Source organism: Spodoptera frugiperda, chromosome 5, assembly GCF_023101765.2.
Source record: "Spodoptera frugiperda isolate SF20-4 chromosome 5, AGI-APGP_CSIRO_Sfru_2.0, whole genome shotgun sequence".
NCBI classification, from domain to species: Eukaryota; Metazoa; Arthropoda; class Insecta; order Lepidoptera; family Noctuidae; genus Spodoptera; species Spodoptera frugiperda.
The window spans coordinates 8,067,017-8,169,391 of NC_064216.1; the positions used below are offsets into that span (position 1 = coordinate 8,067,017).

The 102,375-nt window shown below is 35.4% G+C and overlaps 3 protein-coding genes across 4 annotated transcripts; all 3 read left to right on the top strand.

The window, feature by feature from the left end:
- The first annotated feature begins 4,154 nt into the window (after nt 1-4,154).
- LOC126910693 (uncharacterized) lies at nt 4,155-5,562 on the top strand. The gene has a single exon (XM_050693760.1). It carries the CDS (start codon nt 4,483-4,485, stop codon nt 5,560-5,562), a length of 1,080 nt encoding a protein of 359 aa, XP_050549717.1. The 5' UTR covers nt 4,155-4,482.
- A 19,063-nt stretch (nt 5,563-24,625) lies between these two features.
- LOC118271827 (protein lozenge) lies at nt 24,626-87,022 on the top strand. Of its 2 annotated transcripts, none has more exons than XM_035588062.2 (6): nt 24,626-25,613; nt 37,298-37,537; nt 60,686-60,799; nt 63,580-63,774; nt 83,842-83,973; nt 85,939-87,022. In XM_035588062.2, the coding sequence occupies exons 1-6, from the start codon at nt 25,502-25,504 to the stop codon at nt 86,457-86,459; spliced, it is 1,314 nt and encodes a 437-aa protein (XP_035443955.2). In that variant the 5' UTR covers nt 24,626-25,501; the 3' UTR covers nt 86,460-87,022. The 2 variants fall into 2 exon arrangements, with proteins under 2 accessions (XP_035443955.2, XP_035443956.2); XM_035588063.2 differs by having other exon boundaries at nt 63,580-63,759.
- A 1,200-nt stretch (nt 87,023-88,222) lies between these two features.
- On the top strand, nt 88,223-99,865 carry LOC118271822 (carboxypeptidase A1). Its single transcript, XM_035588055.2, has 10 exons — nt 88,223-88,388; nt 88,506-88,738; nt 91,338-91,462; nt 91,558-91,885; nt 91,972-92,216; nt 97,389-97,549; nt 98,177-98,299; nt 98,613-98,712; nt 98,922-99,068; nt 99,498-99,865. The coding sequence occupies exons 2-10, from the start codon at nt 88,546-88,548 to the stop codon at nt 99,777-99,779; spliced, it is 1,704 nt and encodes a 567-aa protein (XP_035443948.2). The 5' UTR covers nt 88,223-88,388; nt 88,506-88,545; the 3' UTR covers nt 99,780-99,865.
- The last annotated feature ends 2,510 nt before the right edge of the window (nt 99,866-102,375 follow it).

Genomic DNA, 102,375 nt, shown 5'->3' on the forward strand with positions numbered 1-102,375 from the left:
ATTGAAAAATGTATTGAGAATGTCAGTGTACCAATTCATTGTGAAACTATTCCAGTAAAGGACAGCCCAACAGCCACTGCAAGTTCCGGTTCATTAGAAGATGCAAACTCAGGCAGTGAGAATAAGGAAATACACACTCAGGAGTCTTCATCCTCATCTGCACCCATGACATCGAACAGAGACTCAGATACTCTAGTTAATAGTGAGGACTCAAGTGAGTATGACACTGACACCGAAGAACTTGATGAAACTTACCATCCTCCATATCCAATTAGACAGGATGGCAATAGTAATGTAACATTAAGGTCAGCAAGATCACGGGCTAAACGAGATGAAACACAAAATGGTAAGACGGGCCTATTGTGTTTGTTTACTGATTTGACTGATCCACAGACTGTTGAGCAAGCTCTTACATCACCACAAGCTACAGAATGGAAGAGAGCCATGGACGAGGAATATACTTCTCTAATGAAAAACAAAACATGGACTTTGACAGATCTTCCTCCAGGCAAAAAGGCTCTTCCGAATAAGTGGGTGTTTAAGACTAAAACAGACCAGAGTGGGAATGCTGTGAGATACAAGGCAAGGCTTGTGATAAAGGGATATGCACAAAGATGGGGTACTGACTATGAAGAAATATATTCACCGGTTGTCAGGTACACAACTATCCGCTTTCTATTTGCCTTAGCAGCCAGGTATGGGTTGGAAATCGATCAAATGGATGCTGTATCTGCTTTTCTACAAGGAGAGATCGACAGAGTGATTTACATGCAACAGCCTGAAGAGTATAAAGTTGGATCTCAGGTATGCATGCTACATAAATCTATATATGGGCTCAAGCAGGCCAGCAGACTCTGGAACTTAAAATTAAATTCTGTCCTGCAAGAGTTAGGAATGACACAATCAAAAACAGATCCTTGTGTCTATTACAATAAAGAGAAGAATACTTTTATAGCCATCTGGGTGGATGATTTAGTTTTATTCACTGCTGAAGAAAATACAAAAACGTTTTTCAAAGAGAAACTGAAGCAACAGCTTGAAATGAAAGACATTGGTCCAGCAAGTCAATATGTTGGTTTACATATTACCAGGGATGGGGACAATGTACTACTAGATCAAGAAAAGTATATAAATGAAATATTAGCTCGGTTCAGAATGTCGGACTGTAAATCTGTGAAAACACCATTTGAAGCTGGCATGAAACTTGGCGATAAAAGTGAAGAAGATGAAATTACTGATTGTCCATACCAACAGGCCATTGGCTCCTTACTGTATGTGGCCCAAGGTACCCGACCTGATATATCGTTTGCAGTAAACACACTGAGCAGATTTAACAAACATCCTACAACCGCACACTGGGCTGCAGTGAAAAGAATTTTCAGATATCTGCAGGGTACCAAACACTTGAAGTTGATTTACACCAAAGATGGTAATGAGAAAATCACAGGATATTGTGATGCCGATTGGGCAAGCGATAAGCGCGATAGGAAGTCGTGCACGGGTTACATTTTTTTGTTACAGGGTGGTGCAATATCTTGGCGCTCACAAAAGCAGCAGACTGTGGCACTATCTACTGCTGAGGCCGAATACATGTCGATGTCTTCGGCAGCACAGGAGGCGCTATGGCTGCAACAACTTCATGCTGAACTCGGTCAAGAACAGAGCAATCCACTCGTCATATTTAGTGATAACCAGAGCGCAATTAAATTGTCCAATAATGACTGTTATTTACCTAGGTCACGACACATTGACATCCGCTATCATTTTCTCAAAGATCATGTCAACAATTTAAATATAAAGTTTAGTTATGTTAGAGGTGAGGAGATGATTGCTGACAATTTAACTAAGGGCACTACTGCCGACAAACATTTGTTTTGTGTAAAGATGATGGGGTTGCGTCCCTAGGGAGGGTGTTAGTAAATAGGAACGCAACCTTATTGGTATTTTTTTGTGTCTGTGGCGCTGTCCACATGTAATATTTGTTTTTTATGTCATGTAAAAAACTGTCTTTTGTTATGTCGCGTTTTTTTTACAAGTGAATAAACTTCCATTTAAAATATTAAATACGTTTTAATTATTTACCACAACCACGATTAATATTCCTTTAATTTTGTAATGAAGTAAAATCTATATAAATACAGAAGTAATGTTATACCACTCAAAAGATGTCATTTACAAACTACTATCGCTACAAACTCATAACTATCTCTAACTACATACAAATAAATTTCGAAACAAAAAACAACTCGCAAAAATCCAACCCTAAAAAGCGGTCGGAAACTTTCAGAGCCACTAAAACTCACAGCACCATCTATCGGACGGGCGTCCTCATCAATATCAAGAGCGTCACCCATCATCCTCTTGTTTGCCCACATGGGAACCCTGCGGCGATACTCTTTTAACAAATCAATCACAATACGTACCGCTCTGTAGCGCAAAAAAGGTTTTTTTCTAAAAAGGCGACATGCCTTCCATAATACCTAGTATAAGTGGATTAACCTTCTGTACATTTCACGTCACATTTAACCCTCTATTGTCTAATATGTTGCGTTGGAGTTTGAATACAGAATGCTTTTTATATTTTTTTTAAGAAGTGCGATAAAATTTGGACATCTGTCTTGCATTGTGGAGGCCGTTTGGCCAGGATTTTTATCTGGTGATGTAAAAAGAGCAATAGATATCTTGATACCTTTTTTAAGTAACACATATGTCGTAGGGTGCAATGTTTTGCTCTGATAATCGTCTTAAGTTAAGCTGGTGCTAAAAGAATGAATTTTATTTGAAGTGAACTTGTTTGCCGACAACTGTCGTTGGATTTATGTTCTTTTTTTAAGTGTTCTTTCAACCTACTAGCCTTAACTATAAGCTCTTTCGTAGATCGTAGCTGAAATATTCTCTTATCGTTAGACGACAATTTCAGATACTTAATTTCAATAGTCAATGTTATCGTTATTTTATGTTATAGTTAACATAAAGTTGTAAGAGTAAAGACGTGACGAAATATAAAAACATTTAGCAACTAGACTAATTCGTAGTGTTACGTCTCACTAAAATAACTTATTTTACGTAAATTACAGTAAAGCTTGTTGTTACTACGTACTTGAAGTGTTTGTAAGAGACAAGCTCTTTATGAAATCGTTCCTCATGCTGCTAAGTACCACAATTGAACATCTTCACACCAATCAAACCATGATAAACGACAGAAAAAACATTGATGGTTCAATCGAAGGCGCACATTGTACCGACTCCAATCCCATACAAACTTACTCCCATAACTCCATTCAGGATCACATATAAATATCAGCTATTATCATCTTCTGTCAGTTGACTTTCATCTGGAAGGCGTATCGTTATAAACACGTGCAAAACAATCAACATTTTCGCGGTGATCTGCTATAAATCACTTATTATTATAAAAGGGCATGTTCGAGTAGCTGCATTGTCGCTTTATGGATGTTATGCCATTCATTACAGGCCATTAAACGCATTATAATACGCTCACCAAACCAACAAGAGCTCCCTCTCCCGTCCCAATGTTCGGACACCTGAAGCAGAAGAGATCGATGCAATAGAAATCGAAAGGTCTTGGTATAATGGTGGCGTGATACCTCAGAAAGCTTTGTTTGGGCGCGATGCGACAAGCCATTCATGTAGTGATAATAAATGGCTGGTGATGATAGAATAGAGGACAATGAGTGTGTGATGATACACCGAAACTTGGGTGCAGGATTCTTTCAGTGAGGAGATGCAGATATTATGGTGAAAGGCTACCAAAGAGGTTTTGCCAAAAGCTTCTCTTGAAGCAGAAAAAAACGTAACGCCTCATCTAATCTCGGTAGTAGATACCTATATAGCAATCAAGTATCACTCAAGGTATCACTAATATTTCCAACTGAACACAAAAAGTAAAATCATTTAGTAATGAATACCAATTTTTTTTAATTAGATTTACTTTTTTATCTTTACATTACCTACCTACATAGCATTACGTCAATGGCACAAGCAATAACACATTTTAACAAACTAACTGCCGTACTCCGAGACATTTAATGATTACTTACTCCTTAGTAACGATTTTGTTCAGAAAAAAATGCTAAGGACTGAGATAGGTAACCATTAAATGACTCTGAGTGCAGCGGTAAATACGAGTTGCGGGTACGCGTGCGCGGAGTGCATGTCACTCGTATGAATATTATTGAAATTAATTCGATAATCCGGAGTTAGTTGCTAAAAACTGTGTTAAAGTGAAGGTTTTGCATTAATGTAAACATAGACTATGGAAAACAGTAATAAAATCGGTGATAGTGTGTGTTTTTGACGCTTTTTCCAACAAAACATTTTGTGTTGTGTTCCTAGAACGAAGTGACAATAACAACGCGCGGGTGGCGCGAAGTTTTCGCATCGCGCTCTTTCACTCTCGGGCGAATTGGCTAGCTGTGTTTCGCTCGCGCTGTTGTCGTCGAATTCGAAGAATTTATTACAATGAATTGTGCAGCTTGTAATCGAAAAATTGATGCAGGGGATTTGATTAAATGTGTGGGGTGCAAAGTTGGTTATCACTATAAATGTGTCAATATTACCACGACCGCATTTAGGGAAAGCCAAGTACAATTAAAGCGGGCTTTTAAATGTCAATCATGCGCTAATGTTACCCAGCGTATTCGAGTCACCGATGATACACCGGTGCGCGGAGTCAGTGCAGCGGCCGGATTGGTAACAGATGTGGAGCAGAATCAGTCTTTCGAGGATGAAGTACAGACTACAGTACAGTTAGCATCAGATGAACTAGTAGATAAAGTAAGCAGCATAATCATGGCAAAACTTAGTGCTTTCGAACTGAATATTCTACAGGAAATTAAAACTACAGTAGCCGTCTTAGCACTTGAAAATAGTAAACTTAGACAGGAATTGAATGAGGCGAATAAGAAATGTAATGCTTATGAACAGCAAATTAAAAGTTTAGAGTCTGAGAGATTATTATCTAAAGAGAATGATCAAGCACGGAACATTGATACTAGTACTACAATGTCTTTAAGTGTACCAATGCACACGTCTCCAGGATATCATGATGGTAACACGCCAGCATTGCCCCACACAAACTATGTTCGGGTGGCGGTGCTACCAGGGCCGAGTCCCGCGGTGACTAGTTACGCGGCAGTGGCTCGGAAGGAAGTGTCACCAAAAGTAAATAGCGTCAGTGATAACGAGTGGATTGAAGTTAAAAACAAAAGAAAACCTGTAAGAAGAGGTGGTAATAACTCAATCGCTACTTTAAAGGCGGTAGAACGTAGAAAATTTTTACATGTGTGGAGGCTGGAAAAATCCACAACGGAAGACCAGTTAAGGGAACATATTAAACTGACACTAGGCGAGGACTCAGAAGTTATTGTTGAAAAACTTAAACCTAGGACGGATCGTGACTATGCCTCATTCAAAGTGGGGGTAACAGTAAGCAATTTTGAAAAACTTTGTGACCCCGAGGTTTGGCCGCTAAATGTAGAATTTAGTGAGTGGATCTGGTTTCGCCCCTCACTCAAACCAGACAAACTACAAACCGTGTAGTCATAATGTTAACTTACTGTACCAAAACGTCAGAGGGCTACGCACTAAGACTACACAGTTCTTGTCGTTATTGGGGTCGTCGGAGTCGGATTTATTCGCCATTACGGAATCTGGTTTAAGTGAATCAATTCAAGACGCAGAATTGGTACTTCCTGGATACCAGGTAGTAAGGTGCGACAGGGCGGACGGACGAAAGCAGGGAGGTGTAATGGTAGTGGCGGGACCTAGGTTCCAGCTGCGACAAGTGTTGGTGCCAAGTGATGTTGACATTGATAAATGTAAGTTTGAACTAGTTTGTACTGCTATTTATATGAATAATCGTTTTCTATTTGCGTGTTGTGTTGTTTACATTCCACCATTAACAGATGAAAATGAGTATATGTTGATGTTTAATATTTTAGAAAAATGGTGTGTTAAGTACAAAAATAATTTTATATTGATAGGAGATTTTAATTTGTATTCGTGTAATAATAACATTGTTAACTATTTTGAATATTTTATGTCATTTTGTGGATTCACTCAGTTCAATAAGGTTCCAAACTGCAATAATAGGCAGCTAGATCTGGTACTGAGCGCGAGCGCGGGCGCGGGCGTATCGGTATCGGTGTCTGCGGCGGACGAGGGTATACTGCCGGTGGACGCGTACCACCCGGCGCTGGCCGTCGGCATCGAGATTAACGGCCGCGCGCCGCTGTCGACGCGGTTATCGTGCGACGACGTGGTGTTGCCCGCGGATGGAGGCGACGCCGCCGCACCGTGCGCCCCTGGTGGCGCTAACGCAAGCGCGCTTTATTCAAATACACGCAAAAAAAGGTCACAATACAACTTTTATAAAGCGGATTATGAGTTGTTATACTCAATGTTGGGCTCAACGGACTGGAGTGAAATGTACGATATGACTGATTTAGAAGATATTTTAGATTTTTTTTATGATAATATATATAGTATATTAGATGAAAGTGTCCCTTTAAAAAAACAGTGTAGTAAATCAAAATATGTTTATCCGTTGTGGTATACGACCGAGATAATTAGTGGGTTAAAAACAAAAGCAGCACTGCACAAAAGGTTTAAACAAAACAGAAGTAGCATAGATTATACAAATTATTCTAAATTCAGATCGCATATTAAGAAATTAATAAACATTGCTTACGTACAACATAAAAATAAACTTCAATGTCAATTTGCTAAGGACCCAAAGTCGTTTTGGCAGTTTGTAAGATCGCAGAGAGGTGCAATGGGTAAGCAAGCCATTGTTAAAGACGGTAAGTATCTATCGGACGGCGAATGTGCTCAGCAGTTTGCTGCCTTTTTTGAATCTGTATATAGTACTGACCCGCCTCGACTGGATCCACAAGAGGCTTCAGCATCAGCAAACACTGGGAACAATACAGAGGTGGAGATTGGGCAGCTTACTGTCAAGGATGTACGCAGTGCCCTTGAACGTTTAAAACCCAAGCGATCAGCGGGGCCGGATGGTCTACCAGCTTTTCTGGTTAAGGATTGTAGTAGAGTACTAGCGGAGCCATTGCGGTATATATTTAACAAATGTCTGAGTTTAGCAACTTTTCCAACACGCTGGAAAATCACCAGAGTCATTCCAGTACCCAAAGGTAAGGCAAGTTCTAACATTGATGGGTATAGACCAGTGGCAGTGTTGTCTTCCCCGGCTAAGGTGTTTGAGTCAGCTGTACAGCGTAGCTTACAGGCACAGACGCACGGACAGATGTCGGACTCACAACACGGATTTAGGCCGGGTCGTAGCACGGCAACAAACCTCCTCAGCTTTATGACAAGGGTGGTACCAGCGGTGGATGCTGGAGTACAGGTTGACGCTGCTTATTTTGATTTTAGAAAAGCGTTTGACACTGTCGATAATGACATCTTGTTAAGGAAACTAGTTGAGATCGGGTGCAAGCCACAATTAGTTCAGTTTTTAGCTAGTTACATGAAAGATAGGCAGCAGTATGTCGACTACAATGGTTGGGAATCGGATCCGTATTACACTAGATCTGGAGTAAGCCAGGGCAGTAATTTGGGGCCTCTCGAATTTTTAATTATGATAAATAGTTTACCCGAAGTCGTCAAACATGGCACTTGCTTGTTATTTGCGGATGACTTAAAGTTGCTGCTGGAAATTAGGAATGAAGCAGACTGCAGGTGTTTACAGGATGACATTGATAGGATCGTTCAATGGAGTCAGGAAAACAAGCTGTATTTTAACGAGTCAAAGTGTTCAACAATAAGTTTTACTCGCGCGCGTTCACCTCTGCTACATGAATATAGGCTTGAAAATACACCATTGCAACGAGTCACACAGGTGCGTGATCTAGGAGTTTACATGACCCCCGAGTTGTTGTTCCGTGAGCACATAATGAAAATCTGTAAGAAAGCGTACAGAAATCTAGGATTTTTATTGAGACAAACTCGGGATTTTACAAATATCTCTGCAGTCCGGGCCCTTTATGACGCATTAGTTAGAAGTCACTTGGAGCACAGTGCAATGATATGGGCACCTCATGAAAGTAAATACTCTCTGATGCTGGAACGTGTTCAGAATAAATTTACACGTCACTTGTATTGGAAGTTGTATGGAGTTTACCCGTTGTATCCGTTGATGTATCCCTCGTTATTTGTCCTTGGCATGGTCGGGTACAATGAATTGAAGGTGCGTCGAGAGTTTACTCTTACCACTTATTTGGTGAAATTGATTCGGGGATTGGAACATAACCCAGATGTTCTACAAAGAATCAGTTTGTGGGTACCTGATAACTACGTAGGGAGGCGGCGGCGTCCGCCTCTGTTGGCGGTTCCGGTGGCTAGGACAAACTTACTGGCGAAAGCCGCAGTCACGCGAGCTATCCGTAATATAAATGTAGTGCACGAGCAAATAGATATTTTTACATGTCAACAGAGTGAATTCACAAAGATTCTACTATATAATTTGTGTTATAGATAGACATTATAGATGGATATTTCTGTTTTTATTTTGTTTGGTTAATTATTATGTTTGTTTTTGTTTTTATCTCTGTAATAGTTTGGATTAGTTTATTAAAATTAATGTATAAGTTTAATTTGGTAGAAGGTGTTACTGGATTTTATAATACCTTGTTATCGCATTGGGTCCTAAAACCTGTAATGTTAACTTGTGTGTGTGTAATAAATAAATAAAAATAAATAAATAAATACTTAACACTTAATTAATATCATTAGAACACACAGTCGTATCTACATTTATGAGTCGCTTTATCAAGTTAGAACAATCATAGTTACCATAAAGATTCCAACGTATATTTTCTAACCGCTTTACAAGACATGTCTTATAACAAGAAGCGGATTATGATATCACAGCCCCTTTACAAAAAACATCGCAAAACACGACAAAAGCGTTAAACCGAATAAAAATCGTAAAATCGAAATAAAACATCAACTTTGAACATCTGTCGCTTATTGACAAGATTAATAGTTCTTACAACAAACCATTTCATTCACCTTAGTGTTAAAGAACAGAGTTTTACAAAATTTTATCGTCTGGAAATAACAATTTGCACTTTTGGTGAACGTTTGGGAATAAGATGGACTTTTATTGTGTGCCTAGAGGGCGTGACCGCGCTTTTAAAGGCACTGCCTTTCAATGTTATGAGTCTCTCTATCCAAATATTTACTTACACAGAATCCTATTATGTATTTATGAATATTTCTTTTCATATAAATGTGGGCGGGTTTGGTATGTTATATGGTTATGTTCACAGGTGTGTTTGTAACTTTTTTAATTGTATAGGACTATGGGAGAGTGATAGAAACATAAATTTTGATAATCTCTATTCCAAAGCAGAGTAAATAAAGTGAATAATGAGGGTGTAAGTTTCGAATGCGCCGACTGACACCTTTAAATATGTATAGACTAAATCATGTGAGAAATATTCAGGATAAGTAGAATCAACTTGTACTTTAACTAACTTGGTTATTTCATCTAAAACTACCTCATTGTTCCGATAATTCCAAGTTAATCGAAAAGAAATGCTATTTAAATAGCAATACCAACCAATATTACATGAACGTAACTAAAAACATTTTCTATATATCCCAGAACTCATCTCTCTTTACCCATCATGGAAAAAAATTGTTCTTTTCCTTAGCTGTCCCGTTAACTGAGCGAACACGAAGTCGCAAATACCGAACGAGTAGTCAAGGGTTCGATTCCCGAGACCCTACTCGATGTTTTAATAACATACCTAACATCGAAGAGAAATGAATAGATGTTAATAAATATGTAAAAAAAATACAAAATTGTTAGCGCTTATAAATTGATTCTTATTCTATCTTCCCTTTATTAAAAAACTTAAAAGTTTGTAAATAAGTTACACATCCGTCCTAAAATCCTTACATCCAGAAATTGTACAGATTTAAACTACTGCTGACATCTGTCTTCGATTGAGTGTAACTCATAGAAAGTTGCAACTTGAAGCGTCAGTTTTATAAAGCAGTTCCGTTTCATTTCAACAGATGGCGTTCTAGTGCAGTGAACATTAGTTTTAATTTTTATTGGCAGATGGCGTAACATGCTCTCATTTGTGAATGAATTTACAAATGTTATTTTGTTTTGAAAAAGTTTGGGGCTCAGGGTGATTAATTTAAATATTAGAAACAAAAGAAGTTTAATATTAAAATCATGATTATAGTTTTAATTTTAAAGTACCTAAGTGTTTAGTCATTTATTTCTGTAAATACAACAAACATTATTACGTTATTGTAGTATAAAAAAATGGCAATACTTACAATAATTTCTTTTTGTAATAAATTGTGTAAGTCTAAAAGTCTAAAAACAATTAATCTTCTAGTTCTTGGGTTAAGAAAGAGCAATTTAATACACCCAGCACCACATAACAGACAGAACGTTATCAAAGGATTTGCGATCAACAAGGTAATAAGAGACGTAATAAATATTTTTTACAATACACCTTATAGAAACCCCTTTTTATCAGGGTTTCCCAAACTATGGGTCGCGAACCATTGTTGAGTCGCAAGCGAAGTTTTGTTTATAGAAAGACTTAAGTACCTACTAATCAATCGTTCTGTATTTTATTTTTTATACTGGTAATGGTGTAATTCCCTGAAAGTGGCTAAGTTTAGGAACTTGATTTAGATAGATCGTATTTCAGACAACTTTGGGAACCACTGCTTTATAATGATTCAAAACAAACGCACTCAAAAACAAAGTCCAGTACCTAAATACTTAATCTTATACACACTCCACACTTCATCCCCTAAGCACATTAAACACATAAACGTATAATATTTCATAAAATCAGGGTTCATTAGACGCAGCATCATACTGCATTGTTTTTCCGTCAATGAGATTAGTGCGCTCGCCCGGGCGAGTTCATTAACAACTTAAACCGATTATAAAATGGCCAGTGGGCGGCGCAAGACGACTCTAATAACAGGGGAGATTCGCCGGACATTTTTGCTAAAGGATGCTTTAAAGGGACTTTGGTATTTGACTGTTTGGTATTTAGCTTTTTTTTATTTTGGGTGAAGCAAAAAAACAACAACAGTTTTGAAGCATGTCTTATAATAATAAAGTTTCTGGACGACTTTCGACGTCGACACAACGCAAGCGTTGTTTCAACGCTTGCGTTGTGTTTAATATGGTAATTAGTTTCCGGGAACCTCACTCATACAACGAATCACAACGCAAGTGTTGTTTCACGTCGATTTTCTGTGAGGCCGTGGTATCACTCCAGTCGAGCCGACCTATTCATGTCCAAACATAGCTCTCCCATACTTAAAGGCCAATGCTATGTGCAAAGGAATTCGTTTCCAAGTTTTCCTACTTTCACAATTTTTGCACGCATATTTGTGGTTACTTATCGCAATCAATCATCGAACCATATGTGATGGGTAAGAACTTAGCTACAATAAGCAATGTATCGTTTTAACGAAAGAACTAGCACGATTTCGATATAAACACTATAAAATTATCTGAAAAAAACGTACCTAGTTCGCTAGTTTACATTAATAAATCGTAATTTTCAGGAGCGATTTTCGAGATGCTGTAATAACATGGAGTTTCCAATTATGTATTGAAAACATTGTTAGGTGTATGGTACTCGCATTAAAACTATAGCAAATAATAAGCAGATTATACATTGTGCAACTTTTTTCACTTCTGGAAAATAAGAGATGGCGAAGTTATCTCCGAGCATATATTTTAAAGGACAGCATGAAAATAAAAAAATAGAGTATCAATTTCAAACACAAGAACTTAATATTGACATAATACATTTTATGAACATGGCAACTTCAATGAGCAAGTAGGGTATTTTCATGAAATCTTAATACGAAGAAAAAAACCTGAGTAATTTTCCACTCTGGACTTTTCGGAGCCATTAAAACCGCATGACGCGTTATATCAATATTACAAAATGGTGGCTAAGTAGGAAAGTTCAATAATAATAATTATTCACTGTGCAATATGAGTCACGATAAAATTTATTAAAGAAATAACGCTTATTCCTTTTATGTAGACGAGTGATTCACAAAGGATTGAGTGTCAATAATATTCATTGTCAATGTTGGGTTTTCATTAATTCAATATTTAATAATTACGTAAAATATTGCCTGATGACGCCTGTTTACTATTTTTATAAATAGCATGGATTTTAGAACTGTGTATACCTATTGCAATTGACTCACTGTTTTCGATCCAAAATGCACAGAGGACTGACCCGAGTTAAACATAAATAGGTGACATTGTTGCATTGAACAAATATTTTTCACAAGTTGTATTACCTAAATATGAGTTCTATATGATAGTAAGAGACGAGTTTACGTCATAAACTGGTTTCTACTTAAATCAAATTCTAGTTTCAGTTTGTAATACGTAGGTACATAGAATTTCCTTACCATATAGCTACATTGGTATACAATACTAGGTCAAATTAATAAGGATGTGCCTAAGTATAATATTCTAGAAACTGTCCCAACCACAATACGTACATCCCTATATACTTATATACCTAGGTACCTATATGTACTGTACATGCCTACGCAACTTGTAGTACTTGGAAGTTACAGTGACGTCTAGGCACCTAGGTAAGTACGTTGGTATAGTCTGGGTCTTGTTGACAAACAATGGGGTTTGTTAGAGAGAGAGGTAATTATTGCTACGGGGCTGTGATTTTGGTGTCTGCGAAGGTCGTATACATACAGTTTACATAGTAATATATCGATTGTTTAAGATAAGAGGCAACTAAGAGAAATTTACAGTAAGTTGCTATCTGGCTGGCTTCATACTGCCTAGTGGGTTACCGGGTTATCGGTTCGAAAAGCAGGAGTAGGAACGGGGCGGTTGTTAGTCAGTAAGAGTCTGACAGTCCCTGTCGCCTCGCCTAAGGGCAACAGAGTTACAATTTTAATAAGAAAAAGTAGTTAGAACTTTATTTTCGTCTATTGTCGGTGTAAAAATCAAACTTTAAATTCAAAGTTGACGTTCAAAATATGGATCCGTATTCAACGCCTTTGATAAATTAATTTAATTTATTTTTCTTTTACCTACTAAAATCGATACGACATTTTAAAAACATGTTAACATGTTAAAAAAAATAATTATTGTGCTGGATACACGCATATATGATACATAGAAGAAAAATATTAGCCCACACATCTATCAAATTACATAGCAGATAGGTAATATTTCAAATAAAGAGTTCAACTTACATAATTTTATAGACAAGACCTTTACATCACAATCATTTAAAATTAAATTACTGCGGTTATTACCATGGCAACGTCTAATTATTGTTGATGATGATGATCAATCGGCATTCTTTGTTACGAGGTAGCCATTAAGTGCCATTTGCATAATATTTAAATGTATCTTGTAGATTCGCACACTACTTTCAGTCTCAACAACTAGTTTCTTTATTTATTTCAACGTTTATGTAGGCATAGTTAAAAATAATGGTAGATAAGGCAGAGTTTACAGGTCATGTAGAAATATCTAGAACCCTTCTGAAGAAGATATTTTAATATAATTTCCAATGTCTTACATCACCAATTATATTTCTAAATACAACATAATAAAAAAACAATTAGCTACGTTATTGTATCCACATATAAACCTGAAAACATACTCGTACACTTCATACGGAATTAAAATAAATAAGGAAAATGATTTCCCATTCAAAAACAATTGACTAGGTATTATTTAACTTATCATTTCAATACAACAAGTTAGAGAACCTATTTAGCATTCAATTCACGACGGCTTTGTGGTTGAAAAACCCCATAATACGTATAATATTTAAATAATTTGAATTAAACAATTAGCCACAATTATTGTTAAAAAAATACACATTCAATTGTATATAACAATACTAGCTATATACTTTCCGCTTGCGGCTTTGCTTATGTAGTGAAATCATAATAGTAGGTAATCCACAGCCTCCTAACCTATCTTCAGGCACAAATACCATGTTATATAACACATCGTGAAAGACAGACAAACAAACAAACCTATTAAACAATTATTGTATTAGTAACTTGAAAGAGGAAATAAGGTATTAGGTATATCTGGAACAATGGACGCAGGACACGCGACGGCTCTAACTTCCAATGAAAATACAGAATTGCTATCTACATACGTCAGGATTTTGTACAGGTCAGTTCTGGGATTTTTGATGACTATGTCCTTCCAACAACCTTGCTGTTTTGGTTTTACTAAAAATAAGTTTTCATGATCAACAACACAGTTTTAGTGCCTACCCTGTAGTGTTACAGGTTGCATACATAAGCTTCTATGTAAGGTGTCGCGGTAATATGAACGTTAAACTTTGTTACTGCCGAATGTAATAGACGCTAATAAATATAAATCGAGTGTTTAAAGAATTCAAAAGTTTTTTTTTATACTCATAATTCGTTTCACGTTTCATCATAGATATGCACCATCGAAACAAGGAAAAATGTTGTATTATAAAAAATAGGGTACTCAAATTACTTCTAAGCAGAGCCACACTACATTACAATCTACAATCAACACACAACAAAACAATTATTTAACCAACATTTTATTCAAAGTGGGACATTAATTTTCTCACAATACTTTCCTCCACCTTCGAATGGCCATATACCTCTATGTAATTAGTGCCTAAGGCAAGGCCGGTCGTGTGTTACCGCCTTTTTCCTTCAGTTACATCACAGCTCTGTAATATTGTAATAGGAATGAGGAAAAAACTTAAAGAAAATAATGTACACTTTCACTAACTTTGGTACCGTCATAGGTTACCGAGTGTTTCGTTAAACAATCTGACTCTTGCTATCGTTACGGCCGTATGTGGTATTGAAATTGAGAGTCTGCGTAATTATTATAAGATCACCTTTCGAATGTACTCGTTTCGAAGGTGAAGTTTGTGGTTTTGAGAGGTTTTTGTATGGAATTAGAATAGAGGAAAAAATGGAAATTCTTACATTCAATACATTATTCAATATAATCATCATGATACTGTAATATATATGAATTTTCGTATAGCTACAGTATCGTGTTACAAAGTACTTTTTTGCTTCTGCAAGTTTTTGCTAAAACTTAATGTATACGTACTTTCAAGTACGACCACCTAAGCCCCATTTTAAGAAAAAAGCCTTCGTTCACTAGTAGATAGACAAATTATGGGGATGATAAACTTTTTGCTAGCAACTCTTCAATTTGTTGTGTTTTTAGTGTGGGAGAGCCATGCTTCGGCACGAATAGGCCGGCTCGGCCGGAGTGATACCACGGCCTCACAGAAAACCGACGTGAAACAACGCTTGCGTTGTGTTTCGTTGTATGAGTGAGGTTACCGGAGGCCCAATTCCCCCCTTCCCAATCTTCCCCATCCCCGATTCCCGAACAACAACCCTTAAATTCCTAACTCCCAAAAATCCGGCAACGCACTTGTAACGCCTCTGGTGTTTCAAGTGTCCATGGGCGGCGGCGATTGCTTACCATCAGGTAATACGTCTGCTCGATTACCAGCTTGTTTCATAAAAAAAAATCTTTTCATTCATTTGATGAATTTTTTCGATTATAGATGAGATTATTTGTGCCCCAAAGGTCTTCATGAGAACAATGCACTTCCAAGCAGGCATCGGTCACTCCCTTCTGCCTCATCCAGGACGCGAGGAGTCATTTGATGACTTTCCACCCACCAAAAATAATGGTTGGAATGTAAAGAATTTAGAAAATAATTAGGCACAGCTAATGACTCACAAATCTTATTGATTATGACAACTCTCTAACATCACGCTATGTTACCATGTGGTTAACCACAATATGAAATCACTAAAGAAAATACTTCAAATAAAAGTTTTTTACTTCGATTTCCAGATTGGGTATTTGGTCACAAACTTGAAGAATGCTAAGCATTAAATCCGATCGAGCCCTGTAAATGAGTTTCATAATTTAATCCTCTGTTGAATTCTGTAGATGATATTCATAATTTAAAAAAATATTTAGTCCATTTTCATGTCGCCTAGATAACTAGGCACACCCTTAAGTACATGCCCTGATATCAGAGAATTCTACGAAATTTACCTTACCCAGATATCGTAATTAAGAACCCTTGCTCCACACCAGTACTATTTGTAGTCTCTCCACCAATAAAACAGTATTACATCATCTCACTTACGGTTTCTTCGTAATCAAAACTAATCGCTACAGTTACCATGACAACCACCTCCTATAAAAAAAAAAAACTATAATTCTATGAATCACATGAACGAGCAGACAAGTACCATCTATTGTTCAATTTCAAGTGAAACGAACACAAGCGTACAATAATACCAATTAATAATAAGTATTTGGGTTTTCTGTTAAATTTTCCGTGAACTGGTTTGAACTGGTTACTGGATTGTACGGTGTAGGTGTGAATTATAAGGTCATTGGTTAACCAAACTATAAGTACGAGTGTATGGATGATGACCACAGTGATAATTTATGGAAACCATCGACGTTTTTCCTGCTACCACTATTTGAATTGTTTAGTTTTGACAAGTAGGTTTGTTTTTGTGATTCTATACTTAGTTCAGGGAATTATTACAGTTTCTTTATTATTAATCATAACCAATTTTTTTTCAGGTCATAAAAATGGAAAAAACTATGGACTATTATACATTTACACCCTCTAGAATCCTAGACTACCGATGCTGCGGACCTACAGGAACTGTGAACTACCTAGCGGGTTTACCGGGGATCCTGCTCGAAAAGCAGGAATAGGACCGGGGTGTTTTCTAGTCAGTAAGAGTCTGATACTCCCTCTCGGCTTGCCAATGCGGAAAAAGTCAATGGATAATTTTTTGAAAACTATTATTTCTATTCGAAGGCTGCTTGCTACTTTATGTTCCTTTGCTTCCCTCTCCGTCTCGAAATTAGGCAGCATGGGAAAAAAATCTTGGTACACGCAAATTCTCAGTGGAATTTACTTTTTAAGCAATACCTTAAACGGCGCCGTCATTGATAGAAACGGGCCACTACCCTTATTGAACATCACCTATAATTTGCGTAAACTGATAAAACTCTTAAAACATAAATAGACATACAACCTTTTTAACCTACGACATTTACAGTCAACATTAAAAATAGAAGGAGGAAAATTGTAAGAAAAAACCTGCGTATAAGTAAATATGCGAAAAAAAATCTGAATCGCGTATTACCGATACGGTGGAAAGTAAACATTGGCACGTGGAAATCACGTTATTGAACCGGTGACGATATGAGGAAGGTTTGTTGACTTGTATCAACATAATATAATATGTAAGATGTGTATAGTTACTTAATATTATTTAGGTACGTTTCGTACTTATAAGTAGAATAGTATTTTATTAGTCATTGTAGTGTACCTCTATACCATAGCTTACTTGACTAAGGTCTTAGGCAGTTGTCCCACCGGCAACGATGAACGAGTAACGAGTAGAGCTAGAACTAGAAACGAGTGAAAACAAAAACAAACAAGTGAAGCGAGCACTCGCCGGCAGTGTGAACAGTCAGCGATCAACTATTTGTATATGCATCTCTTTTGTTTACACGGAAAGTATATCTATTGTACGTTTCTTGAGCGAGAAAATAGCCGATAGTTAGTCGTTCACTCGCCGTTGGTGGGACGACTACCTTATGTCCCCTGTGATATGTGTAAGTCCTATGTAGGTAGTGTATGATAGGGCAATGCAATTAACCCTTGATTAGGCACTTTTAAAACGTCAAATTGAATTGTCTGTCAGTCTGTCTGTCAGTGAAGCTAGGTGCTCGTTCCAAAGTCTGACTTCGAATGCTAAAGAACAAGCAAAAAAACTCCATCGTAACATCGTTAAAATATTTTTTTACAATCTCACTGATACATTCATTATTTCATCATTTATATTTTTATATATTACATTTTATTATATAAATATTTTTTTTTATTATTTGGTCATCCACCTTGATCGGTCTATGTAGAATCCTTCGAATTTTTGGAATGTGTTTCAGAATTATTTACGTATTATTACATAGGTAATAGCTGATTTTTTTCATGAGAAAACCCTCATTCTATACTACCTTGCACATAAGATAAATAGCCAACGAAGTTTAATGATTAGTAGCTTGTATGTACAAGTGCGCATTGTTAAACCACACAATAAAATAAAGGTATATACATGTATCTATGTATACGTATGTATGTACTTTCCTCTTACATAAAGAACAACCGTTTATTTAATAAAGTCTGTCTAATAACCACATTTTACTCCTGCACATCGAGCTATAATCATCCAGTTTACCATGGTCTCGCTTTGTTTGACCTTTTCGCACGTTCGACGGTCAGTTTATACTGGCCTGTTCAGCTTGATGTGCACCCGTCTGTACAAAGATATTAACCACATAATAATATTTATTTTGTTAACTAAGTAGTAAGTACTACTAATGGAAGTTTAGAGGGTTACTCAATGTAGTAGTTTCATAAATATTTTTATTTAAATAATGTCGTTAAATGGATTTCTATTTCCAATTACATGATTTCGGTAACTTTTTCTAAGTTGAATATTTTCAACAGAGGGTTGGTCAAGCAATGGTTTGCTGGAACACAAATCTGCATTTCGGCCGACAAGGGATTGAAAGAGGGGTAAGCTAGAGAGTGTATTTGTTTCGCATTTAGCAGTAATTAAGACATTAAAACAACAGACAGACAAACAGACCGGTTGGCAAATGTCGAAGCACGTCAGGAAAAAAGACAGAGAGCAGAAAGCAAGAAATTTGCTAACACAAAAAAGCATGAGATATTATAATAATCCAGCTTCGTTATAACTACAAACAGACATGGTCAGACGTGCTCCATCGTAGGCCGCATCATCATCACTTACCATCAGGCGAGATAGCGGCCAAACGTCGACCTATTTAACATAAAAAAACTGTCACTACATACATCTTTCATTATGCGACTATAGGTACTTACAAATGATCACAATAACTTATTAGTCACAATAAAAAAGAGATCTCAATGATATTCGGCATTGGCACTACAGCGGTACACGAGCAGCTAATTGATTCGCGGCCCAGCACCGACCGCTGCGGTCTCCACTCTTTGCTACCACAAGCCCGCAGTACTTCACAAGTATTGGAATGCAACGCTACAGCCCGCTGTAAGTCAAGAGCCTGATAGTAAACTATGGATTTATTCGCTTTAAGTACCTACATGTTGTTTTAGCAAATGATTATATCACAGTGGTCAGTGATTACCTAGTGAACTGACAGCTATTCATAAAATATAACAGTACCGTAAAACATGGCAACTTTACCATATTTTGGAACAAAAATCGAAATATATTTTTAACCATAAGACGCATAGAAACCAAAACTATATATTTAGAATTGTAGTCTATCTGGCTCACTTTACTGTAATCGTCATTATATACAAACGCTTACTTTAGCCGTAGTAAAGAAAAAACAACATGGGTAAAGATACCAAATTTTTGGCAACTTTACCTACGCGCCGTATTCATCGTGTATTGCATATTAAAGAGTTGTTGAGGTACAGAGGGCTTCATCTAGGACCTCTTCGTATTATAATGCAAACAATATGAGGGAATCTATAAAGATAACGGCTACACAGACAGTTGGTATAGTTGCCACGGGTTTCATCGTAATTTACATACAAATAATTTGTTACGCTCGGGGTTGTCAAAAAATGAGAATTTTTTTTATGACATGTATATTTAAAAAAAAAATTATAAACCTTAAACCTAAAGTAAAAAAAAGCATAAATATCTGACAAAAATATTGTTCCCTTTTAAACTAAATTAAGTTCTAAAATTTTAAGTATTTATGTTTAATATTGTAAAAAAAGGCTACAAAATAATGTTTAATCTTTTGACTTTTTAATTTTTTGACTTCACTATCTCCATAGCTAATTTTAACATTACTTTCGTATACTCGAGTATTCTCTAGCTCCGAGTTTTCTGCGGTTTTGTTTCATGTGAGCCATTTTGGCTCTAAAACAAAAAGTATTATTAAATACATTATAACTTATCATCCAGGATATTCACTATTATGCTGGGAAATTTAGGTATTCGAAAATGGTTACATACACACAAACAAGGAAAAAAACATTTATTGCCAACCCTAACTGTAGGTAAAGTTGCCACAAAGCAGGCCGTGGCAACTTTACCTAACCTGTGTCAACATTACCGAAGCGATTATTTATCAATAAATTAAAGAAAAAGCAATTGCTGGCATTACAACAGTAATCCCAACTATATTATACATACAAGATCAAAATTTCACTCACCTGTGACAAATAATTTAGGCTCTGTGAGCACAATTTAGGAACTACTAACTTTTAGCACATTTTCACGCACTACACTGTAACGGCCATTACTGGCATAATAGCAGTCTTACGTCTACGCAAAATATAGTAAATATTTCCTTTTAAAGTCTAAAAAATACTACTATTACAAAACAGAATTCTAGTGGGTAGATTTTTAGATAAATGAAATTATACCGAATACCTATAGTATGGTAAAGTTGCCAAGGGTCTGGTAAAGTTGCCATAGTTTACCGGTACTCTAATTTATATAAACAAATGCAGTAGCACCTACTTTTTCCTGAGTTTCATAATCCGATGAGACTCTCAACAATATAAATATCAGAAGAGAAATCAAATGTTAAGCTTAAAATGTTTCCAAAGCACTAGCTGACGTACTCAGAGACATTTCATTATTACTTAAACTATTTCCGAGTAACGATTAAGTTCCAAAAATAATTGCTAAGGACTGGGTTACTAAACCATTAAATGACTCTGAGTATGGTGGTAAATCATTACTGATGTATTCCACCAATTCTAATTTTCAACACACATACCTGACACTTATATCCAACTAATGATCTGCAGTTTTGTACCTAACTTGTCACTGATCTCATGAATAAATCCTCAATCGTAAACAGTAACAGCTAAACGAATGAGCCAATCAATGAACGTAGCTCGATAAAAACCACCAATCGTAAGGTATGCAAACCGTAAATTGGTTCGCGGTGGCACCGCGACTGATGCGGTCACCACTCTTTGTTACCGCAGACCAGCGACTCTTCACAACTGTTACAGGGTTGTAGGTCAAGTGGGTTACAAGATTTTGCAAACACAACTGACCACAACTTTCAATAGGTACGTGTAACTCGAACAATTATGGATTAGTAGATAATTTTACCTTATGATTAGACCATAACAGAAGGAATTGATTGAATTGTTCCATATTTCCAAAAACGTCTAAGTGGTGTAAGTATGACATACGGGGTTAACATCACATCACAACATCAGCCTATAAGTGGCCACTGCTGACCAAAGGCCTCTTCTCACACGGAGAAGGTTTATTTAAGCATTAATCACCACGCTTGTTCAATACGGGTTGACGTTTTCAAACTCATTATTGGAAATTATAAGCCCAGGTTTCCTCACAATGTTTTCCTTTATCGTTTGTGGTGTCTAAATAACCTTAGAAAGTACATATAACTCGGAAAAAGTCACATTCGTACTTGCCGTTGGTAAGTTTTAAACCCGTTCTCTCATGCTACTGTTCTGCCTGTAAGGCTAAAGTAAAGGCGCGAATCCTTCTTCCTCTAAAATCTAAAATAATAGTACATCTATAAGACTGAAATCCCCAGCCACCAAAGTTCAAGAACAATAAGTGTACAATAATTAGTTTGGTTGCGGGTGCTGTGGTTGCTTCCTTGCCGCCACAAAAATCGAAAACGTTGCGGTTATCGGGTTGCGGATGACGCGGGCATCATGTCATTACGTCACGTGGTCCCTTTGTGTCTGAACGACAAAGACGTGTTAATTAGTCATTTGATGACCGATCCTTAGTTACTACTGTCTACTAACTAACCGCTTTAATAACAGCTAGCTGTTTTAAGAAATGTTGAAGAAACTGTGCGTCCACACCCTATAAAATATTAACATTAAACCGAATCTTGTTAAAAGTTCAGTTCCGATTCCAAAGACTAATTAGGAAAAGAGCGTACTCCTTTTTTTTGAAAGGCCGGCAACGCACCTTTGATCACATCTCTGGTGTAGCGATCAGCGACACCCATGGACACCGTCCATGGGTGTCGCTGATCGCTTACCATCAGGTGACTCGTCTGCTCGTTTGCCACCTATTCCATAAAAAAGGACTAAGAGAAAGGACCTGGCTTCTTTCTAAAAATAAAGATTAGATGAATTAACAATTTAACTTAAGAAATAATCAGTTGTTTTTTAGTAGGTAATTTAAGTAATAAATAATCAGGTTTTGTTAAACACATACTTATATTATGTAATCCAGTAATACTTTACTATGCAGTTATGCAGTATTATTGTAATAAGGAAAATGTAGCCGATCTGGACGTCACTGGGGTGGGGAGATCTTTGGTCAACAATGGACGCATTATGGCTGGTATGATTGTTGACGATTAAAAAATATCCACAGTGTTCTTCTTGTCTTTGTTCTAAGTCATTCGCTAAAAAATAGTCACTCGGGTTTATTTATGTTGCCTCTGCGTTGCCTCGTTGGTCGAGTGATCGCAAGTGTGACTTCTGGATACTTACACACAATAAAGGCTAAAACTCATTGTAAGCATTTAACGATCTAATTAAACAGTTTTGTGGAACTGATAAATTAATATGAAACTTTGTTACCGTGCAGGAAGAATTTTATGAGGAAATTGTGATATAGACCAAAATCAGTCAGCTACGTGACTGCTAGTCACTAATTAACTAACAGAATCTTACAGCCGTACTCAGAGCAATTTAATGGCTACTTCGCCTAGTCCTCAGCTATTTTTTTTTTGGAACAAAATCGTTACTAATGAATAATTTAAGTAATCATTAAGTGTCTCTGAGTGCGGCAGTTAATCGTAATAATAACTAGCTATTGCCGCGCGGTTTCACCCGATGCTTACGGCAAACAGCTTCGCCCTCGTCCCTGAGTGATAAAAAGTTATCAACCAAAGCTTATACCCTGTCTGTGTACCAAATTTCATCAAAATCCGTTCAGTAGTTTCAGCGTTATTGACGGAAAAACTTCCAAACAAGCAAACTTTCACATTTATAAAATAGTTTAAACTATGACTATTGGATATGTATGTATAGGTACTGCCAGATAGCGTGGGTAGATTATATTTAAATAGGTACTTATGAGAGCATCTAAATTTAAAATCACTAATTCAATTTAGACGGAAATTCCTAAATGTTATCGTTTTTGTTATTACTTCTTTTTGTCTTGGTTTTACGTCAAATCAAAATATACGAGTCCTATACCTAATCTTAAATCAATCAACTATCCCTAGCAACATAATCAATACAATTGAAAATAAATAATTAGAATCATTTTTAAGTCAAAGGGTCATACTTTAGATGGCTTCCCTTCTATCGATACATTACATACTCAAGCTACACATCTTTATCGGACTGCTACATAGCACATCTCTGGTGGAAAAGCGCTCAAAGGCCGGTAATGCACTTGTAGCTGATTGCTTACTATCTGGTAAGCCATCAGCTTATTCGCCATTCTATCCCATAAAAAAGGTATTTTCACCTCGCTCATTGATAAGTATTTATGATAATAATGACCGAACAAGCACTTAAATGATCGTATGATTTGTGATTACGACAAAAAAGTCACACGTTTCAATGACACTTGGTGATTAATTGTTCTATTTGCAGTGGATTTTCCTGGCTTCGATTATGTTAATATTGATTATGTATTTATAATATGGTTTTTTGCCTTCATTCCAATAAATGCTTCGGTTGAAGTGTCCATAAGGCCGCGCGCACACTATCCAAGTCAGTGCAACAAGTACGCTGAATCCCGACGCGCGATACGGCGGCTACACGAGCACGAGGCGGCGGCGCGGCGCGGTTTACGATTTTTCCGGTCGCGAACTCCGTCTTCGCGACAGTAGGCGGGGCCGCCACGCCCAGCCGCGCACACGCCCACCGCACTATCTCAAGACCAAAACACGCTGAAAAATATACACCCACACATGAAACACGAAACTCATCAAAACGCAGTGAACCAACAAATTAAGCCAATATGTTAATGAGTATATAGTTTATTAGTACAAACGTGTCAAGTTACATACAATTTGGCAGCCATCAAACCTCATTAGTTCCATTAATTCGGAGCGGTAACCTTCTAATGTGATTGTTGCTATGTAATCTAATTTCACATTTGTAAACGTTATTCTGATTTCATCGTGTATTACGGATATTTTTTTTTATATAAACTCAAAAAATAGGATGTAATTTATTCTTATAGACATCTCTCTCCGTTGTAACCACAGCTAGCGGACCGAAAGAGGGAGATACGCAACCACGCTTTAAAATGAAAAAGCTCATAATATTTCCCTTTCAACAATGGAACTAAACAAAAATGGTTAATGGTACAAAACTTGCGCCGGTCTCACTTGCACATACCAAACAAGTTATTAGTGCGAGAGGGAGAAGAACAACGCACATTTTCCCGACAAATGAAGCGTGGCTAAACCGCAGATTGACCGCAGAGAATGGAGGCAGCGAGTGACAGAATGGCGGCGGTTCAGTAGTAGAGAGTCGCGCGGGCAGCGAACACGCGCCAGCCTCCGCGAGCGGCTGACTCACGCACCACGCGACGATACCTGACCCGCGTCAGACGTGGCTACAACTTTACAAAAAGCAAGCGCTGCGCGACCGGCCCAGGCGGCTCATTAACATAATCATATTCATATATAGAACAACTCTCAGCTGATGTTGACACAACACGGAGCGCGATTGTGAGTTACAGGTGTTCTTAGAACTTTGCCGGATCCGTTCATGTGTCGAATAGTTCCCATTGGAACCCGCACTAGTGTAGTGACTCATCTAAAATGACGAAAGTTAAATTCAAGAAATCCCTCGGTTTATAGAATGAGCATCACTGGATTAAGGAAACAAAACACAATTACATTACAACTGTAGTGCGACATACACGGACAATTTGTGAGTGAAACATCGAACACATTTGTTTACAATAAAAGTTTTATTATACTTGTAATAATATAGACTCTAAACGCTACGAAGAGACTGACAAAGTATTAGGATCCAAAGATTTTCTAATCATAGTATATTATCGGGTAGACGCTAACATACTGGTACTCGCTGGCGACTCACGTGCGAGTGTGTTCATACGGTTGGGCGAAGTACTTGAGTACTGTATTGTTGTTGTGTACAAGGTGTAGAATAAAACTTTGGCAGCCTGCCAGTGCTCAGTCAAGCGAAGGTCGTGAAGAGTGCGGAAGTGTTGGAATTCGAGTGTTCAAACGAGCCCTTACTTGCCGAAATTAGAATTTTATTACGTTGTTGTGTTTGGTGTCGATTGCTGCGTCAGTGGGACAGTTGGAGGACGTCGACCGTGGCGGTGCGGCAAGTGAAGTGTGATGGTGTGAAGGATGCATTTGCCGTATGAGTCCCGAGGCCGTCGGCGGCGTGAGATGGCTGAGCTGGAACCTTGGTGGCTGCAGTCCATCGTCGATGAGACTCTTGCCGAGTACCCTGATCTAGGTAACGTACAATAACACCTACATACACTTTACTTCCACTTATAGCAACGGGTTTTTCCCATCAATACGAGTATCATCCAAAACTTACTTTATCTATTTCTTTTCTAATAACGACCTTAACAACATGTCAGCTTAATATTTATAGCAAAGCCTACGTGTATGAATAAGTCGTTGAAGAAGCTAAGCTCCATCCGGTCGGTGCTAAGGTCAAAAGTTGTTTATCTTGAATATTTGTTACGGTTACTAAGAAACCATTATCTGCCTTTATTTGGAGACTTACGATTGTTACAATATTTATATTTTTTAATATTTTTTATTGGATTTCGTTTTCAGAGATACTAATTAATAAGTAATTAAAGTAAAATAATATCATTTCTAACAATATACCAAGTGGTATATTATTATTATGAACCGAAAAAATATACTGTCTTCTCGATATTATCGTGCTCAAGTAAAAGACATCAACGCGGATGTTAGAGAAAGTCCGAATGGAAGATAATTTAATTTAATCTACAAACTGAATAACATATAAATCGACACATTATTAATTCAATAAATTATAGTTTGTAATAGTGTTAGATATGTAGATAACAAATAATACCAATTTCTTTTATTATTATTCTTAAGCAAAATACGTACGGTACTGGAATTTTAATGATTCAATTAAAAATTTCTGTTTATAATGACATTTTCGTTGAAATATCTTAATAATGCTAATAAAGTGTAATTAAGTATGACTCAAGGGATTTTTTATAATTACGTTTAAAAAGAAATTAATGGGTCACATTGAAATGACGTTTCCAATGATTAATTCTGAAAAAATCTTGATATTTTGGTTCGTGGTATTTTCTTTTTTAATGTAAATTATTCACTTTGGGAAAATCTCATATTAAGAAGATTATTTTTATGTCAACAAGCTATATCCTTCTTATAATTTTTCTAATTAATTATATTGGAAATCCCCCATAAATACCCCGTTATAGTAAAGTTTATTGTGACATAAATTGTATTATTTATGTAATATAACAACTTGTCTGTATTTCCCCTGCAACCGACAGAATATAAGCCTCTTGTCTTAATCACATAACAAACAAGATTTTCTAATTTAAAACTACTTATAATATTGTCTGTTCAATTATATTATATTAAAAATCAATGATGGCAATAAGAAGAAATATTTCGTCCAGTGTATCAAATTGACCAATACGAATTATCTTACTAATATTATAAATACAAAAGTTTGTTAGTCTGGTATGTTTGTTACGCAAACACGTCAAAACCGCTGAAGTGTTCTGGATGAAATTTCCAAAAAAACAGGGTAGATTAAGGTCTGGAATAACACATAGGCTGCTTTAGGACTGCGGGCGAAGCCGCTGGCAGAAGCTAGTTTTAATATACATACGTGCGTTTTGTTTAAAAGTCAAAGGATTTATTTCAAAAATTCCTTAAAATTATCTTTTTAAAAAGACGTCTATCCCGTTATACTTAATGAGTATCAGCAGATAAGTCCAGTCAACGATATCGAATATGGCCATATTATTGTACAAACAGTTATAATCCAAACATCTTTTTTCCAATAGGATTAAAATTACGTGGGCTTTAATTCTTCAGAAAAAAAAATCAAATATCGTTTTGTAGTGCTTATGTGTAAAAATTCGAAGAATGAATGAATATGAATGGTGATTGGTGATTGCTTTCATGTTCCTTAGTGTTATATTGAGAAGTAACGTTACTATATTGTAGAGTTGTAAAGGTACTAATACCAGTAATCTTTGTCGGATTATGAATTAACAAATTAAAAGTATTATAAATATTTAAGTACGGATTCTATAGGGATTATACTTATTTAATGTTACGTCTGTTTTTTTTTCAAAAATATTTCTCAGATTGAGCGATAATCATATTTATAATATGTATAACATTATCTCAAAACTAGACACATCCACGCGCTTACACCTGCTCTGCACGGCTCCTTTTGGTCGTAGTATGATGTTTATTGGCCTATACTCTTTCTTAATAAATGGACTATCCGATACAAAAAGAATTATTCAATTCTGCCCAGTAGTTCCGGAGATTAGCGCGTTCAAACAAACAAAACTTCAATTTTATATAAGAAAATAGTATATGTATAACATATGTTTTCAAAGTTAATTTTACTAAGATATTTTATCTTATAAGGTTTAAAGAATGTAACAAATATTTTGTACATACTATCTTTCTTACAGAACTGAATCCTTCTCGATATTTCTTTCTCCTTACACATTTAAATCAGTTATTTCATCATTAATTTTCTATTAGTCATCGTTCCTTAAATCGAATCTAACATTTCGATTTTGTCCTCTCGATGATACAGCATTTACTAAACACGTTAATTCCATTACAGCATGAGCCAATAATTTGGATGAATCAGTACTGAACTTGTATAAACATTGAACATTTCAAATCATTAATTGCTAATGTTAATTACATTTCGTTGGAAATATTTCCATTTGAATCTGTAGAGCAATTAGATGTAAGGGTGGGAACACACGTGAGGCACACTCGTTGTAACGAACCTGTTCAGTGTACACTTGCCTAATGAGGATGAATGTGATGGACGAAAACTATAGTCTGTTACTAGGTATTGTGTTAGTACCCGAATGGCACAAATTTCTATTGCAAAGTTTGAGAAATTATGTCAAAACTTATTTCAATATATTGATTTTATTGCATTCAAAGAGATCTTATACCATTTATCTACAGTTTAACTATTTCCAAAGAAATATTGTCTATCTATTTAATAAAAAAATGTGTTCGTGTTTTACTAAACAGTTACGATTGGTTTAACAAGGACGAACGAAAAAACGATTTTAATACCTACATATTCTATTATAAAATATAAATATTGAAAACATCCATAACCTATGCGTATCCACTTTAATTTTCATAAATAATCAACCCGCAAACACCACACTAGGCGCATCATTGACCACACTTGCTGTTTTTATAGTGCCACTGATCATTATAAGCCACAAATTAGCAAAAAACCCTTCATAAAATTGCTCTATATTTAATATAAACACTATCTTATATGCACTTTCAATGATATTCTACTAAATTATAAATAGAATTGTCAACGCCGCCGTCGTCGGCTTTTACTGGTAATGTTGCTTCGCTTTTTCGACAATTTCTCATTAGTAGCACGGAGTCTGGAAATGTACACGGTATTATGGCAATAGGCACACCACCCATTATTACATCGGACTTATAACATAAATAAATTGTGAAAAGTGGGTGTAGGTACATTGTACAGTGGCATTACGTGCCATAATGTGAACCTCTGCCTACCACTTCGGGGATAAAAGGCATGACGAAACTTTTGTTAGGTTTGTAAAATGTCTTATAATATCATCACTAGGGTTTTTACAGGTGAACCGATGACATTTCCCAAAACCCCCTAGTTTTGGGAAATGTCATCGGTTCACCTACTGCATACTTTAGGTGCCTACTTAGACACTTTAGGATTGAGAACTTTGATATCACTGGTAATTCAAGTGTTACTCACTCTCAGTTTGTAACTACTCAGAAAAACCTTAACTGTGCTTATTCTTTACTCAATGTGATCAAACTCTCTCTAAGTTTCATCTCTAACTATGGATCTCATTCTAAAACCTTTGTTTGAAATTATTTTTACGGAGTTTCTGTCAAAAGTTAAGATCGACGCAAAGATTCTGGATCAAGATGAGTTCTTAATTTTGGTTGGAACTCTTGTGAACATGAAGAATAAGAAATAACGTTAACGTTTTTAATATTATTTTCTCTCTTTAATATTATTCTAACTCTTTTTAATATTATATAGTTAACATATCATCTAATGACTTCTCCCAACTTGGGCAAGGCGAGATCGTTTTGAACAAATTAAACATACACAGAACATGTCAATATAACTGCACTGGGATCAACGACCTCATTATCAATATATTGAATAATAGTAATGTACTATAAACGTTTTCCTCTAAAGATATTTGAGTAATGCAAATACAGACAAGATATTTGAGTTCAGTAGATATCTATTTCGGTGCTAAATACCTCAATATTTATATAACAAATCATGTTTTTCTAGTCTAAATAATACATCAGACGACTAGAATTAACAGGTTTAATAGGTATTGCACCTAGTATTTACCATGTATTTTCTGATATTTTCTCTTATTGCGCTTCTTTTAATGTTTACATAAGAAGTCTGTATTTACCATTATTAGTGCACAAATGTAGTTCTTCGTATCTACACTTGTCTCAATTAAACAATTTAGTAGCTATTTTTATTTTTTTTTGTCTGCGCACGCTGCTCTCATGATGAAGAGTCCTTCAGTGACTCGAAACTAGTAGAGCTTTTCTACATTAATGTACGTGAGTAAACCGTGATTTTTAGTTAATTTAGTAAGTATGTCTCACGATAATTATTATAATCTTTATTTTATTTAGTTTAAGGGCCGGACTATGTTGACATTTTTCATATCGTTTGTGAAATTTATGGATATGGATATGGGTTTTGTATGTTTTTCAAACGTTTTAAGTTAATATAACACGATACTTTTATAAAATAAATCATTTATTTCTCCCTTTTCATTCTCTATTTCACTATTGGAATCGATAACTATACTCACACAGATGGTGACTATATTTCGTGCGATGTTGAGTAAACATATCAATTGGTAATGAACAAATAAAAAAACGACGAAATCTATGCTTCAATAAATAAGAATACTGATCCTACTCAATACTTTTTAAAACGTACCTGAACAAGAATGGTAAAAATTGTATAATTTACATAACAAAACTTCACTCTTTCGAATCTAAATATTAGCATACGCAAGTGCGTCAACCGTATCTCAGGTAGCCGTGGTCAAACACATTCGTTTATTTATGAACAAAAAATGTTTCAAGTATGATCACCGTTAATGTGACATCTTTAGTTCTCTCATTCTCTATTTTTCTCTTTCTGTCTCCCATACTTCATACTATGTCACAATCATCTGCTGAAATTTGGATTACGTCCATTAATGATGATGAACCTATGTCTTCCTCAAACCTTGCACTTGAGAGGCGGCTTGAAGATTATAGTAGGGTAGGCCACCAAAATGTATGAGAATGCAACTAATCATCTATGGTAGTTTTGGGATATACTGTCCTACCGACAAAAAATAAATCGCTACTTTTTTCGAAGAAGATAACAAAAATGCTTATAAATAAATACCCTTACTTGTAAACAGTATAAAAGTCAGCTAGATTTATTTTTCTATGTATAATTCAATTTTGATTATTGTATTAAGGATGATTTAACTACAAAACGGAAAGTATGATATACATACATACACATACAGTACGATGAATATTTTTTTCCTCACATTGTTATCGTTTAGATATTAACTAAGGTTTGTCGTTTATTTAAATGTAATTAATATAATTTTACATTGTATATAAAAAAAGTTGATTAACCTGTATTCTATAATGAATAAATGCTTAATTTACTAATAGGTTTTGTATTAACAGTAGCTATTTATTTATGACAAATTAATTATTTATTAATTTCTCGTAAATAAATTACCGTTTTCTATCAGATATAAGTAAGTAAATGTATTCTGGTTTCTTAAACACATATTGATTCCGTACTACGTGTAAAAAATAATTCAATCTGACTCACTCCAATGGAATTGGTTTAAGGAAATATCGAAAATTCTTATTTTATTTTTATTTATCAATAATTTGTTGTTCAATAAAAATGAAGTCGTCACAATAACGGTTTGATATTCGTTTTAAACTTCTTATATCCTCTGTCAAGAACGAAGCGGATTTCCGCATTCGTTTTTCAGCGATGGCGACAAGCTCTCTTCTTCCCGACGCAGATTTTAACGTTTTATGTAACGTTGAGTTTTCTACTAAATTTCATTCAAAAAATTCAATGTGTGCAACAAGCTCGTCTCTTCATCCTTAGCTTCAAACATGGCTTTTTTAAGGGGGGTAAATCATCCAATATTTTATCTCGCCTTGTGCGAAGCGAGAGAGAGTGTCAGACTCTTACCGACTAAAAACCATCCCGTTCCTACTCCTGCTTTTTGAGCAACAGCCCTGGTAAACCATGATAGTCCGCAGCTCCGGATCGGGAATCAGCCCTACTGGGACCATCTGTTGTGGTCTGATGGCACTTTAAAGCTCGCACGGCACGCGATGTACCGTACGCATGGATTTGGTTCTGGTCGGGCTGTGAGCTACCCTTGCTCGCCGTCCGTATACCTGCACTTACGGTAGCCGGAGATTGCGATCCCCGACGCCCGGAGTGTCTCTCGCGACGGGTGGGGCGTTTCTGACATGGCTAACGATGTGCAAACTAGCGTATTAAGATAAGAAGAGCATATCGACACCAGCAATTTATACTGCGCTAACTCAAAAAGCGTACTTTACAGTAGAGGCGTTTAAAGGGAAAATCGTGATAGCTTTTACATTAATTAAGATACTTTTTTGAAATTTGGTATGCTTAATATTTAATTTATTCATTGTAATATCTCATATTTATATTTTCTTAATTATTTCTATTTTTTGATTTAGCGCAAGTTAGCCGTATATAAACGTAATTCAACCAAAAATTTTTACATCTTATACACGTCTAACTTATGTTAGCGTAGTGTAATACGGGACGTCGTAGTGCATGATCAATCATCTGATGCATATTTCAATATTTTATAAAGAACATGTACTTACTCACAAAAAGAATAGTCAACGTACCATTAATAAACTAATTTATACGTTAACACATAAGTATTTACTATGTAAAAGTCGCTAAGTCGTTCATTTTACAAACGAACAAGTATACACACGAACGCACTAAACTACGCTAACTATGAGTTAGTGCAGTGTTGCACGGATTTTGACCAAAGTAATTCCCGCGCACACTCCGCTAATAATAGTTGGCGTAATATAAATCGAGTGATTTCAAAAAGTACCTTTACTTAGCGTTTTATAAGATTTGTAACTTTCTTATTTTTGCATATTTCTTCTCAATTTTTTTATGACGTATGTAAACACACATTTTAAGCAACTTGGTATAAAAAAGTTTTTTCCAAATTTCGAGTTAGCGTAGTATAAATTGCTGGTGTCGATATTGTTGGCATTCAATCTCAATACTGGTTTCTTAATGGACTACTAATCATCATCATCATCTTACCAGTTTTCCTAACTTTCAATAGTTTAAAAACTTAAATCACAGTTACAGCAACACAAGCTCAATCTCACCAGTAACCCTTCCCAACTCTTCGACCGCACCTAACCCGCAGTTTGTGGCTCCATAATTCCTATATACCATCAGCTTCCGTAAATACTAAAACCGCATTTACACTGTTAATGTTTTTATGATTTCTTGAACCGTTACTTCTTGATTTTTTGAGATAGCACGCAAAGTGAGCGGTGTGATTGCGTCCTTTACTGAGTTGATTTAGGAATATTTAAGTTATTTAGTTTTTGTATTATCGTCGCGCCTTTTTCGTTTATCCCCGAAGGGGTAGGCAGAGGTGAACATTACGGCACGTAATGCCACTGTACATTGTATAGGTAGTTTTATTTTCACACCCACTATTCACCATTTGTGTTACTAGTCTAATGTAATAGGGGGTGAAATGGTGAGGATGTAATATATTTTTATTTCAGTACGTTATTATTTTGTTTTGAAATGAAATAATATTATTAAGGTTTGTCCCTGTTATTTAGTAGTAAGGGGAAACACCTATACCCAAGAGCATCTTACTAATTAATTTTATGTAATCGCTACCTAAAGGCCAAAATGATATTAATCAAGAATATAATTTTCCGAAAACATACCTAGTCTTTAATATCGGCGTAGCTACGGTACATAAACATCCTATTAGTTTAATGTAGGTAATTAGTACGTGAAAAAACCCAGGCTACCAAATCCAATCGAAAATACGATATGCAAATAAAAAATATTGATCACAAACTCCTGCACATTGTTGATTTTGGAGGTAATTAACATGTTATCTCCAATGACCAACCTGACATACAACCTGTCACTCAAACGTAATCACACCTAAGGTAAACGCAGGTATTAACGACCCCCCTAAGACAATTTTGAAATGAACCATATTTTTTAGTACACTGGTTCCTCTAAAGATTAATAGTTTCATTTTATATGCTAGTGTTATGTATAAAATATGTATTTACTGAATCAAATAGATTAAAATAGAGGATTATCCTTTAAAAAATAATTTATAATGTGACTTAGTCGATTGTTGCTATTACCGACCCATAAAAACGGCTGTGAAGCTATTAACGATTTTTATGCAGCTATTCCCGATCGTGTATGATAGGAGGCCTTTTTCCAGTAATGGCATGTTTATAAGCTAGTGATGGTGATTACCGATCTTAATAAAATACAACAAAATAAAAATGCAAATACTTATTCGTATTTTTTTATTGTCGTTCTTTTTAATAAAACAAATTGGTACTTCATTTTTCTTCACTTAAATTAAGAACCGGCTGAACTCCGCAAATTTCATTCTTATACTTAGCGTCCCGTTTGTCTCGTAATGTAGTTTTGGGAATATTAACCCTTTTTGATGCCTCATATACACTCTCATTAATTACTTTTCGCCGCTTTTGTGGCTCCATACTTCTGGAAAAAAATATAATTGTATGTTTTATGTTGCTTTAGCCTAGAAGTAGCATTGATTAATAGGTACCTATTATTAATTATTATGTTATCGGCTTAGTCACGTAATGTTTTGACGAGGAACTCGACTAGTTTCAAGCCATGCTAGAGGCTCATATTCATGAGCAGCATTACGCGACACACGACGCGGCGATCGTCAAAACATTACGTGAGTAAGCCGATAACATAATAATTAATTTAGTATGTCTCACGAAAGTTACAATAAAATCATAGGTACCTATTATGTTATAAAAGTAGGTGAGAAATTAATTAATCTATATACGATCGGTAATAGCTTCTTATAGTTGGTATTGCCGACCCTTATGGATCGGTAATAAAGTATGTAAGTATAAACATAAATTGTATTACCGACTCATAAAAAAATGGTTATTTAAATCCAATTGACCTTCGGAGTAAAAACTAGATTATAGTTGATTAATGTCACAAAAAATATGAACAAATGCACACTGTTTTAAACACAAAAACAATAATTTTGTACTGTAACTATTAAATATCAATCCTCGAAAAATATCACAACTTTGGTTAAATTGACAACGCTAAAAGGTAAAAACTAGATAAAAAAGTTTAGTCGCTAATAGATTTTTATAAAGACTGATAGCTTAGATTTAAACTGGTTCTTAAAAATACTTGTGTTTGTGTGATATAATAACATAAAAGAAAAATAAAACGAAAAGTTACGTTGCTGCCATTGCCGACTTATGGGTCGGTGATAGCTGCCACGACTAAAACTGATGAAGCTAACACCGTCCCGTTTTAATTTAAAGTTTTATCGTTTCAAATTACTTTTTATTAATAAAATGTCGTAAGAAATCAAAAGTTGATACTTAAATGAATACATTTAGTAATATAAGATAAAGTATAGACGTCATTTGTTTGTATAAATGTCTTAAATAGAAAAGTCATGTACTTACTTGAAGGAACAAGGGAACAGTACGCCATGTCCTGCGTCCACGCTGCCCCGTAGTAAATGACGTATTTTATCTATTTTCTGCACAGCTACTCACAGTAACGTAAAAGTATACGATGGTCAAGGAATAAACGCGTCTGTAACTTTGCCTACCTATAGTTAGAATAGTTCTAGAAACGTAAAGATTTCGAATTACTTTTATAGGTCGGTAATAACTGCAGATTTTCGATGGGTCGTTAATAGCTGCGTTTACCTTACTTACTCGATATGAAATCGTTGCAAATCGATGAGAAACGTCGAATCATCGATGTCGGCTAACCATCGTCATCGTTAAATCGCTACACAAGAGTTTCAGGTCATCCTCGCCAAAGTTAATGATTAAAACCACATTGTAAATTATACAATATTAAAAACTCAATACAGCTTGTACGTGGTCATTATATTTAGTTATAAATAACTGTTTTTCCTTGTCCAATCTAATATTTTTATGGGCGAAGCGTTACAATTAGTCGCCGGCGAGCCGTATGATAACAGTTAGTGTTGTGCTGGTACTCAGTTACTGACATGTTTGTTTAACTGGTATTTATCATTTCGTTATAGTTGACGTTTGGCTGATGAACATACGAAGGAAGTTAGTTAATTAATTAGTATTATTATTGAATGTGAACGTAAAGGAACAACGGTTTAGTGTAAAAGGCTTATTGAGAATTGAATACTGTTTGTCTAATTTTTTCTTAGTTTAATTTAAAATAAAATTCCTAATTGAAAATAAAATGACTAATGCATAAAGATTATTCCACCATCATAAGGCATACTGACAGATTATGTAAATATGCGTACCTATCCACAATCATATCGGTCCACGCATACCGACAGAGTATGTAAATATGCGTACACTGACTATAAAAATTGTGTCAATCGGTTGGACGTTGACTCATAATTTGCACCTACCCACAGAGGCTAGCACATCAAAGTAGCCTAATAATTAATTTCTTTAAGTATTAGTTTTTCAATTCTATTACGAAAGCTATAACGTTAAAAATCTATTACAGAAACACAGTTAAATGATCCAACCTGTGTGCACCTACTTAGATTGACCTTGAACCTTTTAGTATACTCGAAGAAAAATTATAAAAATATGCCTAAATTCATCCTGCATACTTTACAAATGGACATGTAATAATAGTGTATGTATATTTTATTATGCTCTACATGTTAATTGAGCAAACTCTTGGAGGAGGCAAGATTCGACAGCGCTACCAATTCTGAGAATTCTACGTCACAGTACAATGCTTTAAACACGATGACGTATGAAGTACAGACGTTGGTAATTACGTATTGCACTGTAATATAAACCCATGTTTACGTCATGGTTGAGCAGCGTTACGGTTGTTAGTATTGATAGTAAAAATATTCATTATATATAAAATTCTTAGTAGTAGTACGGCGTCTGGAATTGTGCCCAGTATATGGCAATAGGCTCACTACCTATTACATGGTGCTAATAACACAAATGGTGAAAAGTGGGATACATTGTACAGCGGCATTATGTGCCGTAATGTGCACGTTTGCCTACCCCTTTGGGGACAAAAGGCGTGACGTTGCATATATCATTATTAAGTATGTTGAAACAATCGATCGTGATGTGGATTTGATACGTGTTTATTGTTTGACTTAGTTCTTAGTATTAGCATGCAGTGTATAGGTTGTAGGTATATAGGATTTGGTGCTGCACAAGTCCTGGCACCGAAAAATATAATATTATTATCCTTGTAAAATAGTTTTTGGTGCTGTTCGTGTCAGGACACGAAATCTTTTTAAATAAAGATGTTATGACTAATCAACTTAATTAATATAAGATATGCACATAATAAGTGCAACTTCCATGTATAATGCAAGCAACTCTATCGCTGTATACTGGGTAATATTCCAAGCTTCATGTTGTTCTGCGAATTCTAGAAAAGCCAATTACGTGTTCTGCTGACGAGACAGTCCTTCAAAATTCAACCTAAAAGACAAAGTCTAGATACCAAAATAATAAAATTTTCTTTGTTGACAGTAAGAACGGGCAGTCCAGACTACATGTGCTCAATGCTGCCTCAACACTGGCGGTCGAACAAGACCCTGCCGGGAGGGTTCAAAGTGGTAGCCCTAGGAGAAGTTCTCGACGGAACCCTGGTCACTGTCAGGGCTGGCAACGACGAGAACTGCTCCGCGGAGCTTAGGAACAACTCTGCGGTGATGAAGAATAGGGTTGCCAAGTTTAATGACTTGAGGTTCGTCGGGAGAAGCGGGAGAGGTGAGTTTTATTGATAATTTTAATATTTATTTGTTAAGTTCGTGTGACGGCTCGACCGGAGTGATACTACGGCCTCACAGAAAACCGACGTGAACAACGTTTACGTTATGTTTCGTTGTTTGTCCAAGGTTGCCCCTTTCTCAATCTTCCCAAACCCCGATTGTCCCTTGAACCTTTAAATTCCTAATCCCCAAAAGGTAAGCAACGCAATTGTAACGCATCTGGTGTCCTTATGCGGTGGCAATTGTTTTCATCAGGTGACCTGCTAATTAACCAGTTTATGCTATAAAAAAACTTGGAAAAGACAAGCTTCTAATTTGTTTTTACATTCAAATTCCCTTTATACCAAACACTTAGGACGGAAATAAAGACTTGGTTATAACTACTTCGTAAAGTTGACTTGATCACTTGAAACACCACTTGAGAAATCAAATCGAACGCAAATAATCTTGTAATAGACAGATATCTAAATATTAGTACAATAATATCAAGTTGCCACACTTCAATACTTGTATCTAAACCAAATATTCATACGTGTAAGTTTTATTTCACCAAAGATTGCACATGATAAATGCAACACCCACTTTTCTCCCGTTCTGTTATAAAAATCTTATGTAAAAGGGAAGATATCACTCCTACATACTAGTAAGTAGGTGCTAATATAAAAAATCCTGGACCAATGAGGAAAGCCCAGTTGTGAAACGAGGAAGTGGAAAACCTCATTACTCGTTCACAGAATTTGAACTCAAAAAAATGTTCAAGTAAGTTCTACGAAGACAATCTTGAAGCCTCGTACGACACTTTTCCTAAAATCTCATCAATAGAGCCAGTTTCCGAAGAAAAACCCATTAAGTTTTCAACAATGTATAAGGAAATACCGCAATTGAATATAGGTAATCACAATTGAACTTCTTACAAGACATTACATAAGTAAGCTTACTTCATACAAATTAGTACGAATTGAACTTCACGCCAAATTTTTTTCTTAAAGCTATTATAGATTATTTTTTTGTCAAATTCAATCAGAACATACCACCCACACTTTGATTAATGGTTCAATATTTAGACTTTGTACGCAACTTGTAATAAAAAAATATATAAGTACTACTCTATTTGCCGTTATTAACCTACATACGTGTAAAAAACGTATGGTACCAAAGGTTAAACAATGGGTTTAGGTAACTATAGAAATATTTTTTAAATTATTAACTGAATCACTCGATTATTACACACAACGTCACGCCTTTTTTTAAGATGCACATTACGACACGTAATGCCACTATACAATGTACACCCACTTTTCACCATTTGTGTTATAAGTCCCATGTAATATGAGCCTATTGAACTCGATTATTATTATCACTTTTAAGAGTCAATTCTGTAAAATACTGGTATGTTAATTAACTAAATCAATGGCTTGTAGAAACTAAAAAAAACTGTCTCAATTATCACACAATAAGAGTCGTTTGTTAGCTGACCGTAAGCGAAAAGTCTAGAAGTCTATTAAAGTCAAATCAATGGAAAAAATCGGCAGAATCTTGATAAAACCCAAGGCTATTCTGAGAAAATTCTAAAAAAAAAAAACGATAAAAGTCAGTCTAAACCTAAAGTTCACAAAGCATAAATATTATCATGAACTTGTAATCCAAATACTTACTAGTTCAACGTTGTGTCGCCATCAAGTCTCACTTGGAGGCCATATGACTTATCGTACATAAAGCACTTCAAGCTATCCAAAACCAGTATAAACTGACCGCTAAACGTGCAGACAGATCAAACAAAGCGAGACCATGTTTAACTGGATTAACACCGTGAGTACGAATACTCAGAAACTGTTCTCACACCAAACTAACTACATCAAGTATTTAGTGTGAATATCCACTTACTACGGTCAAGTTCAAAGTTCCAAATATTTGACCATAATGTAGAAAAACCGGTAAGAAAATCCATACACACTTCCTAACACATTTCTAAGAATATTATCTCGATAATGTTTGGTTTTATAACGTACAAATATTGTGCAATTGATTTGGGTGTTTCCATGCGAATTATAAATAGAGTCCAGTTATGGTAATTTGAACTTTTTTGCGGCCTATTTAGAGGTCAGAGACTCAGCTACTAAACTCTCTGTGGTTATAGATTTGTTTTGTAAACATTAACAGATGAAAATATTTTGTATTGACGGTTTTCTGTAACATAACTACATGCAGTCGTGAACAAAGTACCTTATAGAGTTTGAGTTCAACGACAGATATAAGAAGATATTGTGTTCTCAATTGATTTAGGCAAAGTCTGGTTCAGAAATTGAATAATTTTAGCCGAGATACATATTATCTGATGTTTTACGCTAGCTTCTGCTAGCAGCTCTGCCCTCGATGCTGAGGCATGGCGTACCAGTGTGTTATTCAAGACCATGATCTACCTCTGTTTCAGGTTTCATCTCGATACCTTTAGACGTTTGGATGTAAAGGAGTATCAAACAAACATACAAACTTTCGCATTTTTAATTAGTATAGGATAGAAAACCACCCAGTTTGAGAAGTTTAAAAGCCAGACCTGAATTCATAGTTACATTGTACGAATCGACGTAGCAGTAGTAACAGTAGTAAGTGTTGACTGGTTGATATACATAGCTAACCATATATTGGTAGTGTAGTAGGGCCGCATAATAATTGGTTAATCTGGCGCTGAACGCGGCCGACCGCCGTGATTTGCGCACCGCCTGTCTAATAAACGGATTACTGATTTTATTGTCAACGTTACTGTTTGTAGGGTCAGTAGTGAGACTAAGTAAAGTCAAAATGTTTCAGCTACTTAAGTTTGTACAAGTTTTATTGTCCAAAGTAAACGATTAAAAGAGAAATCGATTAATCTCAGTCAGTCTAACATATTGTGATGTTAGCATAATAAGTACTGGGGTTACTTAATTTTGGTCACGGTTGGCGCGGTGGCTGCGCAACCGGCTGACGCGTAACGTATAACGGTTTCGATTCCCGCACGAAGCAACTCTTAGTGTGATCCACAAATTTTTGTTACAGGTCTGGGTGTTGTGTATGTAAACTTGTATGTTTGTAAACGCACCCACGACCCGGAGAAAATCCTAGTGTGGGACAACGTCGGTCAATTTGTCACCCGAGATTGATATGATAAATCATCTAAACTTTATCAATCATTTTTTGGTCAGCAAATGAAAAATAGGTTTTCTACATTCATATTTCTCAAGATGACATAGGTATGAAGCTACTACATTTCTTAAATTTAATTATACAACTGAACAGAAACAGTCATAAAATCGTTTCTCAATTCGAAATTCGAATCAAAAATCCAATCACATTCTATCAGCGGATCTTCAAAAATAAATATAAACGTATCGTCTTGATAGAAATATTGACGTATGGTACATGTGAAGATGATGAATGACAGTACACTTGATTGAAACACACGTATTGATAAGCCATGGTCATGTAACAGTCAGTTGTGCTGACTTGAGCTGTCACTTCAATTAAATTAGAAGTGAAGAGACGAGGCTTAGTTTCGTGGGCTATGGGAATCTCTTCTTCTTCGTTTCTTCATTACTGAAGGTCGTGTCTGCATAGAGAATCCTTCTTTAAGGTCTTTAGCATAGCCCTCCTTAAGTTCCTGTCTTCGGCATGTTTATATTGACTGCACGGTTGGTGCGGTGGCTGGACAACTGGCTGCCGCGCAACGGGTAGCGGGTTCGATTCCCGCACGGAGCAACTCTTTGTGTGATCCACAAATTGTTGTTTCGGGTCTGGGTGTCATGTGTATGTGAACTTGTATGTTTGTAAACGCACCCACGACACAGGAGAAAATCCTAATGTGGGGCAACGTTTTTAAAAAAATAAATAAATATAAAACGATGTTGATTAAAAGGCACGTTAGGTTCCCGATCTGGTCTGACCATCGTGTTGGAGAACCGCCTCATGCCCTTCACCTCTCACCTTTCCGTAATCTTAATCTTTTCCAAACTATCAATCTCTCGATGAGAAACATGTCATGTCCAAAGTAAGACAATGTTATATGAGACTAAGAAACACATAATATTACATTATTATAAGCGATACAAACGACAAAACGTATCAACATCAACAGCCTACAAGTAGCCACTGCTGACCAAAGACCTCTTCTCGCATGGAGAAGATTTGAGCATTAATCACCACGCTTGCTCAATGCGAGTTGGCGATTTCAAACTTATAATTTTAAATATACATCCAGGTTCCCTCACTATGTTATCGTTCACCGTTGCACAAAAAGTATGGTGCTTTCGAATCTGTGGTCAAGTGCAAACGAAAATATATTTCTGACGTTACCCCAATCCGCCTTCAATCCAATCAATCAATAAAAATACTTTGCAAAAAAAATTATTAATCCTTTAAAAAAAATCAAAAGAGAATAAAGACATGAACGTCATAAAACTAGTTTCGACGCAAAATAACATTGAGGTCACTAAACAACGCTACCTACCTACTGTTTATCATCTCAAAATTCACACATGCATAATTATGAACCTGTCTATAGATATGCGAGTTATGTGACGTATGACACACATATAAAGAGGAAAAAACTTGTTCAGCCTTCAAAATTCAGAACATAATTTATTCTACAATATTACTCAACAGTAGGTCTGAAGTTAGTCTGACATAAACACCTCAACATAATAAAAAAATTGTCAGTACCCTTCAAGCGAACATGTTGATATGAATCATTAATACACATTATCTAATATTGACACTAATTGGATGCCGCAACGAGATATGTCATAATAAGGAAAATGGTTGGCGCGCATCACTCGTAATAACTATTACTATCGTTCACTTGCGCACGCGCAAAAAATCATTACGCAATCAGTACGATATCGTGTGACCTTTACTGACCCCGTCCTTGGTTTCTCGGGCAAATGTGATTTCCCGATGATTGATTTAACAACAAAAGAAGCCTTAAAAACCCGACGTCATTAAAAAAAAAGTTGGAAAATTGGCATGACGCACAGAATAGAATCGTCAACGATGACGACACTGCGCGCGCAGACCGGTTTCTCAGTCTATGCACGTTCTTTATAAGTTTATCAGATCACGTCAATGTGTTGCCTTATTATATTGGAATCTTTAATCACTACGCGGTAGGTAGGTTTCATAAAACTAGATTTACGTGTTAGCATAATGATATCACGTATGTTTTTCTTCGAAGGGATAGACGGTGGTGTATCCGCAATGCACTGACATCACTTTTTTTTATTCCTTAATCTTTTAATGAGAGCCATGCTTCAGCTCGACCTGCTCCGGCTCGACCTAGTGATACTATGGCCCCACAGAAAATCGGCGTGGAACAACGCTAGCGTTGTGTGAGTGAGATTTCCGGAGGCTCAATTACCCCCAATCTTCCCAATCCCCGATTTCCCAACAACCGTTAAAATCCTAATCCCCAAAAGGCCGGTAACGCACTTGTCGGCGATTGCTTACTATCAAGTGATCCATCTGCTCGTTTACCGGCTTATACTATAAAAAATATAGCAATAGGCTCACCACTCTATTAAATGGGACGCATAAAACAACTGATGAAAAGTCGGAGGTACCTTGCGTATGAGCATTAAAAGGCGTGGACATTATTATTATGTAAACGTAAACAATGTTGAAATGCTTATAAATAAATATCGATCTTTCTTTTCCTTATCTGTGAGAGTACTTTGTGGTCTGTGGTAGGCACAGGTCAGTCGGTGGTTTAGAAAAAAAGGTTGATTAAGAAATATCATTGTCTATTAATTAAAGATGTCTGCGAGAAACCGCTATTAATCACTCGAGCGATTTTTTATAGCAGTAGCTGTTTATGTAGGTTAAGTGTTTGATTGAAGATTTATATTTATTGATCGTTTGTCGAATCGGGGACTCGCGTTATATATTCTCAAGCCAGTTTTTTTAAGGGGAAAATCATCCAATGAGTTCTCACGAGAGGGAGTGTCAGACTTTAACTGACTAAAAACCACCCCGTTCCTACTCCTGCTTTTCGAGCCGGTACCCTGGTAAACCCGCTAGGTAGTTCGCAGCTCCGGATCAATTCTCAAACCAGTAATGTTGACCTTTTTCTTTTTTCGAAAATTCTTAGTAGCTCTTGCACGCAGCGTAGAACTACACCCCATATAAATATGTATATCTAAAATTATTCATATTACGCTCAATAACCTCGACATACTCTTTCAAAAATAATAAAAACTACGCATTCATAGTATTGTTAGATATTTATATTATTATTTTTTTTTATAAATATCCCGTTATAAGTTCTAATAATATTTATATTATTTCTTAGTATTATTTTAACACTGACTAAGATTAAGACTAAATATTTGTCTTAGAGCGGCCGTAAAAGGATTCATTCATTGAGGCGGCATGACTAGTAGCTAACCAATTAGCTTTCAAGGTTGGACGTGAGATTTTATCATAATAGGTACTAAAATAAATTATATTACACTGACTATCACGACTGCTTTTTGTACTTTTAAATGAGATTATTCTTAGACTGATTGACTATAATCTAGGGTGGTAATGGGTCATTATGGGTCAGTACGAATCTCATCTAATGTCTACCATCTAACTAATCTGCAATTTAAAACTTATTTTAAAGGGAACGCCCTTCAGTGCTTAATTTGCGAACCTCCATTTTTCAGTCGGGTAACATACCTAAAATGTTGTAAACCGCATCTAAATCGGTTCAGCCAATCGCGAGATATTCGTGAACAAACATACATGCATACAGATCACACTGAGAACCTCGTTTTTTAAGTTGATTAAAAAGCTAACAACGAGTCTAACCAAGAATGTGGTGTCATATCACCCATGATACGTTTCGGAGGACAGATGGTAATATTAAATTCTGACATTCAACCAAATCTAGAGAAAGAAAGAGAAGGCCTTACTTAATAAACGTAGATTTCCATTAATAAAATAATATACAGAGATAATCGAATAAAAGAAAACTAAACGATCACGCCATTAAGGCACCGTTCCACAAGTCCCCTTCATAAACAAAATAATCGTTTGCGGTGAGAGAACGAACATTTTCTAAATCACGAATGTGAAAACCGATGTTTGCCGTTAACTTGGTTTCGTGTCTACAAACTGTCAATTTGTTAACACAACATTCAATGTTCATTTCGTGTGGAAATTGAATTCCAGATGACTTTCAGGCTGTTTTCATAGCATGTAGAAGAAGAAGTTGTAGAGAAAAAGGCCCTATTACATGGGACTTATGACACAAATGGTGAAAAGTGGGTGTATATTGTATTATTATACCATTTGTGTCATACGTCACATGGGTAGTAAGCCTCTTGCCATATTATGCTGGGCACAACTCCAGACTCCGTGCTACTACTGAGAAATATTCGAAAAACCAAAAACGCCCAGTGAAACTTTGCCCGACCCGGGAATCGAACCCGAGACCTCCCCTTGTTCGGCAGTCGCATTTGCGACTACTTGACCTACGAGGCAGTCTTCATCATAAACTGATAAAGAAAAAAACTAATTAACAACTAAATTTACTCATCAGAACATCCTTAACGAAAAGTGGGTGTGTAAAAACTTAAACCTTGATCGGAATTTAAGACCTTGATAAAAAACAAAATCAATAAGGAAGATCATAAATACTACCTAATTAGTTAAGAGGAAAAACACAGATTTTTCCTAACACTATACGGTATTGACATTCTTAAACATACCTCATTATGAATGAAGAAATGTCAATAAGAAAAATATACTTAATGATGTTTTCCTATGCGTGGGAAATATATCTAAGTACGGAAGCGATTATCACAGTCATGCAAGTCAATAGAGGTATTCCCTCCCAAAAACACACAACTACTACTTTTTTTTATACATTATTTACCATTTACACCGATGTGGTTTTACTATGAATTGAATTCGCTGGTTATAACCAGTTTAACCTTACTAGGTGAAGATGAACTTCAAGTATTTTAAGTTAAAGAAGTAAAAAATGGTAGCTAACCAAGTATTAACTGATGCATATTAAGTACATACATAAATGTATGAACGACGCCTTACAAAAGAGGGAGTGATTTAGTTCATACAATATTAGGTCACTCGTGACGTAGGTATGTATGTAATTTATGTATGTATGACATACACACATACATATATGATATATGTTTCATTGTTTAATCAACCGAATTATTTGCGATTAGAACATATAAGTTTTTTTTTTTTTTAGGAAGTTTAAATACGTATTTATTTATTAGTTATTTAGTTTTTAATTTTTTTTTTTGTGAATTAAATAATTTTAAACTATTCATTAAAATGTCATTGAGACGAAAGCCACTTTTAGAACGCAATACAAATTAAACATTTCAAAGGAAAATTTATCTATTCGTAGAAATTATTCTAAGAACTATAACTATTTTTAATTGTGTTTTAATTAATAATTAATTAACTAGGAAACTGATTATATTTCTCAAGAAATGTTGATTGTTGTGAATTAAATTATCTGCTAGTTTCGAATGGGGTTTTTAGTCTTAGCGGAAATATACAACACAGATGGACAACACGGATCATCGAAATGGAAAGAAAAATAAACCTAAATGACGTCGATCAACGTAGGTATGTTTTTTATACGGGGAGAACCTTTTTATTACAGGACAAAATATACCAAAACAATCCTTTTTCCGTCCTTTAGCAAACAAAATTAATGAACAACATTCTTGCTTTCCCAATTTGTGATAGGGCAAAAATCAAGATAAAATATTCATTGACTAACGAAATTATGACTTTTTTATCGCTTTCGGTAATGAAAGATAGTTTCAGTTTTAAATAAGATCACTTATTTACCGGGCAAATGCGGAAATATAATAGCCCCTATTCTCTATTACGTCAGTAGAATAAAACACCAAGTAGTATAGGTACCTAATTAATCAATAGGCATACAAATCCTATGACCAAACCATAGGCATAAAGTTTAGGAATCATTGGGAAATACGACCACCGTATTTATTAAATACCTTATAACTCGTTTAATATTTTATATCGGAATATTACTACGCGTAAAGCCCTGACTAGACTTCGAATAAATTTTCCGAATCATATCCAAGTCCCCGAAGTGAGCGTCATCGATGCAAATGTTTATTCCGCGAAAAATTGTGGGTAATACATCAGTTGACATTATATTCGTGTCACATACTATTAATATAAGGTGTTCTTAATGTATCTGCCACGGCTTTAATAGGAGGTAGTGTTGTATTTGAAGATTACAATATTAAATATAAATTATTGTCTTCACATGCATGACATATTTTAACTAAACTTACCTACAAAACAATATCGACTAAACCAAACCACACTATCTCTAACACCACATACAAAGTGAACATCTATAGAGCAGATTTCACCCATCACACCGAACGACGCAATACATAGAATCATAAAAATAATGAACATTGTCATGATCCAGTGATTTCCCTAAACTGAAACATTTGAACACGACAAAGTCGGATCAGCAAGTTGGATTTTAATTTCCTAACCACAGGCGGCAGTAAACGACGTTGGCACTTTAGTGTTCCATTGTGTTCTGTGCGCAGACGCAGCCTGCCGCCATTACAGCCCACATGCACCAACAATATGGAAGGGCAGTAAAATCACGGAGAACATTTTAACACTCCATCTCAGTGATGTGACTGGTCTGTTGCTGGCTTATGTAGTGTCTATGTATCTAGTATATTATCTATTGTTTGGTATATAAACTTATATTCGAATATAATGAAAGAATCTGCTTTAAAGTCTGGGTGTGTATTGGCTACAATAGGACTAATTTCGTCGCTATTCTGACTAAAGACCGGCTTTAATTTTTATTGTATTTTAATTTTGCAAGAAATTCTGGTTAAATTAAATTAACGATTTAATTTTCACCTAGTCAGAAAGTTATAGATACCGTATATAACCGATAAGTATGTATGTTGTTAAGAAAATCACAAAACCCAAGGTAACGTCAGACGAAGATGACAGAAAACCTTAACATCTATAGGTATTTCTAGAAATTACTGCGTCACTAGTAGGTAATAAATTAATAGGATTCATACCATACATAATGTTAATTTCTCAGTATTGAACTGTTGCTAAGGTCAATATTTTGTAACCTTTCTAAGAATTTTAGGATTCTGGTTCGTTGTTATTGGAAGTTTATTAGATCTTTAATACGAATTAATTGCAATAATAACGTGGTCAGTTTACAAGGTCTGCACTGGGGATTCACCTTATTAATATTAATCAATAATACAATTTTAATCAATTTTGATAAGGTCTTGACATTCTAAGAGTACCTAAGGAATATCATGAGACATGTAGAAATAAAAATATTCCTTATTATTGTAGTGAGTAAGTAAATGAATTTTGGCAAAACTTAAAATGCTCTATACACTTAACCCAAATTAGTTAAAGGAATTATTTATTTTAGTTTTTTCAAAGTATACAAACATCAGTCTATAAACTGAACTTCTCTATTTTCTATTCAATACAAGATAATATAAAATAACCTAAACGAATGTGGATAAAATTAGAGGTAAACTTTAGTTTAAACTATCACATAAATAAACAAAATCTAAACAAACGGAATTCTTTCATTGGACTTGGTAAGACAAGATTGACTTGATCAAAGTGAGGACAAACAAAAAAGAGGATTTCCAAACCGAGAATCGACCGTAACACAGTGATGACCGCCACATAAAATGATTTGGTTACACTCTGGTCATGCCGTTTATGGCTGCCCCTAATTATCTGAACAATTTATCAAAGTATGAAGGTACTCTCTTTCCACATAGCACATTATCATCAAATTACTGATTTCGAAATATCAAAACGTGTTGTTATTCTGATTTGGATTCAGTGGCCCAGGATTTTAAGTTCATATTAGGTATTTTCTGCTTGCTAGATGAATTTTGGATCAGGTTATCTGTTAAAGTTTACTCTCAGAGTTGGACATTTAAGGATTAGAAGTTATTCTGGAAACTGTACTTAGTCAACTACAATTCTTATTATTTTATTAATTCACATGACTCAAAAGTCAAAGTAGTTTGTCTTTAATAATATCTATTAATCGTTTCCACGTCTTATTAATATCCTCTTCTTCCATCTAACATCCACTAAGATAATATTTCTTTTACTCTTATAAGTACTAAGACAAAAAGACTAATTTTTTCTCCGATCTCGATCATGATACTCGAACAAAAAGAATGTTAATTTCCGAATCACGCCACTGGGCCAGTCCGCGCCTGTCCACTTCAATTTCGTCACATTATCGATGCACTGTTGTGATGAGCCCGTCAAAACTAATGGTAGTTCACACACGATGGTGTCGTATTACATCGTATCTATAGCTGCCGGTATATTATGTACGATAAGTTTGAAGCCAGCCTGATTTAGTTTGTACTGGTGTATGTTACTTAGATGTGACGTTGTAGTAGATTTAATTGTCGTGATGTTGAGTCGAAGTGATGTTTACTTAGAATTCCTTTCACTTACTTCTTCGGACAAGGTTATTTTTAAAGGGTAGTAGTTATAATCTCTTCATTATTGCCAAGAAGCAAAATCAAAAAATGTTCTAATTTTTCCTTAATAATGGAAGATTTTAAAATGCCAACTTGACATCTTTACACCCGTATAAGTCAACTTCCCTTACATTCCCGAAAGCTGTGAGAGCTCTGACGAGATATGTTCACATGTCGCGACAGGCGCATAACGTGTAATATTTATGCTCGTTGGGCGTTCCATACAATATTGAGAACTCATGATCAGAATCCAGCAGAGACGATACATTCCTAGTACCTACCTTCCATTGCTGCTTCGAACCTGCACCATCAAACAACAATGTGTTGGAGACGGCAATAGAAAGCGACCACAGAAGTTTTTCCTGAAATTCGTGTCATATTCGTGTACTCAAAAGACGAAGGTTCACAAGTCGTCTTGGTCGTCTTCACTCACAAATGTCACTCAGGATTTACGCTCGATCATAAATCAAGATGGCGGCCTGTCTCCCCGTGCCCTGCGCCTGCGCACAATAATTGAATATTTCACGCGCCTCTCTCAACACCTCCAGGAGATGGTCGTTGCAATACAATGTCATGTTTTACGGCTTCGCTCGTATTGTGTTAGGTCCTAAACTGTTGATGAGTGATCATGTGAGTGTATTAAGTTTAATGGCAACTTTAGAAGCAATATTTCACATCGTTCGGGACACGCCTTTTAAGGTTTAGCGTGTTTTATGATGATTTGTTTCCGCAACGTGAACGAGTGAGGCTTTTGCAGACTTTTGCTTGGTCAATACAAATATATGTATACAAATGTATACTAGGCATTTGTTACCATACAAATTCATACGCTATCCAGCTTATCAGTCAACCAGTTTTCCAGTGCCTACATCGGAATGCCTACCTAAAAACTATGACCTCGTTTATTTAGAAAATTGTATAGGTAGCATCATCCTCGCTAATTATACTAGGTAGTACGCACTTATTAGGGCACGCTGTCACAATATTTAAAGATGAACACATTCATAAAAAATATTTATACTCTGTGGTCATCTCTTACCACACTGGCAACATCATTGTGCTTTTTTGTGCACGAGCTGTCACTTCGTACCTGAAAAATTTTCAATAAAATTTAATGATTTTCCCACTCAAATGGGACAAAAAAGCCGTAAGCAGATAGAAAAGTTGATGGAGCGTGTGCAGGAGTCGAATCCACGGGCGAGACCGGCGAGAGGACGCATTCATTGTCATCAGTTGTGCAAGTTTTTTCGTGTAGGTAGGGGAAGGTGGGGACCCTTCGTACGGTTTTCACATTTTATTTTTTATTATTTTTATTTTTTCAAGAATCAATCGCTTGACAGCTTAAATTTATAGTCTAACTATCTGATATTCATATACAAAAATGACAGATGATTTCATCTGATGTTTCAACCATAACTATGATTTGAACTAAATCTGGAATATGTACGAATCTGCCCCAACAACGGGGCACCTATGTACAGTGTTGGGGGTACCTTCGTACGCTGTGGGGTAGTTCCGTACGTGCGATTAAAACGACACAAATAAATCAAAATTCTTTTATTAGCAATGAAATTAAACACAAAAATAAAGATTTAACTTCTATTAAACAAAAATAAAATGCTTTTCTTATAGTCAACAAAAATTACATAGCTTTTCTTATGTAAAACAAAACTTGAATAACTTTTCTTAAAATTAACCAAAATTAAATTACTTCCCTCTAACCATTAAACATAAAATTGCTTCATTTTCTACGTAAATTAGTTATCTTAAATTTAGAATCACATTTTTCAATCTTTGGTGCGGATTAGCACTGCTACAAGTTGTTGTACAAGATAATAAAAACTATTGAACAGTAAAATTAGAAAAATTTACTGAAAAAGTGAAAAGTTTTGATGTTCTAGAAGTACAAACTGTAGGAGGCTTTGGTTCAGGAAGAATCATTTCAACATCAGTTATATAAACAGTATGAATATCTTCAACATTAGGGAAAACAAACGTCCACGAACGGCCTGGCTTCTTTCTTAGATAAGATACTTTAAATTCAGTCTGACTATAGTGGCCGATAACTTTTCCTACATAGTAAATAATACTTTTTTTCTTAAGGAACCTCACTAAAATAAACGAACCGTCTTTAATATTTTCTGGTATTACATCAACTGTCAATTGGCTGCTGTTCATATCAATATTTTCATGCTCGGTTTCATCTTCATCTGTGATAGAAGTTGAACTCTCTTGAAAGCTTATATCAGATCCATCACAATCAGATTCATCACTTTCTTTGGTTTTAACTTTCTTGTTCTTCGTTTTTAAATTAAAATCAGCTAAACTACGTTTCATTTGTCTTGCCCTCGCCCTCCTTTCCTGTTCTAGCTTCTTCAATTGCTTTTCATTGTGTTTCTCTTCAATTAGCTTTTTTCGGGTGTGTCAGTATAAATACGTGATTTTCCTGGTCCTCGTCCTTTTTTTGTTTTATTACTTCTTACAACAGTCGGATAGGGTCGAATTGCCTCTGGTGTCAAAACTGTATTCAAAGGAGCTACTATTTGATGGATTGATGAATTGTTTAAAGCATCTGGTTCACAAGCATCTAAATTATTAAACCTTTGTAGTTCATCATCATAAGTTGTTATCAATGGTGAGTTAATAGCTTGTTCTGTAGATTCTCGCGGAACCTCCAAGAAATACTGTGTTCCAGAAATAGAGGGTTGGCAGATATCAGAGACAATAGGCTGCAGAGTAGGTGCAGACAAATTTTCAACGACGTTTTGAGTAGGAGGCATATGTTGTAAGTTACCGGATGTATACACCTCAGTTGGAGCAAAATCTTCGTCACTAAAGGCTAATTCATTAAGAGGCCATATTCCGGGTTTGTTAAACCCGCTTGTGATATTTTTTGCTGTGAATGACTCTAAAAATGCAATTTTTACGAGCTTTGGAATATTGTAAATTGTCAATGCTTTACTTGGGTTCATTATATGCCAATTATTGAAAGCAATTTTTAACTTTGATTTAAATGGTCTAAAGACTCCCACATCAAGTGGTTGTAGGCGATGAGATGTATGTGGTGGAAAAGATAGGTAAATTATGCCATTTTCTTTAGCGTAGTTAATGGCTTCGAGAGAAACATGGCTTTCGTGGTTGTCACACAACAATAATATGGGGTTATCTTTTGTGCAGAGTGTGTGCTTCTGGATATGTTTTAAAACAGAGACGAATATATTGCTATTTATCCAGCCACTTTTACTTGCAGCGCCGAGACTTCCTTCGGGCGCTCCTTCGAGAAAATTATCTTTGTAATGAACGCGTGGAAACACGAAAAGTGGAGGAATGGTATTTCCACTGGCAGATATAATGCCACCAAAAGTAACGAGCTCGCCTCTTTCAGCTGATACAATTTGTCCGACTTGTTTTTGATATCTTGGAGCCAAGACTTTGGGAGTATCTAGAACAGTAGATACACCTGATTCGTCGAAATTATAGATTCTGTCAGCAGTTAAGGGATGTCGCTCCAACACTGTCTTCAAGTTGGTATAAAACTCGGTAACCGAAGTTTTGTTAAACGCAAAAGATCTGGCTGCGCTTGTGTTTTCGGGCTTGCGTAAACTGAGTTCCGGGTTTCTTCTGCGAAAACCATACATCCATTCTCTACCAGCCATCTTATTTTCTTCCCACTTTGCTGGATATTTCAAACACAAAGATTTAGCATACTCATATGCTAGTTTTCTTGCTTGAATCGTCGTAAGACCATAATGCATCTTACAACATTTGATAATATAATCATTTAGCAGTTTTTCTTCTTCCATAGAAAATACTTGGAAACTTGTATATTTAGAGTCAAATGTACGGTTTCTTGACCCTTGAGCATCATTGCTATTCTTGTATTTTTTTACTCGGCTTTCTAATGTCGACAATTTTAAATTGTACCTGTCCGCAGCTTTTCTATATGACAATACTCCTTGCATAACATCCTGTATTGCTGACTGCATGGATTCTTCATCCACAGCTTGTCTACTTGTATTTTTTGGTTTATAAGTCCGCACCATGTTTCTGTTAAAAAATAAATAGATATAGGTATTAAAATATACTTACACCGACACCGACGATAGCAAAACACACGACAAAAATAATGCCAAAATTTGCAATTACCTACCTATCAGTTGGGGCACATTCGTACGCGTTCAAATGTGCCCCATCTACTTCTGTCCGAAAGTACCCCACTAACTAAATAACAACAAAATATAACCTCTTTAAATATTAAAAGGAAAAAGTCATAAATTAAGTATTGAAAACGTATCTTAAGTATATTTTGCTACTTACTGATAGAATACTCTACACGAAAACTTATTTTATCTATGGTAACAATAAACAAAAACATTGATCAAAAAATTACTTACCGAGCGCGAAAACACGTTCGTTCCTGTCACTTCACTCTCACCAGTGCGAATGGCGCGAAACTACGTTGACGTTAAGTTGGTACCTCGACACACGCACACATACGAAAGCAAGACCGTACGTTGTATCGTTCGAGTTTTATTTTGACTGTATTAATGTGCCCCGCGTACGAAGGGTCCCCACCTTCCCATACCTACACCAAATAAGGAAGCCTTTTCCAATACTAGCTTTCAGAAGCACTAGCCATGAGACTGATTGTGTATTTAATATACACACTTGAAATGTAACATAAGAGCACCTACGAGAGGTGAGTCATGCGTTACACGTTTACTATAGATCGAACCATTAGAGCCTTCACGAGAGGTCGGCCGTTGGTTACTCGACTATAGAATGAACCACAAGAGCTTTCACGAGAGGTCAGCCGCTGGTTCCTTGACAATGAAACTGACCACAAGAGCTTTCACGTGAGGTTAGCCGTTGGTCACTTGACTATGAAGCAAACCACAAGAGCTTTCACGAGAGGTTAGCCGTTGGTTTAAGTCACATTCAGTTTCAGTCAAATACTTCCTACTGCAATCCTAGAGCTTTTACGAGAGATAAGCCGGGGACCATTGAAGTAGCAGTTTGGAACTTATTATCAGTTCTCGTTGCCACAGAAGAACATAAAGCTAACTGCAGTCCTGCAGAATTGCTCACCGTGGCATGGCACTGAAGTTGATCAATATGGAAACCATTTCCACAGTCTCACTCTGATCTGTAATTATGCTCCAGAGCTATCACTGCCTATTTTATTGGGAATAAAGATGTTCCTTTGGCTAGTCATTTGCCCTTAAAGTTGCATGTGGACAGAAGCCACTGTCATTCTTATTGAATGATTAACCCGTCATATGTTGTGAAGCACTCATCAGTGCGAGACACAATGTGTATTCTATTGTTGTCTCATATACCCGCAGACAAGAGGTTAAGCTTAATTGCCCTGTATTATAATCTAATTCTTCCCAACTTTTTTAAAAAACAAGGAACTAAGGGCTTTACTGAATCGAAATGGGATTGTAAATATTAATCCTATTGGATCTTAAATATTAAATGATCCTAGGAGCAATAGCTACTGCCGGCTTAAGTATTTAACATACCTATTATGGTACTTTATAACACAGTCAGACATATCATGTAGATTGTTCCATGAGAACCTAATACCATGATACCCCTTAATATAGAAATAAAGGTCAAACTTCGAAACATAAAAGGGAGTGTTATATATACATATATAATATATTTTTAAATATAATGTAAGTCTGAATGTAAATTGGAGAACAACCTAATATAACAATTTATTACTTAAGCCTGTCACCACATCCAAGAAAAGTTCATATCAAGTATGGTGCGTGAGTGAGTAGAAGCCCAAACTGAACTGGGTTTAAAACATTAAGATCAACAACTTCAAGGAATCCTCTGTAGAACTTCCAGTATTACTCATGTCGCTGTGGTCCAGATCTTCGCTTTCACAGGTAAATCACATTAATTGTCTGAACTATGGAGTTTGACTATAAGTCCCCCAACCATACTTAGTTGGTTTATTGGTATGAATTACCTTCAATGATATTCCTGTTCCGACAAATATACCACAAGATACTCATAAAAGCAAAATAATTTTACTCCTGAAGGAAAATTATTAAAGCTAAGGTGCCGCACTACCATGCGTACCTGTAGATAAATGATTGTTTACCAGTATCTTACATCCCAGATCAAGTAGTACTTTAGACAATTATGCATAATTCCTAAAGAGCATTACTATTATGCTATTACTTATTATTTTTAACTACAGATTATGAACTGGTCCTAAACTCATGCATTGAAGTGTTTTTTCCATAGGTGTGAGTGAGGATAAAACACATGGTAACAAAGAATTGTTTTCTATTCTGGAGATTTTTATTCAATATGACATTACAGCACCATTTGTTTTCCTAAAGAGGGGCCATGCCATACACATTGTTAATTGCTGGCTACATGCTGCTATGTTGATATTCTTTGCCTTACGAGAATATAGGAAATGTCTATACTTTAATACTACGGTACCTTCTGTACAAAAGTATCTTTGTAAACTTGGTATTACTTACTAATACTGAAAAAGGTAATCCTTTCAGTATTTAAGATTCATTTTATGCTCTAGACATTTGTCTATAAAACTACCACATAGAAAGGTGGAATTTTTCAAGAATTTTGATTCGGTTCAACTTTAAGTTTAGCATTGTATGTTTGGCATATCCAGTTATGGATCTCTACTGGTTTTATCATAATACATATATCATGGAAAACCACCAATCAATGGCTTGGGATAATAATAATGGAAATTACAAGGCCCAAATTGTAACTATTACACAAAGCAAATATTCTTCGTAAACAATGTTTATGTTTTTTGACATATTTACCTACATTGGAAACGTCAGATGTCAGTTACGTTTTGTTTTACCAAAAACAACTTGACACATGGTATTTTAAGATTTCCATTAAATATTTAGACCAAGAAAATAAATAAATATTTACATTTTAAAATATCTAAATTCAAACGGTTCTGACCTGAGAGGTCTCCATGGTTGATGTCAAGTTCTATTAATAACTAATATTTACATCTACAACTGTAAAACCTAAGTTACGGTTGATGTTACCCTATGGTTCTAATATTTGAAATGTATGTACATTTCACAGTATAATTGAATAAATAAATATTTGATACGAGATTCCCAGTTTCCAAATTTGGTACTTGGAATCAAATCAATGTAAAATACGATATCGGAAGATAGCATAATGTAATTGAGAATCACTCGTTGGTGGCAGTCACGGAATACAAAAACTATATTTTTTTTGTATTCCATGTTGGTAACGCAGTAAAATAATAGATTCTTGGAATTAGAAATTCTTAGAATAAAGATTGTTTATTTTAACACATTGCATGGTTACTTGTTCTCATTTTATTAAAGCTAGATAAGGCCGGTATTTCCTACTGACTACTCCAAGTAGAAATGCCAAAATAAACTCAGATCCCAGTCTCTGAGCACGAATTTGATTCAAAGTTCGCCTTCTAATTTACTTTGCGTATCATACATGAGAAAACAAGTACAAGAGGCCGAAATACATAAATATCATAGCTTTCTGGCCCTGATGTCTACTTCACCGATGTCTTCATTGTTCAGTACAGGACTGTTTTGTATATCCCTTTCTCCCTTTCCAGTACTAAGAGACAAAAAGGGGGGGGGGGGGTGTAAACAACAGCTAACGGGGTTCCTGAGTGATGTGATACCCATGGTGCAACTCAAAGCGTAGAACTCCCAGGAGTCCATCATCTTTACACAAGAATACACACTGATTGTTATTATATTATCAGGAATGTATTCCTAAATAAAAAGAGTACTACTCCATTTTATGGGAATAATGTTGGTATTTCATATTGTCAAATGAAATAAAACGCTAATATGATTTTACCTTGGATCACTTTTGACATGCACTCTTTTACAGCATAAGTATATCATGTGATATTATATTTTTACTTCTAAATTTAATGATGGCTTATCATAGATATTTTTTCAATACTATCAGATAGATATTTATTAACAAGGTTTTTTAGAAGTGTATCCAAATTAAGGCCAGAGAAACCTTAATATGAAGTGTATCCCACACTCAATTATTATTCTAAAATACATAATATGTATCATTGTTATTTAAATCCTAAGGGTGACTGGCAGAGAATATTGCCATTTGAATTTAAATTCACTTTATGTACCTACCATTGTTTTTATTGTATGGTACACACAAGTCTAGATAGATAAAATATATTCAACAAATAAATATAAATTATTTTTAATTATGAAATCATAACTTATAGTTTAGGACTATTAACTATCACATATAATTCAAATTATATCAATAGCATGAAATGATAGCATGAATGAAAATGAAAATCCTAATGAACTAGAACTTTACTTTAGTACCTACTATTTTTATTAAGAATAGTTTTTCAATTGTCATGGGACAAATCTGTCATAAGTTATTTGGATGTGACTAAAAACATTCAAAAATGTTGGCAGTCAATTTTATTGTTACCAAAGTAAATCTTATGAAACAAAACCTTGCTGCTATTAGCAGGGACAATGCAAAGTTTGGGTGTCAGTGAAATTACTATTGTTAGGTTTAAGCTGATGAGGAGTAAACTTAACAATATGTTGTCTACAGTTTGAAGTGAATACATGTCTAGGCAGTGGACATGTATCTACTGCTAAAGTCTCAAATAGATGCATCAGTATTGAAATCATTTAAATAATGCAACTGCCTGGTCAGTCAATCCTTCTTCTTTGGTTGTTCTTATAATAGATCCATTGTCAACAATCTTGATATTGGTTGCAATAAGTTCTGTAGCTAATGATGTGTGATTTATGATCAGATTATAGTTTTACTGAAAATTGGGAACTTAAACATTTTAAACTAAGTAATGATAATTCTTAATAAGTACCTATCTTATGAAAGATCTTAGATTTCCATAATAGACTGGATTTATTTAAACATAAAATTATTGTTCATAATGCACACAATAAGTGGCGCCACTAGTTATTCCTAATCAATTTTAAAGCGTTTGATACATATACTAACGAATAGATCGCCTCAATTAATATTGGTAAAATACCTACTAAATAATGTAGGCATAAGAGGTTCTGATACTAGAAGTATTTTTGGTACATAAAAATGGTGCAAACCACGAGTGGTTGTAGCACTAGTTATAGAAATGTTTTAATGGTTTAGGTACATCTTGAGAGATTCTAAACATAATTTAATTTAGTTTTGCTTACTTAATTTTCTTCTTGTACCTAACAGTACTCGGGACATTGATTTTATTATACCATATAAGTCTTGTATAAGTAGGTACAACAATGTTCAAATATTTAAACAGTGTTGTTTATCAACACAACTCTTTCTTTGAACAGCTACCTAGTATAATTAGCGAGGATGATGCTACCTATACAATTAATTAGATCGGACTAACTTACCTGTGACGTCCGATCCTCAATTGTGTAGGTAGCATCATCCTCGCTAAGTCCCTACCCTTCCCGGATTATAAACATGGAACCTGTTTATTTTTGCCCTGTTTGAGTTGTGTTGCAGGTATGCTTTGAAGTAAATGATGTTGCCAGTGTGGTAAGAGATGACCACAGAGTATAAATATTTTTTATGAATGTGTTCATCTTTAAATATTGTGACAGCGTGCCCTAATAAGTGCGTACTACCTAGTATAATTAGCGAGGATGATGCTACCTACACAATTGAGGATCGGACGTCACAGGTAAGTTAGTCCGATCTAATTAAATATAGAACATATTTTTAAACCATATCAGTTTATATGTACATGGATGTACCTACATAAAACATGTCTTTACTTGTCACAAAAACAGGAAACTCTAAATTCTCTTATCACAAACATAGTCGGTATAAATAAATTCAACACAGACCACGGGAATAGTACAGGATCGTTGTTTTTGGGATTTTATCTGTTTACCAATATCGGACATTGAATTTTTTCCCACGCCAACTTTTGATTAACCGATCTAAATTAAAGAGCACATGCAGCTTCGAATTTTGTACTTAAGTACAATACATATAAAAAAATCATTCATACTTTGTTAATAAATTTTTACGTTTTTCGGCTTAATCACGTTAGTCGACGAGAAACTAGACTAGTTTCAAGCTATACTAGAGCCAAAAATACGATAATTTAATTTAGTGTGTCTCACGAAAGCTATAACATAATCACACTTTCTCAATACAAGTTAAAGCATGGGAGTCGTGGTCACAGAATGCCCATACTAAACTATCTGCGCTTCACAACTTTTGCCAATGTCACCTTTGTAGGTACCGAACACAAATACAAAACAAATATCAAAACGTATCTAATCACGCACCCGGGACACGTCCGAATCAGTCATTTATTCCGATTCGAGAGCTCTACACACGAATTATCTGCATTAGACATGTTAATCCACTCATTTTAACAGTAATTTTATTCGGTATTTATCGGTGCATTCATTACTGGTAACCGCAAATCGGGCGCCCAAAAAGCTCGCCATTTTCCACCATACGCGATCCACATTAGTACCTACATTTCCACGCTAGTACATAAATGTACATAAAGTACACTTTGGTAATATGAACTATATGATTAGAGAATAAGATTTGATTTTGATCTTACATAGATATTTCTATAGCTTTTTTAGGAATAAGAAATTTGTAACTTAACGTTAACGTAGGTCCATTGTATTTTGTACATGTTATTGTCTATCAAGTGAAGTTGAATTAAATGTAACATTTACTAAACAAATGACTTTTCGGGAACGGAAAACTTGAACTGTGAATCGCTTGCTTGCATCTGTTTTACAGTCGATGGGCTCACGCGCTGTTAAAAGGTACTCACAACCTCCCCACCGCCACTTTTGTCTAATGTCTAGCCTTTCAAGAATTAAAAAGCATGACGTTATGTAAATATAATATTTTTTTACGTTAATGTTGATACACATGGTTACACATCAATCTATACAGCACCAGTTTATCTTTATCTCACTTAATATGATCATTCCACATATTTCACAGTCAGTTTATACTGGTTTTGTATACCTTGATATGACGCCCCGTTTATACATAGGTATTCCATATAACTGTATTACGCATTTAGTTGGACAGGACGACTAATAAGTTGATGAATTTGATTGAACTTACTCAGTACGTTACGTCCGATTGTGTTTAAACATCTAAATTAGTGGTGTACTAAGCGATGTTATGATTTGTTGTATTGTATGGTATTGTAGTATATTGTGTTGTATTTTAAATGAATAAATGTTGTTGGAGTACTTTTGTATTGACCACAATGTAATTGGGTTCGTGTTCGTATGATTAGTTTAGTAACAAAATATGAAAGAGGTTTTTTTATTACAGAAGTACTGTTTACTCAGTGTAATAAGAATTTCTCTAGTTTCATACATACAAATACAATTAGCTAAAATTTTTTGCAGATAGAACATAACAGTGACAGTGAACAGTCACTATGATCAACTTGCAGTCTAAAGAATTACTTGTACTACTCTTCCAATTGACAGTTGATAAAAATGATAATTAGCAACATCATACGTATGTAAATATTAATGTGCTTCGTTTTGTTCCAGGGAAGAGCTTCTCGTTAACAATAACGATATCAACGAACCCACCTCAAGTCTGCACCTACCAAAAAGCCATCAAAGTCACTGTCGATGGACCCCGGGAGCCGCGCTCCAAAACTAGTAAGTATCACACATTATCTAATAATTATAGTGTAGTTTTCTCTTAGCCTTATACACCCTTCTTTTTAATGTATGAATATACTCCTTTTTCTTCAAAATCTCGATGTAAAACATCTTCATGAAACAAAATTAAGCTTTAAAGGAAATATGCTATTAAACAGAACATTAAATTCTAGTAATTCATATTCACGTAATAAGTTCGTAATAATACAATTCTACGAATCGTCTGAACAACACAACGATTCCTACTAATTGTCATTTTTACATTAAAATTAAAGTTAATTAATAAAAACAGGCTCTAGCCGCTGCATTTGCTGATAACCAACACGTTTACGGATACAAACAATGCGGTCGTGACAAACAAACAAAAATAAATACATTTACATAATAACAAGTTACCAATTAATTAAAAAACTAATATGAAAACATAATTCGATCGCGGGTGTCCTGAGCTCGGCCCAATTTGTTATTATACGAAGCGCTTCGTTAACCGCGAACATAAACAATTAAAATAATAATATAATATTGTCAACTGTTTCTATTATTATCGTGTAATTTTCATATATTATATGATAGCGGCGCGCGACCGCGATATCACGAATGTAGATAACTCTTTTCTTCCCACGGGAGTCGCCACTGATATGCCACGTCGGTATGGCTGTTTTACCTACTTTATTGTGGTGTGCGTTGCATAATATTCAAGTATGGTGAAGGTCGTGTGCTCAATAACTATGTTACATTTTAATTGTAATGTAACTCATTAGAAACAGGGCAACGTGGTATCCTTCCTGAACATTTGTCCTTTCTCATTTTCTCATCTTACTTTTCTCAGTATTTTAAAAGTTTGATCAACAATCACAAATGTACCAATTTCCCTAAACACCACCAACCACCAAGTTAAGCTTTACCATAGAACAATATTATTAATACACCTTTATTTAACCGACTCCACCCCAAGTTAAACCACGCACCAATATCTAATTAATATCATAAAATATCGTCTTCCGCCTGTCAGTCACGCGAAACTAAGGAGCTCGGACTCAAAAGGAGTTCGAACTATCGACGAAATTGGAAGAAAATATAAAAAAAAACACGTTACGCCATATGGAGCGGCGGAGCCGGCGGCAAACAATAGTGAAATTATATCAGTAATAAGTTGCACTCACGCACCGCACAACTGCTGGGACCTTTGTGCCTGCTGCCGGCATGGCGCGAGGTACAGGCTCAGGGACATTTCATGACTACTTTTACAAATATCACAACAATTCATGATCAATATTGTTCAATACAACTTCAACAATCCAGTTCAATTCTCTTTAAACCAAACTGAAATGTCTAAAAATACACACATAGTATGTTAACTTCACAGCCTAAATACAAAACTACTCACAAGAACCCTCTTAATTAAATTAAAACATCATTAACATCATCAGATGTTTATCAAACGCTGCATAAATACCAAAAATCCTTACACAATAGCAAACAAAGAGTAGAAAGGGCACAAAAGGCTAGTACTTAGCGAATAAGCTCCAAACTCTGGCGCACAAGAAAGGAAGATATCGTATGCTGGGGGACTTAAAAGTTTGACTTAATAGACTTAATTTGTAGGCAGGACGTAAGCCGCTTCGCAGTGACCCTCGCTAATTGCGCTGTACCCCCACATTACACGGACTATCGACTATCGATAAAATGCAATTTATTTGCAGCGGTAATGTGCGAATGATACTTAAATAGTGCAGGGAAGATGATAGGTGATGTGATTGTTCACAATTTCGATTTGAAATATAGTAAATTAATTAATTAATCAGTTTTGCACTGTAACCCTACTTTCCATAAGGTTCAAAGTTTATTTGGGACTAAAAGCTGTCATCAAATTAAACAGTACACCTACATAGTTAAAAATCTAGGAAATAAATTAATATTAACTCCAAAATCAAACGTAAAAGTTTAGAATCAATTACTAAAAAAAATAATATCTTAATGAATCCTTTTCTGCCATTACTGTATTACTGGTCAAACATCGATAGTTAACTAACACCGCAGCCCATCACTACACCCTATTATTGTACAACAACAAATAATAATTAACTGACTGCATTTGTTTGCGTCGGCTCACTACATAATTGTGGTATACGACCATCTTACATTGTGTAAACTCATAAACTAATTATATCTATGTATTTTTTCTAACACGAGACCGAAATAATTAGGGCGGTGCCTTTTTAAAGGCCCGACAGAAGGTCCGCCAATTTTTGGTCCGATTGAAAAAAAAAACAAAAATGCTTCGGGTAATAAGGTGATTGACACTTTGACGTTTAAGTGAAGATCGGACGCCGGAAATTTATAGTTTTTAGGCTAGTTTAGGAAATTAATTTAATTATTTACCCTACTAGTGCGTGACACAGGTAGGGAATTAAGTAGTAATTTTGGACCGCATTAAATTGAATTTATATTTGTTTCTACAGCGGTATTGGAAAAAAAAAAATTATTTGACACGTTTTATTCTACGTTAGAATCACAAGAATTTTTATTAAGTGTCTCCGTAGACTTATTTAATATTATTTTAAGAAAACATAACATTTACTGCCGCACTCAGAGACATTTAATGATTACTTAACCCAGTCCTTAGCAATTGTTTTCAATACAAATTCGTTACTAAGGAATAGTTTAAGTAATCATTAAATGTCTCTGAGAGCGGCATTTAGTCTTTGAACTTCAACACGACATTATACCATGCTTTAATAAATATTAAAAGTTTAATTTTCCAACTGCCTTCTCAGGTACAAATGCGTCGCCGCACCAAATCCGGTCCTTCGGTCTGCAGCGGTCCCTAATCACGTGTGACAGCGCATCCCTAGCTCTGCGGGAGATGGACTACAAGGCCTCCTCCGTGAGGAGCTTCCGGTCCCTCTCCCACGAGGAACGAGAGTACAAGACTAACGCCAACCTACCCGCTGGAGGTATGTACCCTGATGGTTAGTTAACATTCATGAACTATAATTAAATTACCTTAATTTTAATATTTTATTTATTTATTTTTCTTAAAAAATGTGTGAAACCGTTATGACAGAATAAGCGCTAAATAATTTACTTAGTAGTTCTTTGTTTGTCTTTCGTTTGAGAATTACCGTTTCCAAACTGATTTATTTATTTATGAATATTATATGTATATGTAGTATATAAAGTTACTTTTATCTTACTATCAAATATTTTTTTAGTTTAACGATGCAAATTAACTTGCTCCGGTTGCTAACCAACGAAAGAATGCAAAAATGAATGCATGTTTGCACATATTATCTTCATTAGGTTATTCGAGAGGACACATTTTTCCTTAAGTCTTGGTATTTGAATACTTCCTGTTGGTGGGCCCAATGTCAACTGGTCCAGTGTTCATTAACTCGCCAGATTTAGAAAACATGACACTTTTGTTATCTCAACATTAGCCAACAAATATAGTCTCACAAAAATATTTCATTCATCCAAACGTGCATAAAATCACGTATTTGTCCCATTAGATAGGAAGAAGCGATAAAAATGGGAATACCTAATAATAAATAATCAATTATGAAAATTATTAATCACACAAATCCCATTGTTTTTATATAGTCACGCCTTTTATCTCCGAAGGCGTAGGCAGAGTTGCATATTATAGCACGTAATGCCAATGTACACCCACTTTTCACAATAATTCATGTTGTAAGTCCCGTGTAATAGAGGGTAAACCTATTGCCATATACCGGGCACATTTCCAGACTCTGTGCTGAGAAATTTATTATTACTGAGAAATTTGCGAAAAACCGAAAAAGCCCAGCAATTCTGAGACCCCTTAGTCGCACTTGCAACCACACGGCCAACGAGGCAGTCCCAAATTTGACTTCAACATTAACAATCCCAAAAATCACCTCCACATTACTAAATCCAATCTCAAACACAACATAAATCACAAATTCAACATAAAAATAACGCAGCAAATCATGTAACAACAACAGTAGACGGATAGGTAATTTTCCTGACGTAATTATGGCCTAAATAACTGTAAAGTGTCCCGGCGTTGCCTGCGTTAAATTTATTAATATCCGCGCTCATTATGCGCGGCTCACAATCACGAACCTCTAACTGACTGCCGCCTTATTTACCGACGAGCTGTTGTGTATAAACCGCTGAATCTAGTAGACTCGGTAAATGGAATAGAAATTAAGGTTTTTGATTATTGTTTTGCTTTGGAAGAAAGTATTAATTTGGCGAATCCATAAAATCCTTATTACATGTCATTACTAAAAAATACAGCATATAAAACTATGTACCTATGCATGATGCTCATAGTTAGACTTTTCATAAGTACATAGCCATTTTGTATATAAAAACCTTTTTTTAAGTTGACTGACTTTTCACTTTTATTATATTATTTGCACCTCAAACGTAGGGAATTAGTAAAAAAAAGTAGCGGCAAAAATATTTCCACCATTATAGATTTAGTGTTAAATTGGAAACCAATTAAAATCACCACAAATTGCTTCTGATGGAATCCGTGAAATTGTCCAAAACCTTTCCTACAGTGAGCAAGCTTCCACAATTAACAAAGATATTCCTAGAATACGAAAATAAACGATTTCTTATACAAATATTTTTTAATTGTTGCTGTTAATAGCTACCACAACAAACTAAATCGAACTCTACCTACCGGGTTTTTCTATGTTGCCAAGGAATTATACGACTATTAACCTAACGATTTAAAACATTAAAATAAAAAAAATAAAAAAATAAATAAATAAATAAAATAAATAAATAAATAAAAAAAAATACATTTACCCATAATTAAAAAAATATATATAATTGTCCTATCTACCGATTCCTAACACAGTTTCATACTCGAGGCGTTTACAAGGCAATCCCAGTGGGTTTCATCAGCGGTGCCGGCAATCTGCGCGCGCGCCTCTAATGACGATCTGCCATTACGCACGTTATTAGCCGCTGCGCCGACAGCCCATGTCAACTCTAATGCTTGTTGCTAACTGTCGGATTGCTTCGTGAATCTTAGAGTTAATTATTTCCACAGTACTTATGAGGTGATTGGTCCTTTGATTAGCTTTTTGGTCTTTTGGTCTTTTAAGCGAGTTTTGAGTTATTCTTTGATTTTTCAAAGGACTGTTATATTTTTTTCGATTTCTCAATTTGATAAGAACGTATTTTGGAATTGTGTTAAGTATTGTGTTAAGTATATTATTATATATAGCAATTGGCTCACCCTTATTACATGGGTCTCAGTTAGTTTTCGATCTTTAAACTATATTCCGTTCTTTTATGGTATTGTATGTACCGTTCCAGTGGCCATGACTAGTAAAATTACAAAAGCATCATAGCTTATAAATTACAAGTTGTTGAATGGAAGAAAATTGTACTTAAATAAAACGATCGATATTGCATCGGTAATGGTTTGTTTCCTGTCAGAGAAATATCTTCGTAATGGTCTATTTCGATTGCGTTCTTCTGATTCACGGCTATAATTTAACGACATCTACGTGGTTACTAGTCGATAGCTTCCTTGTGTTCTTAATTTTGTAATATATATTTTTTCTATTCACTGTAACTACGTTGAAAATTCTAGAAATATGTTTTAAAAGCCCCATCATTCGGTCTTTCTAGCAGTATTCTGAAATTAATTACGATATAAAAGTTGTTGAACAAAATGTTTACTTCCTTAAACGTATTTGTATTTTCCTTGAAAAACAGTGAATCGTTCGATACACAGGCAAACAATGCGGTTATAGAATGATGACGTAGACGGTTCGTGATGGGGGGATGCGCTCCCGTACAATCGGAACCAGCCAATTATGCGCACTGATCGAACACCTTGCAAGCTTACACGCGCCAAACGACGCGCGTTTAAATAAGTTACGGTTTAAAATTGGAACTTTGCGTACACGTTCGAAAAATATAATTTAAATTTTAACGGATTTATTTTTAAAACTTTCTAATCTTTAATAATTTAATAATTTCAAAATTAAATTCTATAACGCCAAAAAATCTGACCTGCTTCCCAAAGTCATATGTACACCTAATAAAAAAAAATTGTCAACCCGACGGTCCTTTGGTACACCAAATTGCGTAGCAAATTCTTTATCCCAAAGTGTAGATTTTATAATTATTTCTTTCCTGTCAACTAGTTATTGTAACCTACAACGAACTGAAATAAATTATTTCATACCTTTATAAATATTTCCTCACATACATGTATGTACAAATACCTAATAAAAAAAAAACAATCTTAATTAAACAGCGATCACCATATATATGATTTTTAATCAAATTCAATGTAAAAATATAGGTGTTTAGTGTGATAAGAGATTAATAAACAATACTCTTCCTACAAATATGTTCAACAAATAATTAGGGCGGCCTTATTGGGCATTGCTCATTATTTTTCAGTAGGTACGTCATACTTACATAGGTACAAAGTAAAAATTCGATGTGGGTAAACCTACTGAACATTTTAGAAGGATAGTTAATACATTTACCTTTAAGTACAGGAAGAATACATTTTGCGTTATTTTTTTTAATACCTAATATCATAATCAAGTGTCCAGTTCTAATGAAAGGCACTCTTAAGAAAAGGTTATGTTACCCCTTAATCCATATGTGTGTGTCCCTTAATCCTGCCTGTATGCCGTATCTTGCCTCTTGCATTTTGTGAAAAACTTATGTCAAAAGACTATCTCTAATAAACACATGTACGGGTAGGTTATTTAAATGGCCTACCCATTTAAATAACCTACCAACCTACCAAGCGTAGGTAGGTACTGCCTACCTCAGTACATACCTATACTTACATAATAATATCTAGGTATGTGTAACTTTATTGCCACAAACACGTTACACGTTAGTTTATCATCAACGTACTTAATTAAAATATTTCAGTTAGCACAATAATGATAAATAAGCCGTACACGAATAAATACTCTAACGAAGGACCTACTGTTTCCGAGAAAAATATTTTGATTACATATTTTACTTACCTACATAACTAAATATGTTATCTGAAATAGAATAATAAGAGAATTGTGAGCACAATTTTCCTTACCGTCTAAAAAGCTCTTTGACTACTTCTAGCACTGTCTTTTATAAAAAAAATATTCATTTCAGGTCATAGCCCGAAATGAGTTAATATTTTAATTTTAGTCCTGAAATTGGACAACTCTGGTTAAACAAATTACCTACGATGTATAGAATTATGTATACATTTAGTATATTGTGAAGTACTTCTCTACATATGCAGTACAATCTTAATAAGAATGCATATATTCAGTACAATCTTAATAAGAATGCATATAAGACATATGCAGTACAATCTTAATAAGAATGCATATAATGCATATAATCTTAATAAGCGTATACATACATAACGACTTGAAAGACCAATAAATAAATAACACATCACCATCAAACCTTCACTCGTTAACAACTACAAAAAAATAGAAGTACCTAACATTCAGAATATTTTGTGAATATATTTGTATGAAGGAACTAGCAGAAGCTGAGATAAGTCGTCGACCTCTAGATGGGCTACAAGAGAAAAATAATAACAATAACATCAAATGCGATGGAGAGAAAAAACGGACGCTGGCACAATGTCATTACGTCGGCGGCTTAACATCGTGCGCCACAGACTAGAGAAGGAATAGAGCTACACATTCTGTGCTTAAATCTCTGTAGCTACAGTACATAGTATTTTAGAGACTCAATATCAGAGATTTTGTAGTGATTACTTGAACTATACCTTAGTAACAATTTTGCTCAGAAAATAATTGCGAAGGACTGGGTTAAGTAACCATTAAATTATTTATGAGTACCTATGATGTGGACTTTAACTCAACTATGTAGAATCTACTTTGAAGCTTAACGAGAATGGACAAAAAATTGGTATAACTAGACTAGTCTAGCCGTTGTGGTCCTCATTTAAGTAACTACAATCAACTTTGAATATTCATATTTAAAGTGTATTCACGTAAGCTGAAGGAATACATTTTTAAAACACGAATACTCAATATAAAAGCATAAAAAAGTAATTAATAGGTCATCGAAAATTGAAATCCCAAAACTATCCTACATTAAGGAACAAGATTGAATCCGAACCAAACAACAGATTTATTGTCATCATCAATACATTACGTTCTTATCCATCTATGAGATCTATAACCCTACAGCGTGCACTTGTCTATCACTATTTGAATCCAAAGTAATCAGCGTGGCGGTCCATTCACTGACGGCTGCTATTGCCAATGGCACACCATGTAATCACTTCTACGTCAAATACTATCAATTTCATCGGCTCCCGGCGCTGCCCAATAATTACTCCACACCTACTCTCGACACATTGTTTAACTTGCAACGAGACTACGGACTCACTGTTTAACCCACCACCAATCAACAGAACCAAAAGATCCCACACAAAATCCACGTAACAACAATTTTCACACTTTTACTAAAATTGTTACAAAACAAAATCTATTTTTGAAAACATTCAATTCTATGAACAAAGCAATATTACATCTCACCTTATTTCCGGTAGATATTTTCGATTTGATTGATCAATTTCGATGATCAATATCTCGGGCGCCGTGATTGGCTACCGACCGACAACCTATCGCATTATAGCGATACTTTTCACTGTTTCACACTCCAATACCCTTAATTCACTAGAGAAACAATTGAAAAATGGTATCGGGACGGCTATGTATCGTAAAGCGGAGTCAAGAGCGTCGGTTATCGCGCGTTAGCCGGTGTTGGCGCGTAGATCTGCGGTTACACTTACTCAAATAAAGTCAATCTTGGTGCGGGCCGAGGGTCCGTGTGAAAATTTGATAACGAAACTATAGATCGATGGGGCTGCAGAAATCAGGGGCCGCTGGCTGCGGTTTCAATCGGTGTGCTACTGTGGGATGTAATAAGCGGCAACGGATTAGCCTCCTACGCACCGCGCCGACGTACTGCACTGCACGCGCTAGCCAATTGTAACCGCCTCACACCTGGAACAATTTGCACCAATATTGCTATAAGCTTTGCCATTCTGAAATTTATAACAACATCGTTTCTGGTGAAAGCTAGCGTTTGTTTGTTTAAACGTAACAAATATTTTAAGAGAAGTATTTTGCACTTTTTATACCCAAAACTAATTTTTGGCCCAATATTTACCACTCATAAAATAATAAAAGATACAACAAAACAAAGTCAAAAATGGCTTTGAATCCACCCGAAATACACCGGATATGAAACATTCTGACTTCAAACACCTTGACTTAAATTGAGCAATCAAATGGAGATCGAACCACCCGCACTTAACCCTGTTCTAGCAACAGCAGCCTGCATCTATCGAAATAATTTAGCCTCGACGTCCTGTTGACCTCACACGATCGAAAATGAGTCACGTGCTGTATAACGTCTTCATTTCTAGTATTTCATAACTAGCTGTTAGAAAAAACCTATTAGAAAAATATCGGAATACGTCTACGAATGGCTAATGGTAATCGGCTACTGAAGATAGCTTCTTGGAGCATTAAAACTATTAAAATGTATGGTGGGCGGAGCGGCGCGGGTAGAATTAAGTCCAGCCGCAAAACCACAGCTCCTGGATCGACTGGACAGTTAACCCGCTACGTGCTGAGTATTATCGATACGTCAATTTTATAATTGCCTTTTTAAAGCCATGTAAGTTCTTACAGTATCCAGTCGCATTTATTGATAGTTAAAGCTAGAGCGTTCGTTGAACAAAGAAAAGTAAATTGATTTTAATATTGACGAATGGAGAAAAAAATATAATGAATTAAAAAAGAAAAAGCAAGGAAAAGACCAGCTGTTCCAGTTTTCAAATACACCAATATAATATTTAATAAGGACTTCTAATTCTTTGCTATACGTAAAACAAATTAAGAGTTAAAAACACTTTATAAAATATTATAGTATCGATACTCGCAACACTCAATCGCGAGCCGTCAGACACAACCCTCGCCGCGCTACAAAAAGCAAACACAAAACTTCTAAACAGTTAACTTCTGAATGATTTTATCGACATTTTGCCGACAAACGTTTGTATTATTCATGTAACTTCGCATGTCCCCCAACTCATTACAGACACTATTTTCCAATGTGGCAATATTCGCGCATTTTAAATGCACTACTAAAGTGCACTATAAAAGCGAAAACCACAAAGATTCGATCGTTATTTTAGTTGCTTTATAATTAACCCTAAATCATGGTTTATCGTGAGTCTAGCTGGTCTAGTACTTAGATGTACTTAAGCTGTGCCCAAAATAGGTCTTTTACTGTTTCTTAAATTTTAAACTTGAAACTTTTAAAATTTTTGCCCATCAAGTTAGATAGAGACAATTTAAAAGTTTTGATGACCAAACCAAATCATACTTTCTTAATTTTTATTGATTTCTCTTGATTTCAAAAATCATCAGTCGTTTGTATTAGAAATCCTAAGCACAGCTGTTATTATCTAATGAATTTAACGCGTCTATAGTAATTTTCTCAATTAAGAACATATCTCAAATACATTTTATCCACTTTGTATTAATTAGATTAAGTCATTCACCGTTCGTTGGTCTAGTACGAGTATCTGATAAGTATTTATTGTTCGGTCTGCGGTCTCCCGGTCGGGTGGCAGCCGCCCCAAACTTCACCGCAGCCACCGAAACACTATTTCAATAAGTTCACCAAGATTTCTGACCACGCATATTAAAACCGACATTTCGTTTTTGTATTCTTCGCTTCCGTAAACTTTAGGGTTATTGTTTTTATTGGTTTTCTTTCCTTAGTAATATTGTCGATCTAAAAATTTTCAAGCTGCCTTTACGAGTACTTGAATTTATTGCTCTACGTCTGCAAAGTTTTCTACCAGCTTCTGGCTACTTTTAACACCTGCAAGTCGATAAACATTTTGTTTTACAAAAGGCGAGCGCCGATAGTGTCGGTGCACGTATCACGTATGAAACATTAAGTGCAGAAGCATCGCAGCCCGAGATCAGGCTCAGGTGGCTCCTCCGAGCCGTAATGTCTCGCATTTGCGGTCGCCCGGCAGGATACGCGCTTGTACAGTAATGAGCAACACATAACGAAGCCTTACAAATAATTCCACCCACGAAAAAAACACACCGAATCACGTACTCGTATCCTTCAGAGGAAAACGCATATCGGATAGCACCGTCCACACTCCTTTCTCTTTTCTTCGTAACGTACTCTATAAGCACGAGGGAGACGCAGAATTAATATTGGCTCCTCATGCTTACCGATACATTTTTGAGGTGTCGGCCAGGCTCAATACAATCAATTATTGTTCTACGTGCTGCCCGGCTGCCTTCTGTCGGTAATGTGTTTGAGTTTGTTACTAAAAAATATTGTAAAAATATCATGTCGGCAATTTGCGTTTCGTCTTACGACATCATGTTCCAAGTTTCGACTACAATTTAAAGCTCCATATTATTATAATTTAGTACCGTCGAATCGAACGAGCTCAGTAAACGGATAGAGGAACACTTTATTTTATTTAGGTTCAGCTCTAAATAAGTGCCCGTTGTGTTGTCAGGCGGTAATGATTTGATTATCTCGCTGAAAGAGCACGGGCAATGCACAAAGCTTACAGCACACTGGTGCACTAGCCACGTACAAACTGCTAATTTTAGCGCAATTTTCCTTTTGTACGCGGAGCTTGAGCTTGCATAGATACGCTTGGACGATAGTTGGAGGAGAGTTAGTGGAAAGTATTTGATGTGATTATGTGATAGTGGGAATTATTTTTATGATGAAACTTATGTCGAATAGTTCTACAAATGTAGACAAACAGCACCTAATTATCTTAGATAAATATACTTATTGATAAATGCAGCTAGGTTTGCGCGGAGTGTGCGCCTGCGCTGGTCCACGAGTATGTGTGTAGTTATGTATGTGTATGTGCGCGAGATAGGTAACGCTAGCCTGCGTATCGCGTGTACGGCGGATAATGTTACGCGCCCGGCCGGCTGTATCAACGATCGTCAATCGGCCGGATCCATTCCGTGTAACAATACCTTCGGTGGGGCCACTAACACAGCGAGCTTGCGGACTAAAAGGATACATGTATGAACTTAGTTCGTCAAAAATATAATGAAAATGTAATTTAGTTTGATAATAATACTTTATGTTAACTTCATATCCATTCTGTTACTTACTTGCACATTAAAATGACTTATACTAATTAAAAAACTTTCTTAAACGCTATTATACCTATTTGAAAAAAATATCTACTAATATCAAGACAAAACTTTAGATTTTAAAGTTTCACCTGTATTTAAATCAAGCCTATAGCTTTGAAGACTTCAGAAAGTTCTTTCATAAAAGAAAATCGAGTAAACGAGTTTAGTGGCCACACATCTAATCTCGGCAACTTACATTACCCACAGTGGACGTGTCTTAAGAATCGAACGCATTGAACCGAACAATGTTACCGTTTGTACTTATTTACACGATACTTTTTGCTATTAGATACCTTTGTATAATCATTTTGCATAATAATGGCGGTGAGTGTCCGTAATTGTGATTTGGACGGCCTAAGCAGACTTTTTGCTGGTGCCATTATCGACAGTCATGGCTAAACTGTCCCTCTTTGTTGCTTAAGAAGTGTTGGCTATACAAGACTGATTAGTCTTGTATAGGTTTTTAAAGGAAATGTACTTAGGCATGGATATACCTTGACCCTAAGAAAACGTGCTTAATTAAAAATAAGAAAGTAGGGTCTCCGGCTCGAAAAGCTGGAGTAAGAACGGGGTGGTTTTTAGTTAGTAAGAGTCTGACACTCCGTCTCGAATCACCCAAAGCGGAAGAAAACATTAGATGACTTTCCCTCCTTTAAAAAATAGGTTCTTAATATTTAGGGATGAATTTACTTAGATCCTAAGAAAACTTGCTTAAGTAAAACTAGGTAAGGTCTCCACAGTAACATACTGTGGAGACCTTACTTTCTTACTTTTGCTGCTAGTTGTTATTTTTCTTTAAATGTAAATTCTAAACTTCGTAAAAAAGTTCGGCAAAGTGTGATCGTTAGTTAGCAAAATTTTCCGGAAAATGTCAGCTAAACCGACCAATTTCAGCCGCTATACAAGAAATGCTGTTTGTGTAAGATGAATAAATGAAACCGGACATCCGTTGTCCGGCTGTCCGCCGTAAGTTTAGACCGGATTTCCGTCATCCGGCTAATAATTATTGTCAATTCCGTTCCCTGTGACGGTCCACAGGAATGAAATGAAAATGTTGCGGGTGTAGACGTTTGGCAATCATTTTTAAACTGTTTATTATGTCAAGCAATTTTTTAATTTATTTCTCGTGACTTACTGAAAACTTTGAAAGCTTTGTTAAAGATTTTTCTGTTGTATGTAATTAATAAATTGTTATGATTGATATAGTTACATATCTTAAGTATTTTTGATGAATAATAAATAAATCATTAGATACTTTTTATAACAGAATATTCTTAAAAAACATAACTATAAAAGGGCACAACCTTTCGCATTACACAAAAACTAAAAACGCTACACAATACACAACGAATTCATATTTTTTCTCTGGGAATATGGCAGTTAGACCCTTTCGTGTTGCACAGCATCCAAGAAGGGCCGTGAAGCACAGGATGTATCGAATTACGCCAACTAGCGATGTAAGCGATCACCAATAAAAACAAAACGCGTTCGGTGCGAGGGGTGAGAATATTCTTATAGAAATATAATGAGCTTTATAAAGCTTCATACAAATATGTGTGCGTTGTTTTACGCTGTCCAGTTACTTGTAGGGGTTTTCTTAACGATGGGATTTAATTTTTATTTTTATTGATAGTTTGGTGCTTATAATATAGTATTTCATTGGGGTTTCGTTTCTTTTTTTATTTACTATGACAACGTTGGTTTTTTGTTTTTGAATAATCAGCTGGCAGGAAATATTATGACAACAAAATTTAAATAATGAAATAATATTGTTTTATGTTATAAGCCTGATGGTAAGCAATCGCCGCCGCCTATGGGCACCCGAAACACGTTACAAGTGCCTTGCCGGCTTTTTGGGAGTTAGGAGTTTAGAGGTAGTTAGGGAATCGCGGATTGGTAAGGGGGTAATTGAGCCTCTCGTTGGTTTTCTGTGAAGTGTTGGTATCACTCCAGTCGATCCATCCATTCGTGCCCAAACAAGGCTCTCCCACACTTACATTTAGAACATTAAATAAATTTTGTTAATTACAGTCCTCTGATCTGATCTTCACCAAACTACTAATAGACATTAAACCAAATCATCCCACATTACATCAAGTCCAATTTACACCTGAACCTTAGGTATCTAATTAGAAGGAAATTAATTCAGCAATTTACACGTATTCGGGCCATCGTAACGACCATAGGTGACACCACATACATCGATTATATGTCTAATGACATGTTAAACAAGAACAGTGGCGGTGTGATCAAAGGCGGCTAATTACAGCCCCCGCCCCTAATCAATGCCTTGATTGGCTCCTTCATGTTTGTGTACGACACAATGACTTGTACACTGACTGTTGTTAATTATATGGTAAAAATGTTGTATGGTAATTAATGTTTGGGACGGTGGTGTGTATTTGAAGTCGTATTACTTTTAACTATATGCACTAAAAATCTAAAATTGTGTTGAATGGAAATGCGATAGTGGAGTTGGGTAAAATAAGTTTTTTATTGTTGTATTTCAATGTTTCAAGGGCCAAGGATAAGAGAACTTTACAAATCTTCGGTTGGAACTACTTTGGAAGATGAAAAACTATACCATACTTTTAAGAAAAACTACTATTAAGCTAATCAGCGTGTGGTAACTAGCTCTTACAAAAGTTTAGTTTAAATAAAAACTAAAACATCCCACAATATACTTTTCAAATCTAACACAATCCAACACCAAAATTTCAATTACGCCACCTCTATTAAACTCGACATATCACCGCCATCCAGCGTTACTGGCCAATTTTAATCGCTATTTTCATTTATTTCATATTCGTTAAACATGGCGCGATGTTTTGACAGTTTCCACGCGGACGCCCGGAGGTAGCAGTGTTAATGTGACATTACCGTGGGTGTCGCAGGGGGGCGCAGGGGCAGGGGTGTAGGAGGGGAAGAGGAGGTCGTAGCGCAGGGGACGGCCGGTAATTATCCCACGTCACCGGCAGGCCTAGGCTCCCTGTCCTGCCTATGTTAACAGCTAGCTTTCATAACTACCGCGTTATACACTCCGCTTATGTTGACGGTTTAAGAAATAAGTATGTTAATCGACATTCTTAGCTCTTTACTGTGGACAAGATTCTTGTCTGCTTTAACAACATTTAAATTAGGAATACCTAGTTGTTCTCAACTGAAGTAGGCACTTTAGAGCAAGAGCAGGCGCCCTTGACCAAGCAGATAATTCATATTTATCTACTCTAACAAACAAAACAAACGATTTAAAAATCAAAATTCACAAATACGACACAACAAAACATTGTTAAACAAAACAAAATTTTACATGGCAACACTATCGTTACCGCAGCGGGCAACACGAAGAGCTTTTATTTAGACACCTAATTAAATATTAATTAAGTGCATATCACATTTATACATTAAACCGATTTTAATTTCATGTTCGAGCGCGCAAAATTAGGACTGTTTCACGTAGTACCACAAAATGAAGTGGATTCGTTGAATGCGGCCTGGCCGGGTGCGAGTGGCATCGACTACGGAAAATCATTATCCAATACACTTTTGATTAATAAACTGCTGCCTGTAATTATTGCAAATGCTGGTTGTTTTAAGCTTGTTCAAATTCTGCTGAGTGCAGTTTAGGAATTGACGTGACGTAATAGTACTTGATGCTTGTTGAACTCGTTATTGATGAGTGTGGACTGTACTCTATTTTGTAAGGCTGTTTAGTCGTAGATACAGCTATATCTATACTTCTGTATATTACTAATGATATAAAGTTGGTGTTGGATAGGGCTTTTATCGAGGAAGATTATAGGCTATAAAACATCACGCTACGACCAATAGGAACCGAGCAGAGCACGGAAGTAGCTAGTTATTTCAGTTTCTCTATTATAACTTAGATTTATTGGGTTTCGTTCAATTTTGAAATCTGTCGAGTGAGTCAAACCTTAGCCGTGCATAGATAGTCTCCGACTTTTCATTATGCCTGATTTAGTTTATTGGTGTTTAAATTAATCGGCTCGTAGGTAGGAAGTAGATAGGTACCTACCTATTTGACACATTTTGTATCGTATGGAAAATACGTGAAAAAATGCGTCAGCTAGACGGAAACTTTTTAACATAGGTAAACTTGATCATAGACATTGTGAAACACACCCTAAGCCATGTTTACTAATATATAAAACTTACTACAAACTAACGTAGTACTGTGTAGTACCTATTATAGGTACTCGTTTATTGCGAGATCAAGGATTCGCAAGATTATGTAAAAGGCAAGCCCATTGGTAATACCTTGCAGTTCTGGGGAATACCATCCATTTACATACTCCGTCTAATACTATAGGTTATGTGTCCTTTATAAATATTAATGTATTAAGTAAAACTGGACCGATAATGTTGGTGTTATAATTGAATAATAGCTGTTATTTATAGGATAAATAGTTAACATATTAATGATAGATAAAATGTTGGTTTATGAGTTGCTTGTTTATTACTCTACTTAAAAATCTTATGTAAGCAATTCGATTAGGATCAGTATATCCTAAAATGCATGTATTAATTACCTAAGACCTAATTGTTATAATCCTAAAGCTGACCTGTACCCTTAGAACGAGTTTGTTTTACGTTTAAAGTAATCGAAATGAACGCGCGAAAGAATAAGAGCGCCGAAAGTTCTCTCGCTTCCATTACTTTAAACGTAAACTCGTACTAAGGGCTCTGTTAACTGGTCTATAATCTATACAGACGAGAGAAATCACGACACCTTAAAAACTAACCCTTAATTTTAGTTTTTGAACATATTACACCTGAATCACTCTCACAAAATTACTCACAATATAATAGGTATAAAAACAACTAATCTACAAAAAATTGGGTCAAAGCCTTCAAGTTTTGTTTTCTTTGAATTTAATTACCAAAGACTTACAATCAAGTGACTCAGGCGCAGATTTCATGTCATGCGACATTGACTAGTGACGTCTGTCCTTTACGTAAGTTTACTTGATATTAGTGAAATCACTAAAATAATATTTAATACTATATACCGTACTCTGTTATGATGCATGTAAACATGACTATGCATGCATGCGTACATTGCGTACCTATTACGGAGTTTTTCCTGTATCTTGGTTGTTGTACGTACATAGTATTCAAATAGGTACTAAGCTAGATTGTTGAATGAATCAAATCTCAGTAATAGGCAATGCTGCCAGTCTTTTGGGTACCCTACCTCACGATTCCGATGAGGATTATTTTTTCGACGCTTTAAATTAGTTTTTATTTCTTTTTAGATATTATTTTATTTTTACTATTATTTTGTAAAAAAAATGTTGCTTCGTTGGTTGTGTGGTCGCCAGAAAGACTAACGAGCAATTTCTTAATTGGTCGTAGCACTCCGTAGACTGGAATGGAAATACGGAGCGTGCCGCTTCTAATGAATAATTAAATATTATCATTATAATTGAATCTTATTAGAAAACAATACAGTAAAACTTTTAAAATCAAGTATTTTTTCAAGCGCAACTTTTTGATGGAAAATAACCTAAGTAGGTATATTGAGGTATTTAAAAGTATAATGAATGATTTGCCTTTGATTTTAACTTACAAATTAGAAAGGAATATTTATTTACGTTGGGTATTACCAGGTCTACTTGCGTCAATGAATAACTAACTCCCAGTAACGATAATTTTATTTAATTGTTGGAATTAATTTACAAGTGTGTTTTGTAAAAACTGTGTTTGTGTTAGTCATTTCGATATATTCATACAAATGAATCATATTTACGTGAATATACAAACTATTTATAATTATGGAAAATAATACCAAAACGAAAACTAACCTAAAGTTTAGTACCTAAAAATAAAAATGTAAATGACAGTGACAGCCCGCGTAAACCATGAAATAAAAAAAAAACAGATCAATGTTTCAGTTGCCATTCATAAAAAAAGTATAGAGGTATATTTTTTTATTATCATTTATTGTAGGGAGGCCTGTCTGTCAATCTTTAACCAGGAAAAAAATATAATAATGATGATTTATTTCTTCGGAAAGTGACTAATTATTTATTTATAGATATTTTGCCGTGAGTAAATTCTACCATACTGTAACCTTTACCATAATCGGAATACTATTAGGAAAATTATGTACCTATATAGGACCATGTATAGTCTATAATAAGAGCTAAATTTATAAATACATAGGTGGCCATCAAGTTATGTAATTACTATGTGTTAGGCACTTGTGGTTTGTGGCGCAACAAAGAGTTGAATTGTTAATTAATTTACTGGCTTTGTTACTGTCAACAATACATGATTATGACAATCATATTTAAGGGAAATTGATTTTAAATACCTCTGTAGCGCTTTATGAATGAATAGGAATTATTTATTAAATCATAAAGTCCTTGGTACATACTGAAATAAACATTTTCTTGCTGTGGTACAGAGGGGTAGGCAAAGACAATCGTAGCGATTGGCGGTCCATTGTCTCTGCCTAACCCCATGGGAGACAGGCTTAAGTTATGTATGTTTGGTACAAAGGGGAGCCCACAGAACAGAGGTATACTATGCGAACCGGTTAAACTACAACGATTAGATCATACTTTCATTGGATTTTTTAACTTAAATATGACAGTTACAAAGGGGTAAGTTGCTTCACTGGCCACTGAACCTTTAGGCAAAGTAAAAATAGAGGGTTTATAGCCTTTAAAAATTAAACTATGTCACTATACTCTGTTTTATTCTTTACATGTATTCATGTGGTATTATGATAAGGCCTATACTCAGAACTATAGGGAAAAATCCAAAAGAAACCTAAGACGTCATTTGTTAAAGATAAAGTTGTCGACAGCTTCATAAATCAAGTGCCCAAATGCAACGTCAGAGTCAGGATTTGTAATACATTTTATATTTTGTTAAATTGATTCCATTACGTTTAGGTAAAACAATCAATACCTTGCTCTTTTTATTCCCCGAAGATGTTGATATCAATTTTGATTTTTTTGACATAAGGTACAGTAGATACTGTAACTTATGACAAAAAAACAGTTACAGTTACAGTTTACTGTAACTTATATTTTATCAGTGATGTTATTGGTATACGTATCATTAGGAAAATAAATGTACATTTGCATTTTAAGTTCCAAAGCGGGAAAAGGTGACAACGTACAAATATACTATAAAGGGTGTGTCTTCACTCAAGCCGCCATTAAATACAATCAAAGTAATTTATTCCACAATAAAAACAATCGACGTCTGACTAAACAAAAAGCAGACGCGTCAAAATTAAACGAAAGATAAAATCATTATTATTTATTGTCGACAAATTCTGCATTATAATTAAGTTGGAAAGCGCCAAAATTGTAGTCGAACATTTGAATAGTGAATAAAGTGTGTGTACGTGACACATGTCTTGTACAACATGCATGAATACACAAAGCTAACTTGCATATTAACATAATAATGATTTGTTTTTATCAGTACCTAGTACTGGACTGAGTACTGACTCAGTACTTGCTGAGGTCTGAAGAATAATAACGTAAACTACGCACGTTTTGGAAACACCCTCTAAGTTGTGCATCATCGTTTGCGTATAAAATGTTTTTTTTTATGTCTGTGTGCGTTTTATTATTCATGACGGCTTCATATTATGTGTATTATCCCAGTTGTCATGTGGAGGCATGGTTTGGACTGCCTAATTGTCATAATGTGTGGTCAAAAGTCCAGTAGTAAACACAGTCAAGGACGTATCTTAATCCCTATAGTGTTTTGGAGGATAGTCGCTAATTACAAAATTGATGAAACCCTGACCTTCTGAGGAAGTCCCCCATATTATGTAGAGCTAAGAAAAACCTACGGTAAATAAAATTCCATTATTGATTTCAAATCATTGTCAGACACCAAGGCTCATTCAAGAAAGCAGCAAAAAATACAAGACAAAAGCAGTACCTATCCTTATCATACCAAGTAAAAAAGAAAGGGACAATAAATCATAACAGAACGCAAACCAAAGGGTATTTGGCACCAAGCCAGGGTCACGACGATTTACAAATAATGCACTTTCACCAGGATTTCAATCTACTTACTCATTTTATAATGCATGTGTCATTATAAATCCAAGAAATGTTATTTTGAAACGGAATTTCGTTAAAACATTTTAATGTTGTTTTGGAACTATGTCATAGTGACATTGGCACATGTTTCTTATTATTTTGGGAGCAGGGGATGCCCGTTTTCCAAACTTGTAAGTTCTAACTGCATGAGTATTGCAATGAAATAGATTTATAGCAACTGCAGAGCGAATGGATCACAGTTATACCTCTTTGGAATACATGATTGACTTTTTGTGTATCGCGTACGCAAAAAAAATGTTGAACGAAATAAAGAAAAAGGAAATTTTTAATCGTGATTTTCTAAGATTTTTTGTCTATACGATCTGTCATAAATCCTGCCTTCTTACCCTTTTATATTAAACTTACTCTTATATATAAGTTTCTTAGTTTTTTTATTTAAAATACAAAATAATGTATTTCTCTGAATACCTAATACCAATACCAACTGATTCTCCCTTTATCTCAAGTTACTTAAACTGGACATCCTATCACAAACTCATTTCTCTTTCATATCAAAAAACAACGTTAGAATTATTCCTTACATACTCAAACCTCCAAATCATTTTATTACAAACCACACGAAGCAACTCCAACAAACTGACCCATAAACAATAAACATAACCTAATCTAAACCCGATTGTGTACGAAAAGGCAGGTGTCACAAACCTTGACTTCACCAATTCGCATTGTTAGAGCTCTGGCCTCACTTTCGTTGGTACCCACCGATGAATCAGCTGGCAATCCCAAATCGTTACGTCTAGTTCCGTAGACGCGACATACATAATTAATAAGTTATGATACACTATCGTTTATATTCTGTAGTACTTTATTACTGATCATAAAATACGTAATGCTAGGCGTTAGCTGCAGTGATATGCATCACTTAATAGTTTTTGAGATTTTTCATTTATTATACTAAGATATCAAATGGGTTTCTTTTTATGTATTAATGTATTTTTAATCGATGTCTAAAAAATCTGATACTAAAATTTTGAAGGAAGCATTAGTCATTTAGAAATTGCATTAAGGTGACTGATAATTAGTGAAGGATATTTAAACACGTGATTGCACTCATGATTACAAACAACTTACTTAACTTACTTTTTTGTGTACTCGGTACTTATATTTTTATCACAATCACAAAACAACAAATGGTATCGGGCATAGAGCATACTCTTAACCATTAGACTAAGTTCTTAAAAACAGTCACTTAAAAAACAAACTATGTACATAGACCTCGGTACAATTAATTAATCAATGGCAGCTCTACTGCGATAAATAATTGTCCGTAGCGTTTGCGCGGAATATTAATTCTGTTTCACTTTCAATAAGTGTATGAGTAATCGTTGAGAAATGCGTGTCTCTAGAATATAGGTAACCTTGAACCGAAATGGTTCCGGCACCTGTCGGTAAATGCAGACAATATCTTTGAGAAATATCCGGTGGCACTTTCTCATAAACCCATAACTGTATGAGTACGTAAACTTGTATATGTATATGTATAACTATATGAGTACCTACATACATATATGTAGATACTCATATAAGCTAAAGTAGGTACAATAAATATTTTTCGTACATTAAGTAGTTTGGTCATTTTGTGTAAAACTGATTTGTGCAGCATGGCCCACAATTCACCTAAAATAACTTTTAAAGATTTTGAACCCTGTAAAAAATCTGTCCTGTAAGAAATTGAAGAACATGTAAGAAATCTGTCCTGATAAATTAAATTGTATCTATCTTACTCACTTGACACGTGTGTTACGTGTGATGTTAAAGAAACTTAAGAATTGGGGGTCGCCTGATATCTCGTTCTAGATCTTAAATGTGCGTTCGGGCACATGACTCACAATACGTAGAACTATTTCAAGAGTTTGAGAACGTATGAAAGAAATTTAGTTCGTCACTTTTACCGAAGGTTTTAACGAAACCATATCTTAACACTTTACTTATTTTAAAGGCTGATAAAAGTTTCTGAAACCCTTCTGAAAAATAATATAATTTTCCTCTCCCAGAGATTGATATCCCATCTTGATTGATTCCCAACACGGCAGTGGCAATTTAACTTAGGCACTCAGTAAACAAAATATTAGGAACCTAATTTGGTAGCAACAATATTCCTATCAACTACAGCCTCCAGTTAAATATGGCTATCATAGTATTATTTGTAACACAAACATTAAATGAGTGTATTTTCCTCGTTTACTTGTCCAAAACTGCTAAACACTTACCAATACCTATACAATTATACATGTATGGTTTTGGTCATAGTTAAATGACAGAGTACCCTATTTAAATACCGTAGAAATCAAAGAAATAAATAAGTACATATTACATACATAAAAATACAGGAATTCACGCGTCAGCTTCTAATTTCTGTGGCCCAACTACAATACGTGAAGATATAAGAAGCCTTTCAAGCTTCCTTGTGCGAACTTCTAAGGAGTAGAAGTAGTTCTTTACTGGAGTCTGTTTCCTGATGGGTATAGCCTGGGTGTCTTCAAGGCCCGAGTGAATAGATTGTCCATGGGCAGACGTACTTCATTGTAGGCGGCATCATCACTTACCACCAGGCGAGATAGCGGCCAAACGTGGACCTATCAAATATAAAAAAAATGTAGAGTTTTTGTGTACCAGTGGACGTCTCAGCTTTCTAACCACAAGTCTCGGTTATTGTATTTATATCTAAAATCTAAGTAAATAATTTAAATCTTTACAGAAACCAGCGGGAATATCCTGGGAGCAAGCGAGTGGAACACGGGGTACCCTTCGACGGCTTCCATGTACCCTGCGTACGCGCCGCTACAACCACCGTATTATAAACCAGAGCCCACTATACACATACCTGCAGGTAAGATATCTAATTATATTATCAACCATATTAAAAAGAGAGAATATTCCTATTAAATGTCAGTATCAATTTACTAGGATACTTAGACGTATATAGATATCCCAATTTCATTGCCAATTATTTGATGGTTGGATCAATTGGACGACTCTCATCAAAACAGTACCTAATTAGACTATTAGACTTTTTAAACCAGATTACAAAAGCACCAAAACAATAGAAAAAAGTTTGATAAAGCATCCGATAGCACTAGAAAACAATTTTAAGCAGCTAACGCCATCTCTTAACGAAACTACGGACCACAATTCTGAACAGCTGTGTAGAGTTTAAACTACTACTTTTAAATATGTATTATAGGCCAGGCACCTATATTACTTAGTTGATTCCTATCAAAAATGAAAACGGATGGAATGGAATATAGCTATAATAACACTGATATAATTTCGAAAAGTCTTTAACGTTCCATTCAGCAACTCGAACGCTTTCTTACCATCGTTTAAGTAATCATTAAATGACTCTGAGTACGACAGATAATCCTTACCATTCAATATTTTCGTATTAAAATTCCCTTATTTTATAAAATTATTCTCTCCCTTATTTTATAAAATTATATTAACCTCCGACACCACGTCCGTATCAGAATAGATTACCTACAATAATGCACCAATGTCATGTCGTGACTTTACTGTATAGGCTAAGCACACATTCATAATACCTGCTTATTTATTGAATAGATAGATGGGCAGGTATTGGAAATAGGTAACAATATTGAATTAACCTTTTCCTAATCAATCACGACCACAATTGGAAAATCAGTTCATTGATATTTCTTATTTTCCCAGTTACTTGAGGTCGACTGAAAATGTCTGAAATTAGTTTTTTTTATTGTATTGCTCCCTATAAACTCTCATTTGTAGGGCAATATACATATATGGAGGTATAAGATAATTTATAGCTATACTAGCTACTTCAAACAAACTCTTCAGCTTTAAAATATTAGTATAGAAATAAAAAGTATAAAGTGACTACTCACAGAAAAGAAAGCAAACTAAGTTCTCGTAGCCTCTTTTATTATTCAGACGAACATATTTGTAGGTCTAGGTTCCTATGTAGCTACTTACCTAATAGTCTAGTAACCACAGTTGATAAAGATTATACCTTCTACCACTACAAGTCAACATATCCGACCTCTTTTTCTAACTTATTTATACCCATTGTGATACATTTGTCATCAGACGCAATTCAGTCATTGACGAAAATGAAAATGTTGGGTTGTGAATCATTCTAGCATTGATTGAACGCGTAGGTAATTAGGTAATATTGTCTCATTTGAAGAGTATGACATAATATACCAACCAAATAGGATGACTTGTTCATGTAATAAAAAGATTTACATTTAAAACTTTACCTATATAGTCTGAAGATCGCTGAAAACTGATATTCTGTGCTATACTTAGATATGTATGGCGATTTTTTATAGGATTACAAAGCTTATAGATTATAATTATGTAGGTAGGTACCTATCTTTCAAATGAAAGTAAGCCCAAATAGGCCACTATTATAAAGGTCCTACCAACCTATGTTCGCATTGTACGTATCTTTTACAGGCAAAACATCCAGGTAATTAAATGTTATTGTGTTTCTAACACCGTTACAATTTGCGTCACACATTAAATAGGTACTGATAAACGGACTTCCTCCATTCAAGCCGTGGTTACCCGCCGTAATGGAGCGGTTGACCACATGATAGGGACCGAACTACCACATACCTATAATTCTTGTATTATTCAATTATTATGAACTAGAATCCTTCGCACCTCATTATTTCAATTAGCTAAATAAAGGAAAAATTAAAAAAATATGTTATTTATGCATTTGTTTGCATATGCAGGTCCTGTGATTACGAAACCCATATGGATTATTTTAATTATCTATTTATTAATTTTGGTCATTTTCTATCTTTCGCAGTGTTACCAGAAATCCCGCTTGGCCACGCAGAGTACACTGGCTTCCAACCAACCACGACAGGTTTCGTGAAAGGCAGTCCAAGCAGCACAGGCGCTGCGCTCACCGAACTCAACTCACCTCCAGCGATGGCGACGCAGCGATACGATTCCAACTACTACAACTCCTGGCCAAACAACACCTACAACTACAATAACTATCAGTACAATAGCATAAACAACAATCCAACCTGCATACAATCGCACGCGCCGTACAACCCGCAGATGATCCTCCCGAACCTTTACTCAACAGTCAACCAAAACCAAATACATGTCCATCTACACAGTTCTGGGGATAAACACAACTTAGAACAATGTTTTCCCAGCGAAATTAAAATCAGCGACATCGACGGAGGCATCTCTATAACCACGGAGCTACAGGGAACTGGCGAGGCCAGTGGTATGGTCCAAAGCTGTGAAGGCACCGACGAAGTGAAACATGGCCTGTATGGTGCGGCCAACCAAGAAGTGTGGAGACCATATTGATATTCCGTTCCGATTGTGAACAAGAACATTATGTTGTATATATTGTGATATACTTAAATGATCTGTTTTATGATTCATAATTTAATTAGAAATGTGCCGACTATGTCTCGCCAGTGTTTAATAGATATTTTTTATGACACAAATGTATATGTCTTACAATTCTTGTGCAAATTAGAGATTCTTTTCAGTTTGCCATTACTGCAACTATTTACTCTTAAGATTCCTTATAACATAATCAAACTCGTAAAGCAATCACATATCCTTCGTAGCATATACACATATATGCCATCTTCTTTCTACCGCTATTCGAAGTGATCTAATAAATCACGTAAAGTTAAGTACTACCTACCTAAATGATTATTTCTATGAATATTCTAAACAATGACAACTTAGCCAACTGTATACATAGGTACCTAGTAGGTATCCACAAAATTGGCCGGATAGTCGACACATCTCTATTTCTAGTTCATAAGAAATTCCAACTAAATTAATGTTAAACATTAATTAGATGTTAATTGTTAAATTAATTGATTAAGTAATAAAATATTAAATTAAAAATTAAACAGGTTTTGTTTTATTCACGCTTAATAGTTCGAAACATGAGACCGAAGTGCATATTTTTTTCAGGGTTAGTGTTTTTTATAATCATGACTGCAAGTTTGGCGAAGTGACTGAGCAACTGGCTGTCGTGAAACGTGTAACGGGTTCGATTCCCGCAGACAACTTTTTGAGTGATCTACAAATTATTATTTCGGGTCTGGGTGTCATGTGCATATAAACTTGTATGTTTGTAAATGCATCCACTACACAGGATAAAATCCTAGAGTTTAAATTAATGTGTGTTTAATGTGTGTTTAGATGTTTAAAAAAGTCAGTGTCAGTTAGAGTACTTAGAGTCTGACATTTCCTTCCGCTTCACCCAGAGCGGGCGGAAAAAAAATTATGACTAAACTAAAAAAGTGCGCATTTTCAAGATTACATTTCCATATGAATTTGATGATGCCAACATATCTCTAATTTTCTTGCGAGAATACTAAAAATAGAGGTAGGTAATAATGGTGCTAGCTTGGTTCTACGACCATTTAGGTACTACAATCGCAAATATCGGAATTCATTATTTATTCATTGAACAATTTTGAGATACCTAACAAAATGCCTGGTCACTAAATAATATGATTAGGTATTTATTATATTTAATAATTGCACGTAAAAATCCCACACTCCCTAGTCTTTCAAAATTACTGGTTAGGTATTTAAGATTTTATTGCGTTGAGTAAGTACACTAATAATTTAACAAAAAGCAATCTCAAATATTCGCAATTAGAATTTCCCGCCAGTCGCCAATACTGACAGTCATGTCAATGTCAAACAACATGAACACTGTTGTCTATGGCTATAGAAGCAAAATATCGACTCAATATTTAGCTGAATTTTTAATCTTTCATTTATTAGAACAATAAAATTACTGTTTCATATATTTTAAATTAAGGATTAAATATAAAAGAAACTTTTCGTTTTGGTTTTTAAAACCGTAAAATAATTGTACCATTGAAAAACCGTAATTACAACTTCGTTGTAGGTCATCTCTATTAATGTTGCCAAAGAAAAATTAAAATTGAATAGTTCTATCCCCTTTTGTAATTTTTATTTTGTTTAAACAATCAGGAGATATACTGCCTTTAAAATAATTTAAAGCTAGCAAAACTTAAAATCTTTTAACAATAAAACAAAATTATTTCAGATTTGTACATTTTCTACGCTTGATTGAAAAAGTTGGTCACACTTTAATGGTATGTGATAAAATGGCGTCTGTCTTGTTTCGTTTGATGACCTCGTAAAATATTAGAAATAGTTTTTAGTGTGTGATAGTTAGTGTATATAATAGTTATTTCTAATTTAAAGAAAACTTAAGTATTATTCGTAGAAACCGTAAGTATCCCGACCACTTGTTGATACTCACAGTTTACGTTACGACAGGTTTTTGATAACGGCGGAGAAATGCAAATTAATCTCTTTGTAGGATTAACTTTATTTGTTTCCTTGCAGTTGAAAAGGGACTCTTAAAGTACGTATTAGTAAGAGTGAAATGTCCGAGGAGACCGAGCGGCATGGCGAGGCGTCGTGTGATGTGGGAGCAGGTGGCGGAGGCTCGAGCATAGCCCGCGTGTTAATGACCCCGCTCCAGCTCGACGCCGCCGCGGCAGACTCGCTCCGCGCCGCGTGGAGAAACCAGGACTTGTACATAGACCATCTTGAAACGTTGAACAAACAGTTGGAAGGTATTTAAGAAAGTTACATCGGCTTGGTAGCGTCAGGTCGGCGACGTTACGACGCTCGACCCGCGAGTTGTTTTGTTATCTCTATATCGACAATACTTTAACTAAAAATTAACTAGTGATACTGTTATGACATATTGAAATGTTACTGTGATAATAAAAATTGTTTAGTTATAAAACGGAATGGTGTACGGGTGTATTTAGGTGCTTTAAGTTATAAAAGGTGAAGACGAAGAAATGGTGTTATCCCGTGTAAGAGAGGTGCCAGTGGAGTGTTTAGTGGAAGTGCAATTATCGGCAGAGAGCCGTGTGATGTCTCCAGATGATCCTGGAGCTGTGTCCATGTTCAGTGATGTTGCGCTACCCTCGGTAACCGAGCCTGCCGAGTGGTCCGGTCTATGCTCGCATGAAAAAGTAAATATGTTTTCATCACTTCTTTTGCTGTATAGTTAAGATATTATTTTGTATTTGCTTAATTTATCTTTTGTCTTCGAGTATTGTTAATTGTTACTTATGAATTATTGTGTTAAGTAGTGTTAATAACAAAAAAAATGTAATATAAGTTGCTGTCTTAAATCTAGAGCTGTGATAAAATTATTTTACAAATATTTATCATGCTCTTGTAATTTGACAGCGGAAGATAAGATAATATGTCAAACAATTATAGGAGTTATTTAGAAAAAGGTAAACAAGAAATAAACATGCAAGTTTATTATACATTTAAGCTTGTCACATGTAGTCTGCTTCATACTGTTCATAATATATAAAACATTCTGTTTCTCTTGCCAGCTTTGAACTAATACTCTATAGTCTATACTGCTGCCTGGCTTGTGAGTCATTGCATGTATCTCATAAATAAGTATAAACTAAACCATGTTCATAGCTTATTAGCCATTATGACTAACATTTTTCATTTCCTACTTCAGTTCTATCTACAAGACTGCCTAAAAGTCTTAAAACATTTTTTGTTTTTAATATTGAGTGCTAAATCATATTTGTGTAGTTCATATTCTGAATAGTTAAATAGCTATTTATACAAAAGCAAGTTATAAGATTTTTTGTATAAATATACTTAATTGAAAGCAAACATTCGGTGGATGTACTAATTAATATTTAATTGGCTATTATGATATCTACAAACATGATTTATTTTAGAATTTTTAATATCTTTGAAATATTTCATGTAATAAACTAATAAAATATTTGCAATGTGTGTTTGATAGAATTGTGTAGAAAATTGTAAGTTTCACATTTTAATTATTTAGCAGGTACATGTAATGGCTCTCTAACACTACCCAAAATGTCTGCTACAAGAATTAGACAGACAATAACATTTACTATGACACTAATGGCTGATTTTTCTAACAGCTTATTAGAGGAATAACATCAAATACTTAACAGTTTTTCATACAAAAACTGACAGGTATTGATTTTATTCTCGGAATAAAAATTATCTGTTGATAGAAAAATCGGGCCTGAATGATGTTTGATAATATTTTAGACTAATTTGGTTAATAGAAAAATAATAATTTACGAAGATTGAAAATAAAATAGAATATTTTAGCTTATGTTTTATGTGTAAAAATATATTCTAAAATATTCTTATACTGGAAGAAATGTTGTACTTAATTTAATAGAAATGTGTTTGTTTGTTAACTGTGACCACTATCAAATTATTACAATAGATACATTTAAAAAATTGAGTCTAAGGAAAGATGTTATTGCAAAATATTTTATTTATCTTACAACCTTTCCTGTGGAATGAGGTCTAAAGTCACTGAAAAAGGTTTAGTATGTGGTTAGAATTACATAATAGATTCTTAGCGATATTTAGCTAAAAATGTGTCCACAATTTCTGCAGCTTTCTGTTTCAAATTGCAGATGATAAAAGGTCTGTTTGAAACTAGAGGTAAAGTTGGCTTACAACCAACAAAATTTCATAATGCAGAGATTTCATTTTAAGAAAGAAATCCTTGATTCTTTTTTCCTATACACCCAATTGTCTTCCTAGTTACTTCCTGGATTTTTGTGTTTTCGAAACTTGCTTTTATTATTGTCTTCTTGAACTAATGTGAAATTCCATACTGAAATTAGTTTATTTATTTATTTAAAATCTATTGTCCAGTCCAGTTCTTCTTTCCTAATCTTTCTTGGTTTAGCTCTTGTTGAAATTAGGCCCATGCCTTTCAACAGATAACATTTCCATTCCAGTCACATTCACCAAAAAATATGTTGGTTTAAATTGTCTTCAATATAACAATTACTTGAATTTTTATCATTATTGTTGTTTGTACTTTAGTTAAGGTGTTGTCGATTTGAATATTGTAATCAACAAAATAAACCACATAAAGTGCATAACATATTGTCCACAATATTACTACTTTTAGATAACCTCTTATCTTATCAGTTGTGGAGTATAAAATTATCATCACATGACATACAAAATGTTATGCATTTAAAGTGGGTTCACTGATATCAAATGTGACATTAAACAATGTCCGTAACAAACTGTATGATTGCAGGAATAATACAATGTGAACAACCATTATGTTGTGCAATACAGCCATATACTAGGTATTAATTATATGATTGGTGTCTACAGGAAGCCTGGAAAAGGCGAAAGAGGTAGAAGATAGAATAAAACAGCAGTATGCTGAGTCCCAACATAGAGAGAAGGTGTTAGTTAGACGGCTTGCAGCTAAAGAGCAAGAGATACAAGATTATGTTGTAAGTACTCACTGCATTTAGGTAGCTAACTGACTAATTTTTGGTAAAATATCATGCAAATATCCGATAGTAATTGAAATTATTTTCATTTACAGAGTCAAATTACGGAATTAAAGTCTTCCCATGCGAGTCTCAATGGACGGCCGACCCTATTAGATCCAGCAGTCAATGTACTAATTTTAAGGTTAAAACAAGAACTCACATCAACTAAAGCGAGATTAGAAGAGACTCAGAATGAATTGTCTGCATGGAAATTCACACCAGACTCTAACACTGGCAAAAAACTTATGGCAAAATGCAGGCTGTTGCACCAAGAAAACGAAGACCTCGGACGTATGACTTCAAGTGGGCGAATAGCTAAGTTAGAAGGCGATCTAGCACTACAGAAAAGCTTTAGCGAAGAAGTTAAAAAATCACAATCAGGTGTGTGCCACTGCATACAAGTAATGCATGACATAAACAAATATTGTTTTATAAATGTATTTTAACATGTCAATCTATGATTCCAGAACTCGACGAGTTTCTGCAAGAGTTGGACGAGGATGTGGAGGGCATGCAGAGTACGGTGCTGTTCCTGCAGCAGGAGCTGCGCGCGTCGCACGCCACAGTGAACGGCACGCGCACGGCGTCGCGCGCCGCCTCGCCCGAGAAGCGCACGTACTCGGGCAGCGACTGCAGCGACACGCCGCCCGGCAAAAGGAGGCGCGCTTCGGTGCTGTCGCTGGACTACAACGAGGACGAGGAGCCGCTCACCGTGCCCAACGGGGACGCCGACTAGCGCAGGAGCGCGCGCTTCACATACAGAACACGCTACTTTAATATGAACTAGTGAACTTGTGAAACGCTATCGTATCTATGTAGCCTTACGGCCATTTCGTTGACTCGAAATTGTTATTGATGAATTATTGTGAGTGATCATTAATGTCCAATTATGAGGTGAAACGCTGGTTCCGTGTCTAATCACTCATTTCCAAAACATGTGAGATGCTTATTTATTAGCATATAAAGTGTATTCTTTAAAAAAAACTATGTACTTTCATTAGAAGACATAATAAATAGACTAATGTGTCATTTCCATTGACAATTAATTGGTGATGATTGTGTCTATCGTGATGATAATAATAAGAAAACATTTGGTAAAAGCATAGTTTGCGTTTTTATGCACAATGGACCATGTGATCAGATTTAATAGTGAATCGTTTTTGACATTGTTTTTACACTGAAATAATTGAGAATAGACGCTGAGTTGACGATTTTATAATTTATTTATAATAAGTGAATTAATTGTGATACTTATTAGAGACCCAATGTTATATGGAGTAATGCGATGACTTGTGTTGCAACAGCTTAATGTTTGGTGGCATTTATTTTATTTATATGCCACAGAATGGAATAACATAGTTTGTTGGTACTGTTGGTAGCAATAATGTGTAACACCAAGCCTAATGTTTTAATAATTGTCACATTTATAATAAATTTATGTGAGTTTCAAAATGAAATGTTTCTATTTTCAAATTACAATGATTGTATATAGTAATGTTAATAAACATATATAACTTGCATCATCTTTGGGTATTATTTATGTAAATCGAATATAATACATTTTCACAAAGCCAACTGCCAGGACCGACACGATCGATAAAACTTTTATCAGTAATAAAAATGTTCAATAACATTCAGTTGTAATAAATTGAAATGAAATGCCTTTTGTAAATGTGTATTGGATTTTCTTCTCTGTAGGTGAGTGAAAACGTTAGAGAATATATTCGTTTAGTAGATTGTTATATTGATTCCATTGTTCTATTCAGCAATCTATGGGTCGTCTGCACAAAAGGTGTCGTACGAAGGAGCTCAAGTGTGGCAGACCGAACTGAGGGGGACGGACGATGTAGTCTTCATCAAACGGCTCGGCGACAACCAAGGTTACACATTCCCATATATATTACCTGAATACTTTTCTTTAAGACAAAATGCCAGTATTTGAAAAAAATATATGTTCTATAATTATATTATTTATTTAAATACTCAAATTACATTTATAATATACAGAAAAAATTAACCCATTGTCCAACAAAACGATAGTCGAATTCGCATTCCATATTTCGATAACCGCGTGAGCCAAGTCCGGATACTTTATTTGTTTGTCTTTCTCAGCTTTCACGAGGTCCTCGTAATGAGGAGTAGCGACATTGGTTATCGTAGTACGGCGCTCTAGTCGGTCTACCACCTCTATATCAGCCACTTATTGGGCAACAATAGTCCTGTCCGTGAAGATAGACCGATCCCAGCTGCAATTGCGCCACAGTACAACAGAATCGAATGTGTATTGCAGAGGTCTCCGTTGGTACTTTTGAAGCCGCGAATCCAGGGTGTGTCCTTAATTCACTCGGAGCAAATCTATACAACTGGATTGCATCATCCAAAGCAGTATTTCATTGCAATGAGTACTTCAGCCTTATGCTCCTCAACTCCAGCGACAAGTGAACTAGGTAGAACAGCAGATGTCACCGTGTCACTGACTGTAGTAGGGTGGAGACGACACGTTTGTAGCACTTCCATATGCAGCCGAACAACTGCAGCATCATTCAATTTGCGACTGCGTTGGATGACCCACACCTGATCTGACAGTCATTGAACCGAGAAGTAGACGGATGGCCCAAGCACCTGAGACAGACTGACATCCTGTCACGATACGCAGTGAGGTTTGATCCTCCCTCTAACACCGTAGTATGAGCGCATGGCGTTCTCATGCATGAATTGAGTCAATTTTATGTGTCGTATACAACCTCCGGAAGCGGAGATCCGTCCCGGAGGTTGGCCCCTTGCTCCCAAGCTCATCGGCGACCGGTCTTTCTCCAGCCGACGTACTGGTGCTGGCGACGTCGGTAGAGAAATATAGTTATCGCTTGAGCTCGACACAACTGCTGTAACTGATGATCTTATGGATTCTGGCGATGATGTGGCGGAGTTGTATAACGAGTCCGGAGATAGTAAGGGTGCGCTTCTTGCTCCTGCTCTTGTCAACAAGTTAATGTAGTCCCTGATTCAATATTTACTCATATTTTTTTTAGGTATTTCTTTCAGATATTTATTAAATTTGTGTTTTCATATTACAGCTGTCACTGTCATTTCTTCAAAATTAATCATGTAAATTGTCCGTGAATACATTTCTTATTGTATATAATCTTGATAAATTCGTTTTGATATTATTATGGCCAACAAAAGTGATAATCAAGTGTTACGGAATCAAAATAGAATCCAGTTAATGTTTGTCTTTTTATGTAAGGCAATTTCTAATGTTTCTCACTCAACGACAGAAATAGGCTTCATCAAAGAGTATAATAAGTTGTATAGGGAAAGGCTTCATCAGTTTATTAGTGGTTGCTTAAGTATGAGGTGCGAATGAGATGTCTATGATTTAAAAAAATATTTATGTGGCTTGTGTCTGCACTCGTATTGATATCTAGATTAACATACCTAGGTAAGTATATCTTATTAAATTTAATATTGTATCTACATTTTATTATACCTTTTATATTGTACATTTACACCAGAAAAGCTTGAAACTGAAATATAATAAACAGACTAGTTCCAATGCGATATTTCGTTCCTTTGTACCTACCTATCTGCCACTAGAATAGTTGATTAAAATTGCAATTATTTTTTAGTATTTACGAAGGTCAGTACAGACATTATTTTTCATTTAATGATAGTATAACCTGGGTGTCTTCAAAGCCCGAGTGAATAGGTTGCTTATGGGCAGACGTGCTCCACCGTAGACCGCATCATCACTTACCTACCATCAGGCGAGATAGCGGCCAAACGTCGGCCCATTTAACATAAAAAAAGAATCTGGAGTAATAGATTAGACTATGCTACATAAGACATTGTCTCGATAATATTTTCTAAGGTTTAGAAAGTTAGCTATAGTAACGTCGGCGCAGCAAAAACTAATTTGTAAGCAACACGGCTTATCAGACCAACTGCTGAGTTTAACACTAGTACATTATTATTGTACATACCTTATACAATATATCCCCGGATTACTGCCAAATACGTTACCTATTAGTTGACTATAAGAAAAATATAAAAACTCATTTTTTAAGTCGATTAAATATTTCAATACAAAGTGCATTTAGCATTTGCTACTGTAACAGACTAGCAGTGACTTGTGCATTAGGGCTGGCGTGTTAACTGATAAGCGTGTCCCAGGTTTAATTCCCTGGTAGGTAGGTACCTATTCAAAAAGCTACCGTACCTACTAACTTTCAACAAACTTTAATGTAACACCAGATATATCAATATGGAGTTTAACTCCGACGAAAGCGGACTTCATGGTGGGAGCCGAGCACAAAGTAGAGGTGCAGCGTCAATTGCTGGCTCGCAAACTGAACCATACGGTGCTCATCATGGACGTACAGCGGCGCATCGACACCGAACCAGCCATGCCTGCGCTGTGGACGGAAACCTCGCTCAGAGACGGTAAGTAGGTAGCTAAAACTTGGTTATAAGAAACACTACGTTCAACTATTTCCTCGGTCTATTATCTATCGAATAGCAAGCACGACTGCTGTGCAAATTCTCATGACATCTCGCCATACGTTGGTACCTCATAAATCATAAGTCGGAGCTGTGGACAACGTAACAGGTTATCGGGGTTCCGGCTCAAAGCAGGATCAGTAAGTCTGACACCCCCATATCCCCCCCCCGCCTATCCAAAGGCGGGAGAAGCCATAGGATGATATTTTCCCCTCAAAAAAAGGTACCTCATAACTAATCAGCATATTTATTGGCACACCAAGACTCGCCAGATGACTACACTATATAGACTCCATGCGAGAATCTTCGAGAATGGAACCCGTGTTTGCCAACGGTCGAAGTTACACAACCTTCCCTTTACCGGTAGGTTCAAATGTTCATAGAAAAGGTTCTCTAGTTTCCATGTCTTACAAACTGCAGGTCACCGACTAAGCTGGAAGAAGTATCCTACGTTAAATATAATAGAGGAATATTACAATTTCTTGGCTGAAGACTATTCATCGATATGTAGAGTGCAATCTATTGGCCGTACCGTCGAGAACAGAACAATACACGTAAGTAGGTATATAGTACACTTGTATAGTAGGTATGGGTATAGGTATACTTAAACTACGATAAATAACTGTCTACCAAGTGCCTACCTACCTATGGGTATTTTTTTTGATGACGGGGAAACCTTCAATAGGCGCAAATTTTTACCTCACCAAAACCACCCCGGTGGCCACCTTCAGCATCAAATAAAGGGCACCGAGTCCTCTAATCAGAGCTAGCTCTACCTATGGTACCTACCTACAAATTTCATGAACTTTTATATGCAATGCAATGCTATACCTAAGCAATTCTATATGCTAGACTTAAGTATATTAATGGAGAAGGTGTAAGAGTCATGAATTTTCACCTCTGAAATACATTCAAGTTTCTGGCCTTCAATAAGAACATTTGCCCACCACTAGTGCTGGCAATGACAATGAGACAATCGATATCCATTACTAGATTAAAATTATCTATGATTACTTAGATTCATATGTAAATAAACATTACATATTTACCTACCTATGTTATTGGTTCAGATAAAAACCGACAAAGTTGCTATCTAATGCGGGCTTTCTCCCCATGTCAGGGCCTAACGTTTCATTAATAAAATCAAGGTTTATTGAAGTATCGTGACATGGAAAACAAGGTTTTTAGTTTTTACTATCTTTCTCAATATCAGGCGCACCTATTTGAAATACTGCAGTTTACCTTACTTCAATAGATTTTCAGCCTTACGTTTCAACAATAAAGTTGAAAATTGTAAAGCGTACCTACATAGGTAGCAATGTCATAGGTTCTATTTATTTTCATAGGGATAGTAAACTACTTTAAATATTGATTTTCAACGTTTTAGATGATCAACATTACAAACGGTAATCCCAGAAACAAAATAATTTTAATAACAGGAGGACAGCATGCGCGTGAGTGGATCTCTGTGACATCTGCCCTGTACATATTGCACAATATTGTCACTAAATTTGATACACAAAAGAATTATATGAAAAACAAAAATTGGTAAGTAAGAACTGAGTAGGTAGATAAATAAAGGCAGAACACCAGCTACACATCTTTTTTTAACCAATAACATCTTACTGCCATATTCAGAGACATTTTATGATTACTTAAACTATTCCTTAGTAACGATTTTGTTCCGAAAACTGTTGCTAAGGACTGGGTAAAGTAACCATTAAATGACTCTGAGTATGACGGTGAGTCAAGGCTCTGCTTCGGATGGTCTTAATCGCAGAACCTGCCAATTACAATTTACAGTGAAGATCAACCATAAAAGCCATTGGCGCTTACAAAGTCCAGGAGTCTATGAAATATTCATCACATGAAAATATTGCATTACCATAAAATCTACAAGATTTAGCTTGTAGATTTTATGTAGTAAAAGCCAAATTTTCACCCTCCTAGAGGCACACCCCTCGTACCTAATGATATATTTCCGGATTGGAGGACAGGCTAGAATGGGCCCATTTATGAAAATCCAGGCCCATTTAAACACACCCGTGCCGCATTGTAAACATTTTCCAAGTAGGCTTAGACTAATGACTCGACTACTTATACTATTTTTTATCACGGAAGGTGAGATTGACCATGGCCTAGAATAGGTTCATATCATAATGAAATGGCTTTCAGGTTAATAATTCCTGTAGTAAACCCAGATGGATACGCATACACCCACGGTGTGGACAGGCTGTGGCGTAAGAATCGACGGAGGTTTGTGAACTGTACCGGCGTTGATGTTAACAGGAACTTTGAGTGAGTACTCTACATCTAATACCATTTTTATTTCATCGTAGATGTTCTCATAGACATTCATAAATATAAACGTACGTCTCTCAAGCCCTGATCCGGAGCTGCGGATTACCTAGCGGGTTTACTGGGGCTCCGGCTTGAAAAGCAGGAGTAGGAACGAGGTGGTTTTAGTCAGGAAGACATTGGATGATTTTTCCAACTTTAAAAAACGGCCTCTCGAGCGTTTCAAGCCCTCTTATGTAGAGGAGGTCTATCTATTATCCCGCAGTTATTCATGATGTTTGTAATGTCCAAATAACATATATTTTTGTTGTAGGACCGACTGGCGCATTCCCGGTATAACACAGCACAGTGAGTGCAAAACTACGTATTCTGGGCCACACCCATTTTCTGAAGCAGAATCAATAGCGTTACGAGTAAGTTTTAGTAGGTAACTGTCTGATGTCTAATAAATTGACTGATTCCTCAAGAACGATGTTAACTTAACCTCTGCGACCATAGCGGTTAAGTTAACTTATGTAGTAAGGATAAGCCTAGGTAGAATTCTAGAGAGTTAGAACTATCATATTATTAGCTCTTATTAAGTTCTTTCTCAATCCCCCTCTTTTAAATTATTTTGTTCCAGGATTTAATATTATCTTTGGAACGGAAACCCATTGCATTAGTTGATCTGCATGCGTACGGGAAACTGATTCTGTATCCTTGGAGTGCAAGGACGGCTCCCACACATGACCGAGATATGCATAAGGCGGTCGCTTCTAAAATGCGAACTGTGAGTACCAACATGAACTGGATTTAAACGATATAATCCTTAATTAATTATTATGTTATATCGTCTTACTCACGTAACGGTTTGAAAAGGACCTCGACTGGTTTCAAGCCATGCTAGAGGCAATAACATAATAATTAATTTAGTATGTCTCACGAAAGTTATAATAAGATATACCTAATCCTTGTAGAACTTGTAGAACTTTAGCTCTTTTCAACAACAGTCAGCCTCTTTGTGGATATTGTGACTCCACCTGGCTGGAGCGAACTATCCTCAACCGACACTGCCATTTAGTTTACTGCTCCTTTAGGCTATGTCTGCGAGTCTTACGTACATACTTACAGAAGTCAAAGCATTTATTTCAATTATACCTAAATTAGGCACTTTTGAAACGAACACTATTGAAGAAACCACTTAATAATTTATTTTCAGTCAATATTCAAAACCACCAAACAAAACTACACATACGGAGCAACGTACCATCTAGTGTATCCAGCTACTGGCACCTTTGTGGATTGGGCATACGCGAATGGAGTGACACATGCCTACGTCATCGAGAGCAGAGACAAAGGAGAACTAGGGTTTCTCATACCACCAGGTGAAATAGAAGATACCGGCAAGGAATTATATGCTGCCGTCCGCTCCCTGTCCAGATTCATTAACGTGCCAAATAGATTAAGTCAAGAAAAAGTGGAAAATCAAACGTGGTTCTAGTTTTAATACTACAATTTATTGCCATAGTTAAATTTTGCTATAGTAACTAGAACTAAAAGTGAATTTTAATAAAAAATATCGCATTACGTGTCTGTTTTATTTAGTAAGCTTTCGGAAGTTACAAGGTTCCGGGTTTATTACTATAAGCCCATAAAATACTAGACGTTACCACTAGATTTCTGAAAATCGAAAAATAATCCATGACTGTCCTATCCAACACTTCTTTTTAATTGAGGGGGAAAAATCATCTAATGACTGTTGTCGCCTTGGGCGAGGCAAGAGGGAGTCTTAAACTCTTACTGACTAAAAACCACCCTGTTCATACTCCAGCTTTTCGAGCCGGAGCCCCGGTAACCCTTTAGGCAGTCCGCAGTTTCGGGTCGTCCTATCTAACCCTGGAATCGAAAAACAAACATCTTGCACGGTAGCGTCCGTTACCACTCAACCAAAGAAAGTCAACAGAATACTTACATAGTTTAGAGTACATAGAAATAGGTAACCTAGTTAAAACAATTTCAATAGTTGATTCCAGTTTATCTAAATACAACCGTCTGTCTGCTAATCTAATTATGCCCCAGAGAAACTGCACTTTAGATGCAAACTAGTGAAATGTAGGTGTTGCATGCTCAGCTGCATTTAACACTTTCTTTTTCTTTATTAACGGCCTTTTTTAAATGGAAACACTCGTTTACAAGCAATCTGTTATTGATTGCTAATTTATAACGCTATGAATTCAAGTAGACCAGAAAGATAAACCACACCAATTCGTATAAATCCAATAACAGAAAAAAGAAACTAATAAAAGAATATCGAGAATGCGATTTTGACGTTTAGAGTGACAGTTAACGTCAAACAGATTTTTAATAAAAGGTAACACAGGAAGTAGGCTTTATGATTAGGAAAATCCGAATAAGATAAAAAAATTCTAATAAAACACGTTTAATACACAAATAAACTTATTTATTATTGTTCGTACAATTACAAGGCACCACAGTTAGTTGTAACTTGCATCGTTGGTGGGTTCGAACTTAAATTTAAAAACTCTCACGAAAATATGACTAGAATTTTTGTGTTATAGGAACAGCTTAGTTTCGAACAGGTATACACTATGTATCAGTCTAATATTTGCAGTATTGAACCCAATTATAAAGACAATAGAGTTAAAAATCAGTGGGCAGCAGCAAATACTAGAATGTACTAAAATTATTCTATGTTTTGTGCGTTATCTAATTCCGTAAATAACTGACGAACACAATAATCTTAAGTGGGCTCTCTAGGCACTCGAAGCATTCCTTACATCTAATTACATGGTCCCAGTTTACAGCTAAGTATAATAAAACCTTGACTTTGTTTCAAACTAGTCATTAGTCATAGATACAGTGAACATTAAGGAATTCTCGAAGAATACAGCAACAGAATTACATATATTACGTATACACAAGTACCTTAGTTCAAATTATCACGCACGAATTTAATTACACCCTGTACCTAATATAAATTTGTAATTCTGCTACTTCATTCTGTAAAGTTGCATGATTTTTAAGATAGTTTTCATACATACATAATAACATAATTTTAACAGCAGTTTATAGAGAAAAAAAGAACAATCAATAAAGTGATAAACTCATAGCAACTTCCTAAACAATATAATTGTAACATACACAACGAAAAAAAATTAAATATTAACAAAACTAAGTTGTCTTTGTAATAACTATAGAGAAAAAGATACTGGATTAACTTGCGACTTCGCACAATCAACTTTCTCTTATTTATGAGCCTCGGTGTTGGCTCGAAACTAGTCGAACCCGCTCAAACTGTCACGTAAGCGAAAATCACAAGTAACAAATTAATCTCCGTAATTACATTATTATCGTTGTTTACAACAAAATGAAATTATTTTCTTTATAATGAACTAAATAGATATAATAATAAACCTATGCTATATTTTGACCAGAAAACCTTACGTATATCTTAAACATTTTACTAGACAAAAGACACGGACAAGGCACATGAGTACGTCTATGTTATTAATTCTAAGTTACATCTAACATACAAACAAATTTCTTAAATGTATAAATGCAACGACATATTGTGCTAAGAATCTATTAGAAAAATACAACCTTTCTTATCATCATCACACAAAAATGAATTTTTTACGAAAATACACTCAAGCATTTTTTCTTCAAAAATATTTCATACGTAATTGCCTCCATATCACTACAATTTTAATACTCTTCCTAGGTGCGTTTTGCGCACAAAATTAAAAGAAATTTTCGTCACATTCTTTCCCCATATCGATACTAGAACCCAAGACTTTCCATTCAAAACCCGGCCATCCAACTTGAACCACCACAACAGTGCGAATCAAGTTTTAATTCAAATCACTCGTTTATTTTTATCAAAAGCAGAACTCGTTTCGGTCATCGACTTTCCCTAAACAACATTTAAAAATATATCTCAACTTTAGCATATTGACATTTGCCATTTTGTGTTGGAGCCCTATTTCACTGTGACACTATGATCGTACAACTAGGTAATTGACCACAACCAGGTTGTCTATAAGAGCCAGAACAAGGGTTGATTCGGTCGCCAACAG

Coding starts and splice junctions, on each gene's coding strand:
- LOC126910693 (XM_050693760.1), top strand. CDS start 4,483: ATGAATTGTGCAGCTTGTAATCGAAAAATTGATGCAGGGGATTTGATT.
- LOC118271827 (XM_035588062.2), top strand. CDS start 25,502: ATGCATTTGCCGTATGAGTCCCGAGGCCGTCGGCGGCGTGAGATGGCT. Junction 37,538..60,685: donor CGTCGGGAGAAGCGGGAGAG/GTGAGTTTTATT, acceptor GTTTTGTTCCAG/GGAAGAGCTTCTCGTTAACA. Junction 60,800..63,579: donor GGAGCCGCGCTCCAAAACTA/GTAAGTATCACA, acceptor CTGCCTTCTCAG/GTACAAATGCGTCGCCGCAC.
- LOC118271822 (XM_035588055.2), top strand. CDS start 88,546: ATGTCCGAGGAGACCGAGCGGCATGGCGAGGCGTCGTGTGATGTGGGA. Junction 92,217..97,388: donor AGGACGAGGAGCCGCTCACC/GTGCCCAACGGG, acceptor TCAACGTTTTAG/ATGATCAACATTACAAACGG. Junction 98,713..98,921: donor CAGAATCAATAGCGTTACGA/GTAAGTTTTAGT, acceptor ATTTTGTTCCAG/GATTTAATATTATCTTTGGA.